Source organism: Dipodomys spectabilis, unplaced genomic scaffold, assembly GCF_019054845.1.
Source record: "Dipodomys spectabilis isolate Male_0828 unplaced genomic scaffold, ASM1905484v1 ptg000042l, whole genome shotgun sequence".
Taxonomy (NCBI): Eukaryota; Metazoa; Chordata; class Mammalia; order Rodentia; family Heteromyidae; genus Dipodomys; species Dipodomys spectabilis.
The window spans coordinates 13,225,023-13,369,201 of NW_024870719.1; positions in this window are offsets into that span (position 1 = coordinate 13,225,023).

Sequence of the window (144,179 nt, forward strand, 5' to 3'; positions counted from 1 at the left end):
TCACACATCTATGTAAAATATTTGACCACTTTCCCCCTCCTTGACTCTGTCAGTTTACCCTTTTTCCTTCCTCCTCTCATTCATCTCCCCATCAGAAGACCTGTTTAACATGCCTATCATTCACTTGAAGTATAAATGAATTGCTTTTTGCCCACTTCATTCCCAGATGCATTATATTCTCATATTGTTATCCTCTAAAATTCTCTTTTCTCCCCCTTAATCTAATTCTCTTGAACAGCCCCACAGTAACAAACATGTTTATATGTACACACTTATGATATGTAATATATCCTATATGTGTTTACATTTATGTCTTTCAGTTCCCACATCCACATATGAGAGGAAACATATGACCTTTGTCTTTCTGGACATGGTTTATTTCTCTAATCATGATGATCTCTGGTTCTATCCACTTTCCTTCACAGGAAATAATTTCATTTTTCTTTATGCTGAATACTACTCCATCTTGCATGTACAACATATCTTCTAGATCCATTTATCAGCTTTTGGGCTTCTGAGATGCTTCCATAGTGAATAGTGCTACAATGAACTTGGATGTACAGGAGACTCTATTACATCCTGACTTAAATTCCTTCAGATAAATTCCCAGTAGTAAAATCCCTGAATTGTAGAACATCTCTATTTTACTTTTCTGAGGAACCTACATACTGATTCCCATAGTTCTTTCCCTAGTTTACAGTGCCCTCGAATCGTGTATGAATGTTTTTATCTTCACCTCTTTACCAGCATTTGTTGTTGTTTGAATTCTTAATGATAGCCATTCTGATAAGTTAAATGAAATTCTCAGTGTTGTTTTAATTAGCATTTTCTCTGTGACCATGGATGTTGAGCATTTCTATCTCTATCTCTTACCTAAAATTCAAAATGAATTTTGGTAATCTCCCTTAGGAAAGGGACTCGTTTGTAAGTTTTCAAAATAAGTCAGTGTGTTTTTCTGTTTACCAGTACATGAAGGAATATACTGATTGGGTAGCTAAATCACACCTGAAGTATCACATTTGAGAATAAACTTGACAATAGACTTGGCAAGCCTGTGGTTAAAAATAAGGGATGGCCCGGGGCCAGTGACTCATTGATAATCCTAGCTAATCACAAGCCTGAGGTCTTATGATCATGGTTTAAAGTCATGGGCAAGAAAGTCTATGAGATTTTTATGTTTAATTAATCACCAAAAAGTCAAGAATGAAACTGTTATTCAGGTGATAGAGAGCTAGCTTTCAGCACAAAAGTTCAGGGACAGTGCCCAGGCTCTGAATTCAAGCCCCAAGATGGGCACACAAACACACACACACACACACACACACACACACACACACACACACACACACACACACACACATTGATTTTCTGGGTGGCCTTGGTGCTTTTAGTTCATATTGATCTAATTTGGAAATGCTTTCTAATGGGGCAGATGGAAATGTCACAGTTTGGGGTAATATTGCTTTGACCTGATATCTGGTTTTTCAGGTCCAATTTTTACCACTGGCAAAAAGGTTATTTCTTGGAAGCCAAAGGGCATTACTAATTTTCTTTTAATTCAGTGAAAGAATAACATACCCAAATTTGTAACACACAAATACTGAAGGTGAAAGATGGCAAAAATTTTTTGATTTTTTAACTTCAAGATGGAAAAGTTAATTAAGAAAGTCCTTTCCAAAGCCCGTCTGATATTTCTTATTAATAGTTTCAGACAAAAATTTTTTGACACTTATACTTGATGTGTATTAAGTGGCTTTAGATTTGTTTGTGTGCTTAATTGGAGACAAAAGACTCATGGAAGACAGGTACTGGTGGTTCACATCCATAATCCTACTTAGGAGGCTGGAATGTGAGGATTGTAGTTCAAAGTCAGAGCAGGCAGGAAAGTCCATGAGACTGTTATCTTCAGTTAATTACCAGAAAACTGAAAGTGGAACTGTGGCTCAAAGTAGTAGAGCACTAGCCTTGAACAGAAGAGCTCAGAGACAAAACCCAGGTCCTGAGTTTAAGCCCTATGACCAACAACAACCAAAACAAGATAGAGAGAGAGAGAGAGAGAGAGAGAGAGAGAGAGAGAGAGAGAGAGAGAGAGAGAGAGAGAGAAGGAAAGAAAGAAGGAGAGAAAGAAAGAAAGAAAGAAAGAAAGAAAGAAAGAAAGAAAGAAAGAAAGAAAGAAAGAAAGAAAGAAAGAAAGAAAGAAAGAAAGAAAGAAAGAAAGAAAGAAAGAAAGAAAGGAAGGAAGAAAGAAAGAAAGAAAGAAAGAAACGAAGGAAGGAAGGAAGGAAGGAAGGAAGGGAAAAGAAAGAAAGAGAAAGAAGAAAGAAAGGAAAGAAGAAGCAAGGAAGGAAGGAAGGAAGTGAAAAGAAAGAGAGAAAGAAGAAAGAAAGGAAAGAAGAAGCAAGGAAGGAAGGAAAGAAGGAAGGAAGGGAAAAGAAAGAAAGAGAGAAAGAAGAAAGAAAGGAAAGAAGAAGCAAGGAAGAAAGGAAGGAAGGAGGGAGGGAAGGAAGGAAGGAAGGAAGGAGGGAAGGAAGGAAGGAAGGAAGGAAGGAAAGAAAGAAGACAGACTCACAGACTTTCCTGCTCTGGCTGGCTTTAAACTGTGGTACTCACTCAGGTCTCAGCCTTTTTGAGTAGCTAAGATTACAAGCATGAGTTACTGTCTCAATGAAAGTTATTTACTTTTAATTTAAACTTTTTCCTTATTCTTAAGCAAAGTTTTTATTTGGTAGAATTCTGTTTTTTCGGATATTTGGCAGTGATTACACGATCTTGTAAAGCTGGCTGCTAAAACTTGGTCCATAAAAATCTGATCTGCCATTTTTATATTACTTGCTGCTCTGCTGATGTTGCATGCCGTCAGAACTCAGCTAGTATGAAAGCTGTCACTAATGCTAACACTATTTCAAAGTACTCAGAGAAGTTCCAACTAATCCCAAAGGACTTTATTTTAAGAATGCATCTCTTATTTAATCCTTGAACTTTGTCAAGAATTGCTGGAATAAGATCAATCATTTCCTCTGTAATTTCATTCTCATCCTAGTCTTCTCATAAATATTATTTATAAATTTTATAAATATTGACTGTTTCTACAATGATATAATTTCAAATGCAACATGAGCATGAGTTTGAGAACAGATATTTTCATTTTAATAATAAAAATATTTGTATTGCTATTAATGGAAAAAAATATAAATCAATATTCTCAATGTTCATCAACCTCTTAATGCCCCAACTTTTAAATAAGAAAATAAAATTTAAAAATATATCTTTAAAATCATAGAAAAGCTGTGAGCCAGTGGCTCATGCCTATAATCTCAATTATTCAAAAGACTGAGATGTGAGGATTGCAGTTTGAAGTCAGCTCAGGCAGAAAAGTCCATGAGACTTGGCTCAAGTGGTAGATTGTAAGCCTTGAGCAAAAGAAGCTCAGGGACAATACCTAGCCCCTGAGTTAAATCCTAAAATTGGTACACACACAAAAACAATCACAGAAAAGTCTCATTTTTCATTCTCTATTAATTATAATCTCCAATTTCAATTCATTTTTCCTTGAAAACAAATCTGTTAAGTGCTGTAATTTCAGGATACTTATTTTATACTAGAAGAAAACAAGATCTTTTATTTCAACAATTATCTCAATACAATTGTCAAAATTTTAGATTGAGTATTGCATCAAATTAAAAAAAGATAAAGCAGTACTTCTTTGTATTTCATCTGACAATGGCCTGTGTTATAAGATATCATAAAAATGTACCTACACAGATATTGTGACATCAATCATATCATATATATATAATATAGTATAAATAGGCTTATTAGACTGCAAAATGTTAAGAATGTTCTTTTTCTTTTTAAGCTCCCTAATCATAATTATAATAAGCATTTTTTGTGATTATAAGAATGCAGCAACAGTTCCATTATATTTTGCTTACTATGAAAATGAGGGTTAAACTAACTTCAAGGCCACTGAAAACAAAGACTTTTCATAGCAAAACAATATCTAAGTAGTTAGTTTTAATAAACTATATTTGAACCAATCTGTTGGTGATTGGAGAAGACACAGACCTGCTGGTACCTGTGGGTACTCTAACTTAAAGGGTTGGCAACCTTACATTTTTGTGCCAGATGGTGACACAGGAAGACATTTGGACTTGTAACCAGTCTTTGGCAGTAGTTCAACTCCCTCTGTCTTTACTGCTATTTGGAGTTATTGCTACATTCCTGGCCACAGACATAAGCATGACTGGCATCAGTCTTGGATCACATAAAGTCACCATGGCCTCCAGTTTACTCTGTCTATTTTAAACTCTGTGATTGTAAACAAAATAACAAAGATCATTATTCTGAAGAGAATAATTTTTAAACATTTTTATTCTAACTGTAAAGTCACATAATATTTCACGCATCATTTAGTAAAATCCTCATCAAATGTTTAGTGCTTTATCCTGCCACTACAGGATAAGTAGTTTGACAACTACAAAGGTAGGAAACTGACTACATTATGTAAGCATAGTCTATCTTTTTTTCAAAAACACAGTCGATCTTGTTTTTCTAAATTATATTTTATTATCTTTAAGTAGTTGTGGAAAGGGTTTACCATTAATCATACCAATTTACAATTAAAATGCATATTGATTAATACCATCTCTTTCATCATCTTTCCCCGTCCTTCTCAACACCATCCAGCCCCTCAGTTTTACTAGTTTCATAGGATTGAATATTATAAGTGCATTCTCTCCACCTTCCTCCTTCATTCATCTATTCATTCCACTTGGCCTTCTCCTTCACATCTCAAGTACCAAGTTCTTGATATTCATTTTGTTAGACTGTGAGTTCATTTATCTAAGGAGTTACACTGTTTGAATTCTTCCCTGCATATACCATATTTCACTTAATATGGTTGTGGAAACATGGATGTGTATTTACTTATATAGTTATAAATTAGATATAGTGTCCATATATGAGAAAAGACATATTTCCTTTGTTCCTCTGGGCCCGATTTGCTTCACTTAACATAATTTCTTTGAAAATGATCAAGTGATGTAATATCATTCTTCTAATGGATGAGTAAACTTTCATTGTGTGTGTATATATAGATATCTATATATGTATGAATTTATATATATATATATGAATGTACGTATACATGCACACATGTGTGTCACATTTTCTAATCATTGGCCAAAAGCAATAGAGAGTAAGAAAGACAAAGTTGATCTTGAGGTCTCTACGTATAATGGCTACTGTCATGTGGATGAATTTTTTTAACATGTATGAGAGTTTTAGAAATATAGTCACTATAAGTAATCAATAAAATAAAAAGGAAATAACTTTTTCATCAAGGACTCATTGTGCACTCTCCAATGTTTGGCATGTCACCTTAACTACTCCATTGAAATTTCCTCCAAACTTGTACTGACCTTTATAGTGTTTCACCTTTCCATTGCTTCCCCCATTTATCTTTCAATCACCAAACAATTTCATATGAAAAATTTCTGGATAATGAGAGAGAAAAATGATAAAATTCACAGGAAGGAACTGTATTTAAATAAAAATTGTATGTGTCTCTTAGAAAAATGAGTCAATAGTAAGTTTTAACTCTAGTTATTAAAAAATTCTGATTGAATAGTTTGGGTGACATATTTTCCCCCAATTAATTAAGATTCCACGTAAAATTGCAAAATGGAAGAATATTGCAAATATATTCACGGTTCTAGTTATTTATGAAGGGTTTTAAACTTCTGGTAGTGCCAGGTTTGTTTTTGGAAGATCAGACAACTCTGGATTTATCTTGTTTTTGTCTTTATTTTTAAATTTTTATTTATATATTTATTTTTTACAAATACAAACCTTTTTTTCCTTTTTAGAAATATGATGCTCTCATAGGGTGACAAATATGTGTTTTACCTAACATAGAGGTGAAATGAAAGCAGTCATCTGATCCATTTTACACCTAGAAGCCAGACAGTTATTTATAGAAGGTAAGCAAGAACATTATGCTCACTAAAACATGGCAATGATGGTTTTTGCACTTGAAGAAAATTTCTTATCATTCTATACAGGAGTTCACATAGAATTGTTCTTTTTATTTCTTCAATCTTAACTCATAGGAAAAACTTAAATCTTGACTGAAGTCATACATAATAAAAGAATGAGATATATATAACAACTAAAACAGAATTTTGCCATAGAGGGATTTTTTTTCCATAAAATAAAACAACTTTTTGGTGCAAAAACCTCCAGAACTGAAAATTGTTTACTCAATATGTCTTCATCAGGAGAAATGATCCCTCTATTAACATTAATAGGTTTCTTACCTGGATTCACTAAATTTTTTACTCTTTGAAGTTCATTTAAAACCTCCAACTATTTCTGAAAACTCTGTTTCTAAGGAACTTGGCTCATGATAATCAACTCTCTACCCAAAAATATGTTCCACTTAACTTTTCCTTCAGAAGCAGTGCTAAAATCTGTTAGAGCAGGTATATCTTTTGATGCAGTAATCAATAAAGCATGGCTTAATCAATAGGTTATTTTGGTGATGATTTAGGAGCTTACATTTTAAACCTAAGTCACAATATTCTACTTCATTTTCACTCTCTCTCTTTCTCTTAATCTCTCATTCAATGCCCACCATACATCATCATCTATATATTTCTTTTCTAAACTTTTGTTATTTGAAGTGCTATATTTACTTCATTAATTATTTACCTTTGATTTTCCTTCCTGTAATTGTCAGAAACTTATGGACTATCAGGTTATTATCAATAAAGACACCTTTAATGGCTCAAGAGGTAAATAAAAGAAAGAGAGAAAGAAAGAAAGAGAGAGAGATTGGGAAAAGAGAAGGAGAAAGGGAGGGAGGGAGGAAGAGAATGGAAAAAAGGAAGGAAAGAAGGAAGAAAGATGGAAAGAAGCAAGGAAGGAAGGAAGGAAAAAATGGGGGACAATAAAGAAAAGTGAGAAGGGAGGGGGTAGAAAGAGTAGAAAGAAGGAGGGAAAGAGGAAGGAAGGAGAGAATGAAGGAAGAAAAGGAAGAAAGGAATTAGTTTCTTGCACTGAATACAAAAGATATAAAATATGACAGAAATCTCAAAGAAAAGAGAAAGATGGAGAGGAGTATCTGGATGCTAAGTGGAGGAAGATGGCAGAAGAGTAGCTGGGAACTAACTGAGTTCTCATGAAGAAACCAGTTTCAGTGTTCCAGTGAAAAATGGAAGGCTAGAGAGTCACACCAAGTGTGCCATCATAGTACAGATAGTTTGGACAGTGAGGAAAAATTCAGGCAGCCTGTTTAAGGAGACAGATGCAAGCACTTACAGGTGACCATGGCTGGGGCAGTGGTAGCTGCTGCTCCCACCGACAGAGCCTGGAACAAAGGCGCCAGAGATGGAGTGAGAGTGGTTTTGACTCACAGCCAGTGCAAACCAACAAGAAGCAGAAATCTTCATCCTGCTGAGTGTAGATTGACACAGACCGCTGATGGTCTGAAAACCAAGGGAAAGGTGTGAGTACCCCATGACATAATCACTCCTTCTCATCTGTGAGTGTTTAGAAGGTAGTCTCTCCCCTACCACCAGAGAAGAACACCATCTTTGATACTGGGCCAGAGCAGCTGGCACATAACTCAAGTCTTAAAAGCAGAAACTGACTGAGCCATTTTTTTTTCATTGTGAAAACACTGTACAGAGGGGATACAATTACATGGGCAAGATAATGAGTACATTTCTTATCAAGCATTGTAGCCTCCTCCTTTGTTTCCCCTTCCCATCCCATCCTCCCCCCCCCACCCTCCCCCCCTCCCCAACTCTCCTCCCCTCCCCACCACCAAAGTTGTAAAGTTCGTTTTCGATATAAGGACTTGTACGTCTCATTGTTGCAATGGGTCCACCTGTATCCCTATTTAAACGATTTGTTTTTTCCCTTCCCCTCCACAACTTATACCGACATCAAATACAGTGAAAGCAGCGGTTATACCGTGGGAGAGAGACATACAAAGCAACAAAGAAATAATCTTATAAATATGTTAGAAACAATCGCATGAAAGAAAAAAAAAAACATTTGAGTACATATCTTAGGGTTCATTTCCCTAACATCAACTTATCTAACCTTTTCTGCTTGACTCAGACATATACTAGATATTGCAAATAAGGGAAACCATGGGATCTATGGTTCTTTGGGTCTGGCTTACTTCACTTAATATAATTTTTTCCAAGTCTACAGGGCAAAGGAACTTGACCAGCATGGCTCAGCTTCACCCAGGGGGAAGTTGCCCTTCCCAAGTGGTGGAAGCTCCACCCAGGCCCAAGTGGTGGAAGCTCCACCCAGGGAAAGGCAACTTTCTTCATGGAGTAAACAGAGCCAGAGATATCCCCACCCTTCTGCAGCATGGACAGCTCTCCCAGCTGCAGAAGGTTAAAAGAAAAACAATTTGAATCTGGACATGGCATCAATCCTGAGAGTGGCTCCAGTCTGGGCTAAAAGAGTGGCTCAGGAGCTAGCCCCTCAGGGAAAAGCTACTGATTGCTGAAAGGCCACAACTCCACCCACATTCAAGCTCCCTGGCAAGGACTCCAAGCTAGAGGAAGCAGCCATTGCCCTCCCACTGAACTAGTCTAGAGGAGGGTCACAAAATCTCCATGCTGGTAAGGAAGAGCTTCAGTCTGCCAGGTCAAACAGACTGATTTAAGAAATAAACTAAGCCACAGGAAAATCAAACACAACAAGCAAATCAGAGACTACACCAAGAGACTAGATTCAGACACAGAGGAGACTCAAGATCCCCCAGATAAATCAAAGAATTCTTTTCTCTGCTTATTTTTAAAATTTTTCTACTTTTTCTTTTCTTTTTGTTTTCTTTCCTTTTTTCCCCTTTTTCCCTTTTGGTCCTGTTTCTTTTTGTTTTCTCCACTTAATTGCTGTTCTGTTCATCCCCAGATATATACCCATCTTTAATTATTAGGCCTTATCCCTCATTCTGCATTCTTAATTCAGACATCAATTACTTAATTCATAATTTTTCAACCTTAATTCATTTAATTGTAGTATTATTTCTTTAAACACATATTTTTGTTTTTCATTTAAAATTTTTTAATTTTTCTTTTTTCCTTTTTATTTTGTTTCTTCTACCCTCTTTCACTCTTTTTCCTCTCTCTGAATTTAGGCCTTAGTTATCTACCCTCTCTTCCTTTCTTTCCCTACATTCCTTATCTTATTTTCTCATAATTTGCCTTATTCCTATTAATTTCTGGGTCCCTGACACCTTATCTATTTTCTTAGCCCATTGAGCCCTAGTGGTTTGTTGTTGAACTAGTTTGTAACTGTACTCATTTTGACCATGCCAAAAAAATTTGTGCAATTGCAGATTTATTGGTTCCTGCTTGCCTTAAAATATTGTTTTAGTGTATAATTGGTTTTACTTTCATATTCAAATGGGCATAACAAGTTGGAAAAACACAAGAAAAATGGCAAGCCTAAGAACATTATCTGCTGCTCATGATAAAATGGCAACAGAGCAGTTAATGAATAATCCAGAGAAGAGTTCTCAAAATGATCTACAAACACTACTGGTAAACATGTTGAATGTAAAGATTGAACACCTGCAAAGGGAACTGTGTGAGCAATGCAGGAACATGATGAAGTTAACCATAGATTAAAAGGAATTGCGTGAACATGATAAGAATAACCAAAAATTAATAGAGGAATCCACAAACATAAAGCTGGAGGATTCCATGGAGTCTGCAAATGGAAGGCTGAATGCATTCCAACAGAAGGAAACCGAGACCAATGAAAATATAACCACTCAAATAATTAATTTGAGAGTGAACACTGAAAACCACGTGAATGAAGTCCATACAAAATCTGAAACAAAGCTCTAACAAAGAATTTGAAACCTTCAAATCTGACCAAGGAGGAAGGAAAGGAAATTAAAAAAAAGGAAATTGGAAAGTCTTGACAGTAGGATAGACCAGGCAGAAGATCAAATCTCTGGGATTGAAGATAGACTAGACATTATAAAGAAAGAACAAACAAGTATTCAATACAAATTCAAGAACTATGATAGATCCATTCAACAGATAGAAGACACCATCAGAAGAGCTAACACAAGGCTAATGTAAGGGCCTAGAGACAGAAGCTAGAGGTCTAAGAAATTTATTTAGCAGAATCCTAGCAGAGCATTTCCCAAATATGCAAAAAGTTAGGCCCATTCAGATACAAATAGAGCATAACATAACAGGACATTCTACCGTCACATTGTAATCTACACAGGATCAATAGAGACCAATGAGAGGATCCTTAAAGCTGCCAGGGAGAAAAGATCAATCACCTATTAAGGAAAAACAATCAAAATAACCACTGATTTCTCAGCAGAGTCCATGAAAGCAAGAAGAGCCTATGAATCAAGAATAATGTACCCAGCTAAACTCTTTCATAATGGAGCAACAAATAAAAACCTTCCACAGCAAAGAAAAATAGCAACAATATATCTCTACCAAAACCACCATTACAAAAGATACTTAAAGATGTCCTACACATAGAAAACCAACAAGAGCATGATAAAGACCAAAAAATAGCCCCCAACTAGAGAATATAATCATAATAAGATATATAATTGTATAATCATAGTAAGAACCCAGTAGACACAGCCCCTGAGAAGGTGGATAATATGGCAAGAACTACCAAACACCTCTCAATCCTAACTATCAATATTAATGGACTTAACTCTCCAATAAAGCAACACAGATTGTCTAGTTGGACCAAAAAGTAAGATCCTTCTATCTGCTGCATACATTCTGAAAGTGAAAAGCTGGAATAAAATCTACCAAGCAAACAGCCCCATAAACAGGTGGGAGTTGGAATCCTAATATCAGATAAAATAGATCTCAAATTAAAGAAAGATATTACATACTAATAAAGGGATATCTCCTGCAAGATGATATAACAACTCTAAATATCTAGTCACCAAATACAGTTGCACCCAAATTTATCCTAGAAACATTACTTTTCCTACAATCACACGTAGATTCAAATACATTAATTGTTGGGAACTTTAATACACTACACTCCCCACTAGATAGATAAACATGGGAAAACTCAACAGACAAACCTCAGACATAAACAACTGTATAGACCAACTAGACTTAACAGACATCTACAGAATAATCACCCAGCAGAATGAGAATACATGTTTTTCTCAGCAGCACATGAAACATTCTCCAAAATATAACATATTTTAGAAAAAAAAACCAAAGCAAATCTGTCCAAATTCAAAACCATTGAAATTATTCCCTGCATTCTCTCAGACAACAAGTGAATAAAATTAAAACTCAATTCCAAAATCCACCAAAGAAAATCTTGTAACACATGGATACTGAAAAACACACTGTTGAATCACCAGAGGGTCATGTAAGAGATTAGAAAGGAAATTCAAAAGTTCATGATATTTAACAAAAATGAACATATGAATTACCAGTTCCTCTGGGACACAACAAAGGCAGGACTCAGAGGAAAATTTGTAGCTCAGAGTTCCTACATCAACAAATTGGAGAGATCTGAAACCCACAACTTAATGACACACCCGAAGTTCTTTAGAAAAGAACAAGTAAAACCCCAATGCAGTAGACAGAAACAAATAATTAAAATTAAATCAGAATGGTATTAGAATCCTCCAAAAAGTATAATTTGAAAAAATTTACTAAATTGACAGAACCTTAGCAAATCTTATCAGAAAAAGAAGAGAACACACCCAATGAACAAACTCAGAGATGAGAATGGAAACATTACCACAGAAACAACCAAGATCCCTAACATTATAAGGGAATGCTTCTCAAGCATTCATGCTAACTAATTTGAGAAGCCAAAGACAATGGAAAAGTTTCTAGCAAATATTGACATGACCAAAATAAAAAAAAGACAATTCAAACCTATTTAACAGACCCATATCTGGTATCCAAATAGAAATAGCAATAAGATACCTCCCATCCAAGAAAGACCAGGACCAGATGGATTCACAGCTGAATTCCACAGGCCTTCAAAGCAGAACTCCCACCAATACTTCTCCAATTCTTCAATAACACTGAAACTAAAAGCTGACTACTATGAAGTCATCATAACCCTCATCCCAAAACCAGATGAGCATTCATCAAAGAAAGAGAACTATAGACCCATTTCTTTGATAAACATCAATGTAAAATGTCTCAACAAAATTCCTGATTGAATGACTTCAACAATTCATCAAAAAAATCATAAACTATGATCAAACATGATTCATTTCTGGGATTCAAAGCTTGTTCACTATACACAAATCAATCTAATTCATCACATCGACAAGATCCAAGATGACATGATTATCTCAATAGATGCATAAAAAGTATTTGGCAAGATACAACACCCCTTTATGATGAAAGCTCTGGAGAAACTAGGAATCCATGGAACATTCCTCAATATAATAAAGGCTGTGTATGACAAACCTACAGCTAGCATTATATTTAATAGTGAAAAGCTTTTTTCTCAATTCAGGAATAAGACAAGGATGACCACTCTTTCCACTCCTCTTCCATTTAGTATTAGAATTCCTAGTTAGAGCAATAAGGCACAATGCAAACATAAAAGGGAACCAAATGTGTAAAAATGAAATAAAACTCTCCCTCTTTGCAGATGACAAGATCTTGTACTTAAAGAACCCCATGGACACAACTCCCAAGTTACTCAAATGGATTAGAAACTTTGGCAAAGTAGTAGAGTATAAAATTAACCCACAAAAGTCAGTGACTTTCTTGTATGCCAATAATGAGAAGAGGGAGGCTGAAATCAGGAAAGCAAGCCCTTTTGTAATAGCCACACAAAAATACAGATTGGCCCATTGTAACAATGAGATGTACAACACACTATGTTGAAAAACAAACTTTACAATTTAGGTAGGGGGTTGTTGTGGAGGTGGGAGGGAAGGGAAGACAGGGGAAACTCAAAGGAGGAGTCAACAAAGCTTGATAAGAAATGTACTCATTACCTTGCTCATCTAACTGTAATCCTTCTATACAGTATTTTCACAATAAAAAACTTATCAAAAAAGAAATGGCAATACTGCCAAAGGCTATTTTAAAATTCAATGCAATATCCATCACAATCCCAACCTCATTCTTTAGTGAAATAGAAGAAGCAACCAAAAAATTCATATGGAACAATAAAATACACTGAATAGCAAAAATAATCCTTAGCAGAACAGTCCCGGAGGAATAACAATACCAGACTTTAAACGCAAGGACAGAGCCAGAGAAATCAAAACAGCTTGGTACTGGCACAAGAACAGACCTGATGACCAATAGGATAAAACCAAAGGTCCAGAAATGAGCTTGCAGAACTACAGCCACTTAATCTTCTAGAATGGAAGAAAGACAGCCTCTTTAGCAAATGATGCTAGGAAAATTGGTTAAATACCTGTTGAAAACTAAAGTTAGACCCTTATGTATCACCATGCACCAGAATCAACTCCAAATGGATCAAAGACCTCATAGTCAAAGCAGACTCCATGAAAATATTACAGGAAGGAGAAACTCCAGGGCTCCTTGGCACAGGCCAAAATTTTCTTAATAAAGATCCAGAAACACAACAAATCAAAGAAAGTTTGGACAAATGGGATTGCATGAAGCTGCAGAGCTTCTGCATGGCAAAGGACATAGCTAACAAGATCAATAGAAAGCCCACGGATTGGGGAAAGATCTTCACTATCCATACAGTGGACAAGGGTCTCACATCTAATATATACTTAGAACTCAAAAATTTAAACCCCCAAATACAAACCCTCAATGAAACACTGCACCATGAAAAAAAATTGGCTAAAGATTTAAAGAGAGACTTCTCTGAAGAGGAAATAAGAATGGCCAATAGACACATGAAGAAATCCTCAATTTCTCTAGCCATAAAAGAAATGCAAATCAAAACAACATTGAGATTCCACCTCACAACAGTTAGAATTGCTAGAATGAAGAAATTTAACAACAACAGTTACTGGAGGGATGTGGCCAAAAGGGAGCCCTACTGCACTGTTGTTGGGAATGTAAACTTGTTCAACCACTCTGGAAAGCAGTATGTAGGTTCCTCAAAAGACTCCACATAGAGCTCCCCTATGACTTCTGGACATTTACCCCAATGATCACAAACAAAACCATACTAAAGCTACCAGCACAACTATGTTTATCCCAGCTTTATTTACTATAGCTAAGATATGGAACCAACCAGATTCCCCTCAGTAGATGAATAGATCAAGAAAATGATATATATTTATGAATTCATATATTCATATATTTATATATATATATATATATATATATAAATTCCATGCCTTCATCAGTAAGACTGGCATTGCCCTATTATACTAGTAAGCCAGGCCCAAAGAAACATAGCTCCCATGGTTTCCCTAATTTGCAATAACTAGTATATGTCTAGGATGACTTTACCAGACAAGTAGAAAAGGTCAAAAGCTATGTACATATGACCACATAAAATGCTGCTAAGAAAAATGAACTCAAGCTAGAGACACAAGAGGGTTTATCTTTGTTGCTGTTGCTTTTAATGTACTTATAATGTACTATGTGATTTCTTTTGTTTTTTTTATATGTTCTTCCCCCATGGTATAACCTTTTTTTTAAAAAATGTATTTGATTCTGGTACCTGCATCTTGTTTATACATTTTTCCAATTTGGGAGGAGAAGGAAATAACAAAATGCTGAAATAATGATACAGGTTGACCCATTGCAACAATGAGATATACAAGACACTATATTGAAAAACGAACTTTACAATTTAGGCAGGAGCAGGGAGAGTGTAGTTGTGGAGGTGGGAGGGAAGGGATGGTAGGGGAAAAACAAAGGAGGAGGCAACATGCTTTGTAAGAAATGTACTCATTACCTTGCTCATGTAACTGTAACCCCTCTGTATAGTAGTTTCACAATAAAAAACTTAAAAAAAAACACACATTATGTTGAAAATGACCTATACGACTTGGTGGGAGGGAGGGTTAGGGAGGTAGGGAGGGAAGGGATGGCTGGGGAAAACAAAGGAGGGTATAACAATGCTCACTAGGAAATGTATACATTACTTTACTCATGTAACTGTAACCCCTCTGTACAGTATTTTTACAATAAACAATTTTTTAAAAAAATTCAATGATAACCTTAAAGTACTCTATGATAACTTTAAGAAACTGTGGAATGCTGAGCCAGTAGATTCTTGAGTATATTTTGGTAATATTTCAAAAGGACTTTGGAAAGTGAAACTCTCTAGAAATGAAAAATTGGGAACCTACTGATCTGTGGATATGGCTAATAATACATAGGTTAAAAAAACACCAGTGAATATCTGCCAGAGGGGAGGAGCACTCTTTTCCTCTGATTGCTAAACTTAGTGGAAGTGCATTATTCCTAAGACAAAGCAAAAGTTGCACTGCTCTTTTATGGCACATAGTTTATACTTAATACTTACAATGAATAAAATTTCAGGTACTACTAAAAAAAAGAAAATGTGATATATATTTATGTATATATAAATTGGAATTTTATGCCCCCATCAAAAAGAATAACACCTCGACATTTGTTAGGAAATGGAAAAACTTGGGAAAAAATCATATGAAGTGAAGTAAGCCAGGCCCAAAGAAATATAGGTCCCATGTTTTCCCTTATTTGCAATAATTAGTATATGACTAGGATAATCTTATCAGATGAGCAGAAAAGCTCAAAAGCTATGTACATATGACCGCATAGATTCAGCTAAACAAAATGAACCCCAAGATATAGACACAGAGGTGTTCTTTGTCATTGTTTTTAATATACTATGCGACTTTTTGTTTCTCTTTTATGTTCTCCCCCCTATGTTATATTCCCAGTTATTACTGTATTTAATTTTGGTACCTAGCATCTTGTATAAACATTTAGCTAATTTGGGGAGGGGAAGGGGAATAACAAAATGCTGAAGCAACAACACAGATGATATTCACTATATTGACACTATATTGGAAAGGAACTTTACAACTTCTGGGGGGTGAGGGAAGGAGTGGGGAAATGGGGAAGGGAAGGGATAATAGGAGAAAAACAAAGGCAGTGGCAATAAAGTTCAATAAGAAATATACTCATTACCTTAGTCATGTAACTGAAACCTCCTGTACAGCATCTTTCCAATAAAATAAACTTTTTTTAAAAAAGAAAGCTTAGATATTGAGTAAAGAAAATAATTTACTATTTTGTGGTCACTTGTACAAGTACTTCAAATGTATCAGAGTAAAAGTTTTTCCTAATCTAAGGTTGTATAATTGACACATTTTTTTCACTTAAGAGGAAGTACTCTGAATGTTTTGGTAAATAGGAAGGGGAGTACTTTTATATTTTAAGTCAAGTAATCCAGCATAGCAGAAGAATATACTTGGACTATCATTCTCACAGTAAATAGTTACAGTCTATTAATTACTAAAAATTAAAGACTGAAAAACACTATTGTGAAATATGGAGGCCAATTCATCTCAGTACCCACAATGGTTGAAAGCAAGTCATATAACCATACTTTTCCATTGAAAGGCCTGAAAACTCTCCTTGTTCCTTATTAGACGTGAAGTATTTGACTGCTATCCACAGGATAATGAAAAGGAGTGGGTCAGTACTGGATTGTTTTTGTTTTTGTTTTTGTTTTTAATTTAATTTTATTTTATTTGAGAACATACTGTACAGAGGGGTTACATTTACATGGGCAGGATAATGCATACATTTCTTACCAAGCATTGCAGCCTCCTCCTTTGTTTACCCTTCACCTCCCTTCCCAGCCTCCCCCCTCCCCCCCACCCAATCATACCCCCCCACACACCGACATTGTAAAGCTGGTTTTGACATGACATTTTAGTACTGGATTGTTAACTCTCTACTGGTGTATAACTAAGTCTCTCAAAAATTTAGTGAAGAACTTTCAAAATTCAAAAAGAAACAAGCTAATGAAAAATCAGAACAAAAAGTAGACATGAAAAAAGAGAGAATGGTACTTGATATAAAAGGGGAATGTTTTGATCAATAAAAGTGAAAATCTAGTAAAAATATGACAATTATGTGTTAATTTAACATGAACTTCACAAAATACTGGACACAAAATATAACCAGAGAGTATGAGAAAAAATTGATAATAGCTTTTTTGTTTGTTTTACTTTCTTTTTAGTTTTTTGAGGTAATGTCTTACACTATAACCAGTCTGGCCTCAAACTGCTAATTTCTGTTTTAGCTTCCTAAGTGCTGGGATTACAGACATATCTCACTATACTCAAAATAGTTGGAGATTTTATTTCTCCATTTTCAGTGATGAATAGAAATACTATGTAGATAGTCAGCAAATATATTCTTATCAATAACCTCTTGGTCCAGTTTGTAGTTTTACTCTTTTTCCCTTTGATGTATAACTGCTAGGATATATTTTTATGTTTACTTAGGCAGTTTTTATGGTTTCCTGGGCTATTTTTATATTTCTTTAATCAATAATGTTCTGTTTCTGGAACTAGGTTTGAATATAGATAACTCTGTTTAACATAAGCATGTGATGCCAGATGCCAGTTGTTCATGCCCGTAATCCAGGCTACTCAGGAAGCAGAGGTAAAAGACCTGTTGCTTGAAGCCAGATGGGCAGGAAACTCCAAGAGAGCCTTATTTCAAATAACTACCCAAAAGCCCAAAATAGAGCTGTGGCTCAAGTGGTAGATAGCTAGCCTTAAGCAAAATTGCTCAGGGACAGTGCCCAGGCCCTGAGTTCAAGGCCCAGGACCGGCACACCAAAAATATGATAATACATGTAAGGTATGTCCTTTTGCTAGAAAAAAAATCTATAGAAAAATTATTAAGTGTAAGTATTAAGATTAATGTTAGACCGGAAGAAGAAAATGGGTCAAGGGTTGAAGATACGTGGACAGAATTACTTCTAGTGTTTTTACCATAAGGATCGAGGTCATAATGATCAGTCTTTCCTAATGCATACTAAAAATCTTAGTTTTACATCTAGTAATGTTGTGAGTTCAATTTACTTTATAATTCAGGGTCTTCTTTGTCAGATTTCATTGCCTGCTTTTGCTTATGCTTTTCCCGCAAGTTTTTCAATTGATGTAAGATCACTTGAGAGTAGCTATTGAAAAGAATTTTTACAACTTGCCTTGAGGTACTGGTAATTTGCGATTTTCTTTCTCCACTTAATCAATTTCTACCATAAACATCCATTCCTTCTTGATTCTGGTAAAATACTGCATTATTCAGAAATTAGTGTCAGAAGCAAAGAAATGACTACAGCTATTCTAAGTATGAATAGAAGTATGATAGATAATTTGGCATTCACAAAACTAGTGGGTGTTTCCCAAGAGAACAGGTTTCTTCTAAGAATGATCCAAAATAGATGCTGAGGCCTACCTAGGTGTGGTGCCTAAGGCAAGAAGCTCCACTTGTTCATAATAAAACCTCAAGTTCACCTCCTGGGGAACAAAGAAGTGCTGGCTTTAATGTGTGCTGCTGCAGACTTGCTTCCTGTCTTCTGGTTGCTAACCAGACACAGTGGCCAAAAAGGGAGGAGGTGTGGTCAGGAGGTCAGGAGGCTGGCTAGGAGATACAGAAAGCAAGAAGATGCCAGAACACATATCTTCCAAATCTTGGAAGAGTACATTTAGTCATCTGAAAAGAAGCTTGGTTTATTTCTAGTCTCTCTCTCTCTCTCTCTCTCTCTCTCTCTCTCTCTCTCTCTCTCTCTCTCTATCCTGGCTCTCTCCTGTCTCTCTCCTGTCTCTGTGTGTGTATATATATATATTGGTGGGTCATGGGCCTTAACTCTGGGCCTGGACTCTGTCCCTGAGCTCTTCAGCTCAAGGGTAGTGCTTTTTTCTGCTTATGTGGTGCTGAGGAATCAAACCCAGGGCCTCATGCATACAAGGCAAGCACTCTACCACTGAGCCACCTTCCCAGCCCCTCTCTAAACATTTGAAAGTGAGAATGGAGAGCAATCTTTAGCTGAATTCAAGATATCATGACATAGGAGAATTTATGAATCGTACTATTGTTATTTCTTCATAACTTATACTTGTATTATAATTGCCTTTATGGTCATTTATTTTGTTTCCAGAATTCATACATTCAAGAAATTTCTATTAAAACATTAACTGTAAATTATATATATATATATATACATATATATATACATATATATACATACAGGTGGACCCATTGCAACAATGAGATGCACAAGTCATTAGGTTGAAAAATGAACTTAACAACTTTGGTGGCGGGAATGGGGGGGTGTAGTCGTGGAGATTGGAGGGCAGGGATGGGAAGAGGAAACAAGGAGACAGCAATGCTTGATAAGAAATGTACTCATTACCTTGCCCATGTACTTGTATCCCCTCTGTATGGTATTTTCACAATAAAAAAAAGAAAAATATATATACATGTGTATACATATATCTTTTATGTTAATTATACAGTAATGCCTCTGCATAAATCTGACTATCTTACATACTTATATTAATTACACATTTTTGTTACTCTGTCATTAAAAATTATAAAATGAGTTTTTATAAGAGTTTTTAAATACAATACCTATTATGATTTAAAGTGTCATAAGGACTAGTTGTTCTCAATTGTATTTATAGGTACTCAGTTTATATTACTTTAAAGCATCAAAATACATTTTACAGTTTTAAATGCAATTGCCAAGTCTTACTATATCAGGAAAGTATTCATAATGACATAGGCAGATTATTCATAAACTATTTATATACCAATACCTGAATATCCTTCAATGTTAACACAAAATCTGGTTTAGTTACCCTTAATAACAAGTGGATTGATATTTGCCAGTACAGTGAGGGGCAATGTGTAGTTCATTAATAATTGTTGGTAAGCATATTATTTCAGTAGACTTCACAACATATTCTTATTCAATTAATCTAAATCCAAATAACATGGAGAGAGTGAACAGATGTGAAGAGAAATGATCCAGAAATGATAATGACAAATAGTTGTGTTCCAAAGATAAAAGAAAACTATATTTTATCAATTGTTAGGAAAGATTACAAAAATGTGTCTCTATGATTCAGAGAAAATAATGAAAAAATGTAATGTTATTTCACTTGAAAAATTAGCTTACAGTATTTTGAATGTTAATGTTGCTTTTAGAATGTTTCTTCCTTAAAATATGCAGCAGAGATAAAGGCATGTTGAAGTGTTCACTGTTTTTCCCATTTCTCAGAACAGTGAGAATTCAGAAAAGAAATGTGTTTCTAAATTTTGTTATTTCCAAGTGTGTGGTTTTTTTACATAAATTTTAAGTTGAAATTCTGTGAAAGAGAAATACTGTATTCATTCACACAACCTCAGGTTATTTGACATCATTTGTTGACACTCCAATATTTTTGCTTTGTCTCATTGAAGCATTAACAGGACAACTCCATTAACAAAAATTCTTTTGGCCTGAGCTAATGGAAAGTGTTGGTAAAATGATTCCATGGATTTATACTGATTTTTACGTCAAAGCCTTTTTCATTTCATGTCTTGTTATTATGTTGTGCCTAGAAAAGCATTTACAGAAAATGAAGTAGATTGAATTCATGTCCAAAACAGTAGATGACATGTATTTCTCAAATGAAATAACTAAAGGGAAAAAAAATCTCATTAAATGTGCTTTTTCATCAGAGATTAATGGAAATTTGGGTTTTTCAGTGTACTTGGTAATCTCAAGAAAACTGCTAGACACAAAGTCATTTAATTTTAATGTTAGGATTTACTGCCAGTTCTGTGGTTCTATCAAGAAATTCATGTCTCTAGAATACAATAGTTTTAAATTTTGTATTCATATATAAATTAAAAGCCAGATTTAATACAGAAATGATGTTTTATGTTCTTGATGCTTCTGAATTCCTATTTGTAAGTATTTTATTATTTTGGGCTCAGAAACAAATATACTTCATGTTCTATACCGTTTTAATCTTAGAAATGATGTTCAAAACCTGCACTAACTGAAAGCTTCATTGTGCAGGCTCATACATAATCCCTAAATCCATTGATACAAAGGGTGAAACTGAAATAGCATGTTGTTGGATTAGGCACGTTTCCAAGAAATGGTAAAAATGATAACTAGATTTCAATATAACTATTTTGAGACCATAAAATGCAAACAAATTTATTACTCATGTATAATGAAATTATCTCACTAGCCCAATGGTTGACCCATTGCAACAATGAGATGTACAAGATGCTATGTAAAAACAAACTTTATAATTTTGCAGGGTCGGGGCGGGGGGGTAGTGTAGTTGAGTAGGTGGAAGGGAAGGGATGGTAGGAGAAAAACAAAGGAGGAGGCAACAATGCTTGATAAGAAATGTACTCATTACCTTGCTCAGGTAACTGTAACCCCTCTATATGGTATTTTCACAATAAAAACTCATTTAAAAATACATTATCACTGACATCTTTATTTGTAGTAAAAAATGTACATGTATGATTTTGTGGATTTTATATACTATCATATATTTTAATTAATTCTTCTCGAAAAATCTGGCTAAATAGTGTTCTATGACTTTTACAAAATAAGTTGATTGAGAACAAGAGAAAGAGAAAGAGAGAGAGAGAGAAAAGTAAATGCAGCAAGTAGGAAATGAGGTTTGATGGAAATAACTTCTACTCTGGGATACATATCTGAGTGTATTACACTGTAGTTTTATCATATATTATTTAAGTTTCAACATATGTTTAATTGCCTAGCTTTTGGTCTCAATTAGTGTTCAGTAGCATGTCAGGAAGTTGTTCTATATTTTTAAAATAGATATAGTATATACCTTTTCCTTGAAGTCTTGACCTATTCCTAGAATATAAGAGGTACATATTGTAAATTTACAATTGGGTGATAATTGGTTATCTACTGACTTAGTTATGTGGAGATAAGAGTCCCATGGACTTTCCTGACTAAGCTGGCCTTGAACCGTGATCATCAGATCTCAGCCTCCCGAGCAGCTGAAAATATTTCAAAATATATTTTCTATATGGTCGACACATTTTAAAGTGACTTATCAATAATATTAATTCCATGTCTAGGTTTCCTGAGACATTACATTCTTAAATTCTACATCAAAATATTAGAAACACTTAATAACTATTATATGATAAAATACATGATATGATTATATGATAAAAATGCAGCTAACAAGAGTAACAATATGTTGATGAAAAGGGCCATAAACAAATACATGTGCTGTAAATACATTATTTAATTCATCTCAAAATTTTATATAACTCAAAATATTCTAATTAGTGTTAAGGAAAGGTATACATGCTTGCGTTTATGAAAAATACTTTTTACATCAAGAAAACTTTAAAGCAGACTGTATAAATTCAAATCAAATTTAATACAAAATGAAGAAATAATTATAATTGTAGAGAAATGTCTGGAAAGACAAATGTTAAAATGGGAATTGACTATTTTTATGGTAGTATAGATTTTGATCATTTCAATTTCTTCTTTTAAGGTATTGTCTTTTTCCCCATTTGTATAATAAAATATTTCTATAGAAATTTAAACCTACATAATTAGCAAATAAATTGTAAACTCTTACTGCATAATGAAATGTGGTTTAAGAAGTCAAACTTCGAGTGTTTTTGCTTGAGTATACCATGTGCAAAAATTACCTAAAGTGTGTCTTTGTCAGTTGTAGTGACTCAGGTCTACTATTTGGAAAGTAGAGATCTGGAGATCAAAGCTTGTGGCCAGGCCTTGTAAAAAAAAATTGGTGGGACTCCATCTTGACCAATGGCTCCACAAATATATGCCTAGCATTCTGACTAATGGGGTACACAGTGACTGGGGAAGGTGAGCTAAAACTGCTGATCTAAGTAACACAGGGAAGAATGAATAGTAGGATCCCAGCAGGAGGCCTGGGATGTAAAAAGAGACCCTGTCTGGAAAAGTAACCACTAACCAACTGGAAAAATGTCTGGAGATAGTAAGTACCAGGTCTAGTGTTCAATCCTAACTACCAAAAAAAGAAAGGTGCCCAGTATCTTGTATGTACATTTTTCTAATTTGGGGAGGGGAAGGGAAATAACAAAATGCTGAAATAAGGATACAGGTTGACCCAAGACACTATATTGAAAACCAATATAGTGGGGGGAGGAGTTAGGGGAGTGGGAAGGGGAAAAACAAAGGAGGAGGTAACAATGATCGATAAGAAATGTACTCATTACCTTACTCATGTAACTGTAAACCCTCTGTACATTATCTTTACAATAAAAATATATAAAAAATAGAAAAAAAGAATCGTCTTTAATTAGTTTGGGTTTTGGTAGAAAATATTAAAACTCATTTAAGAGCAGATTATCTACAATCATTTGAAAATATGTATAAAAACTTTGTTTTCTCCCTCCTCAGGCCCCCAATTAAGGAAAAGATTCAAACATTATTTCATTAACATCTCTTTTATGTTTAATTCGATGCACTTTTTGTTTGTAAATATTAACCCTTAGAACATTTTCCTCTTTATATTATTTGGTAGAAAATGTCAGCAACTGTTTGATAATCTCAGGTCAACGAGGCCTGGAGAGATACAACTCAGTGAGAAGAAAAGTATAGATGATGTGGTGTTATTTATTAAATACAAATAACAACAAAAAGGCTTTCAATGGCAACTCAACAAAGCATCAAGTCTATCAGTGATTGAATTAAATCCTGAATACTTTAAGATACTGCAATCATTATCTTCAGAGGAGTTTAACATGAAATATCATTAGATTTTCCACCCAGTTAGGAAGACTACTCAACACCCAACAACTCTTGTAATGTAGAGAGACAATTATCTCAAGTGCTAATGAGGGTTAGGCTTTAGTGCTTTTAATATGCTTATAGAAAGAGTTTACTTTCCTGACTGTCCTTCCAGTTATATTAGATACATGACAGTAATTTCAAAAGATAAAGTGAATATCTTATTAAATTGAACATAGTGTTGTAACTGTTAAATTGGCTTTCTAAAGTGGCCAGATGGCAGGGTTTTCTTAAAGTAATCGGTGAGTAACTGAAGAATATGCACCATCATAAAAAATATTGGAAGTGAAGTGATGTATTAAAAATGAAATGAGTTTGGATACAAAGATTCAAGGTCATGTGCGCTTGTATTTGACAAAGATGGGGCTGTGTTCAATAATGTAGCAGGACAGTCTGTCAAATGCACTCAAGTTTGCACATGTATCTCAAAAGAAGTTCTGACAATATATAAGGAAGTGAGAATGGATGTGTTCCAATATAAATGTCTTCCTTTAAAAATAGTAAATACTGGATTGAACAGAGGTTCATAGATTACAAAAGCAAAAAGTTTGGCTTATAAAGTTTCAGCATGTACTAAACTGTAATCATATATAGTATAATTATATATATATATGTATATATAATCAAATATAGTACCTTAAGACACAGATCCAACTATCTCCCATCTATCTGTTTGGTATTAAGCAATTCAGACTGGTCGGGAGTCTTACAAGCATCAAATGAAATAATTCACAGACCCTCTCTCCCTCAGATCTGAAGTGACTTTGCATCTGATATTCTATTGTGTAGAAGAATTAGGATAACAATCAAAATAAGCAGAGAAATGAAACAGTAACACAAGAATAAAAACTTTATAATTATAAAGACAGAAGTATAAAAATTCTCTTTCGAAAAGAGGAGCTTGAAGCATTAGTTGTTGCTAGCATTCACAACAGAAACTTGAGGACCTTTGACAAGTGAGGAGTGGTTGTTACTGAGATGCTGGTTCTGCTCTCTGAGAAGAACTGTTTTGTTCCTTTGTGATCCCAGGCTTTCTATCTACCTGGGAAAATCTTCCTTTTCCATTAACTAACATAGCCACAGATGAATAGGACAATCGTATTGCATGATCTCCTTGGGCCACATTGCACACATTTCATAATTTTTTTTTCAGGTTTGGGTCCTGAGGTTACTGTACCACTGGAACTATGAGGATTTTTAGGCCTTGTTGCTGGTGTCATTGGAAATGGAAACTGTCTCATTAGTTTGCTTTCAATCACTTCCTTGTGAATATAGCTATTGCTTATGATTTATAATAACTATAGACTTGTCTCTTGTTTAAATGACAGAATTATTGTACCCTGGCCTTCTACCTTACAGAGATACTGTGCTGTTAGAGGTTGTCATTGCTGTTTAATGGTTTCTCAATCAATTGGTATATAATGTGTTCACTATATATGAGTAGAATTGAAAATGAAAATTACACTGAAACACAGAGCTATAGATGTCAAAAGTAAAATGAGTAAAAACATAATATAGGTTGTAATATTTGCTTGTATTGTTTACAGTATAACCAATAATTCATTTTTGTTTTATATCACAAACATATATGTATATATATATATGTATATCACTAAATTTTCAATAAATGAAATGAACTTTAATGAAAGAGGAGTTTGTACAAATTATAGATAACTCAACTCTCCTCTTAAAAAAGGAATAATCCAGATTGGTCAATGGTTCTTGTTCTCCAAAAATTGATAGAAACCACCTATCACAATAAAACTTATTGGCAATGCTAGTATTTGTAACTCATTTTGATCAGCCCTGTCTATGTACTATGTTGTGTAGTAAGAAATTAGGAAGCAATGATACAAGTTTAACTTTACATGCTAGGAAGAGGGACACAAGGATAAAAAATTAATATTTGAAATGGGAAAATATTCCATTGGCTACACCAACACAACCACAATGTACTGAATACACTTGGCCTACTTTGAAAACTTTTTATTACTAAAATTTATATAGTTTGGAGATGTGGACTTTCAAGACAGAACACAGGATCAAGGACTTCCAATGCCTTAATCAAGGACTTTCATTGAATTGTCAGACAATTGGAAACAGAGACCTTGCAGACTGAGAGAAGGAATATTCACCTTTGGATTTAGGATTTTTTTTTTAAATGAACTTTATCATGCCTCAATAGAGGAATGTGGGTTAACTCTGTGACTGAAAATGAAGCAGTAAGTTTCCTTTCAATGGTGGCACTAGATGAGTAAGTAGAGGAGACTACTACAACTGTTGTTGAGTTTTGGCGGAATCTTAAGCTCAAGCGTGTACCTCTTATGTTACATTTTTTTTTCAAAGTAATTGTCACCAACTCTATTTCAATGGATCCTCCTTTCATACTGACAGGCTTTGAATATCTTGGCTTCCTTTCCAGAACTTCTGTTATGGTATGGTATGTTATTAGAACAATCTCATTTCACTGAGATTCCACCTCACCCCAGTTAGAATGGCAAAAATCAAGAACTCTAATAACAACAGATGCTGGAGGGGATGTGGACAGAAGGAAACCCTACTGCATTGTTGGTGGGAGTGTAAACTTGTTCAACCACTTTGGAAAGCAGTATGGAGGTTCCTCAGAAGATTCCACATAGAGCTCCCCTATGACCCAGCAATCCCACTTTTGGGCATTTACCCAAATGTTCACAAACAAGACCATACTAAAGTTACCAGCACAACTATGTTTATTGCAGCATTATTTACCATAGCTAAGATATGGAACCAACCCAGATGCCCCTCAGTAGATGAATGGATCAAGGAAAAGTGGTCTATATACACAATGGAACTTTATGCCTCCATCAGAAAGAATGACATTGCCCCATTGGTTAGGAAATGGAAAGACTTGGAAAAAATTATACTAAGTGAAGTAAGCTAGGCCCAAAGAAACATAGATCCCATGGTTTCCTTTATTTGCAATAACTAGTATATGTCTGAGACAAGTAGAAAAGGTCAGATAAGTTGATGTTAGGCAAAATGAACCCCAAGATAAGGATTCAAATGTTTTTTCTTTCTTGCTATTGTTTCTGACATATTTATAAGATAATTTCTTTATTGCTTTGTATGTCAATAGTTAAGACTTTATTTTCATACCATACCTTTTTTCTCAATTGAATGCTTGATCTTTGCCCTGCCTTGATGCAGGCTATTTTAGCTAGTTATGTCTCTTTGAATGGTAGAGCCAGGAGCGAATGTTTTAGGATACATTCTCTTTCTTTATTAGGCTTGTTTTTCAGGCTGAAGCAAAAATCACAGAAAGAAAAACTAAGAAAAGTTAAAGTCTTCTGATCTACCACTAAAGGTCCCCTTCTGGTAAAATATGACCTAAAGAAAACTATAGGAAGTGGTGCTGTGGCTCAAGTGGTAGAGCGCTCGCCTTGAGCTGAAGAGCTCAAAGATAGCTCCCAGGCCCAGAGTTCAAGCCCCATGACCCACAAAAAAAAAAGCAAGAAAACTATAGTATATATCTTCATATATAGCTTCTGCTGAAAATGCTTCTATTAAATCAGTAGCTGTTTAGAGCCCAATCATCCCTAGCCACCCTTTTAGTTGTGGAGTCATGGAGAGAATCTTGTTGTTGTTACCTACTATTCTAATATATAAATTTAATAATCTCATAGCTTAATCCAAAGCTTCCTGAATGTCCTCAGAAACAATTGACAAGCACTGGTCTTATCTGGGCAGGAATTGGCGAAATGGCTTCCCAAGTTCAGTAAGCATTAAGTTGGAGACCAAAGTGCTGGTAACACTACACTTTTTGAGAGTTGGAAGTCATTTTGCTGGGATCACTTGGTTTTAACTCTCTCATTCTCAAACCCTGTACTCCTCAAAAGGTTTACAAGATTCTCAGCAATATTTTTATGTTAACTTCAGGGAGTGATAGAAGTAAAACAGAGTTATTAATCCTTTTAAGTAACCTTAAGAAAAACTGGCTGAGCTCTCCTGCTCATGGCAGTTTTATCTTAGACTATTTGATACTTGGTAATTTTGATCTGAGCTTTGGGTCATTCAATTAATACTAGGACATTAGGAAAATTCCCACCTTATATTCTATAGGAACTGTCAGTTAATTGGAGAGGAGTCTGCCTGTGACTCACCCTATTAGCTATCACATGTGGTAAGAGGATAGAGATAGTTATTACTCATATTAAAGCCCAAGGAAGTAAGTTCATCATCTTCTCCTCTTCTTCTCAGAGCATTTAAAATTGTTTAGGATTTAGAGGGTACAGAATTCTGTGTAGTCTCTTCAAAGGAAACTAATGGGAGACAAGGATAGCAGGGAAAATAATTTCAGTGGGTATGAAAGGAAAGAGGACTCAATTCATTTGACAGCTGAGAGAGACTTATTTCATAAAATCTAATCATTAAATCTCAAAATGATGTATATCAATCTTACTTTAGATTGAAGGAAACTAAGAATTAAAAGAGAATATAAGGAAGTTTGTCATCTTTTATAAAAAGATAAGACTAGGAAACTGGATTTGTCTGACAAGTAGTGATTTATACAGAATTTTTAAAGTTATTTGCCAAACTTTCCAACAGTTGTGATCTTAGTTATAAGTTAGTAGTGTTCAGCAGTGAAATTCTACATAGAGTTGATGTGTATATAGAAAGATAATAGTAGCTAAAGATACAGGAGAAGCAGGACAAAGCTTGCTTCACTGGAATATTCACTCATGATTAAAAAACATGAACAGTTGTTGATATTGGTGTGCCAAGCAGTCAGTCAAATAGTGTTCAGCATCTGGGCCAAGAAGAAACATGAATGAGAGCCCGCTACTATCTTTCAGGCTTCATAAAATTGCTCATGTCAGATAAAAACCAATATATGATTTTCATTTCTTCAGTGTACATCTCCCAATACTACTCATCCCCACTCAGTATCAATAGTGAAGATATTAAAATTGTGAAATAAAAGAGCTCCTTTGTTAAATTGCTACCAAATATCAGAAGATCCCCACATTATTCTCATTATGTAGATAGTAGAGAAAACAAACAGCATCTTCATAAAATAAAGTCATGTTTTAACATTTCTTAAATTATGAACTTGAAATCATCCTAGTAAACATTTTGATTTACTTTTCCTTCCTTTCACATCATTCCCTAAAGCAATAACCATCATCCAGAATTATTTCAGACTTGGAAATAATAATTTAGTTATATGTTCTGTCATGACAAATGACCAGCTTTAAGATGGTACCTTTTATATTGGTTATAGTCTGCTCCAAATAATAAAGCTACGCTCTAATGAGATGACAGTTCTATTGCCCTAAAGAGGTTCTGTAATTAGGCATCTAAAAACACTGGTGCAATTCTGCAGGTGTAGTTCTTTTTAATTGCTTTGTTTCTAATGAGAAAGCATTATGGATTAACTTGCCCCATTTATAATGTGAGAGAGAAACATCCTGATAAAAATAATCTCAAATATTTGCCTTTCTCCTGAAATAAGTAAAAGAACATTAAAAAATTAACCAACATTAGGTTTCTAGCTTCATTTGACTATTCAGTTAAAATTTAGGTCTCCATGCACCATGAAAACTGTTCATTTACCATATGAGTAAAATTACTGTGAGCATCTTGGATGACTATATTGTTGACAAAAAAATGACAGGAAGCTACAAGAATTTGATGTAAGAAGAAATGGCAATCGCCCAGTTTCTAGCATATTTCAAGTAGTTACTATGTGTGAAGATGATACATTTAAGTCCCATTTACATTTATAATGGAGGTGTGAAAAAGTTAAAACCAAACATGAAATGAGACACCTTTCAGAGTGGCTTCCAACTGTTGAGACACTACTTAAAAAGTCCATTTAGATTCTTAAATTCAAGCTTCTTGAAGGTATCAAGTCTCAGTCCTTCCAATGCACATTCAGAGGATGCTTGTTTAAGGCTAAGTAGATAGGCTGATAAAGCCCTCAAGACTACCTCCAGCTTGAGTGCTGAGTTTATGGTAGTTTGTGGCAAATATAAAAGAATAGACATCTTCCCAATTTTGTCTCCTCAGTCAGATGGAATAAATCTATGCAGCGATCTGTGTTATTCTTCAGAGAACAACAATTAACATAAGGCATAGTTATGTGGGAAGAGAGGTAGATGTCTATGAGAGAGTGGCACATTTAGTATAGGGAGTTGAATTATGTACTTATAGAGCCTGAAAAAGTCCCCAGGTCTGTAGTGCAAAGGGCTGAGACCAAAGAGAATAAATGGTGAAAATTTCCAGTCTGAGTCTGAATGCAGGAAACAATCGATGTCCCATTAAAAAAAAATCATACAAAGGAGAAGGTGTTCTCCCTTGCCATTCATTGTTCTCTATTTAGGTCATGAATGATGGTGAAGAGGTTAGCCCATAGTGAAGAACAAAATCTTTATTTAGTCTATCAAATCAAATATTAATATCAACCAGAAAAACACTCAGGGACATATGCAGAATAATGTTTGGCCAGATATCTAGATATAATGTTGAAACATAAAATTAATCATCACAGGTTCATTGATTTGCCAGCCCTCTACTTCTACTGTTAGCAGGAACTTACCCTTCTGTAAGTCCATTAAAATAAGAAATAGCTTGTTTTTTCCTTTGGTATGGAGAATTCTTTATGCTTTTCTTAAAGGGAGTAAATATATTTCTTTCTTTCAAACAGATACATGAAAAGGGTAAAATTCTGCATATAAACTATAACTGACCATATCTCACAGAAACACTTGACCTAATCCTAAAGTTGCTTCTCAAAGATACCCAAGCAAGATGTTTTTATGGAAGGAAACAAACATTTGGATCTAAAGAAACAATCATGTACAATCTCTTTGGAGTTGATTTGAAATGTCAGTCTTCTTTTTAAAAGTTTTTATTTTATTGTAAAGATGCTGTACAGAGAGATAACAGTTACATGAGTAAGGTAATGAGCACATTTCCTGTCGAGCATTGTTACCCCCTCCTTTGTTGTTCTCCCACTATCCCTTCCCCCCCACCCCCCTCCCTCCTTTCCACCCCGCACCCAGCAAAGTTGTAAAGTTCATTTCCAATATACTGTCTTGCTTGTATTGTTGTTGCAAAGGGTCATCCTGTGTCCTTGTTTCAGCATTTTGTTAATCCTCTTCCCCTCCCCAAACTAGACAAATGTATATACAAGATGCAGGGTACCAAAACCAAGTACAGTGACAATGGGGGACATACCATTGGGGGAAGAACATACAAAAGAAACAAAAAAATCACATAGTACATTAAAAATAATAACCATGGTTTCCCTCACTTGCAATAATTACTATACGTCTAGCATAATTTTATCAGATGAGCAGAAAAGCTCAAAAGCTATGTACATATGACCATGTAAGATGATGCTAAGTGAAATGAACCCGAAGATATGGACACATGAGGTCTTTCTTTGAAATGACAATCTTTACCTCTCTCTTCAAGATACCATAAAAAAAAAAAAAAAAGATACCATATTTTGAACCTAAAATTCAGGTGTGAAGTCAAGGATTCCACTTCCTTGTAGTTTCTAGAAGAAGTTTTCTCATATGACGTTTTCTAGGAGTAAAAAGTCACCTTGAGCTATGAACCAAGAAAATTCTCAAAAAATAGGAAAAACAATGTGGGATTTTCACTTCATAGATGTATGTTCCCAGTATTACTCATGCTTACTAAGCAACAACAGACAAGGCTTTAAAAGTTTCAGTTTGTTTCAGTTAGGGTACAAAGGCCTACATTACTTTTCTAATTTAAGATTATGACTTGCATGCATATAGCATTGTAATTTCAAAATTCATGGTAGACTGAAGTGAATATATAATATTACAAACAAAATAAAATAATTAAGAAAATGCAACACAGTAAGGTTTGTTTTGTTCCTGGTACTGTATGCTTTTTAATTAATTGACCTTAGGAACAGAGTTAGAATATACTCTTCAATTTTTGAGTAGTGTGCTTCTTAGATTATTTGTTAGTATCTTACTGTCTCCTCCCTATGGCTTCAGTTTTAAATTAAGCTATAATTCCCTAGGTGAATTGTTGCATAATTTACTTTATAGAACATAGACATGAAACAAATATTCATAAAAATAATACAATACCAATTAAGCTCCAAACATTGTTCAAAATCCTATTCAAAAAATGTTTTGACAAAGTATCTCTTTTAAGCTTAAAAAATATTCACCAGAATGTGACCCAACCCATCTACTTGCTTTATGTTCCTGACAAATTAGAAAACTATCATATTAGGAGGATAAGCTAGGTGCTAGCCACTCTGGAGTTGGAAAACTGTAAGTAAATTCCAAGGGGCATGATTCCCAGTGCCATGGTCTTAACCACAAAATGCCCAGTTTGAACATCTGGCTCTTCCCAAACTTGATAAAGTAACTGTGATCTAGTTAAATAAACATCATACAGCTAGATAAGAGGCAAAGGAGGAAGTCACCCTTTTCCTGGTTCAGAAATAATTTGAAGTGTTTAAAAATATTCCTAAATTATTTTAAAAACGTAAGTTCTGCCAAATCTACAGAATAAAATAACCATTGCTGTATAAATGCGGGTAAAATTACAATCTTATAAAATAATTAGTAATTTAACAAATGAGAAAGTAGAATAGATTATCCAATGATTGATGGTCTGAAATGGAAGACAGGGGCTTTGTTTCCATAGTTACAAGTTTGCAAATGGGATTGGTGCTCATTCATCTCAAGACCCTTCTGGAGCAAAAGTGAACAAAGGTCAAGGCAAAATGTTTGTTAAAGTGAAGAACTGCGAGACTATTGTAGTAATGGAACAAAATTTTGCAAAACAGGAAGATAATAGAAGAAATTTAACAGGAAAATATAAAGTAAGAGTTATCCTAGGATCAGTTATAAAATGAAGAGAATACAAGGAAGTAGGAGCTGGAATTCTATACAGATACTCAGATTGAGTACACACACACACACACACACACACACACACACACTGCATATGCACAATCCATGTTAAGCTTGTAACACTATTCATTTTTATTTGAGTGCTTTCATTATTTGTATGTCAAATTTGTTTAGTCATTACATTCCAATTTTGAGTTTGCAAGTTTTATTCAACTTTTAGGATTCTAATAATGTACAAAGAATAAGATTTTTATGATGAGTTGAGTATTTATATATCTGAAGATATTATTTAGTTTGTTGTCTTTGCATATGAACTTCTTGTGGCTGTAATACCAACTCAAACATACTAAACAAACCTTTAGTAGCTACTTCATCTTCCTAGGCATTGTAGCATAAAGTAATCTCCATTCAGCTTCATACTCTGTCGATAAACTGTTTTATTAAAACCATTGCTTTGCTTGTTGATTTTTCCTTGTATATGGAACAATTTAATGGATTAGTTATTTGTTTGGGGGAGTAAAATGTGAGTATAAGCATAGATCTCTTTTTCATTAAACATACTCATAATATTATGTGTGGCTTCAAGCACGGCTTTTTGTTAATTTAAAAAGGCTTTGCCTTATTGTGTCAGTATCCACTTGATTTGTATATCTTTCCTAAAATTTTTTTTAACTTAAGATTTACTTTACCACAACATAGATTAAGTTAATTTTGACATTTTATATATGGGAATTGTGAAATAATTAAATATATATTTAATTATCATAATATATACCATACATAAATATATACTCTGTATATAACATATAGCAATATTATATAAACATAATAATATAATATATAATATAGTGAAAACAATATAATATGATATATTGTATTGTTATATTATATAATAAATATGATATAATAATGTAAAATAATATAAGTATATAATGTATAAACAGATATTAAATTTAATTATATATCAGATACTATATATAATTAAATATATAGTATATTATTTCACACATATATATATAGATAAATAGATATATACATACATACATAGATCAAGATAGATAGCAGATACTATATTTTTCACTGCCAATGATTCTCAGGCTTATCCAGTATCAATGTCAATGAAAACCAAAGCATGTTTGATCTTCAATAGTCATTGTAAATGGCTGAATAAAAGCCATGATATGATCTGACTATCCCACTTCTGTGTGTAGATACAATGTACATTGCTGAAGAGCCATCCCTACTTCCGTGTTCACTACAGCACTACTCTCAACAGCCAAGATATGGCAACAATCAAGTATGCCTCAACTAATGAATGGATAAAGAAAATGTGTACATACGTAGAATGGAATACCATAAGAACATAAAAACAAGAGATGACTGTCATCTGAAACCACATGGATGAAACTGGAGATTATTAAGTTAATTGAAATCAGCCAAGCACAGAAAGACACTATTACATGACCACGATTATAAATAGAAGTTTAAAAACTTGATAATATAGAAGTTAAGTGGAATGTCATGTCTTCCAGAATCTGGAGTATAAGCATGGTGGAAAGGACATAGGAAAGTGAGTATTAAGTGATAGTTAATTAGGACCAAAGGTTCTTGGGATCCTACTACACAGTGGAGATGATATATAATGATAATATATTGTGTATTTTCAAAAGCTAAATGATAAGAAAAAGATGTATTTGAAGAGATGGTTATGTTAGCTAAAACATTTAAATATTTCAAAATACATAGTATGTATATAAATATCAGAGTTTCATGAAACATATAAATCCAGGTTTTCTGTGTCATCTAAAATAATTTTTTTTGTCAGTTGGGGAACGTGAACTCTTGGCCTGGGTGCTGTGCCTCAGCTCTTCAGATCAAGATTAGCATTCTACCACTGGAGCCACAGCACCACTTCTGGTTTTCTGAGGTTTATTGGAGATAAGAGTCTCAAGGACTTTCCTGCCAGGGCTGGCTTTGAACCATAATGCTCAGATCTCAGCCTCCTAAGTAGCTAAGATTACAGGCATGAGCCACCTGTGTATGGTTTGTTTTTAATGGAAATAGAAGCATTCTTATAAATAGTCATCACTAATGACTTGAGAAGAAAACCAAGAATTTGTGTGTGCAAGGGGAAATTGGATACAGAGAAGAAAAAGTAGTAAAAGGAATGTTGCAGGCTTTCTGTTTGCTGTAACAGTTCCCATGAAAGCCATTATAGAACTTTCATTATAGAACTAAGAAGAAATATGTGTAATGGGCTTGATGGGCTCAAATCCATCTTTTGATAAAAATTAATTTTATTGTCAAGGTGATGTACAGAGGGGTTACCGTTACATACATTAGATAGTGAGTAGATTTCTTGTCAAACTTTTTATTCTCTCCCTCATTTTTCATACTTTCCCTTCCCTCAACCCCCTCAAGTTACACAGTTCATTTTCAACATATTGTCTTATGAGTATCACTGTGGAATTGATTTTCCTTTTGTCCTTCATCTCACCATTTTGTTTTTCCCCTTCCCTTCCCTAATTCAGATAAACATATATACAATACACAAGGTGACAACAGGGGATAAACCATAGGGAAAAAAAAAAACAAAAAAAATCACATAGTACATTAAAATAATAACAAGAAAGAAAAAAATCTCTTGTTTCCATAAGTGAAATAAGCCAGACGCAAAGAGACATAGCTCCCATTGTTTCTCTCATTTGTAATTATTAGTATATGTCTAGGATAGTCCTAGCAGATGAGCAGAATAGCTTAATAGTTATAACATATATGATGATACTAAGCCAAATGAGCTCAACTCTATAGTTTTCCTACACATCTAACATTTATCTTATGGTTCATCAGACTTCATCAGGTAAGATGTAAGCTTAAGTGATAGTCACTCTTTCCTCTCAGCTGCTCTTTTGATACTGTAGATTTATTTCCCTAACTACAGCACTCATAACTTATAGCTGAAAGTAGGGGAAATACAGTCTATTATCAACTTCTCTAAAACTTGCTTCTTTTAAGATAAATGAAGGTTTTGTGAAAAGGTCACACAAAATGGGTGCCAGTCATTCTGATAGTAGTGTCTCAGAATATTTCAGTATAACACCCTGATTGCAACCAAGTCTGTATTAACTACGTTCCATCAATGGGAAATGTCTTACGACTGTGAAAACACAATGAGCAATCAGCTTCTGTGATGATGTGTGGGTGCCTACAAGATAGCTCATTTGTAATTACCACAAACAATTGTTATTACACTGCCAAAATTACATTGGTCCTTCTTGCCAGTTAAGCTCATAAATATCTTTGGCTTTCTGGAGAAAGAATCCTGTGAACACATTATCATGGAATGTTGACAAAGAATCCAGATTGCGACCTAAACTGTACAGAATACAAATGAAAGCTTCCATATCTGATTATGCCTGGAAGAAAAAGGAGCCTGTTGTATGATGCATATCAATGAATCAAAGTATTGAAAACATAAAACAATTTCAACTGGTTAAGTGCCAAATCAGATTGTAGAAACACAAAATGCAGTGAGAGAAGCATGTTTAATTACAAAATTAATGTCATGAGTTTGAAGCTGGAGGCAAGATGCACATTTCTTCAAAATTCTTGGACTCCATTGCTGAAATGTGAGTGCCTTGGCATTTCGTATTCATATGAGCATATGAATTTATCTTCTCAATATTTACCACAGTCACTGATTATTTCTTATTTGATTTCTACCAAAATATGCATTTGGCAGAAATGGATGCTGTTCCTTTTGTAAATATATACAATAAATACACGAATTCCAACATATGATACATGTATATTTAGAAACACTGTGATAGGATTTCTGCTATTTGAGACTGTAGAGGCTTCACTGGTGTTTCAGAATTAGACTTTAATAATTGTGGAAAATGACAAAAGCTGGTCATTTTGTCATTAATCAGGAACATTGTTTCTTCTTTTCCTTACTTTTAAGTTTTCTCCTTTAACAATACCCATAGAAGAAAAGGTACAACAGTAGAACCAACTACCATTAATTGATCTTGAAGTTGAAACAGAATTTTAGAAGCTGTGTGATCTTGAAGAAACCTCCCATTTTTACACAACACAAGTGAGTTTAAAGACATCAAATAATAAAACTTAAATCCAGAGCTTATACTTTTTATCATTTTGCAAGACTCCCACCCTAGGAAAAGTTAATTGCAGTAACTAGTCATATATCTATTTTTGTAATGTTGAGCTAGTTGGTCTATAGCATGTACTTATTGCAGTCTACCTATTTTCCAGATGGCAAGATCCCATGAATATAGTAAAAGAGAAAATGATTTGGACCTTCATGAGCTTAAAGGCCAGTACCATAGAATTCCAAATTATTTATTTCTTTGCTTACTCTCTTTTTTTGCCTTATTAACTAATTTGCTAAACATATATCAATGAACATCTATCATGTTACAAGTCCTATGCTACAGAAATAAAATAAAATGTGAAGTCCTGCTTGTTCAAAAGTTTCAAATTCCTAGTATCTCAGGATGATGAATAAGCTGGCTGGCAGCTAAGGTAATGGCACAGTGCATGCTGTGCTAGAGGGATGCAAAGACCATGAAAGAAGGACTCCTCATAGAGCTGTTCAGGGACAGATAAGGGAGCTGAGGTTTGAACAGTGAAACACAAATCTAGGGAGAAGAGAGCACTGATAGGTTGTTTCAGACAGAATAAGTAATATATGCAGATATATTGAGACAAGAGAGAAAAGAGTGGTTTGAATAGTGAGGTCAGAAGTAGGATGCCTAAGAAAGAGAGGCAGAAGTCTTGAGGAAATTTTGTGCCACGATAGGGAATTTGTCCTTAAAATGACAGGGACAGTTGATTAATATTGCTGAGGAGACAGATATGATCAGCTCTGCATCATTGCAGTCACCACAGAGACCAGATTAGATGCAAAGAATGAGGCATGTATTCCAGGCAGACTGGAATTCTAAAAAAAGGAACAAGATCTATTGCAATTAGACCAAGAATTAGGGTTTAAAGACATTTCCATTACTTTATCGTTCATGTCATTTCACTGGGCTTGGAACACACATAGATAAACACAATTTGACATGGCAATAAATCAAGCAAATGTTGAAACTACATATGACAACGCTGATTACATTTATCCACCTAATATTTATGTGTATAATGTTCCATTGTGTCTGAATTTTAAAATGAAAACTATAAAATCCATTATTTATTTTCTTACACACCTTGAATGAAACAAATATTACTTTCTATTGTTTGAGTAGAATAAAAAAGCTTTGGAAACAATTATATTGTATGAAGATTTAAATTTATAATTAGAGCATTATCTTACATTAAAATGGTGAGAGAAAACTTGAAGCATTGTTTAAATAATATGAAATAGCACATCTTAATTGAAAAGATTTATGGAAAATCAGATGTTTACCATAGATCTATGAAATTACCTCTCATTATTCTGATGTATTTAGTAGTTTTATTTCTCTGACTTCATGAAAAAATAAGAAATCCACAGAAGGGCCTAATTATTTTACCAAATATCCATACAATCAACAGTCTCTTATCATTATTAGATGATTCTACTTTAGGGCTACCTGAAGTTAACCAGGATGGGCAAACTCTTCCTTTACTTGAGTTCACATATGGAACTAAAGTGCAGGTAATAAGACAATAGTATGAAAAAATAAAAAAGGCGCTCTCAGAGCAAGATGTGTGCTTATTAAAAATTAAAGGGTGTATATTTAGAAGGCAGCCAACTTTGGGATGTTCAGATAGAAACCTCTGAGGGGGAGGAGCAGTGAAAATTGAGGAGGAAGACTCCCAGGAAAGTATCACAGGAAAGTAGCAACGTTTCCATTCTGTGTAGAGAAGAGGAAAGCCTCAGCCTTCTGAAGGACAGAAAGTTGATATGGACAGAGCACAGAATTGTGGAAAAATATGGACTGGAAATATGGGGAGGAGAGACAGGTAATTCTAGAGACTGAGAACTGAACAAGGCCATAGAGGAACTCTGTGCTTAATTTTGTTCTCATTGCAACATAAACCATTTGCAAGAAGAAAACATTACTTAGTGTGGATCATTTCTGCCTCTCTAGATGAATATACTGGTCTACTGCTGGGCTTCAGATTTAACTAAAATTAAGTGACAACCAAACCTCAGAAGAAGTTTGGTCAGCCCTGAGCTGACACTGTGACCTGCAATCTGAACAGTTCACAGATGAACTGGAAGTAACGTCCAGTATAAGTGGAACTTATTTTTGCACCAAATAACGTCCACTTAAATGTACACTTTATTTTCAACTACATTTCTCTCTGTGTGTGCACATGTGTATATGCACACACACATGTCCAATTTATTTTAACATGGCGAGATTTTTGTTTCATTATTTTACTCTGAAAGCAACTCTCAAAAATCTACTAATTAAATTCATGACACTACAAAAGACCTCTTGAAAGGGGTGGAAAGAGGAAAAAAATTGGCTTCCATTTTAGTTTCTTATGTGTAGCTAGGCTTGCCTGTGAAAGGGTAATAGCTGCTGTGTTGTGAAATGCAGAGGAGCTTGATGAGAAGCAGGACTCAAATTCCACCCAGGTCTTTGCCTCCTTAGGGAGACTTCTGTCCCTACTTTCAGGACAGCTGCCGCACACTGAACGTTAATAATAATGAGTTTAGTCATGTCCTAGGCAGGGAGCACTTAGCCAGCATGGAAGACCTTCATAACCATTTTGCTGACTCCCTGGAAGGGTACACCTGGCCAACCATGTCATTCTTCTACTCCCCCCAACATAGACTTATCTTTTCCTGCCAGTGATTATAGACCTTGCCCCTGAGGAGAGGCAGCCTGGGGAAGACATGATTTTGGTCCCTTTTATCTTTGCTCTAGATCACAGTATGGGGCTCTCCCTCTTCCACAGGGATACAGGTGGGAAAAGTTGTTGATATTCTTCAACTATAGCTCAGTCAGAAAATGGCAGCAATCATGAAATCAAGCATGTCATGATTACTTTATTATAACAAGGTGACAAGCTCCCATTTATCTTGTGACGCTAAACTGATAAAATGGATCCATTGTCTATAGTCTGAGTTTAGCAACTTTAGAAATTATAATCAAACTGTTATTAAAAAGATGTGCAGACAAATTTTGCCTATTATTTCTCTTATATTTAAAAATATATAAATGCAAGAAATGTGCATATATTTGTCTATATATATACATGAATATATAATGTATATATGATATATTGTATATCTGAACCAAAAACAGTGTTTTACATCTGTAATACTAGCTACTGGAGGGGAAAAGATCAGGATGTTTGTTGGTTCATGTCCAGCTGGACCAAAAGGTGAACTCAATGCTACTGTAGTAAACAAGACAGGTATGGTATTTTTTCTTACTTTATTTTTTTAAACTTTTTTGGTGGTATTGGATTTTGAACTCTGGGCTTCATGCTTGCTAGATAGATTCTCTATCACTTGAGCCATACTCTACCTATTTTGCTTTTGCTATTTTTTTTTAGAGCCCAATGTTTTTGTTCAGGGATGGTCTGCACCATGATCCTCATGCTTACATCCTCAGTGTAGCTATGAATATAGATATGAACTACCATATTGGATATTGTTTTTAAATTAATTTACTTTGTTGCTATTATAGAGGTGATGTACAAAGAGATCACAATTACATGAGACAGGTATTGAGTACATTTCCTTTTATATCGTGTTTTCTGTTCCCTCTCCCAGTCCCTGCCTCCCTTCTATTAATATCCAGTGAGCTCCACTGCTGTACTTTTTCACCCTTTTTCCCTTGAGTTCTGTAACATTCCCCAACCTTCCCAAGGATAGACATGGAACTATGTCATTAATAAAGATGACAGAATTACCAAAAAAATCAAAACAAAAAAAAAAAACATCTTTTGTTTCTATATCTTGGATTCTGCTCATATTTTATATCAATATAAAGAGACACTTAGGCATTGTGCCTTTGTGTTTCTCTCCTAAGAGTTTCTTCTTTTGGTCTCCCTGTGAGTATCTAGAATCTTGTGCAATTTGTCATATCCTGATGCATTTTAGATGAAACTTCCACATATCAGAGAGAACATGTGCCATTTTTCTCTCTAAGCTTGGCTTACCCTACATAAAATAATTTGTTCTAGTTCTATCCATTTCCCTGCTAATGACATTATTTTATTCTTTATAATGGCTGTGTACAATTCTATTGTGTATAGATACCGCCTTGTTTTGGATCCACTTGTAAACTGTGATGAGGTCATTTTTGTCTCATCACCTTTTCTCCTGGGCTAGCCTTGAAAGGTGATTCTCCCTAGTTCTACCTCCCAAGCTGAGATGATAGGAATGATCCACCACACCTGAGCTAAAATTCATTCTTAAACAGCACAGTGAATTTGAAAAGATGTTGTATATCATCTCCCCGAATAGTATATCATGAGTTATATGGAATAAAGACTGTATTTCATGTATTGATTGTTATTGTTTGAAAATAATAATTTTAGGAAAACTGGATGTATAATATAGAGTATAATAATTACAATAATCATTGTATTTAATTGGGGATATTTTTCTGTCTCATGAGGTCAAGATTACTTATACTACTTTATTTAAAATATTTTTTAAAATGTACTACAATAGAAATTTGGAGTGACTATGAAATGCTCCAATAGGAAATCCAGACTTGGGGTTCTACATCTCTACCTGATGGTAGAGCACTTGCTTAGCATGTATCAAGGCCTTAAGTTCCATAACCAGCACTGAGAAAGACATCATGATTGCCAAGTATAGTCAGTCAGGGTATCATTGTTTGATCACACTCTGTGTTTGATCCCTCCTCTGTGTTAATAAAATGATAATTTAAAAACAAGTGAAGCAAAAAGTACTCAGATGTAAAGCAGCAATACATCACTTAGGCACCTTTAGCTGAGAAAAAGTACTGAATACAATTCTGTGCAGAAAACAGAAATTGGAATTATAAAAGGGGAACTGAGAGCATAGATAAAGTTGGTAAGGGTCCAGAAGGTGATTTTTGTTGTTGTTGTTGTTGCTATTCTATGGGTCTCGTGGGTGCCATTTAATCCATTGTTCCACATTGAAGACTGCACCTCCTTTCCATCAGGAAACCTCTAAGTGTGATCAGAGAGAACTGGTAACATTCATGGGTGGGGACTCAGGAAATACAAAAGCTCATGCTTTGGAATGTCTCTGCATTCTTCTCTTTCAGAGACTTCACCTTTTCTTGCGGCAGAGTTATTCCCCAGAAATCTTATTCCCCACCCCCAAACCAGAAACACCCTCCCATACCATATATAAAAAAACATTTACATGATAAGAATTCAACACTTTGTTTTCATATACTGATACATTTTTAATTCTCATAGAATAGTTAAAAATCTTTTTGATCTAAGAACATGATGTTACTTCTCCTTAGTCTTTGAAAGAAAATGCATCCCTAAGTTTTAAATGCAAGTAAGATGTAGTATGCAGTTTTTTTTTAAAGATATGATATATTTTGTTGCTGATAGAGAATTAAGGAATTTGTCCTGGGTCACACACATCAGTAGAAAATATGGGATCCCATATTTTGATGTTCAATTAAAACCAGTAAAGCGTGTTCTCTCCCAAATCGTTTCGACTAAGATGTAATAAATGCATTCCCCACCTCATGCACAAGCTCAATTTTGATGAGGTTAATTTTCTTTACTACATTAAATCCTCAATAAGTGATGGAAGTCATTGCGCTCTGATAGCAGTTCAGTAGTTTATGTCAGTGATCACAGGCCAGTTCCTAGTATTAATGTGTGTACATGATGACAGTTGTCAGGGAAATTAATACGAATGAGTTACCCTGGCTGGAAAACCCAGGATAAAGGCCAAGCATAAGCAACTATGGACAATGAATTCTATCCAACTTCCGTGTGTCATACATGCCTTCCTGTTGGAATTAAAACACCCCAGCCAGTGGAAAGATTTCATTGTCATTACATATTATATATTTAGAAAACTGAAAAGTTTAAATCTAGATGGTTAGAGGCCTTTCATACCTCATAGTACATGCTTCAGTCAATGCAAGCATTCACTTGGCCATGCTACTTAAATGTCAGGAACAAAGAGCAATTGACAGCACTTTGAAACACAGTTTTTGGATGCCAATAGACGACCTGGTATACACACCTCATAGACACGCACAATAGCAGACACCAAGCACAGAATAAAACCTTTCTCATGTTAATGTTAGGAAAGCAAATTTCCAAGCACAGAAATACACTCATGTACATGCACATACATAAAGGATAGATATGCAGGAATTTACCAAAGTCTACTCTTTACACAGCTACTATGTGGAGTTGGAATTCCAGATGGAAATTCCACAGAGAACCCTCCCATGTGGAATTTCAGAAGTCAACTGTCCTGGAGGTCCATAAGAAGAGTTGTCTCTGTGACAACTCAAGAGAAAGGGTAAATTAGTTAGGACCCAAGGTCTCTGGGCAGCATCTTGGCCTAGCAATCCAAAACCCATGCAAAAGAGACACTGTTATATGTTGTCTCTGCATATCCCCAACACCTTCTAGTTATAATACTTTCCCAGAGCATCAGTAAGAGCATTTGTAGAAGGAACAGGATCAGTAATTAACAACCAACTGGAATATTGTGAGACACAGCTAATAAAGTATCATCTTCCAGAATACCTCATTATAACTGAGGAATCTAATCAGAGCTCAGACCAGGGTATAAAACCCATGGATGGACTCCCCTTTCCCCCCTTCCCACACACACAAGAGAGACAGAGACAAAGACAGAGAGATAGAACACGATACTTCTCTTCTGAGTGAAGCCCTTCACATTCACTCTCCACTCTCCTAGAATTCATTAATCAAATTCCTGAGAAAATAAATTGAAAAGGCCACAGTGGCAGTAGCCAGCAGACCCTGGAACCGTAATACTAGCAAGCATTGTATGCTGCTGATCTCTAACACTAAATAGTTATTGCCTCCTGCTAGGCTGTAACCCTAGTAAGTATTGCTTGTTACTGAGCTGCAACCCTAGTGGTCTCTGCTGCTCTTCTCAGGTCAGAGGGCTGTGTGGGCTAGCTCACAGCCACCAAGAGCAGAAAATTCCGTGTAATAGGCGCCATTGCTTCCATAAATGTTTTTAAAGTTCTACAATATCTAGAGTGTGCTTTATGGAAGCAATATCCTTATGACTTAAGGATTGCTCATTATTATTCCTGCCTTCCAGTATTCTAAAATGTCAACAACCTTTCCATTCATCAGTAATTTATCTGCCATCTGTAGAGAGCCGTAGTGTATGCTCATGTACTCTGGCTGCTGAACCTAGAAGGCACAGAAGAGGACATTTGGGGTTGGAGCTGAGGGGAACCATCAGGAGGCTGAATTGTTGCAAAGTGGCTTTCTGGAAAAAGCTTTCAAATTCATAGGTGCACCAAACATTTTCCTTTGAAAAACTAATTTTGTTTACACAGAATGTCTTTGCTCTTTTCCCGGTACAATTTTCATTATTTCAATACAAATTCATACGACAATGCTGCCATTTTCAGTGATGCGATGCTTTAACTGGACTGCCTGTGAATTGTTTTAATGTGAGGTCTGCAAAACATTTAGGTGTCATTCATTTGGGGAGGGGCGAGGTATCTAATTTTTTTAATTGTAAAGGTGATATGCAGAGGGGTTACAATTAAATAAGTAAGGTTATAAGTACTTTTTTTGTCCAATAATGTTACCCCCTCCCTCATTTCGCCCTCTTTCCCTCCCCCTTGGCTACGCTCTCCCCAAGTTGTAAAGTTCATTTCCAACATAGTGTCTTCTGAGTATTGCCATTGCATTGGTTCATCCTTTATCCTTTGTCTCACCTTTTTGTGATTCCCTTTCCTTCCCCAAATCAGATATATGTATATACAGAGCACCAAAATAAAAAATGGTGACAACAGAAGATAAACCAAAGGAGGGGAAAAAAACAAAACAAAAAAGAAATAACTTCACACAGCACATTAAAAAACCCTCTTCCATATCTTGGAGTTCATATCTACTAGTAACATTTTATATGGTCATATAATGGTACATAGCTACTGAGTTATTAGACATATACTAATTATTACAAATAAGGGAAACCACGTAGCTAAGCTTTTGGGGTCTGGCTTACTCCAGTTAATATGATTTTTTTCAAGTCTTTCCATTTCCTTACAAGTGGGGAGATGCCATTCTTTCTGATGGAAGCAAAGAATTCCATTCACCACATTTTCTTGATCCATTCAACTACTGAGAGACATTTGGGTTGATTCTATATCTTAGTTATGGTAAATATTGTAGCTTTAGTGTGGCCTTGTTCGTGATTATTTAGGTAAATGCCCCAGAGTGAAATTACTGGGTCATAAAGGAGCTCAAAAAATAACACCTCAAAACAACAAAACAACCTCCCCATTAATTAGTGGGCTAAAGACTTAAAGACAGACTTCTCTGAATAAGTAATAAGAACGGCCAGTAGATACATGAAAAAATATCCAATATGTCCAGCCATAAAAGAAATGCAAATTAAAACAACATTGATATTTCACCTCACCCTAGTCAGAATGGCTGGTCATTAGCAAGAAAATTAATAATAACAGATACTGGCAGTGATGTGGTCAAAAGGGAATGTTACCACACTGTTGGTGAGAATATGAACTAGTTTAACCACTCTGGAAAGCAGCATGGATACTTCTCAAAAGTCTAAACATAGGGCTGGGAAGTTGGCTCAGTGGTAGAGCGCTTGCCTTGCATGCCTGAGGCCCTGGGTTCGATTCCTCAGCACCACATAAGCAAAAAGAAAAAAGCCGGAAGTGGCGCTGTGGCTCAAGTGGTAGGGCACTAGCCTTGAGCTGAAGAGCTGAGGGACAGTGCTCAGGCCCAGAGTTCAGGCCCCACAACCGGACCAAAAAAAAAAAAAAAAAAAGTCTAAACATAGAGCTATCCATTTTTTAAGACATTTAAAACTCTGACTCGATGCTATTTAAATCATTATCTTCAAAGTTACACTACAGTTTCTCGTATACCTCAAAAGTAGAGTCTAGAGTGTGCCTATGTCTCACGCTGTATTCTTAACTACTTAAGAGGCTGATAACTGAAGATGAAGGTTAGAAGCCAGACCTGGTAGGAAAGTTAATAAGACTCTTATCTCCAATTGACCACCAAAATGCTTGAAGTGGAGCCATTACTCAGGTGATAGAATATTAGCCTCGAGCAAACAAAGCTCAGTGACCAGGCCCTGAGTTCAAGCCCCAGGGCCAACACTGAAATATAAATATATAAAGAAAAAAGGAAGTGGCACTGTGGCTCAAGTGGTAGAGTGCTTGCCTTGAACTGAAGAGCTGAGGGACAGCACCCAGGCCCAGAGTTCAAGCCCCACAACTGACCAAAAAGAACGAAAAAAAAAAAAAGAGAGAGAAGGAGACAAAAGTAAACTATGTATGACTGAGACTGTGGAGTATTTTAGTCATTTTCAAATTCTAGGAGATTTATCAGTTGACAACCACTGGAAGACAGCACTTGGGAACCTACTTCGCAAGCTTCAGCCTTTTCTCTAGCTTTGTATAACCAGAAAACTAGGGCAAGGAAGGGAAAGTTAGGCGTAGTTAAAACAGCCCCAAGTCATAGGTGTGGCTGGTTAACTATTGTCTCAGTCCTTATAATGTGTAACTTTGTTCCTGAGAAGTCCCAATCACTTATCTCTTGGGGGAACAGGAGCAGAGTAATCAGTTGCTGCAAGGAATTCTGTCCTGAGCTTTTGGCTACTCTCTCTGCAGACAGTTTTTTTGCTACAAGATGATAAGATGACATGGTTTGTCTAAGGGCAGTCTGCTTTTGGTTCACAAGATACTCATTCTTAAATCTTTCCCTTCCTGGAACCCAAGGTAATTACTGCTAGAATGTAGTGACTAGATAGTATGGCTCTAATCAAGGGGCACAGATTCAAAGTGTGGAGTCTGTGATGCCAAGCCTTTATCTTGGTCTTAATTAAATTGTGGCCCTAACAAAAGCAGTTTTTAGTTTTCTTTTACATGACTAATTTTGTTGCATGGACATACCATCAAAATTAAAATCTGTAGGATAGGCAGAGTGACTCACACTTGTAACCCTAGCTATTTCCTCTGGAGGTCTGAAGTTCTGAATGCTAGCAACTCCTTCAGAGGTCTGAATGATCATTTTCCCAGAGTCATCCAGAAAAAAGTTAGTAAAAAAAAATCACAGACAATAGCTTGGCACTGTGGTCACACACAGCAGTCATCCTAACTATTGAGAAAGCATCAGTAGGAGGCTAGCAGTCCAGGCTTATCCAAGGATAAATAAGGGACCCTGTCTTCCAAGTAATTAAAGCAAAAATGGCTGGAAAATGGTTGAAATGGTAGTATGCCTGCTTAGCAAGCTCCTGGTTGTAAAATCAATCCCAGTACACTAACAACAACAACAAAAATGATTTTGACCTTACTGTTGAGTATTTGGTGGTTCTCCAAGGTAAATTTGAAGAGTTATATTCATTTATTTGGAATTACAATTCATTACTCCAACTTCTCATTTAAAAAACGTTTAGGCTCAGGAATGATTGTAATAACTTCATTGTACTCAACAGATTTCTTTCTTCCTACAATAGATGTTAATAACTACAACAGAAAAGCAAGATGGTATGTAAAAGTGAAGAACACCTACATAGAAAGTAGGTGAAAAGCTTAGGAAGTACTGAAAATGTTATCTAAATGGAATAAATATATGGAATCTATATAATATATAATATCAACACTATATAATAATATAATATAATGTTATAACATAATAAATGGAATATATAAATATATACGTATGTACATCTCCATAATTAAAGTATGGAGAAAATTACTGTTCACTTTTGAAATAGAAAACAATAGTTTCATCCACAATTTCCTCCATTTTAAAAGATACCTTAAACCTAGATCTCTAATTCTCTAATAATTATAATTCTTAAAACACAGAAGAGAAAACATATACCTTTGCTGATTTTATTTACCATTCTAAAATTATTGAGTAACTATAAGGGATAACAGTATCCACAGGCTATCAACATGTACAAGTTTTGTTATTATAAACATTATTAGATGATGAATATGAAGACATTTCTCAAGTGATTAATTGCTTTCTGAAACGACACGTCCAAATGACAAGTATCTTCAAACTTGGAAGTAAATCTGTTTTCTCTCTCTTATTTGCTATACTCAATCTGTGTCAAAGGGACTCAAGTTTAGTTTCCACTTAAATAACATTTCAGGGAACAAATCACATTAACTTGATGAGATTTCTTTTTTACTTCATACCACTGTTTTTCAAAATTACGAATTGCCTGTCTTGACATTAAGGTATCCGCAATGATTAACTTGGCTGTTTACTCAATCCTGTCTAAAATTAGAGACTTCAAAGTGCTTTTATATTTAAATGACTAACACTCCAGTAACACTACTGATCAATCATTTCAAGCTAATGATTAAAAACAGTAAATGTTCTCTTCTCCCCTGAACTGCTCTAAATAGTGTGGCAAATTCTGCAGGCTCTCTTTATTATCACTGGATCTTAACATGAACTACTAAATACACCACAAAATAGATTACACACTGGTCAGAGACTTGATATTCTTCACTAGAGATCTTATTTGAATGATTTAGAAAAAGAGGTAGTTCATAGTTAAAAAACATTATTTAGGATGCTCTGTTATTTGGGGATTTGTGTCTCCCTAGAAATAAATTTCATTCTTTGAAAAGTTGCAATTTCATTATCTGCACAGCAGAGATAAAAATGATAATTTCCTAAATAATTCCAGAAATCTCTTAATTATTTATAGAGAATAATGTGTGCAGAAGAAAAGGAGAGAGTATTGCTACATTTCTATTTAGGAATCATAATTTAGATATTATACAAATTCACCTACTTTAATTAAAATTTGAAATTATTAATGCAATCCAGGAATGGTAATGATCATATGTTTAAATGGTACAAAATACAAAAAAAAAAAAAAAAAAAAAACAAACAATGAGTGATCTGGCCTGAACAATGAAGGTGTCAGTCAGCTGCCTTATTAACATGGCAACTTTATATGTCTTCTCACTTTCATGACACTTATTTCAGGGCCTCCTCTTAATACGTAAATAAATACAGACCTTGCATTTCAGCTAATTGCTCCCACTCATTCCCTCTTCCTTCTTTCTCTTTCTAACATCTTCACAAGGGTATATACCAAGAATAAGTTATCCATCCTTCTATGTCTATACCTTGTCGCTAGCTGATTTCATTTCACTCCATGTCTTTTTATTTCAACCCCTTTTGACACTATATATATGTAAAGCTATGTTAGCACTCAAATATTTTTTTTCTTTCTCTGTTTGCATTCCATTGGAAAAAATCACATCATAATAAACTATTCAGTTACGTGTAGAGTGTATCAAGACTCCTTAATCTCTCCAATCCTCTCCCCTCTCCTCCCTTCCCCTCCCCTTGCCTCTATTTCCCTCCCTTCTCCTCCCCTCTCCTCTCTCCTGTCTTCTCCTTTCCTTTCCCTTTGTGTGCCAGTTCTGGGGGTTAAACTCAGGGCCTGGGTGCTATTGCTGAGCTTTATTTGCCCAAGGCTACTGCTCTACCACTTTAACCCACAACTCCAATTTGGGCTTTTTGGTAGTAATTGAAGGTGTCAAGACTTTCCTGTCCAGACTGGCTTGGAACCATGATCTTCACATCTTAGATGCCTAAGTAGCTAGGATTACAGGAATGAACTACTGGCAACTGGCAAGAAAAATGTTTTCAATGCAATGAACATCTGTTTTCTCAAGGTGAATTTAGATTTACTTTTCCAAATTTGAAACCTGTGTTTCCACATAATAGAGAAGCACTGGGATTTTCCAGAATTGATTTGGAAAACTGCTTTGCCTGATAGACTAGGTCAGTTCCCCTGATGGCCATAAGTACTAACAAAGTTCTGTGGGATGTCCAGAAGTTGCCAATTATTACCTTCTATATTTGTTTTCACAGGAGCTTCAGACTTTTGCATGTTTCTTGAAAAAATAACACTTTAGAAGTCTTCCTGTTTTCCTTGAAAAATAACTTATTAACACCTCCGTCACATTTAAGTTCAAGTTTTAGTTGCTCAGCACAAAACAATTGATCCTTTCATGCCTCTGGAACCATCAGATGCAACAACTTGAATCAGAACTTGATTCGTAGCATGCTAGGTTCCTTCAAACTGCCGGAAGGGCTAAAAAGCTTTTTGCTTTTCTTTTTACATGACTGGAAGGTCAAACAACCAAGCTGGTTCCATTCAGAAAAAGGTGCTATTTATAGATTCTAAAAATGACTCTACACCATAAGCCTCGTTAACCAAGTCAGTTAGTGGAAATAAATAAATTTATTGATATGTGGATCAAATTCTTATAGAGGAGATAGTAGTCTAGTTTCTCAGTACATACTTTTCCTCATCACCATTTCACAGACTAATAAAAATGACCCTGAACAAAGTAGCAATAGCCACCCACACATACATAAATCAAACTACTTTGCTTATTGCTTCAAATTATGAATTGATATATGTTTATTTTATCTTCATTAGCTATTGATCAACCAAATGAGCAACTCTTCTTAGAAATTTACCAATAGTTTGCTATATAAATTTTCTTTGTAACTGAGTTCTCCTCCTTGGTTTAAAGACTTTGGAAACTTCTCTGAAGAGGAAAGAAGAATGGCCAATAGACACATGAAGAAATGCTCAACCTCCCTAAGCCATAAAAGAAATGCAAATCAAAACAACATTGAGATACCACCTCACCCCAGTTAGAATGGCTATAATTAAGAACACTAATAACAACAGATGTTGGAGGGGATGTGGACAGAAGGGAACTTTACTGCATTGTTGGTGGGAGTGTAAACTTGTTCAACCACTTTGGAAAGCAGTATGGAGGTTCCTCAAAAGACTCCACACAGAGCTCCCCTATGACCCAGCAATCCCACTTTTGGGCATTTACCCAAATGTTCACAAACAAGACCATACTAAAGCTACCAGCATGACTATGGTTATTGCAGCCTTATTTACCATAGCTAAGATATGGAACCAACCCAGATGCTCCTCAGTAGATGAATGGATCAAGAAAATGGAATTTTATGCCTCCATCAGAAAGAATGACATTACCCCATTTGTTAGGAAATGGAAAGACTTGGAAAAAATTATATTAAGTGAAGTAAGCCAAGCCCAAAGAAACATAGGTCCCATGGTTTCCCTTATTTGCAATAACTAGTATATGTCTGAGTCAAGCAGAAAAGGTCAGATAAGTTCATGTTAGGGAAATGAACTCTAAGATATGTATTCAAATGTTTTTTTTTTCTTTCATGTGATTGTTTCTAACACATTTATAAGATCATTTCTTTGTTGCTTTGTATGTCCCAGCCCACGGTATAACCCGTTTTCACTGTATTTGATGTTGTTATAATTTGTGGAGGGGAATTGAAAAAACAAATGGTTTAAATAGGGATGCAGGTGGACCCATTGCAACAATGAGATATACAAGTCCTTATGTCGAAAACGAACTTTACAACTTTGGTGGGGTGGGGGAGGAGGGTTGGGTGGGGGGGGGCGGGAGGGAGGATGGGAAGGGATGGGAAGGGGAAACAAAGGAGGAGGCTACAATGCTTGATAAGAAATGTACTCATTATCTTGCCCATGTAATTGTAACCCCTCTGTACAGTATTTTCACAATAAATAGAAAAGAAAAAAAGAAGAAGAAAAGACTTTGGTTTACCTCTGAGCTGCCATATCTAATCCTTGATAAGTGACATTATTTTCCTCATGTATAGTCTTCATTAGTTGGGTACTCCTTCATTCCCTCTTCTACAGGTCTTTAACTTAAATAACTCCTGGACTGATACAATGTTAATATTTTCATGTATCTCAGTGTACACTGAATATTCAAATCATTAAAACAGTGATCATTCATAATTTACATCACTGGTACAGATTTAAGGGAAGTAATTCTGCCTTTTGCACTTTAGGCTGTACCTTCCATGGCACAATATCAAATTACTCAAAGTCACCTCAATGTACAGTTAGAATATTTGGAGAACAGAGACTGTGTGTTCATTCCTTCAGCTTTTTAAAATTAACTTAATAAATTAGTATTGACCTTATGACAACCATAGTATTGACATTGTGCTAGAGACTATATATTTAGCAAATACTGAAACATTGATGAGTTCATAACTACTATTTCAATATCACAAGAGATTCATCAATTAAAAAGAGAGCTCTCCACAAGCTTTGGATTGAAAATAATGTCAATAATCAAGTCTGAATTTTTAAAAATAATTTATGCATATGGACTTCTATAGTTTTTATTTAGAAAAAGTAGACGAACATATCCAAAACTAAAAATTATTTTAATCTCATTTCACTTTCTTTCAACATCTTCAACCATATTTAAGTATTATCCAGCTAAATAAAATTATTGTAAAGACTGTCAATTGCGGGCTGGGAATGTGGCTAGTAGAATGCTTGCCTAGCATGCATGAAGCCCTAGGTTCAATTCCTCAGATCCACATAACCAGAAAAAACCAGAAGTAGTTCTGTAGTTCTAGTGGTAGAGTGCTAACCTTGAGCAAAAGAAGCTCAAGACCATGACCAGGCCCTGAGTTCAAGCCCCAGGACTGGCAAAAAGTAAATAAGTAATAAACAAATAAATAAATAAATAAATTTGTAAAAAGACTGTCAATTGTGTAGAAACAGTTGGAGATTATGGTGTGTTCTGAGCCCATTAACTTACAGAAACACACTCTATGCACAAGTGTTTTAATAGCAAGTGTGTCTAGGAAAGCTTCATAACATTCTGTATCTTCTCTTTATAGTGAAAATACATAACACATTTTTTAAATGCAGACAGAAACCTTTATATACAAAGCATATGATTGTGGAAAATGTATATTTAACAATTTTTAACCCATTCCTACCAGGTGCTGCTTATGTTGTTGGTCCTACAGAGGTGAATTATTTTGGTAAATTCCTCATTTCTATAAAAATTATTTCCCATTAATTAGTCAAGTGATATACCACTACTAATAAAATTTTAAAAGGATAAATAGGATCAACATTATTACCAAATCACCAGGTTTTAAAAATGTAACACTATTGCTTCTGGATTTACATCTGTGTCAATTTGTACCAGGCTATTGAATCCAGGTCTGAGTATGGTGAGCAAGGGGGCTCGTGATAGCCCCACTTGTTCCGAATATCTGGAAATGATTCTTCCAACAATGCTCACCCATCAAAGGAAAATTCATTTCGAAGCTTTTTTGAATTAAATTAAGTATTTGAAGCACTGCAAAAAAAATGCCCTTCTAAAATAATGTATGCTTACTGAATTCTTTTCATCTAATATCGTGTCCTGACAAAAAGGTAATCTGGGTTTTTCCTTACATAATTTCTCCTCTGTCTCATGCCATGTTATTAGTTATGGTTCTGCCAGACTTTTGTGCTTCTCTTTTCTCATTTTCATATTCTATTACTTGAAGCAAGATTTTATTCAGGTAAACATGAACACTGATATGTAAAATAAACAAGACTTTAGAATGAAGATATTAAAGAAGTATATATGTATAAATGATATTACATTGCATTTGAGCACAAAGAAAGCATAGAATAAAGGAAAACATGCAAAATGATAAAAAAAACTTTATTCATTTTAATATAGGTAAAATTCATTTAAAAATATATGGTAATAAAAGCATTTTGTTGGTAAGTAAAACCTATAACTTTTATTTCAGTGGCTAGAGAGTTCTTCCCTACAGTGTCATTTTCATAATACCATGAAATCTCCATCATCCTAAAATATTTACCAGGGACATAATCAGAGTCTGTCAGGTAAAATTATCAGTTGCTAGAAGAAATCAACATCAATGGAAAAGAAATACAACTTATTTATAGATATCATATTGAGCATTTTATACAAACCCCTATCCTCCACTATATTTTTATGTTTGAGCAATTCAAGACAATCATATCTATGAATACTAAAGAATATATATCTTGGCTATTATAAAAAACATGTAGGAGATGCAATATAATTTAAGAAATGAATCACATATGAGTAATATCAGAAACATTTGTAATTATGAAAAAGGTATGTATTACTTATAAATCTATATACAGAAAACTGCACACTACATATAATGTGTATATAACATATTCAAAATATTTTATATTGTACACTGTATAAGTCTGTTAGTTTCCATCTCACAGTTTTGATAGTTGAGCATTTCAGGAGAAAGTTTTATGCTGAATATTTTAAGTGAACTAAGATCAAAGTTTACATAAGGTCATGTTGTAGTTAGTTCCATGCCAACTAAAAAAATGACACCTAAAATTCTATTGTGTCATTTATTACTGAGTAAAACTTAAGCTTGTATTTCTAAGTAATAGCTGTATCTTTAGTTGAAAATTAGTATCTGTCAACATCAAGTACAATAATATTAAATTTGCTTTCTTATTAGCTATATGTCCAGTTTGCCACTGGTTATGTAGAGTTTGCAATATTTAGTAATTATCTTCTTTTAAGAATGAAGTAAAAGTATATTTGACCTACCGGATTGTGAACATACTAAGGAAAAGAAGAGTTTAAGTCGGAACATGATTTATTGAGAGGCATCTATAATTGTATACTAGTTAATAATAAAAATACTCAGATTCAACCTATGATAGGCTAAAGATTAAAAAATATACCATGTTTCTGGTCTAAGGGGAGAAATAATCATAGGTTTTATATGGAACATGCATGGCGGTAAATTAAAGGTGACATATAATATGTCTCTTGCATACAAAGTATCCTTCTACCAATTAATGTCTTACTTTTAAGTGTCACTGAATGCTAATTTTAAATGATATTAGGGTCTTGTACATTTTTATTGATGAATGTGTCAAAGGGGTACAGGTCCTGAATAATTGTATAGACTTCACTGCACTACACACAAGAGCTTGTAAAGCAAAGAGATTAAATGTCAGTTTTGCTTCAATGCTCCATCAAGAATGGAGCTCTGGTTTGAACTTATGTGATATCTAAGCATTGGGATCTCAGCCACAGCCTCTGGTCTTACTTATTTGAAAAGTTTGATGTGTTAGACAATTTTCAAATTAAAAAAGTGGATGAATGTATAGGGAACAGACAAACAAATAAATATTTTTACTCAGTTGTTTTTATTTAAATGTTGCTTTTTTATTACTAGAACTGTTGTTCTGCTTTCTTTTCTTTTCTTTATTTCTTGTAGAATTATAAATATTTCCACATTCTACTTTTGTTACACAGACATTACTTTAGTCAATAATGGATGTAAACTGATAGAAATATGAAAACCCAATAGTTCTATTTTTAGCTATGTACTCAACACTAGTAAACAGCTTAACTTTGTTAATTAAAATACTCTTAACACATTGCCGTTATGTCTATATCAATTATTTGTGATGCAAAAATATTTTATTGTTCTGTAATATCTTTTACAAAACATTTTTTGAGGTGGGGCTGGTAATGCCATTCCTAGGGCTTGAACTCAAGTTCTGGGCACTATTCCTTAGCTTTTTTGTTCAAGGCTAGGGCTCTACACTGTGAGCCACATGTCCACTTCTGGCTTTTTTGTTGTTGTTTATTTTGGAGATCAGCATCTCATAAGCTTTCCTGCCTAGAGTTGGCTTCAAACTGTGATCCTCAGATCTCAACTTCACAAGTAGCTGGGATTACAGGCCTGAACTAAAAATGTTTAACAAGCCTGAACCACTAATGCAAAGCAACTATATTGCTTTTAGAAGTGATCAGACAAGCCAAGCGCTGGTGGCTTATGCCTATAATCCTAGCTACTCAGGAGGCTGAGATCTGAGGATTGCGGTTCAGCCCAGGCAGAAAAGTCTGTGAGACTCTTATCTCCAATAAACCACTAGAATCCCTGAAGTGGTGTTGTGGCTCAAGCAGTAGAGAGCTCCACTTGAGCTGAAGAGTGCAGTGACAGCACCAAAGCCCAGAGTTCAAGTCCCATGACTGACCAAAAAAAAAGTGATCAGACAATAGTTTCAAGTATTTCCCCAAGATTTTCAACCCAAAAATCTTTACCTGAAAATCACCCATTCCTGTTTGAACCCCATTCCACTTTGCAGCTCAAGTGATGTTTTACCAGTGGAGAAATGATCGTGCCAGGATGCTCCTTCAATGATTTGACAGGTGTGATAGGTCTTAGAATACCTGCCAAAAGTCTTCCCATTAAGGTCAAGTCAAGGTCTTGTATTACTTGTCTGTGCTCACTTGGTTTATTCCATTCCGTTACGCTCCAACCACACTGGCATTTCAATTGATTTGCTATGGATTTTCTGACATAGGTGATTACCTACCAGTACTGTGTTCTTTGTCTACACCCTCCCACTCACAGTAGTCAGTCACCTAATCACAAGTCACTTTCCCTTCAGAGTTTAGATAACACTTCCTAAAGAAGCCACAGCTTACCCTGCCCTCTGCACCTTCCCCTCTCTGTTAGCTTTTTGCTCTGATTTTTGTTCTGATAGTCTCCTTGGCACTTAACAGAGTATACTTTAAATATGTATTTCTTTTTTTTTTTTTGCTTCTTTCTCCAGTACCTACTGAAGTGTTATTACACAATATAGTTGTCAAATAAATATGTTTAATATGTGAATAGATTAAAATGATTCAGAGTAATATCTTAAGAGCTTCAATGAAGCCTGACAATGTAGTTACAAATAGGTGATTTTTCTTCCTTTTCTATCTCACTATTTTTTTCTTACTTATCTTCTACAAGGTATTTTTTCCATTCCAATTCTTATTTGATATGATATTTAATAAAGATTACATGAAATTCTTTGACTTGGAAAAAAATCAACCATAGATTTTAATATAAAAAAGGCCCCAAAGCACTGACTCCTTATCCTATCCCATATCACTGATTCCTACATGTTTTCCAATAAACATTTTCAGTGAATGCCTGTATGAGTGCATTGTGCTCTAGGCTGTTAATCCTTATGTTGAAATGGTTGAGTTTTATTGACTTCCACTCTGCTCAGGTAAGGCTAACTTTGCCTGCTGAGAGCCACCACTATTACTATGGCAATACCACCACTCCCATACTGGCCCATACATTTGGGTATGTATTTGAAGCTTCAGAGCTCTACAAAAGTTGGCTATCTAGAAACAATGAACTATGTAGAAAAGTAATTGTACCTTTGAACTATATAGAAGAGCAAACATTTAATCAAACTATATTCAAGGAAACCCATAAGTTGAGAGAAAAATTCAAAAGGAATGAAACAGCTGTCAGAAATTTATGCCTAACTATATATTCTGAGACTTTTCCATTTGCAAGTGTCACCATTTCCTCCAAATGGATGAGAGACTTCAATCCATTCTCTACAAAAGGCCGTTTTCTCATCATCTAATGACAATTATTTTTTTTAGCATTAGTGGACATAATTCAGCCAAATCTGCTTTAATATGATTTCTGTCCCTTGATAACATCCATGTTCAGTAATGTCCTTGGCACATAGCATTTTTAGAGTTTTCACCAAGCTTTCTTCTATCAGTGATACATGAGATTTATGTGCAAAAACCCTATGAATATTAATAAGATTAGCTCTTATAAATCTGATGTTACTGCTCATAGAGTAGATTTTAGAAACAGTAAAATCCTTTACATTAATTACAGAACAAATTGAGTTACTTTGTCAAATGTATAAATATATAAAATAGTTGCATAGTGAAGTCATTAGCATATGAGTAATTGGTCAAAGTCATGAAAATTCTAATAAGTGTGATAATAAAGAATTTAAAATAATTATCCTTTTCATTCTGAGAACTCTGCTTTTCTTCCAAGCCAATGGCTGAGAAGCTCAACATTAAGTTAAGTCATCCAGCCTATCAGGATGTTGTATGGACTGGCTGGTGATGTGCAGTCTTTGCTGTCATGGTGTTGAATGAAATGAGCATGTGATTTTACCTCAACCTTCTTTCTACTTCTTATCACATGACATCAATAATTCTTTGTCATCCTCAATTCAGAAGTTTACATCTCTACATATTTTGCTTGCTGTTGGTTATTCCTCTAGTATAATTTATTGGTAGTCTCAGAGAAGATAAAGAATAAACATTTGACTGCACAATAATTGATATTCATTGATCATTATTTATTATTGCTCCAACAAGCATTTATTGAGCATCTATTTTTGTGGCATATAAAGATAATAAAAAATTGCAGTGCCTTAAGACCATCACAAGTTAACAATGACATGAAGTAGTAGTAGAACTATGCAGAGTTGATTATATACAGTGGAAAAACAAAGAATAGTTATTCCAAAAATATTTGATGCAGATAACACACGTGACCTGGAAAAGTTAACAATCACTGAGAAAGAGTCCAAGTGTATCCCGCTATTCTAAGAAACTGGTTCTGAGGGCAAAAAGAATTTCAATATATGGGAAATGATTCATCAGATAAAGAGCCCTAAAAGTTGATGTTTTCCTACATTGTATCATGCAACATTGTAATCATTAATCTTTTTCATGTATAGGAAAGTTGCACACAGCAAAGATGTGGAAATTACAGGGTCTGTTTAGGGGAAAAAAAAGAGTCTAGAGGATGAGTCTGGTGAGACCATGCTGCTTCTGAGCACTCCAAATAGAGTAAAACACTCCCAATCCAAGCTCTGTCTCTCATCCTGCCTTTCTATCACTCTGACAAATACATGTCCAGACAATGCGTATTCATCTGAAACTTCTCCTGGCTCTTCACTACAAAAATCAAGAACTTGCAAGGCCTTCCACGTCTTCAAATTGCCTTCCTTGCCAATAATTTCAGGCTTCATCACACTCTGCTTGCAGGAAATCTTTTACCCAACTGAACTAAATCATGGAGTCTGGAAGTCTTTTTTAAGGCTGATACAATGACAGCTACTTTCCAAAAGCAGTTTTTGTTTTCCTTGTAAATGTGCATTCTGTCTTCAAGTGCCAGTTCCAAGTCCGATTACCCATTTCCTTTCTTCTGATATAACCAGTTGTCACAAACCTGGAGGCCTAAAATAAGAAATCATATTATCTTGCATATTTGAAATTAGAGACCTGAGATGGATCTTGAGTTAACAGGTGTCTGAGGAGATGAATTGCCTGTGGAAATTCTATGAAGCAATCTTTCCCTGTGTTTCCCATTTATCTTGGTATCACCAGTACACCTTGGTTTGTGGTTTCTTTCTTTATCTTCACACTGAGCCCTCTTCCAAGTACCTACTGTGGAATTGTTTCTGTGGCAACCATCACACAGAGAAAAAACTATCACTTCCAGGTTTCTATAGTTCATGTCTGTAAAACTAGGTACTTACGAGGCTGAGATCTGAGGATTATGGCTCAAAGCCAGCCCAGGTAGGAAAGCTCTTGAGGCTCCTATCTCAGTGAATCACATAAACAACCCAGAAGTGGGCTTGTGGCTCAAGTGATGGAACCCTAGCCTTGAGCACAAAATCTTGGGGACAATGCCTAAGCCTTGAGTTGAAAAGCCCCAGAACCTTCACACACACACACACATACACACAAACACACACACACACCAACTTGAAGATGGACCTCAAGTGATAAGATTCCAGTCATGAGCAGGAAAATTGAGCAACAACATTAGGTCCTGATTTCAAGTCTTGGGACCAGCTTGAAGAAAGAAAAATTGAACTTTCCAAAATACTCCAGGTTAATCAACCCACCTCTAGGTCTTTAACTTAATCACATCTATATTATTTCTTTGGCTATAAACGGGGACTTATTTGTAAATTTCAAGAATTAGGAAGCATATGTTCTTGGAGACACAGTGTAGCAAAAAAAAAAAGGTGTTCTTAAGTGGCAGCAATAAGGCCTTATATTTTAAGGCTCTAGTCTACTGTGCCACTGTGGTCAAATTAGAGGTAGTACCTACAAGGAGATGATTGATATTATGTGAGATCATACGGATTGAGCCCTGACCAATCAGGACTGATGCCTTTATAAGACATATAGTCACATAACCCTCATCCCAAAACCAGGCAAGGACTCATCAAAGAAAGAGAACTATAGACCCATTTCTTTGATGAATATTGATGCAAAACTTCTCAACAAAATTTTGGCCAATCGACTTCAACAATTCATCCAAAAAATCATACACCACGATCAAACAGGATTCATTTCAGGGATGCAAAGCTGGTTCAATATACGCAAATCAATTAATATTATTCATCACATCAACAGGAGCAAGAATAAGAACCACATGGTTATCTCAATAGACGCAGAAAAAGCATTCGACAAGATCCAACACCCCTTTATGATGAAGGTTTTGGAAAAATTAGGAATCCATGGAACATTCTTCAATACAATAAAGGCTGTATATGACAAACCTACAGCCAGCATTATACTCAATGGTGAAAAACTAAAGCCATTTCCCCTTAACTCAGGAACAAGACAAGGATGGCCCCTCTCTCCACTTCTCTTCAATCTAGTATTAGAATGCCTAGCTACAGCAATAAGACAAGATGCAGACATAAATGGGATCCAAATAGGGAAAGAAGAAATAAAACTCTCCCTCTTTGCAGATGACATGATCTTGTATTTAAAGAATCCCATAGACTCCACTCCCAAATTACTCAAGCTGATTCAAAACTTTGGCAAAGTAGCAGGTTATAAAATTAACCCCCCAAAATCAATGGCTTTTCTGCATACCAACAATGAGAAAAGTGTGGCTGAAATTAGGAAAGCAACTCCATTTGTAATAGCCTCACAAAAAATAAAATACCTAGGAATTAACTAAAGAAGTGAAGGACCTCTATGATGAAAACTTTAAAATCTTGAAAAAGGAAATCAACACAGAACTTAAAAAATGGCAAAACCTCCCATGCTCCTGGATTGGAAAGATTAACATCGTGAAAATGGCAATACTTCCCAAGGCTATCTACAAATTCAACACAATACCTATCAAAATTCCAACCTCATTCTTCAAGGAAATAGAAGAGGCAATCCAAAAATTCATATGGAACAGTAAAAGACCCCGAATAGCAAAAAAGCCCCTGAACAGAAAGAACACTGCTGGAGGAATATCAATACCAAATTTCAAACTCTACTATAAAGCCATAGTAATCAAAACAGCATGGTATTGGCATAAGAACAGACCTCAGGACCAATGGAATAGAATTGAAAACCCAGAAATGAACCTACAGACCTATAGCCATCTAATCTTTGATAAGGGAGCTAAAACAATACAATGGAAGAAAGACAGCCTCTTCAGTAAATGGTGCTGGCAAAATTGGTTAACTACATGTAGAAACCTAAAGCTAGATCCTTATATATCACCCTGCACCAGAATCAACTCCAAATGGATCAAAGACCTTGAACTCAAAACAGACACTCTGAAAACATTACAGGATGGAATAGGAGAAACCCTAGGTCTCCTTGGCTCAGGCCGAAATTTTTTGAATAGAGACCCGGAAACACAACAAATCAAAGAAAGGTTGGACAAATGGGATTACATAAAGTTGCAGAGCTTCTGCAGGGCAAATGACATAGCTAGCAAGATCAATAGAAAGCCCACGGATTGGGAGAAGATCTTTACTAGCCATACAATGGACAAGGGTCTCATATCTAAAATATACTTGGAACTCAAAAAATTAAACCCCCCAACAACAAATCCTCAAAGAAGCAACTGCCCAATAAATAAGTGGGCGAAAGACTTAAAGAGAAACTTCTTTGAAGAAGAAGGATGGCCAATAGACACATGAAGAAATGTTCAACATCCCTAGCCATAAAAGAAATGCAAATCAAAACAACATTGAGATATCACCTCACTCCAGTTAGAACAGCAAAAATCAAGAACTCTAACAACAACAGATGCTGGAGGGGATGTGGACAGAAAGGAACCTTACTTCATTGTTGGTGGGAATGTAAACTTGTTCAACCACTTTGGAAAGCAGTATGGAGGTTCCTCAAAAGACTTCACATAGAGTTCCCCTATGACCCAGCAGTCCCACTTTTGGGCATTTACCCAAATGTTTACAAACAAGACCACACTAAAACTACCAGCACAACTATGTTTATTGCAGCATTATTTACTATAGCTAAGATATGGAACCAACCCAGATGCCCCTCAGTAGATGAATGGATCAAGAAAATGTGGTATATATACACAATGGAATTCTATGCCTCCATCAGAAAGAATGACATTTCCCCATTTGTTAGGAAATGGAAAGGCTTGGAAAAAATTATATTAAGTGAAGCAATCCAGGCCCAAAGAAACATAGGCCCCATGGTTTCCCTCATATGCAATATCTAGTATATGTATGAGTCAAGCGGAAAAGGTCAGATAATGTGATGTTAGGAAAACGATCCCTTAAATATGTATTTTAATGTTTTTTTTCTTTCATGCATGTGTTTCTAACGCATTTATAAGATTATTTCTTTGTTTCTTTGTATGTCCCTCCCCCACAGTGTAACCCCCGCTTTCACTATATTTGATGTCAGTATAACTTGTGGAGGAGATGGGGACAAACAAGTCGTTTAAAGATTCAGGTGGACCTGTTGCAACAATGAGAAGTACAAAATGTCATGTCAAAAACGAGCTTTACAATGTTGGGGTGGGGGGGGAGGGGGGGAAGTATTGAGGGGAAGGGGGGAGGCTGGGAAGGGAGGTGAAGGGTAAACAAAGGAGGAGGCTGCAATGCTTGGTAAGAAATGTATGCATTATCCTGCCCATGTAATTGTAACCCCTCTGTACAGTATGTTCTCAAATAAAATAAAATAAAATTAAAAAAAAAAAGACATATAGTCAATGTTGTAGTCATATTCTCTGTCTCTCTCTCTCTCTCTCTTTGTCTCTCTCTGTCTTTCTCTGTATCTCTGTCTCTGTCTCTGTCTCTGTCTGTCTGTCTGTCTCTCTCTCTTGGCAAATTAAGACTTGAAAAATCTACTTTCATTTCAGTACTGCTTCTGGAGGTATGGTAAGAGAACATTATCCATGTGTATTTTAAACTCATGGCCATTTGACCTCTTAAATCATATTGATGTATGAATTTGGTGAATACATAAATAAATTGAAATAAGAAAATGTGTTTCCTCATTTATTGATCTTAAACTATTGTAAAGGCAAATATTGCTTTTGAAATATGTAGCCTAACCTTTCTTTTGAAATTTGTCACTGGCTTTCCCACATTAGTTCTTCAATCATTTGTTTGCATCATGTTATCGAAACAACCCAGATATTTTCCATGAATACTAGTTAACATCAAAGACTTAATGGTCAAACCTACAAAAAGTTTTAAACCATACCTTTACTTTGTAGCATATAGTCAATTTTCTTTTTTTTTTTTAAATTTTATTTTATTTGTGAACATACTGTACAGAGGGGTTACAGTTACATGGGCAGGATAATGCGTACATTTCTTACCAAGCATTGCAGCCTCCTCCTTTGTTTACCCTTCTCATCCCTTCCCCCCCCACAATCCCAATCCTTCTCCTCCTCCCCGCCCCCACAACGACGTTGTAAAGCTCGTTTTGGACATGACGACTTGTACTTCTCATTGTTGCAACAGGTCCACCTGTATCCTTAAACAACTGGTTTTTCCCCATCTCCTCCACAAGTTATACTGACATCAAATATAGTGAACGCAGGGGTTATACTGTGGGGGAGGGACATACAAAGCAACAAAGAAATAATCTTATAAATGCATTAGAAACACATGCATGAAAGAAAAAAACATTAAAATACATATCTAAGAGTTCATTTTCCTAACATCACATTATCTGACCTTTTCCGCTTGACTCATACATATACTAGATATTGCAAATAAGGGAAACCATGGGGCCTATGTTTCTTTGGGCCTGGCTTACTTCACTTAATATAATTTTTTCCAAGTTTTTCCATTTCCTAACAAATGGGGCAATGTCATTCTTTCTGATGGAGGCATAGAATTCATATATATATATATATATATATATATATATATATATATATATATATATATATATAAAGCTATATATTTTTTTTCTTGATCCATTCATCTACTGAGGGGCATCTGGGTTGGTTCCATATCTTAGCTATGGTAAATAATGCTGCAATAAACATAGTTGTGCTGGTAGTTTTAGTGTGGTCTTGTTTGTAAACATTTGGGTAAATGCCCAAAAGTGGGATTGCTGGGTCATATGGGAGTTCTATGTGAAGTCTTTTGAGGAACCTCCATACTGCTTTCCAAAGTGGTTGAACAAGTTTACATTCCCACCAACAATGAAGTAAGGTTCCCTTCTGTCCACATCCCCTCCAGCATCTGTTGTTGTTAGAGTTCTTGATTTTTGCCATTCTAACTGGAGTGAAGTGGTATCTCAATGTTGTTTTGATTTGCATTTCTTTTATGGCTAGAGATGTTGAGCATTTCTTCATGTGTCTATTGGCCGTCCTTCTTTCTTCTTCAGAGAAGTTTGTCTTTAAGTCTTTCACCCACTTATTTATTGGGCAGTTGCTTCTTTGAGGATTTGTTGTTGGGGGATTAGTTTCAAGTATATTTTAGATATGAGACCCTTGTCCGTTGTATGGCTAGTAAAGATCTTCTCCCAGTCCGTGGGCTTTCTATTGATCGTGCTAGCTATGTCCTTTGCCATGCAGAAGCTCTGCAACTTTATGCAATCCCATTTGTCCAACCTTTCTTTGATTTGTTGTGTTTCTGGGTCTCTATGCAGAAAATTTCAATCTGAGCCAAGGAGACCTGGGGTTTCTCCTATTCCATCCTGTAATGTTTTCAGAGTTTTGCCAGCACCATTTACTGAAGAGGCTGTCTTTCTTCCATTCTATTGTTTTAGCTCCCTTATCAAAGATTAGATGGCTATAGGTCTGTAGGTTCATTTCTGGGTTTTCAATTCTATTCCATTGGTCCTGAGGTCTGTACTTATGCCATTACCAAGCTGTTTTGATTACTATGGTTTCATAATAGAGTTTGAAATTTGGTATTGATATTCCTCCAGCAGTGTTCTTTCCATTGAGGAGCGTTTTTGCTATTCAGGGTCTTTTATTGTTCCATATGAATTTTTGGATTGCCTCTTCCTATTCCTTGAAGAATGAGGTTGGAATTTTTATAGGTATCGCGTTGAATTTGTAGATAGCCTTGGGAAGTATTGCCATTTTCACGATGTTAATCTTTCCAATCCAGGAGCATGGGAGGTTTTGTCATTTTTAAGTTCTGTGTTGATTTCCTTTTTCAAGATTTTAAAGTTTTCATCATAGAGGTCCTTCACTTCTTTGGTTAAGTTAATTCCTAGGTATTTTAGTTTTTGTGGGGCTATTACAAATGGAGTTGCTTTCCTAATTTCAGCCACACTTTTCTCATTGTTGGCATACAGAAAAGCCATTGATTTTTGGGGGTTAATTTTATAACCTGCTACTTTGCCAAAGTTTTGAATCAGCTTGAGTAATTTGGGAGTGGAGTCTATGGGATTCTTTAAATACAAGATCATGTCATCTGCAAAGAGGGAGAGTTTTATTTCTTCTTTCCCTATTTGGATCCCCTTTATGTCTGCATCTTGTCTTATTGTTGTAGCTAGGCATTCTAATACTAGATTGAAGAGAAGTGGACAGAGTGGACATCCTTGTCTTGTTCCTGAGTTAAGGGGAAATGGCTTTAGTTTTTCACCATTAAGTATAATGCTGGCTATAGGTTTGTTATATACAGCCTTTACTGTATTGAGGAATGTTCCATGGATTCCTAATTTTTCCAAAACCTTCATCATAAAGGGTTGTTGGATCTTGTCGAATGCTTTTTCTGCATCTATTGAGATAACCTTGTGGTTCTTATTCTTGCTCCTGTTGATGTGATGAATAATATTAATTGATTTGCGTATATTGAACCAGCTTTCATCCCTGATATGAATCCTGTTTGATCACGGTGTCTGATTTTTTGATGAATTGTTGAAGTTGGTTGGCCAAAATTTTGTTGAGAAGTTTTGCATCAATGTTCATCAAAAAAATGTTCTTTTTCTTTGATGAGTCCCTACCTGGTTTTGGGATGAGGTTTATGATGGCTTCATAGAATGTGTTCAGTAGTGAGCTTTCTCTTTCAATTTCATTGAAGAGTTGGAGGAGTATTGGTGTGAGCTCTGCTTTGAAGGCCTTGTAGAATTCCGCTGTAAAACCATTTGGCCCTGGACTTTTCTTAGCTGGGAGGTCTCTTATTGCTGTTTCTATTTCAATGCTTGATATGGGCCTGTTAAGATAGTTTAACTCATCTTGGTTTAGTTTTGGCATGTCAATATTTGCTAGGAAGAGGTCCATTTCTGTCAAGTTCTCAAACTTATTAGCATAAAGTTTTGAGAAGTATTCCCTTATAATGTTTTGAATCTTGGTTGTTTCCGTGGTGATGTTTCCATTCTCATCTCTGAGTTTATTTATTTGAGTGTGTTCTCTTCTTTTTCTGATAAGATTTGCTAAGGGTCTGTGAATTTTGTTAATTTTTTCAAAGAACCAACTCTTTGTTTTGTTGATTCTTTCTATAGTTTTTTTGCATTCTAATTCATTTAATTCTGATTTAATTTTAATTATTTCTTTCTGTCTACTGGATTGGGGTTTATCTTGCTGCTCTTTTTCAAGGAGGTTTAGATGTCTTATAAAATTGTTGGTTTCAGATCTCTCCAATTTGTTGATGTAGGAGCTCAGAGCTATAAACTTGCCTCTGAATACTGCTTTCGCTGTGTCCCAGAGGAGCTGGTAATTTGTGTGTTCATTTTTGTTGAATAGCATGAACATTTGAATTTCCTTTCTAATCTCTTCCATGACCCACTCATGATTCAGCAGTGTGTTGTTCAGCCTCCATGTGATACCGGACTTTCTTTGGTGGCTTTTGGTGTTGAGTTCTAATTTTATTCCCTTGTGGTCAGACAGAATGCAAGGTATAACTTCAATGTTTCTGAATTTAGACAAGTTTGCTTTGTGGCCTAAAATGTGGTCTATTTTAGAAAATGTTCCATGTGCTGCTGAGAAAAACGTGTATTCTGATGCTGCTGGGTGAAATGTTCAGTAGATATCTGTTAAATCTAATTGATCTATGCAGCTGTTTAGATCTGCGGTTTCTCTGTTGAATTTTTGCTGAGTTGATCTATCTAGTGGGGAGAGTGGTGTGTTAAAATCGCCAACAATTAATGTCTTTGGATTTATATGGGATTTGAGGGAAAGTAGTGTTTCTAGGATAAATTTGGGTGCTCCATTGTTTGGCGAGTAGATATTTAGAATTGTAATATTCTCCTGAAAGAGAGATCCCTTAATTAGTATGTAGAGACCTTCTTTATCTCTTCTCAGGTATTTTAATTTGAAGTCTATTTTGTCTGATATTAGGATTGCAACTCCCACCTCTTTATGGGGGCCGTTTGCTTGGTAGATTTTGTTCCAACCTTTAACATTGAAAATGTGTTTGTTTTTACGGGCAAGATGTGACTCCTGAAGGCAGCAGATAGAAGGATCTTGGTTTTTAATCCAACTAGACAGTCTATGTCGCTTAATTGGAGAGTTCAGTCTGTTAACATTAAGAGAAAGGACTGAGAGGTATTTGTGAGTTCCTGCCATGTTATCCACCTTCTTGGGGGCTGCAAAAACTGGGTTCTTCCTATGGTTCTTGGATTCTCAGTTTGGGTGCAGTTTCTTGGCCTTTACTGTGTCTTGTTGGTTTTCTATATGTAGGACATCTTTAAGAATCTTTTGTAGGGCTGGTTTGGTGGAGATGTATTGTTTCAATTTTTCTTTGCTATGGAAGGTTTTTATTTGACCTTCAGTTATGAAGGCGAGTTGAGCTGGGTACAGTATTCTTGGTTGATAGTTGTTTGTTTTTAGGGCATGGCATACATCATTCCAGGCTCTTCTTGCTTTGATTGTCTCTGCTGAGAAATCTGAGGTGATTCTAATTGGTTTCCCTTTATAGGTGATTAACCTTTTTTCCTTGACAGCTTTAAGGATCTTTTCCTTGGTCTGAGTTGATCCTGTGTGGATTATAATGTGGCGGTGGGATGTCCTATTCTGCTCTGGTCTGTTTGTAGTTCTAAAAGCTTCTTGTATCTGAGTAGGCCTATCTTTTTTTATGTTTATGAAGTTCTCTGCTAGGATCATGTTAAACAAATTTCCTAGGCCATTAACTTCTGTTTCTAGGTGCTCCTCTACACCCATTATCCTTAGATTAGGCCTTCTGATGGTGTCTTCCAAGTGTTGGATAGATCTATCATATTTCTTGGACTTGTCTTGGATGGTTGTATGTTCTTTCTCTATAATATCTAGGCTGATAGTCAATTTTCTTTACTAACATTACAATACAATTTCCATCCATGTTTATTAGAATTAATTATTCTTCTATCCGTTAATTCCCAAAGACCGTTACATTACATATACATAAGGATTCACTTTTGAAATACCTAAAAATCTTTTTGTTTTCTTCTAATTGTTGTTATTATTATTTTGTTTATGTGGTACTGAGAAATCAAACCCAGGGCTTCATGTATACTAGACAAGCACTCTACCACTAAATTACATTCCCATTAAGCCACATTCCCAGATCTCAAAGGTATTTTCCCCAAATATTTGCACTTTTTCATTCATAATGTGTTTACCAGATTATATTAAAAAAAACAATTTTGTTGCCTAATAGTTACATTATATTTATTCTAGTTCCATTAGCTTTTCTTTTTTAAAGCAACCCCTTCATAGGAAGTTGAATGGTGACATCCCTACAACATATGTCCATATACCAGTCACTGAAACCTAAGGATAAAAACATGAAAAAGGATCTTCTGGATTTTCTAGTCAGCCCTTTGTACACGGAAAAATTTCCTTATGAAATAAGTGTCAAGAGAAAGTTGAGGGAGAAAAATAAAGGAAAGATACAGATCAGGAAAGAAGGCAATATAAACATGCAACTAGACACTAAAGTCATTAAATAAACAGGGGGCCGCCTGCAGATCACCTGTGCAGAAGCCGCCTGAGGTACGGTTTGCAGACCAGCTGATAGCCACGAACAAAGAAACCTATCAGCTGGGAGTCTCCTCGAAGTTCCCACCCCCACCCCTCACTCTCCACCCGAGCAGAGAGGCTCCATCCCGCCAAAGCCGCCCTGCACCGGCAGCACCAAAGGGAGCTGTCTGCAGCCTACCCGCGCAGAAGCTGCCTGAGGCACCAGACCTGTCTGATCGTGATCGCAACGACTGGGCAGGGGTCGCCCGGGTCCCAGAGGCACAAGGGGCTGCCTGCAGATCACCCGTGCAGAAGCCGCCTGAGGCACCGGTGTCAGACCCACTCATCTCTACCACAGATCTCTACAACCCGGCGTCCCAGAGACACAGGGGGCTGCCTGCAGATCACCTGCGCAGAAGCCACCTGAGCTTGGACACTGTGGACCCGACATCTTTGATACAGGCAGAGACAGAAAAAATCACACAGAGCCACCACTGCCCAGTGTATCCCTCAAGGGAGACTAGAGCTGGAGGGAATTCCCAGACCCTGACCCAGACTCCCTACCCCAACACCCGGACCACAGTACCCACTAAAACTGGGAACTGTTCGAGAGCTCCACCAGCCCGTGGAGCACACTCTGCTGGCCAGGCTAGAGCAAGAGTGCCCCTGGAAGGGAGCTTAAATACCCAAGCCAGGAACAGCACCCCTGGGTCAAGACAACCAACAGTAGAAGAAATTTGAACTATGTACCCCAGGCTGCATAACCTAGGTGGTATACACAGCAGCACAGGCCTAACGAGCAGCGCTCCAGGCAGGGGCCAGAACCAGGCCCCTCCCAACTGAACTCCTCCCAACCAACTCCTCCCAACTGAAGTCAAAAGCTGAGCATACGCCTCAGCAGAGGGAAGAAAAACAGGGAACAGCACTCCCCGGAAAGCACGCCTGTGGCAACAAAAGACCTGGAGGCTCAGGACAAGAGAAGCCCAAACCCCACCAAAACCTCACCCATATACTCTAGGCTGGGAATTGGGCAACACAGGCCTTCAGCACCTGATTGTAAGCAGGAGCTCAGGCTGATAAGGCTGCTCAGCAGTAGAGTGATAGTCTTGGATGTATGAGGCCCTGGATCTGACTCCTCAGCATCACAAAAGCAAAAAGGGTCAGAAGTGGTGCTGTGGCTCAAATGGTAGGGTGCCAACACAAACCTAGAGTTCAAGCCCACAACCAGCCCAAAACAAACAAACAAACAAAAACACATCAGGAGCCCATAGCAGACTCCAGCATCTGGGAGAGTGCATCCAGAGCATCTGATCTTCCCAAGAGCACCCGTAGAAGCAAACACAAGCAGTCTAGGCTGCTCAACCCTTCCAAAGGCGGGAATTGCCAGCAATCTACAGCAGAGAGCCGAGAATCCTAAATAGGTCAGAACAGCAGCTGGAAATAGGCTCCCAAAAGAACCCAGATCAGGCACAGACTCTCTCTACCAATACAGAATCAGCAACTAAGCAAAGACACTCACACCAAAACAAAATTGCAGATCAGTCTCCTGAACCCCCATGCAAAAATCACAGAGAAAAATTACAAGGTTTACCACCACCCAGGACAGCAAGCTATCCTCAATAGCCAGCAGCCACGCAGGGGAGAGCCCCACTGGAGCAAAGCAGGAATGGAAGACAAAAGCTACATCCAAGGGTTGCTGGAGGCAATGACTCAAGAAAAAAGCAAGAAATTGATCAGAAATTGAAAGAGCACAAGGATGAACTATCAAAAGAGATACAGGATATCAAACAAGAGATGCATGCAAAAATAGAAGCTGCACAAACCTCAGTAAGAAGTGAGATAAACGCCAAATTAGAGGTAATGCATACTGAGGTCAGTACTATGAGAACCAACATTGAATCCATAAAGGGATCCATTTCCTCCAGGCAAACCACAATAGAAGCCACGGTCAACAGAGTGAATGAAATGGAAGGTAGAGTGTCAGATACAGAAGACAGAATACACCAACTGGACCAAAAAGTGACAGATATGGAAAAATCACTCAAATTAAACCAAAGGGAAATTCAAGAGCAAGCACATAATGCCAAGAAATTTAACCTTCATATAATTGGAGTGGACGAAGGTGAGGAATTCCAGAGCAAGGGAATGCAACACCTATTCAACAAGGTAATCGGTGAAAATTTTCCCCACCTCAAAAAGGAGCATCTTACCTACATAACAGAAGCGGACAGAACAGCCAACAAGCAAGATCCCAGGAGAACCACTTCTAGACACATTATAGTAAAAATGATAGATCTGAATAATAAGGAAACAATCTTGCATGCAGCAAAAATGAAGAAGGAGCTATACTACAATGGGAAAAAAATTAGAATCACTGCAGATCTCTCCACACAAACAATGAACGCAAGAAAGGCCTGGGAAAGCACCATACGAGCCCTGAAATCCAACAACTGCCAACCCAGACTGATATACCCGGCAAAGCTAGCATTCACATTCGATGGAGAACCGAAAACTTTTAATAGCAAAGAAAAACTAAATGAATACATAAACATTAAACCAGCATTACAAAGAATTCTAAGAGGGGGGACACAACCTGAAGAAAGCAACCAGGAACTGGGACCTGCCCCAGACAGACATTACTCAAAGTCTAACTGAGCAAGCACAGGAGGAAAGGAAAGAAGAAAAACTTAGGAAAACGGAATGACAGGAACAACAATGCATTTCTCTATACTTTCTCTTAATGTAAATGGGCTGATTCGCCAATTAAAAGAAATGAACTGAGGACTGGATCAGAAAACAAGACCCATCCATCTGTTGCCTTCAGGAGACCCACCTCTCAGCCAAACATACAAACAAACTCAGAGTGAAGGGGTGGAAAAGGATCTACCAATCAAATGCCCCCAATAAGAAAGCAGGTGTAGCTATCCTGATATCTGACAAAATAAACTTTTCATTAAAATCAGTACAGAAAGACAAGGATGGACACTACATATTAATACAGGGAACAATCCAAAAGGAGGATATACCATAATCAACTTATATGCTCCAAATATTGGTGCACCCAGATATGTTAAACAAATGCTCTCAAACTTACAGAATAAAATAGATCCCAATACGATAATACTAGGAGACTTTAACACACCACTCTCACCAAAGGACAGATCTACCAACCAGAGGATTGGCAAAGAAGCTACCGAATTAAGTGAGGCCATACTTCAAGAGGAATTAACTGACATCTACAGAGTATTTCACCCTAAAACAACACAGTACACATTCTTCTCAGCAGCTCATGGAACTTTCTCCAAAATAGACCATATCATAGTTCATGCAAGGAACTTAAGCAAATACAAAGGGATTGACATAATCCCCTGTATCTTATCTGACCACAGTGGAATCAAGCTAGCTCTCAATAACAAAGCATACCGCAGAAATTTCTCTAATACATGGAAATTGAACAGCACCCTCCTTAGCAATGCCTGGGTAATGGAAGAGATTAGAGAAGAAATAAAGCATTTCCTACAACTCAATGAAAATGAAAACATCTCACAAAGAAACTTGTGGAACACAGCAAAAGCAGTCCTGAGGGGCAAATTTATTGCCCTCAGTGCCCACATCAAGAGAATGGAGACAGACCAAGTAAATAATCTCATGTTGCAATTAAAACAGCTAGAAAAACAAGAAAAAATGGAACCTAATGTTACTAGACGAAGCCAGATAACCAAATTAAGAGCAGAGATTAACCAATTAGAAAATCAGAAAATTATAACCAAAATAAACCAGACAAAAAGCTGGTTCTTTGAAAAAATAAACAAAATTGATGGCCCGTTGGCAAGATTAATTAAAAAAAGAAGAGAGGAAACCCATATTAACAGGATTAGGGATGCCACGGGTAAAATCACAACATGTACCCAAGATATCCAAACAATTCTAACAGACTACTTTCAAATGTTATACTCTCTAAAGGAAGAAAATCTGGCAGAAATGGATGCATTTTTAGAGAAATACAAGTTGCCCAAACTGAGCAAAGAAGAAGTAAACCAATTAAATAAGCCAATATCCTATAAGGAGATACAGGAAGCTATCAAAATTCTTCCTACAAAAAAAAGCCCAGGACCAGATGATTCCACAGCAGAATTCTATAAGACCTTTAAAGAAGAACTAATACCCATACTCCTCAAGCTCTTCAGAGAAACAGAGAAGGAGGGATCTATCCCAAACTCATTCTACGAAGCCAATATCACACTCATCCCCAAACCAGGCAAAGACCCAACCAAAAAGGAGAATTACAGGCCAATTTCCTTGATGAACACAGATGCAAAGATCCTTAACAAGATTCTAGCTAACAGAATCCAGAAACACATAAAAAAAATTATACACTATGACCAGGTAGGCTTCATCCCAGAGACGCAGGGATGGTTTAACGTACATAAGTCAATAAATGTAATCCAACACATCAACAGAGCCAAGGTCAAGAATCACATGATTACCGCCACAGATGCAGAAAAGACCTTTGATAAAATTCAACATTCATTCATGCTAAAAGCTCTGGAGAAAATAGGAATAGAAGGAACATTTCTAAAACAATAAAAGCCATTTATGATAGACCAAGCCAATATTATACTTAATGGGGAAAAACTACAATTCTCCTAAAATCAGGAACAAGGCAAGGATGCCCACTGTCTCCACTCCTCTTCAATATAGTCCTGGAACCCTTAGTCAGGGCAATAAGGCAAGAAAAAGACATTAAAGGGATCCGCATAGGGAAAGAAGAAGTTAAACTATCCCTTTTTGCAGACGACATGATACTATACCTCCACGATCCCAAAAACTCCATCCCCAAACTCTTAGAAATCATAAATCACTTTGGCAAAATAGCAGGATACAAAATAAACCCAGAAAAATCAGTTGCCTTCCTATACACTGACAATGCACAAGAAAAGAGGGAAATAAAGGGAGCAACCCCATTCACAATAACCTCCCAAAAAATAAAATATTTAGGAATTAACCTAACCAAAGATGTAAAAGAACTATTTAATGAAAACTATAAAAAGTTAAAGAAAGAAATTGCAGAAGACACTAGGAAATGGAAAGACCTCCCATGCTCTTGGATAAGCCGACTTAATATAGTAAAGATGGTAATACTTCCAAAACTAATATACAAATTCAATGCAATTCCTATTAAAATCCCAATGACATACATCTCTGAAATACAGAAAACATTCCAAAAATTCAAATGGAACAACAAAAAACCTAGAATAGACAAAACAATTCTAGGGGATAAAGACAATATGGGAGGGCTATCCATGCTGAACTTCAAACTCTACTACAGAGCTATAATAACAAAGACAGCATGGTACTGGCACAAAAACAGACCCGAAGACCAATGGAACAGAATAGAAGATTCAGAAATAAATCCACAGGCCTACAGCCAGCCGATATTCGACAAAGGAGCCAAAGACATACAATGGAAGAAACACAGCCTCTTCAACTGCTGGTGCTGGGAAAACTGGGCAGCCACATGCAGAAAACTAAAAGTGGACCCCAGCCTATCACCATGCACCAACATCAACTCAAAATGGATTAAAGACCTTAACATAAAACCTGAATCTCTGAAACTACTGCAGGACAGAGTAGGAGAGACACTTGAACTAATAGGCACAGGAAGGAACTTCCTGAACAGAGTCCCAGGGTCACAACAAATTGGAGAGAGACTCGACAAATGGGACTACCTTAAAATAAAAAGCTCTGCACAGCTAAATCTATCGCAACCAAGCTAGAAAGACAACCAACTAATTGGGAAAAAATATTTACCAGCAATATATCAGACAAGGGGTTAACATCCTGTATATACAGGGAACTCAAGAAACGAATCCCTTCCAAACCTAACAAACCAATTACTAAATGGGCAAGGGAACTAAAGAGGGACATCTCAAATGAAGAAATAAAAATGGCAAAGAAACACATGAGGTAATGTTCATCATCCCTGGTGGTGAAGGAAATGCAAATAAAGACAATCCTGAGATACGACCTTACCCCAGTCAGAATGTCCCACATCCACAAATCAGCCAACGACAAATGCTGGAGGGGATGTGGAGAAAGAGGAACCCTATTACACTGCTGGTGGGAATGTACACTTATACAACCACTTTGGAAAGCAGTCTGGAGGGTCCTTAGAAAGCTAAAGATTGACTTCCCTTACGACCCAGTCATACCACTTCTAGGCATCTACCCTGAACAACAGGAACCAATATACAAGGACACGTGCACCTCCATGTTTATTGCAGCACTGTTCACAATAGCTAGGATATGGAAACAACCCAGATGCCCCACCACAGATGAATGGATCCAAAAATTGTGGTATCTATACACAATGGAATATTATGCAGCCATTAGAAATGACAAAATAATGGCATTTGCAGGGAAATGGATGGAGCTAGAAGGAATCATGTTGAGCGAGGTAAGCCAAGAGCAAAGAGACAAACGGTACATGGTCTCCCTGATAAGTGGATGCTAACTCCAAATTGTTAGGTGATACGACAAAACTAACAGGACTTAAGAAACAAAGAGCTCCTACTCATCTGGTTGAACCACTACTAAATATCCCCATGCTGCTGATCACATGTATGTTGTATAACATGTGAGCACCGTTATATGCTATAGCCTGTGATAGACAATTTGCTCCAGGAAAGTTAGAATGAACTTGTGACTTTAAATGAGCATCATTATTCCACAATACTGTGAAATTTGGGAAATTATGTAATCACTTAATCACAATCAAAAAAAAAAAAAAAAGAACCTCGGGGAAGGTAGGGAGGGGAGGGATGGTAGGGGGAAAACAATGGAGGGGGTAACAATGTTCAAGAGGAAGTGTACTCGTTACCTCACTCATGTAACTGTAACCCTCTGTATAGTATCTTTACAATAAAAAAGAAGAAGAAAGGAAGTAAGAAAGACAAAAAGAAGGAAAGGAAGGAAGGAAGGAAGAATATAACTAGGAGGTTTTATATTTCTTTGTTGTAGCCTTCTTTGTACACATTGAAATTGAACAGTTAGGACCACATACACACACATTTTATTTTCTTCTGTTATATTGATTGATACATGTTGTAAATTTAAATGTTTCTTTTAAAGTTAATAATAAATGATTTACATATAATATAAAAAAAAGTGGCGCTGTGGCTCAAGTGGTAGAGTACTTGCCTTGAGCTGAAGAGCTGAGGGACAGCATCCAGACCCAGAGTTCAAGCCCCATGGCCAACAAAAGAAAAAAATAAAAAAGAATTCTCCATGAAAATCTACTCTTTAAAAATATTTAATCAATTATGGGTGAAACGAAACATAATATTTTTTGGAACTCGTGGATTCACCAGATGAATTTTATTGCATTTTATTTAGTGCACTATTCTCCAGACAAATTTAGTAAACACTCATTATAACCAAATTACCAGACAAAGGAATTTCCTTCACTCTTCTACCAAGGCAATAAATTGTGTTATATTTAGTGTGCCAATAAACGATGTCTACTATTATCATAGATTTTAACAATTTGTCTGTTCTTGGAGTGTAGCTACCAATGCACATAAAATAGAATGGTTATTACTACTATGCAGGTTTAAAAATGCATGCCAGCATATCTTTTCTATTTTGTTCTATGAAGATAAAAAAGCACAGATGGTTTCACAGATATTTCATGTTAGATTTCTAAAGCAATTTTCATGACAAATTATTATTAACAGTCTTCTGTTCTGTATACTGGATTTGGTTTTAATGCTAGTAATTTATTTTAAAAGGGAATTTTCAATAAAATTCCCTTTTAAATCAATATCCAAATTCCAATATTTTTAAAAAATATGACAATTTGATATAAAACAAGTCTTGCATTTGATGGAGACTCTACTTTTCTAAAAACACATAGGAGAGATGCTTTCAGTAACCTTTAAATGTAATGACATAGATTATACCTAGGCATTATATACTCAAATACTTGAATGTACTTCAGTAACATTACCACAACTAGATCAAAATAATTAATAAATGTATTTGAACTCTAACCAGGATTAGTGAAGATGCCAGAACACTGGATATATGAAGATGAAATAAATGGAAATTTCCCCTTAAAATGATAAGAAAGATAGGGGGCGTGGTTCATTGTTAGAGCACCAGCCTAGCAAACGCAAGACCCTGAGTTCAATTATTGTGGACTGCCTTTTCTTTTCAACTTTGCTATTATTTTTTGAATGTCTTTGACACCATGTATACATATGTGAAGTAGAAAGAAGCAATATTCTTTTTTTTTTAATTTTATTTTATTTTATTTGAGAACATACTGTACAGAGGGATTACAATTACATGAGCAGGATAATGCATACATTTCTTACCAAGCATTGCAGCCTCCTCCTTTGTTTACCCTTCACCTCCCTTCCCAGCCTCCCCCCTCCCCCACATCGAATCATACCCCCCTCCCCCCCCACTCTGACATTGTAAAGCTGGTTTGACATGAAATTTTGTACTTCTCATTGTTGCAACAGGTCCAACTGAATCCTTAAACGACTTGTTTGTCCCCATCTCCTCCACATATTATACTGACATCAAATATAGTGAAAGCGGGGGTTACACTGTGGGGGAGGGACATACAAAGCAACAAAGAAATAATCTTATAAATGCATTAGAAACACATGCATGAAAGAAAAAAAAACATTAAAATACATGTTTAAGGGATCATTTTCCTAACATCACATTATCTGACCTTTTCCGCTTGACTCATACCTATACTAGATATTGCAAATAAGGGAAACCATGGGGCCTATGTTTCTTTGGGCCTGGCTTACTTCACTTAATATAATTATTTCCAAGCCTTTCCATTTCCTAACAAATGGGGAAATGTCATTCTTTCTGATGGAGGCATAGAATTCCACTGTGTATATATACCACATTTTCTTGATCCATTCATCTACTGAGGGGCATCTGGGTTGGTTCCATATCTTAGCTATGGTAAATAATGCTGCAATAAACATAGTTGTGCTGGTAGCTTTAGTGTGGTCTTGTTTGTAAACATTTGGGTAAATGCCCAAAAGCGGGATTGCTGGGTCATATGGGAGTTCTATGTGAAGTCTTTTGAGGAACCTCCATACTGCTTTCCAAAGTGGTTGAACAAGTTTACATTCCCACCAACAATGAAGTAAGGTTCCTTTCTGTCCACATCCCCTCCAGCATCTGTTGTTGTTAGAGTTCTTGATTTTTGCTGTTCTAACTGGAGTGAGGTGATATCTCAATGTTGTTTTGATTTGCATTTCTTTTATGGCTAGGGATGTTGAACATTTCTTCATGTGTCTATTGGCCATCCTTCTTTCTTCTTCAAAGAAGCTTCTCTTTAAGTCTTTCGCCCACTTATTTATTGGGCAGTTGTTTCTTTGAGGATTTGTTGTTGGGTGGTTTAATTTTTTGAGTTCCAAGTATATTTTAGATATGAGACCCTTGTCCGTTGTATGGCTAGTAAAGATCTTCTCCCAATCCGTGGGCTTTCTATTGATCTTGCTAGCTATGTCATTTGCCCTGCAGAAGCTCTGCAACCTTATGCAATCCCATTTGTCCAACCTTTCTTTGATTTGTTGTGTTTCCGGGTCTCTATTCAGAAAATTTCGGCCTGAGCCAAGGAGACCTAGGGTTTCTACTATTTCATCCTGTAATGTTTTCAGGGTGTCTGCTTTGAGTTCAAGGTCTTTGATCCATTTGGAGTTGATTCTGGTGCAGGGTGATATATAAGGATCTAGCTTTAGTTTTCTACATGTAGTTATCCAATTTTGCCAGCACCATTTACTGAAGAAGCTGTCTTTCTTCCATTGTATTGTTTTAGCTCCCTTATCGAAGATTAGATGGCTATAGGTCTGTAGGTTCATTTCTGGGTTTTCAATTCTATTCCATTGGTCCTGAGGTCTGTTCTTATGCCAATACCAAGCTGTTTTGATTACTATGGGTTCATAGTAGAGTTTGAAATTTGGTATTGATATTCCTCCAGCAGTGTTCTTTCCGTTGAGGAGCGTTTTTGCTATTCGGGGTCTTTTATTGTTCCATATGAATTTTTGGATTGCCTCTTCTATTTCCTTGAAGAATGAGGGTGGAATTTTGATAGGTATTGCATTGAATTTGTAGATAGCCTTAGGAAGTATTGCCATTTTCATGATGTTAATCTTTCCAATCCAGGAGCATGGGAGGTTTTGTCATTTTTTAAGTTCTGTGTTGATTTCCTTTTTCAAGATTTTAAAGTTTTCATCATAGAGGTCCTTCACTTCTTTAGTTAAGTTAATTCCTAGGTATTTTATTTTTTGTGAGGCTATTACAAATGGAGTTGCTTTCCTAATTTCAGCCACACTTTTCTCATTGTTGGCATACAGAAAGGCCATTGATTTTGGGGGGTTAATTTTATAACCTGCTACTTTGCCAAAGTTTTGAATCAGCTTGAGTAATTTGGGAGTGGAGTCTATGGGATTCTTTAAATACAAGATCATGTCATCTGCAAAGAGGGAGAGTTTTATTTCTTCTTTCCCTATTTGGATCCCCTTTATGTCTGCATCTTGTCTTATTGCTGTAGCTAGGCATTCTAATACTAGATTGAAGAGAAGTGGACAGAGTGGACATCCTTGTCTTGTTCCTGAGTTAAGAGGAAATGACTTTAGTTTTTCACCATTGAGTATAATGCTGGCTGTAGGTTTGTCATATACAGCCTTTATTGTATTGAGGAATGTTCCATGGATTCCTAATTTTTCCAAAACCTTCATCAGAATGGGGTGTTGGATCTTGTCGAATGCTTTTTCTACGTCTATTGAGATAACCATGTGGTTCTTATTCTTGCTCCTGTTGATGTGATGAATAATATTAATTGATTTGCATATATTGAACCAGCTTTGCATCCCTGAAGTGAATCCTGTTTGATCGTGGTGTATGATTTTTTGGATGAATTGTTGAAGTCGGTTGGCCAAAATTTTGTTGAGAAGTTTTGCATCAATGTTCATCAAAGAAATGGGTCTATAGTTCTCTTTCTTTGATGAGTCCCTGCCTGGTTTTGGGATGAGGGTTATGATGGCTTCATAGAATGTGTTCGGTAGTGAGCTTTCTCTTTCAATTTCATTGAAGAGTTGGAGGAGAATTGGTGTGAGCTCTGCTTTGAGGGCCTTGTAAAATTCCGCTGTAAAACCATCTGGTCCTGGACTTTTCTTAGCTGGGAGGTCTCTTATTGCTGTTTCTATTTCAAAGAAGCAATATTCTTGAAAAGCACTTTAACTTTGGCATCACAATCCATACATGCCCTAAGTGTATGCTTAACTCTTCAAGGTACTTCCATACAATAGATTTTGCTAAAGATTTTTTTTTTCTTTAAGCCAGATCAGTTGAGAAAATTTTTTTCCTCCTCAAACAAAACAAGTATTAAATAAAAATTGAGAACCTTCCTTTCTAAATAAAATGAATGCTCAAAATTTTAATTTTACAATGGGAAATCTGATGTACACCAGTTGTTAGGAAAACAGAAATAGTAATAGATAAGCCAAAATTATTCAGATGATTACATGGGAAGGAATTGCTTGTTACAATAAGTTTCTTAATCGGTATTTTTGAGAACACACACACACACACATATATATCAAGTATATATATATATGTATATATATATATATATGTAATATATATATATATCAAGTATATATCAGTTAGTGATAATAAAATGCTCCTGACCTGTTTATATTTTAATAAAATATAACACACAAACACCCCTATGATTTAAATATATGCATGTACATTTAATTTAAGAATATTGCAAGCATTAACAGAGAAGAAAAGTTTGGAAATATTGAATGTAAGTTTGGCAGATGCCTCATTATCATGCCCACAATCCTGGAATCATGTGACTTCAGTAAGCTAGAACTCAGTCATAACTTTCTGTCTGAACCTGCTTTCCACGGTTCCTTTTTTACTTGAAGAAAAGAAAGGGTTCATATTTCCCATGGCTAGCAGACACAAGAAATATTGCTCAGTTAATAGCTAGGGAACATATACAGACCCCAGGGATTTCCTTGCAGATGAAAAAAATGCAGAGATGTGTATTTTACCCTGTGCCCAAGTTTTATTAGGTCCAGGATATTCTTGGACAATGCAGCCATTATTGTTCCTTATAGGACCTTCTACCCATTTTGCTACAAGTTTATGTTTTCAAATAAATTTATTGAGCTTAAACCCTTTCTCAGAGATTGCTTGTGGGGTATATTGGGTCATTCAAATAGTGACACGTAATTAATACAAATAAACTAATTCAGTTTGAACACCTGTCAGCCAGATGCCAAACAAATCCTCTAGAGGAGAAGTAACCTCTGTGATGCTAAAGTCTTGAGGTAGTAAGACTCCTATATGTGGTGAAACAAGATGAAGTACAGATTGTAGAAGCTCCAGCTTATGCAAAATCTTCAGTATTTGAAAGATGTCACAGTATTAGGAACTCTATGGATTGGAGTTGGTTTGTTCTCCACGAAGGTAATACCCTGAAGGAGAGGAGGACATTTGGTTCATATGAAAGCCACAAGACCTCCCTCACAAAATTTAGCAAGAATCTTGTCACCTGAACAACATTGAGATATCACCTCACCCCAGTTAGAACAGCAAAAATCAAGAACTCTAACAACAACAGATGCTGGAGGGGATGTGGACAGAAAGGAACCTTACTTCATTGTTGGTGGGAATGTAAACTTGTTCAACCACTTTGGAAAGCAGTATGGAGGTTCCTCAAAAGACTTCACATAGAGCTCCCCTATGACCCAGCAATCCCACTTTTGGGCATTTACCCAAATGTTTACAAACAAGACCACACTAAAGCTACCAGCACAACTATGTTTATTGCAGCATTATTTACCATAGCTAAGATATGGAACCAACCCAGATGCCCCTCAGTAGATGAATGCATCAAGAAAATGTGGTATATATACACAATGGAATTCTATGCCTCCATCAGAAAGAATGACATTGCCCCATTTGTTAGGAAATGGAAAAACTTGGAAAAAATTATATTAAGTGAAGTAAGGCAGGCCCAAAGAAACGTAGGTCCCATGGTTTCCCTTATTTGTAATATCTAGTATATGTACGAGTCAAGCGGAAAAGGTCAGATAATGTGATGTCAGGAAAATGAACCCTTAGATGTGTATTTTAATGTTTTTTTCTTTCATGCATGTGTTTCTAACACATTTATAAGATTATCTCTTTGTTGCTTTGTATGTCCCTCCCCCACAGTATAACCCCTGCTTTCACTATATTTGATGTCAGTATAACTTGTGGAGGAGATGGGGAAAAACCAGTTGTTTAAGGATACAGGTGGACCTGTTGCAACAATGAGAAGTACAAGTCGTCATGTCCAAAACGAGCTTTACAACGTTGGTGCGGGGGAGGGGGGGGGCGAGGGGAAGGGGGGAAGGAGAAGGATTGGGATTAGGGGGGGAGGGGGAGGCTGGGAAGGGATGTGAAGGGTAAACAAAGGAGGAGGCTGCAATGCTTGGTAAGAAATGTACGCATTATCCTGCCCATGTAACTGTAACTCCTCTGTACAGTATGTTCACAAATAAAATTAAATTAAATTTAAAAAAAAAAAAAAAAAGAATCTTGTCGCCTGAACCCAGAGCACAGATTTGTTGAAAAGCTATCTGGGATCCGAGCTATAGAGTAGAAATACAAAGAAAAGTCAAATAGAATACTCTAAAGTTGCTTCAGATAAACAATACACTAACCAAAATGTAAAATTATGTACTATTTACAATATACATTAATGCCATGCTACAAAACCCAAATTGAATATATGACACATAGTGCACTATGAAACCCTTCCTCAGAGGGCAGTCACAATTGCATCATGTGAAGGCAGTAATATGAAAACGCATGGTTCCAATGCAACTTGGTGGCTTAAGTGAGTAGAATAGCATCACTTGCCAAAAGACGTAGGTAACTCATCACCCTTTGGGATCTGTGAATGTGCTTCATTGCCTCGTTTGGAAATTAATTCTTTGTAGATGCAGCTAAGGTAAGATTTGGGATGAAATCATACTTACAATGGGCCTTAAAGGCAATGGGAATTATTTTATAAGAGAGAGAGAAGGAATCACAGAGACACAGGAAAATAGTCTCAAGAAGGTAGAGACAGATTCCAGTTATGCTGACAAAAAGATTGACTGGAAGCCAGCTGAAGCAAGGAGGTCTTCTTTGCCACCTTCAGAGGACAGGTAAGGCTGCTGATGCCTTCACTTTTGATTGCTGGTCTCTAGAAGTATGAGAGAATAAATTGTTATTCTTTTAAGCAGAGGCAGAGAGTTTAAGTCTCTCTAAATAAAAGTATAAATCTCTGAATGATAAAATAGCTGTCTCCAACTTTACGGATATCCCACCTGACTCTTTGGAATGTTTGAAGGAAACCAGTGCAAATGTTCAGGTTTTGAAGATGAGTGTGCATAATGGTAGCAGGAACACAGTACCAATTCTAATGTGAGATTACAACTTGGATTGAAAACTTGGATTTTATAGACACCGAAAATTAGAATTCGCTGAATTTTTATGTTTAAATTTAGCTTTAGAACTTAGTTGTAATATTGTTATTACAGACTAGTTATATGTAAAGGGAAATAACTCACCTTTCTTAAACCTGAGTTTCTTTATATACAAAGCAAGAGACTTTAAAAAGCAAGAAATACTCTTTGCTCTGAAACAATCTTTCTAATTTCCAAACTTTATACATAAAATTAAATTAAAATTAAGTTGATAACTAAAAGTACACATATAAGGTCAATCAATTCTATTTAATTAATGCCATGGAGATTCATTAGTAAGTTCTGTATTTTAATTGCCTGCATTGTATTCTATCTACTCATCATTTTTCTTTTGTGAGGTCCTAGTAAGGTGATTCTAACACCAATTTTGTTAGTATTAGCAAAATTGTATGTTGATTTGATGCTTTTCTACTCAGTGGTTTGACTAGATTAAGTTCAATACCATTGATTCCATGACCTAATTTACATATTCATTTATGATATTAACTACTAATAAGCTTTGCAGTTTTCAAGACTGAGATGAGAAAGTTGTTTTGACTAATTAAAGCTTTATTGAAGACCATTAAAAATCTCATTGATTTTTCCCTTATTTTAATGAAGTGAAAACATTTGTATTTGAATACCAAATTTGGAAAATGCTCAATAAATTGAGGCCATCTCAATTGGAAATCAAGTGATTGAAAATACATAAGCTGCATTAATTTTTTCAGTGATTAAAGAAATCGCTGCAATCCCATTTAGGGCATTTACCCAAACAACCACAAACAAGACCATACTAAGGCTACCAACACAACTATGTTTATAGCAGCATTATTTACTACAGCTGAAATATGGAACCAACCCAGATACCCCCAAGTAGATGAATGGATCAAGAAAATGTGGCATATATATACATATATTTTTGTAAATATATATATATACATATATACATACACAATGGAATTCTATGCCTCCATAGAATGACATTGCCCCATTTGTTAGGAAATGGAAAGACTTGGAAAAAATTATATTAAGTGAAGTAAGCCAGACCAAACAAACATAAGTCCCATGGTTTCCCTTATTTGCAATAACTAGTGCATGTGTAGGACAAGCAGAAATGACCAAAAGCTATGTACATATGACCATATAAGATTATGTTAAGGGAAATTAACCCCAAGATAGGGACACAAATATCTTTTTTCTTTCTTGTTATTGTTTCTAATGTATTTATAACGTACCATGTGATTTTTTGTTGTTGTTTTTTAAGTTCCTCCCTCACAGTATTTCCACTGTATTTGATTTCAGTGCCCTGATTCTTGCATATACACTTCTCTAATTTGGGGAGGGGAAGGGGAAAACAAAACGCTGAAATAAGGATACAGGTTAACCCATTGTAAAATTGAGATGTACAAAACACTATGTTGAAAACGAACTTTATAACTTTGGTATGGGAGGGTAGTTGTGGAGGTGGGAGGGAAGGGATGGCAGGGGGAAAACAAATGAGGAGATAACAATGCTCAATAGGAAATGTCCTCATTACCTTGCTCATATAACTGTAACCCCTCTGTATTGCATTTTTACAATAAAAAAGTACAAAAAATTATAAAAAAATAAATTGCTGCCCATTTCTTACAAAGGAAGCATCTCCAAATGTCTCTTAGCATTCCTTCTTTTTTCTAACTCACTAAAGTGCATGTTAGTTAGTCACTGCATATGTAATTAGAAAGATTTTTGTCTAAGAATTTTAAGTTTTAGTATATAAATTTGTTATACAGATTATATATAACTATATATAACACAAAATATACTTAAATATATATCTAGTATGTAGTATATTTAACTATATACCATATTATATATAATGTATACTTAGTATTATACTAAATATATTTATATTATGTATTATGTATAACACACTAAATATGTTTATATTATGTAATGTATTATATAATGTTGGATGGTATGTACCAAATACAGATGTAAAATTTAGTGTGTAGAAAAGAGGGATATTATCCCAGTAACTCGAAGTTGATTGTATGATAAAATTTCAGTATTTGGGAGTGGAGTCCGTGGAATTCTATAAATACAAGATCATGTCATCTGCAAAGAAGGAGAGTTTTACTTCTTCTTTCCCTATTTGGATCCCCTTTATGTTTGCATCTTGTCTTATTGCTGTAGCTAGGCATTCTAATACTAAATTGAAGAGAAGTGGAGAGAGTGGACATCCTTGTCTTGTTCCTGAGTTAAGAGGAATTGGCTTTAAGTTTTCACCATTAAGTATAATGCTGGCTGTAGGTTTGTCATATACAGCCTTTATTGTACTGAGGAATGTTCCATGGATTCCTGATTTTTCCAGAACCTTCATCATAAAGGGGTGTTGGATCTTGTCTAATGCTTTTTCTGCATCTATTGAGATAACCATGTAGTTCTTATCCTTGCTCTTGTTGATGTGATGAGTTACATTAATTGATTTGCGTGTGTTGATCCAGGTTTGCATCCCTGAAATGAATCCTGTTTGATAATGGTGTATGATTTTTTTGGATGAATTGTTGAAGTTGATCGACCAAAATTTTGTTGAGAAGTTTTGCATCAATGTTCATCAAAAAAATGAGTCTATAGTTCTCTTTCTTTGATGAGTCCCTGCCTGGTTTTGGGATGAAGGTTATGATGGCTTCATAGAGTTTGGTAGTGACCTTTCTCTTTCAATTTCATTGAAGAGTTGGAGGAGTATTGGTGTGAGCTCTGCTTTGAAGGCCTTGTAGAATTCTGCTGTAAATCCATCTGGTCCTGGGCTTTTCTTAGATGGGAGGTCTCTTATTGCTGTTTCTAGTTCAATGCTTGATATAGGCCTGTTAAGTTGGTTTAACTCACCTTGGTTTAATTTTGGCATGGTGATATTTACTAGGAAAAAGTCAATTTCTGCCAGAAGAGGAAAGAAGGATGGCCAATAGACACATGAACAAATGCTCAATCTCCCTAAGCCATAAAAGAAATGCAAATCAAAACAACATTGAGATACCACCTCACTCCAGTTAGAATGGCTAGAATCAAGACCTCTAGTAACAACAGATGTTGAAGGGGATGTGGCCAAAGGGAACTCTACTGCCTTGTTGGTGGGAGTGTAAACTTGTTCAACCACTTTGGAAAGTAGTATGGAGGTTCCTCCAAAGACTTCACATAGAACTCCCATATGACCCAGCAATCCCACTTTTGGGCATTTACCTGAATGATCACAAACAAGACCATACTAAAGTTACTAGCACAACTATGTTTACTGCAGCATTATTTACCAAAGCTAAGATATGGAACCAACCCAGATGCCCTCAGTAGATGAATGGATCAAGAAAATGTGGTATATATACACAATGGAATTCTATGCCTCCATCAGAAAGAACGACATTGCCCCATTTGTTAGTAAGTAAAGTAAGCCAGGCCTAAAGAAACATAGGTCCCATGGTTTCCCTTATTTGCAATAACTAATATATGTCTGAGATGAGCAGAAACAGGTCAGACAAGTTGATATTAGGCAAAATTAACCCCAAGGTAAGGACTAAAATGGTTTTCTTTCTTGCTTTTGTTTCTAACATATTTATAAGATTATTTCTTTGTTGAGTTGTATGAACCTTCCCCACCGTATAATCCCTGTTTTCACTGTATTTGATGTTGTTGTAATTTGTGGAGGGGAAGGGAAAAAACAAATTGTTTAAATAGGGATACAGATGGACACATTGCAACAATGAGATGTACAAGCCGTTATGTTGAAAAATGAACTTTGCAACTTTGGCCAGACGGAAAGGGGGTGGGAGGAGCAGGGGGGCCGGGCAGGGGATGGGAGGGCAGGGATGGTAAGGGGAAACAAAGGAGGAGGCAACAATGCTTGATAAGAAATGTACTCATTTCCTCATGTAATTGTCACACCTCTGTACGGTATTTTCACAATAAAAAACTTATTAATAAAAAATTTTGATATTTGTTCTCTATAAACTTAAAATACAGTATTATACTAATTTCATTTATTTTTATGCTTTTCTTTACAATGTGAAGCAGGAAATATACATTTATATGCTCACATGTATAGTTCATGTTTGTACGTCATGTGATTTTCTGTTGATGATTGTATCTAATTAGTAAAGGTCCTACAGTACTTTAAGCTTGCTTATAAGGAAAGAAAAGGCTAACACTTACTTAGCACCTATTTGTACAGTGCTGTATCCTAAAACTTGTATACATGAGACTTCTCTTCTTATTGTAACAATTTTATTGTTAACATTTCTAAAGTTTGGAATTCTAAAACTAAAATTTGAAGAGCATTTGTCCAAGGCTTGCAGAGCCCTTAGATTTAAATAAATCTAACAGAAAATTTCAACACTGATTGTCATTCCCAGCATTTGTTTTTCTCTTCATCATTGCATATTCACTCACTTGTGACTACATGTACCATAAGACTAACAGCTTGACATAAAATCAAGCTGCAAGAAATCTTCCTCAAAAGGAAATTAATGTGAGTCCTTTACTTTTTCCCCTTGTCCCTTTTGCCTTGAATCAGAGTATGATGTTTGAGCTGAGGTAGAATGTAACATATCTTGGGGGGTAAACCTACTCCTAGGAAAATAGTAATAGTTAAGATGAATCAGGCTGACTTGAATTCCCAGAGATTTCACGGAGGAGAATAAGCATAAAAATCTCCACAACAGCTAACTTTAGATTTTAACATGTGAGAAAAATAGAGGGAAATATAGCTTAAGCCATTACTATGCTTGGTCTTTTATTATTTTTAGCTAAACTCAGTTACACTCTATACCAATAGTAATTAAATAACTTTTAAAGGAGAAAGAAAGCCCACTTGTGAGAGGTTTCAAATTTGGAAATAAGCAACCACTGAAGAGCCTGAAAAATAATGAAAATCTGAGATCAAGAAATAAGAATAATACCCGTAAGGTATTTGTCAGGCTTTCTGCTATGATAAGAATGAGAAGAGGTAGAAAAAAGGATGAAAGAATGCAAGAAAATATAAATGACAAGCAGTAAGATTCAGGCTGACATATTTTCTTTATGATTGTACATGAAACCCTTTTCTCTATATCTCAGAGATACCTTTCAATTCTGTCTTAACAGATGTTAACTGATGCTCAATTTTCTATTCCAGCCTCATCTTAAGATCAGAGATGGCATAAATGTGCCTATAAGCAGTGGACATAGTCTCTAGACAAGGACATAACTGGACTAGATGCTTTATTAACCTGAAACTATCAAAAGGAAAAATATGGGCAGACAAAAATCCTTAGACATGCGCTGTTTCAATTATGCAATCAAGGGCAATCCACAAAGTATATGAAATAAACTTTTCCTTACACACCATAGCTCTTTGTGAATCAGGATCTGAGCACTGGTATAGTGATCTACAATGATAGTGAGCCAGGTGCAAAGTGGAACCAAAATGGAGACATTGTTGGTTTGATTTTGCTACATGATTAAGACTTGTTTTTCGCTTTGCCACTTTCACATGTCATTTTATCATTGAAGATTTTCATTAAACTTTCAGCTAATAGGCAAGTGATAATCTCCAACATGGAATTAGTTCATGCATAATAGAACCATTGTAACAATGAGTCCTATGTTGAAAACGAACTTTACAACTTTGGGGGGGGGGGAGGAGAAGGAGGGAAGGAGTTGGGGAGGTGGGAAGGGAAGGTATAATAGGAGAGAAACAAAGGAGGGGTTAACAATGCTCCATAGGAAATGTACTCATTACCTTACTAATATAACCGTAATCCCTCTGTACAGTATCTTTACAATAAAAAAAAAAGAAATAATTACTTTAGAGTCTCCACATTTCTAAGGCAGAATGGTATTGAGGAAAAGTTCTGTCACAGGGCATGTGTAGAGCTGGGAGCAGATTGCAGATTATGAACTCTCCCCTGGCATTTTCACATAAACCCAAGACCTTCCATTCAGCTCATTCATTTATTTAAGCCGTCTGATCCTCTTCAGACTCAAATTGAGAAAACAGACAAGCATAGAAACGGACCTTTTGCGGAGGCTCTGTTTGAAATACCAAATTGCTAAATCTTAAGTTTACCAAATCTATTTAGTGTTTTTAGTTCTTAAATTACCACAATCCTTGCTTGCTAAAATAGTTTCCCTCATTTTTACTAAATAAAACTGCTCCTTTAAAAAAAAAGTATCAAAATCAATAATAGATAAATATAAAAAACTTCCTTGGATAGTGTTTTCCTCTCACAAAATAATGTATTTAAAGACATATTTAAGAAGTGGAAACTTTCCTTTATTTTGTTTTGTTTTTTTGGGTCCGGTCATGGGGCCTGAACTCTGGGCCTGGGGGCTGTCCCTCAGCTCTTCAGCTCAAGGGAAACTTTCCTTTAAAAGAGTAAATTAAGCAAAAACTCAAGGGAGGAAGGTAAAACTGGGTTAAAATTTTAAAACTAAGGAACAAATGAAATAAATCATTAAAAATAAATAAGAATAGGGCTAGGAAAGTGGCTCAGTGGTAGAGCACTTGCCTTGCATGCTCGAGGCCCTGGGTTCGATTCCTCAGCACCACATAAGAAAAAAGAAAACAGCCGGAAGTGGTGCTGTGGCTCAAGTGGAAGAGCGCTAGCCTTGAGCTGAAGAGCTGAGGGACAGCGCCCAGGCCCAGAGTTCAGGCCCCACGACCGGACCCAGAAAATAATAAATAAATAAGAATAAATAAATAAGAAGAGATGTAAACTGTTTTATCAAAATTATCTTAACTGTATTTATTTATTTTTGCTCTTTTTTTGTACTGGGGATGGAACTGAAAACATTCTACTTGTGCAGGCAAGCACAATCCAGTCCTCAATTATCTTAATCAAGGTTATGTGGGTATTGTTTCAACATAGAAGTAACCACTGAAAAACTCCAGTCTGCTTAAGGATGGAAAATCATTGTCTAATTTCAACATTCCTGGTATGTAGTTAAACTTATCATAGAAACTATAAATATTTCTCACATGACTTTGAATATAGGAAGTGACTGTAATCTAATGAAAATTGAATGGGGGCCAGAGTTTTCTCCCAAAGCCTAATGTTTGGAATTTTAATCTACCATATTCAGTCAGCCCTAATTAGAGGACTTCAGCACTATGCAGACATCTATCACCATGATATGACTCTGGAGAGGCATGTGTGTAATTAATCACTATGAATGACTGCCTCTCTCTCTTTTCCCTTGTGAAGATTGGAGGGGAGAAAGATGAGTAGCCACACATTGTGTAAACAACTTGGCATCCTCTCTATTTACTTACAAAAGCCTTATTTTTTTAAATGTTTTAATGTCTATTTCTTCATTGTTTTGATGTGTGTGTGTGTGTGTGTCTACATTTGTGAGTATTCTGATCTTCTCACATGGAAATAGCAGAGCTGCCTCACTGAGATCAGGAGACTAAACTATCTTGTTAGGAAAAGTGTAGTGTTTTTACTCAAAGAGCAGAAGGCTCCATGTGACTCCCCAGTGCCCATCTATGAAACACCTGGTTTTTCTTTAGAGATTTCCAACCAGTGTACTGAGAGTCTCTGACCTTTCCCAACTCATGATATAATGACAAGAATGCTAAACATGTGTTGTCTCATAGTGGTTTTTACAGATATGAGCCATAAGCTATGAATAAATACTAGGAAAAAGGTCATTAAAATATAAAAGAACAAAATGCCTTACTTCTGGAAATTGATGGATTTAGAGTTTCTGGGGTCCCTATAGTGCAAGACAGAAATACATACATAAATAAACTGTACATGTTAAGGAAAGTTTTCTTTCTGACTTATCAATACTTTGCAAATGAATGGAAGCTTCTTCATAGCAAAGTATATTTTTCTATTGCAGGATAGTAGTAGGCTCAGGGATGAGGCCATCTATCAGTGAAAAATATCAAAGGCAAGGAGAATAATAAAGTTGATTCATTGCATGCCCCTCATCCAGAATTATACACAAATGTAATTGTGCCTCATTAAATATTTTTAATTCAAAAAAAATTCCCACCAGAAAATCAGGATAGGAAGAAACCACATGGATCACTGGACCTCTTTTACAAACCATAGGAAGTATTAGTGTTAAGCAACTAACGCGTTGGAACAAAACTTGCTTTGGTGGTAATTCTTTGTAAAGGAATGCACCTTGAAGATATGATGTTTAAGGTTTTAAGCCCTACAGCCAGAAGGCAAAGCAAGAGCTTCTGAGGACTCCAAGAAGCAGTTGGTCAATGAAAGAGCTTATATCTGTGAGCTGAAGCATAAAGACCTCCAATTACAAAGTCCCAATGAAAACGTAACAAGAGGAAATGTAAATCAGAAGTTGTCCAAGGTTGAAAGTGATGGACCACTGAGCGATGGAGCAATGGGAATATCAGTTGTCTATTAGCATTTGCACTTAATTAAGCACAGGCAGGACAGAGTAAACCTTTTTCATGCAAAGAAAGAAAACCAAACCCTCAAAACAGGACTTACAACCAGACCATTTTCCCTGGCCATATTCTGTCTTTTCATATTTGATGCTAGCTTAATTTCTGAGTTGCTTAATCAAAAGAGAGACTTGACATTTGATTTTGACAATTTAAGATTCAAGAAAAAAAATCTAAAAGAAAAGAAGTGTCCAACCCGTGATATCTTTGCAAGTTATATTTAAATATGTAACTCTGACACTTATCAGAAAAACAGAATGCAACTGATCCAAAGTTGCCTCGGATAGGAAAATTGTGATGATTTTATATATATATATATATATATATATATTGGTGGTGGGGCCTGGGCGCTGTCCCTCAGCTCTTCAGCTCAAGGCTAGTGCTCTACCATTTGAGCCACAGCACCACTTCTGTAGTTTTCTGCTTATGTGGTGCTGAGGAATCGAACCAGGGCCTCATGTATGTGGGGAAAGCACTCTATCACTGAGCCACCTTCCCAGCCCCTATATCCATTTTTATATATTCTAAATATTTTTTCTGATATATTTTTCCTTTCATTACAATTTTTCCATAGTGATACTCATTACATAATGACCAGGGGAAATATTACAATAATAAAGTCTGTATTTTAGAAGTATTTATCTCCTTTAGGTTTTGAAGTTATGTTCCTAAAATTATTTTATACCCTCTATGGTACCAATTTTCTTCCTACCATATTAATTCTCAAAGACATCATAGTAGATGGACAATTTTTCCTGAGAACCAATGATACATTTTTCATTGGAGTAGTTTTTAACCAAGTCAAAGAGAGAAAATACAGTTTAATTCACCAAATGACCAAAAATAAAAAGTTCTTCTAGGTTAAAAACAAAGGGAAGGAAACAAAACCAAAGCCAAATAAATGCCCTCAAAATGGGTAACTAAACTAGGTTAAATATATTAAGTTAATCATCATACTTTCTTTTTCAAATTTACAAATAAAGGAGATTACTCACTGTATAGTTAAAAACCTTAACATCAGACAAAAATTACATTTGATTGACCACAAAGCTGTTAGCCAACTTATTCATCATTATAACCCACATGTGGAAAGCATTGTGTGAGTTTCATATTTCCCAATATAACTAGTACATTTTTGGTATTAAAGCAGAGATCAGAAGTAACATTGCCTTTGAGTTAGTAGGTTACATGAGTTAACACCCCAGTACAATCAAGAAGTCACATCAAGCAATCATCAAGCAATCAGCACAATAGGCCTAGCATCTTAGTTTTATACCTACTGTACAATTATAATAGAATGTTTTTTATTACATTAGCAAGAAAAGATTGTAAATCATGTCAGAACTTTGCTTTCTGGAACAGGGAAAATATGAATATTAATATTGTGAAGTATAGAAGCATGATAAATTATAGAAACCATTAAAACATATCAATGTTTGTAATTGAATAATTTTAAGTTAAATTATTATTAACAGATAGACAAAGATACTTTTACATATTAATTAACTATATTATACAATATTATATAATTGCATATAATTATATAAAATTAATTGTACATTAATTATATATTAGATTACTGAGGAAATGTGATATTTTGGTATATATACATATTATGTAACATTTAAATCAGGTTAAACATATCTGTCTTTTCAAATGTTTACACTTCCTTCATTACAAAAATTGAGAAAAAATCCTTTATGGCTGCATTTTGAAAGGTATAGATTTCTCGTCAGATTTCTTTTTCTAATACCCCCCAAATCAACTTGTGAAAAAAAATTTAATTTTGATTCTGGTTTTAGAGGCTTCACTTCATGATCCATTGGCCCCATAGCTTTGGGTCAATGGTAGTACACCATTGCTCAAATGTCCTGGCCAGAAAATTAAAAACATAAAGAGAAAGGAGGTGGTATTATCCTTTCCAAACATACACACCAGTGGTCTGAAGCCTTCACTGATGTTCTAAAGTTCTCCTCATAAATATCCCAATAGCCTCCAATAGCACTACAGTAGAGTGGCACTTATTCTCTGCCTGACGTATTTCACTGAGCTTTATTTTCTCCAGTTCACCCAGGATGCTGCAAATGAGGGGATTTAATTACATTAATGTCTAAACAGTATTCTATCAGTTGATTATCGTGAATAGAGCTGAGATGACCATGGAGTACAAGTGTGTGTCCCACTGACTGACCTCATTCCCTTTGGATGTATATCCGGTAGTGGGACTATGGTAGTTCTATTTATTAATATTTTGAAGAATGTATATTTTGTTTTGCTAATGCCTGTCCTCATTCATATTTCTACCAGGAATGTATATAGGTTCCCTTTTGTTGTTGTTGTTTACTAAACTTAAAATTAATTTTCCTCCAGAATGGAAAGGATCTAGAAAGGTCTCAAATCCAAGAGATTTTTGTTTGGGTGTGAAACATTAATAACAAAGGAATTAAATAATTATGATAATCAAACTATTCTCAGAATGAGAAAACATTAGATGGAAATTTCCTTGCAAATAAAGCACAAAAACATGCCTGGTAGTTATTTTTTTCCTTTCAAACAACAGAAAGGTAGAATTGACCCTCTTCTTTATAAAAAATAATCTGCTTATGACTTCCCAGTAAAAGCAGCAAAAGGAAAATAGCAAGTATGATACAAATAGTGCTAAGGTAGCATTTTAGGAAGTGAGGTGAAGCAGAGACAGTACCTGATAAGCCAGTACACTACAAAAGTATCAAAAAAGAGAATGAATTATCTTAGCTGAAAGCATTCTTTCCCTTTGTGGAGCATTTGTGTTTTAGGTCACCCTTTCATCTTGGTGCTGATTCATCAGCTTGAAGAAAAAATTAAGTTCAATACCAGTAGTAGTGTCATGCTCTTTGTTGGAGCTCAGTAAACATTAATCAAAGGAGCTGATGAGAATTTACAAAGCACCAAAGAGTGTCACCCACATATTGATGATACAAAAAAGAAAGTACAGTAACTGGCATTGTAACTACAGTTGAAATGGTTAATATAACATGTGACTGACTGCCTTATTTGACAACACTGTATCTAGTGCAACTTTATCCTCTGACAACTTCCTATCTATCCTAAATTTCTAAGGACAAAACCCAAAAATGTTAAAAAAAAAAAAAAAGAAAGAAAAAAAAGGAAAGTACATATAATCCAGCAATGTATCTATTCAAATACAAACACCTAATCTAACAATGCATACAAATGTATACACTTAATCTAGCAATGTATCTATTCAACTATATAACATCTTCTTAGCAATAAGAACAATATTGATCACATCAATTTACAAGTTATAACTATTAATGTGATCATTTAGCTTGTTTGTAGCTATATATTTTATTACATAACAATGAATTTTGACAATATGAGTTAGGCCACACTAAGCTCAATAGCACAACCATTTTCCTTTTTTTAGTGTTTGTTTTTAATAAGTTTTTTATTGTGAAAATATTGTACAGAGGGTTTACAATCACATGAGCAAAGTAATGAGTACATTTCTTATCAAGCATTGTTACCTCCTCCTTTGTTTTTCCCCTACCATCCCTTCCCTCCCATCTCCACAACTACTCCCCCCCAGCCTAAATTGTAAAGTTCGTTTTTTGACATAGCAGCTTGTACATCTCATTGTTGCAATGGGTCCACCTGTATCCCTATTTAAACAATTTGTTTTTCCCTTCTGCTCCACAAATTTTACCAACATCAAATACAGTGAAAAATACAGGGGTTACAACACTGTTTATCATAGCCAAGATATATAATCAGCCCAGATACCCCTCAATAGAAAAATGGATCAAGAACATGTGGTATATATACACAATGGAATTTTATGTTTCCACCAGAAAGGTGGAATAATATTGTACCATTTGTAAAGGAAATGATAAGACTTAGGAAAAAGTTATGTTAAGCAAAGTAAGCTAGACCCAAAGAAATATAAGTTGTATAATTTCCCTCATTTGTTATAAACAATGTGTCTATAAATCTACAAGGAAACATACTGGATGGCAAAAGACAAAAAAAATGCAGTCGAACATGACAAATTCTACAGGACTCTAGACAGTCACACTGTGAGACCAAAGGAGGCCATATTCAGGAAAGAATCACAAAGGCTCAATAGCTATGTTCATATGATCACATAAAATGATATTTATTAAAATGAGCTCTAAGAAATTGAAGCAAAAGGTCGTTATTTTGTTTTTTTTTTTTTTCTCCTTTGTTACTGTTTTTGTTTTCTGTACCTTTTGTCTTCTATGTAAGTTTATCTGTTTGGAGGAGGGTAACATGGGAGCCCAGAAATGGTGGGAAAAAGGGCAGACCAATGCAGCAGTGATGCTTACTATGTGGAAAATAAACTATACAACTTGTAGGGGTGATCGGGAGGAAAAATGAGAGAAAGAGAGAGAAGGGGCAACATTGTTCAAGTACTCATTTCCTGACTTCTATAACTGTAACCCCTCTGTCCATCACCTTTACAATAACAATTTTTAAAACATTAATAAAAAAGAGTAGACACAAGTGAAAATTAAATAAATAGATTTCAAGAAACAGTTTTGCTGAGGATTATGAATACTCTAATGTTGCAAGAGACATGGTATAGTTTCACATTTAAGGAAAGCTTCTTATGACCACACAGACATGTACAGAGTAAAAGTGGTGTCACATTTGAAGCTGGGCTTAGGGAAATGTTTTGCAGATAGCAGAATCCAATATTTTTGTTTCTTTATCAAAGCTCCTAACACTAAAAGATTATACTTGTGGCTAGCTAGCTATTAAAACCTTGATGTCTGCTTATTCCCTTGTTGATGTAGCTCACCTTCATTGAGGTATAACAAAGTCATATTTTCACATTGCAACTCATATCATGACAAATAATTTGGATTTTCATTTGATTTAACAGATTACTGAGTTTAAGAAAGAACATTTGAGCCAGGTGCCAGTGCCTCACACCTATAATCCTAGCTACTCAGGAGGCTGAGATCTGAGGATTGTCGTTCAAATCCAGCCCAGTTCATCAGACTCTTATCTCCAATAAATCACCAGAAAATCCATAAGTGGAGCTGTGGTTCAAGTGGTAGAGCGCTAGCCTTGAGCTGAAGACCTGAGGGACAGCACCCAGGCCCAGAGTTCAAGCCCCACAATAGACAGAAAAGGCAAGAAAGCAAGCAAGATAGGAAGGAAGGAAGGAAAAAAGGAAGGAAGGAAGGAAGGAAGGAAGGAAGGAAGGAAGGAAGGAAGGAAGGAAGGAAGGAAGGAAGGAAGGAAGGAAGGAAGGAAGGAAAGAAGGAAGGAAAGAAGGAAGGAAGGAAGGAAAGAACATTTGACATATTTTAGTTTTCTGCTAAATATTATTCTAAATAGTAGCACTTGGATTTTCACAGTCTTTATGAGATTAACGTATGTCAAACTCTGAAATACAGACAATGTTTAAAATGTGTCCATAAATTAGTCAGTGAATATTTGTCTTTAATAGATTCTGGACACAGAAGTACATTGAGACAAATGCTGTATTGTAGTATGTAGGGACCAGTTTGGATGGCCAGAATACCTCTTCCGTTTATATACTTTTCTGATAAAAAAAATATTTATTTCTATCACCTATAAACAATAATGGAACATCAGCCAACTCATACTTCTTTCATCAGAAGAATCAAAGGTACATGGAAAATTTAAGTTGTTTTTGATATCTGGTATTACCTGTTCGTTCTTCTAAGGGAGATATTATATATCTAGTTAGGGCATGATAAAATGGAAATTAGAAAATGCATAGAAATAAACCTTGTAGTTATTTTTAATGTCTAGTTATTACAGTGATTGAATGATAGATTAATGAAATACTAAACAATATGAAAATCATGTTATTCCAGAAAATTTTAACTAATGATACTGTATACAAACATATAAGCCAAAATAACAACTAGGATATGTCTAGGATATTCTTAGCAGAGGATCACAATAGCTCAATAGCTATGTGCATATAACCATATAAAATGTTGCTAATCAAAATGAACTCCAAGATATGGAAAGAAGAGATTTTTCTGGTTGTAAGAAATAAGAGGTGAGGGATAGCAACCAATTGAGGTCAAGACTTTCCAAGCACATATGCAGGCAGCAGCCATGGACGGATGTAGGCTGAATTTAAACAAAATTTTAGGGGGCAGTAACATGGGTCACATGGGTCACATTACATAGACCATGGGAATGAGGGGGTAGGGTCAGTTCTGAGAAGAGGTGTTATGAAGGTATTACATGACTACAGGAATTGCGGGGGGGAGGGGAGAGTTACATTCCTAGAAGGAGTGTAATAAGAGTGTTGCAACTGGGGCAAGAATTTGTATGTCACACTGGAAAAATAGTATTGGGAAATAGTAACATATTTTTGTAAGTATGTGAACACAGGACACAATAATTGGCAAGCTGACTCCCAGACCTTAGACTAGTGTACTGTTTGCAGTTATTTCTTCTTTCTTTCTTTCTCTTCCCTGCCCACGTTTTCTCCCCTGTTGTCACTGTTTTTTATTTTTGTAGACTTTGTCTTGTATTCAAGTTTATCTGATTTGGGGAAAGGAAGAGGATTCACAGAAAGGTGGAACAAAAGGAAAACCAATGCAACAACCATGCTCACTGGACACTGTTGGACATGAACTTTACAACTTGGAGGAAAGGGGAGGCAGGGAGGTGGTGGTAGGGTCGGGGGAGGGGGAGGGGAAGGAAAGCAGGAGAAAACGAGGGAGGGGGCAACACTGTTCGAAAAGAAATGCACTTATTTTCCTTATGTAACCGTAACCCCTCTGTACATCACCTTCACAATAAAAGAAGTAAGCATATAGATTAACATCTCCTTGTTATGGTTTTGATGTAGGACCCATTGCATAAACCCAAAGGTTTATGCAGTTGAAGCTTGGTCCTCAGTTTGACATGTGATGATCTATTTTAGAGGGAGAGTTTAATGGACATAGAATCATGGTGGGCTCTGCCTTCTAATGATGATTCTACTAATTCTAACATCATTTCTCAGTTTTTATAAAAGGTCAGTACTGACTCCTTGCTGCCATCTGGCTTCCTGTCTGATTTTTCCCATATGCATTCCTGTCATGGTGATGGCTATTACTAGTAGTAATTCTCCCCACCCCATGAAACACCAAACCACAGGGGCTCATCAAACTTGCACTTCAAACTTCTAAAACTATGAGCTAAATATATCTATCTGTTTTGCCTACTATTTCAGTAGCTTCCATTGTCATTGTTTCCAATGGGAAATGGATAAATGCACTCCTTGATTTGTTTAGCAAATGATCTAGAACCTTCCCCTACTACTCTTGGGAGGGCATTTAGACCAAACTTTTCTTTTTAGATTTATTTTGTTGTACAGGTAGTGTTCTGAAGGGTTACAGTTGCATAAATAAGGTAATAAGTATGTTTCTTTATGAATAATGTTACCCTCTCCCTTCTATGCTCTGACTTTCTCTCCCCCTACTCCCCTCCCTGACCTCCCCTCCTCCCCAAGTTGTGAAGTTCATTTCCAACATAGTGTCCAGCTGTATAGTTCACCCTTTGTCCCACCATTTCTGTGATTCTCATTCCATTCCCCAAATAAGATTAAATTCTACAACACAAAGGTTGCCAAAATCAGAAACAATTAGCATGGGGAATAAACCATGGGAGAAAAAAAAGAGAGATAAAAGAAATAACAGCTAACAATACACTAAAAAAAAAAAGAGAAAAAAATCACTTTTTCTATATCATGGAGATAATTTCAATTAGAATCATTGCTTGTGGTCATGTATACAAACTTTTCTTTAAATGCTGTTAGCTTAAAGCATATGGGTATATGTGTGCTTGCGTATTTTCTCAACTATGATGTGACCTTTAACACATAAAATAGATTTTTCATATTTCAAAGGAATCAGTTACATTTTAACATATCCTGTCATGTATTCAATACAGTACTGGTAAGTCGAAGGTATATCACACAGGAGGAACCAGTGAATTTGCTCCAATGCAATTGTTAAAATCCCTAATGACCTTTAGGCCATGTTTTTGGAGAATTTTTCTGATCAAGCTAGTGGTAACATTAATATCTTTCCACAATGGAGTAAATAGGGGTGAATAATACTATTAATTATGAAATTCTTCTCATACACACAAGCATTCCTTAAGTTTAAACATCATTTTAGTGTTGTAAATATAAAAATTTTACTGTCACTATTCTAAAAAACTTCAAGTGTTACAAAAATTGGTACCAACACAATTTTAACTTTCCTTAACTCAATTTTAACATTTATGGGGCGGGGGGGAATCCCCTAAGAAATAACTTAAAAATATAAATATAAATTTCTAGGTGATGTTAGGGAAGTGAACCCTAAGATATGTATTCAAATGTTTTTTTTTTCTTTCATGTGATTGTTTCTAACACATTTATAAGATTATTTCTTTGTTGCTTTGTATGTCCCTCCCCCACAGTATAACCCCTGCTTTCACTGTATTTGATGTTGGTATAATTTGTGGAAGAGAAGGAGAAAAACAAATCGTTTAAATAGGGATACAGGTGGATCCATTGAAACAATGAGATTTACAAGTCCTTATGTGGAAAAATGAACTTTACAACTTTGGTGGGGGGGGAGGAGGATTGGGTGGGGAGGGTGGAGGGAGGATGGGCAGGGATGGGAAGGGGAAACAAAGGAGGAGGCTACAATGCTTGATAAGAAATATACTCATTATCTTGCCCATGTAATTGTAACCCCTCTGTACAGTATTTTCACAATAAAAAATAAAAATTAAAAAAATATAAATTTCTATAAACTATATAAAAATATGCTTCTCCATAAATTTATAAGTAAAACAAAAATTGACTAAACACTTTAAAGTTTGGTTACTATTATTGTATTTTTGTTTTTAAAAAGTGTGGCTGTATAGGCAGTTTATGTACCATTTTTCTAAATCAAAACTAATGTAATTTCCTCCAAAATTCTCATAATGGCTTTATAATCATTTTCTAAAGCTTTTTAAAGTTCATTCATTAAATTCTTTCATAACATAATGTCTGGGATTTGTTTCCTGCTTTGGGTATAGCTTTTTTATTAGATAAAGATTCTTACTATATTCAAAATTTTATAAAATTTATCTCTAACATAAAACCTTTATTGAAACAGTAACATGGCTGAGTCTTTTACACTAAGAAAATAATAGAATTTTTCAATGGAGTTTGAATAATGACTGTGAATGGCAAAAGATTTGTGTACTCCATTTAGCTTTCTATGGTTACTTTGGTTACAAATGACAAGAGAATTCAATCTAGCCATAAGCACAGGAGAAAAACAATATTGTCTCAAAGGATACACTATCTTTAAGGCATGACTGAAGGATTTCAGAGGCATGAGAGCTCAGTATCTTTTTAACCCTATCTCCATTCTGTTTGACTTCACTCCAAGATTGGTGGTGTGTAAGTAAAGCAACAAGTTTCTCAGGTAACTCTTCTTTGGTTGAAATGCCATAGATCAACATTAAAAGCATGCATATTTTTTTCTGATAGCTTGAGCAAAAGTACCAGTGAACAGTCTTAATATCCTAGCTTTGGTCATACACTAATTTACAGGCTGAATTACTTATCCATAAAATGGAGATCTGATGAATCTGATGCATAGATGCCTACCATCAGGGATTGAACAACAATGTTGGATCCCACTAGAAAAAAAGTCATAAATAACAATAGAAAATATTAAAATAGATACCTGAAAATCAAGATCCTTAGCAGAGCAAAAATGAAGTTCCTTTCTTATTCCTGAGCCTAAATCTGCATAATAACTAATTTAAGAAAATAATTTCGGGGAGTTCCGGGAAGATGGCGGAGGAGAAGCTGGAATCTGAACAAGCACTCGCATAGAAAGCAGTTTTAGAGTTCCAGTGAACAGTCCTAAGCCAGAGAATCACACTAAGTGTGCCATCACAGGACAGAGAGTTAGACAAGAGAGGGGAAGCCAAGACAAGGAGACACATCTGAGCGCCTGCCAGCAGCCGCGGCGGCGGCGGCGGCAGGGTCGCAGCAGTGACCGCAGCCACGGCCATACCTGAGCGCTCACACAGAGAGTCCGGGATGAAGGAGCCAGACACAGCGGGCGAGAGGATTCTACTCAACACCAGCAAGAACCAACAAGGAGCGGACATCTTCAGCCTGCAGTTTGCAGACCAGAGACGACTCAGGATCCAAGACTCGGCGTGAGTAGAAGCCCGACTTCTTCACTCCTTCTCAGGGAGCAGAGGAGGGAAAGCCACCCCTCCCCCCCCAGCACCGGTGATCTCCATCTTGGATACCGACGAAGCTCGGAGGAGCTGCCAGCTCCACCTCAGGCCTTGGAATAAAACGAGTCATTTAGCAGGTCACAAGAACTTAACGGCGAAGTGACCTGCCAGACTCAGCTCCATCCAGGGAAAAGCCACCCAGCTCAGGCGCCAGCCATTGGAGTGGCTTTCCTCACTGGGTAACCAGAGCCAGAGGCTGCCCCTCCCTCTAGCAGCCTCCACAATCAATTGAAAAACAGAAACCCTGAGAATGGCTCCAGGGTGGGCTCTGTGAATTTTTCACAAAATAGCCCCAGGGAAAAGCTACTGTTTGTTGAAAAGCCTCAACTCTACCAGAACCTAGCCTCATCACACCTCTTTTTTGATTCTCAAAGCAGATCACCCTCCCATTAAACTAATCTGGGAGGGGGATCTCAAAATCTTGGGTAAAGCAGAGCATTTTTCTGCCTGTTCCAACAAACTGACTTAAGAAACCAATCAAGCCACAGGACCTCAAGCTGACCAGAGACTCCAACAAGAGGCTGGTTACAGACAAAAGGGAGATACAGGATTCTTCCCACCCCTCCCAAAAAAATCAAAAAAAAAAAAATCAAAGAACTTTTTTTTCTTCTTTTCTTTTTTCTTTTTTTTTTTGGTACCTTATATATATAAAAATTTTTTTTTTCCTTTTCTAAAACTTTTATTAATCTTTAATTTTTGCCTTTTTTGAAAAAATAATTGTTTTCCAGTAACTTTTTTTCCCTCTTATAATTTTTATTTTATTTTAGGAATACATGAATGTAGGTTTTCCTTTCTTTTCTTGTCTTCTCTCTCTTTTTCTTTCTTTCTTAATTATCTTTTTGTTTTTTGTCTAGCTCTACTGAACTTCTGATCTTTTTTTTTCTCCCTTTCTTATCCTTTTCACCTTTTCCTTTCTTTTGTTCTTCTGTATGTGACTTAACTCTTGTCCTGCACATCCTCAGATAAACCCATAGTTAACTAGTAGACCCTATCCCCCATTGTGTACACACTTAATCCACAAATTTATTACTCAATCCAAAACCTCTGAGACTTAAATTCCTTAATAGCAGTACTACCTCTTTATACCTATATAATATTTTAAGCATTTTTTAAGTTTTTCACATCTTCTCTATCTCCCTCCTGTTTTCTCATTATATTCACATTCCTCTCTAAATAGATGGTCTTTCAATCTCCATAACTATATTAATTTTTACGTTTCTATTTTTTTTTCTGGTCTCTTTTCATTTCCCTTTCCCTTTCTTCTTTTTCTCTCCCTTTCTACTTGCATCCTACCCAACCTATTTCCTGCCCTGCATTGAGATTACGACATAGTTAACTCTCCCTGTGCCTCCCCACACCAATCTATTCCTAATTTTTACCCACATCTCTCCCTAACCCTAAAAATTTCTGGTTTTCCAAATTCTTCTCTCCGGTTCGAAGCCCATTAACATATAGTTGTTTGATGTTGAATAGATGTATCTGTTGAACTAGATTGTATCTGTAGACTATTGACTGTATAAATGCAAACGTTGGTTGATGGTTGCCTTAAGATAGTGTTCTAGCACAAAACTGGTGCTATTTTCATCTCAAATGGGCAGAGTAACCCGGAAAAACACAAGAAAAATGGCAAATCCGGGTATCTCAATTCCCAATCTTGATAATCAGGGGTCAGATCAGATAATAAACAATCCAGAGGAGAGTTCCCAAATAGCTCTACAAACACTGGTGGCAAACATGATAAATGAGAAGTTTGACAACTTACAAAGGACTCTGTATGAGCGTGATAGGGAGAGAGAGGAGGCATCCCAAAAGTTTATACAGGAATATCATAAGCGTGAGGAAGCTACTCAAAAACTGATACAGGATTTGCGTGAACAACTTGAGAATACTCAAAGAGAAAGGGAGGAATGGCGGAGGCAGGCTGAGAACACTCAAAGAGAACTGCAGGAATCCCACGAACGGGAGGAAAGAGAATTGCAGGAATCCCACAAACGGGAGGAAGCTAATCAAAGAGTAATTCAGGAATTGAGAGACCAGGTAGAGAACACACAAAGATCACTAAAGGCGTTCATGGAATCCATTAACAAAGAGCTGAAGGAAGTCAGGGAGACCACAAAGGGAATGCTGAATGGAACCCAACAGAAGGAATCGGAGTCCAAAGAAACCATAACCAATCAACTAAGTGATTTGAGAACAAACACTGAACACCAAATTAAGGAAGTAAAGAAATTCATACAAGACCTAAAACAGAGCTTCAACAAAGAACTTGAAGCCATCAAAGCTGACCAATTAGAAGGAAAAGAGATAAAAAACAAAGTAGAGAGTCTTGACAGCAGGTTAGACCATGCAGAAGATCGAATCTCAGGGATTGAAGACAGCCTAGATATTATAGAGAAAGAACATACAACCATCCAAGACAAGTCCAAGAAGTATGATAGATCTATCCAACACCTGGAAGACACCATCAGAAGGCCTAATCTAAGGATAATGGGTGTAGAGGAGCACCTAGAAACAGAAGTTAATGGTCTAGGAAATTTGTTTAACAGGATCCTAGCAGAGAACTTCCCAAACATACAAAAAGATAGGCCTATTCAGATACAAGAAGCTTTTAGAACCCCAAATAGACCAGACCAGAATAGGACATCCCACCGTCACATTATAATCCACACAGGATCAACTCAGACCAAGGAAAAGATCCTTAAAGCTGTCAAGGAGAAAAGGGTAATCACCTATAAAGGGAAACCAATTAGAATCACCTCAGATTTCTCAGCAGAGACAATCAAAGCAAGAAGAGCCTGGAATGATGTATGCCATGCCCTAAAAACAAACAACTATCAACCAAGAATACTGTACCCAGCTAAACTCTCTTTCATAACTGAAGGCCAAATAAAAACCTTCCATAGCAAAGAAAAATTGAAACAATACATCTCCACCAAACCAGCCCTACAAAAGATTCTTAAAGATGTCCTACACATAGAAAACCAACAAGACAGCAACAAAGGCCAAGAAACTGCACCCAAACTGAGAAATCAAGAACCATAGGAAGAACCCAGTTTTTGCAGCCCCCAAGAAGGTGGATAACATGGCAGGAACTCCCAAATACCTCTCAGTCCTATCTCTTAACGTTAACGGACTGAACTCTCCAATTAAGCGACATAGACTGTCTAGTTGGATTAAAAAACAAGACCCTTCTATCTGCTGCCTGCAGGAGTCACATCTTGCCCGTAAAAACAAACACATTTTGAATGTTAAAGGCTGGAACAAAATCTACCAAGCAAACGGCCCCCATAAACAGGCAGGAGTTGCAATCCTAATATCAGATAAATTAGACTTCAAATTAAAATTCGTGAGAAGAGATAAAGAAGGTCGCAACATACTAATTAAAGGATCTTTCCTTCAGGAGGATATTACAATTCTAAATATCTATTCGCCAAACAATGGAGCACCCAAATTTATCAAAGAAACACTACTTTCCCTCAAATCCCATATAGATCCAAAGACATTAATTGTTGGGGATTTTAACACACCACTCTCCCCACTAGATAGATCAACTCGGCAAAAACTCAACAGAGAAACCGCAGATCTAAACAGCTGCATAGATCAACTAGACTTAACAGACATCTACCGAACATTTCACCCAGCAGCATCAGAATACACGTTTTTCTCAGCAGCACATGGAACGTTTTCTAAAATAGACCACATTTTAGGCCACAAAGCAAACTTGTCTAAATTCAGAAACATTGAAGTTATACCTTGCATTCTGTCTGACCACAAGGGAATAAAATTAGAACTCAACACCAAAAGCCACCAAAGAAAGTCCGGTATCACATGGAGGCTGAACAACACACTGCTGAATCAAGAGTGGGTCATGGAAGAGATTAGAAAGGAAATTCAAATGTTCATGCTATTCAACAAAAATGAACACACAAATTACCAGCTCCTCTGGGACACAGCAAAGGCAGTACTCAGAGGCAAGTTTATAGCTCTGAGCTCCTACATCAACAAATTGGAGAGATCTGAAACTAGCAATTTAATGACACATCTAAACCTCCTTGAAAAAGAGCAGCAAGATAAACCCCAATCCAGTAGACAGAAAGAAATAATCAAAATTAAATCAGAATTAAATGAGTTAGAATCCAAAAAAACTATAGAAAGAATCAACAAAACAAAGAGTTGGTACTTCGAAAAACTTAACAAAATCGACAGACCCTTAGCAAATCTTATCAGAAAAAGAAGAGAACACACCCAAATTAATAAACTCAGAGATGAGAATGGAAACATCTCCACGGAAACAACCAAGATTCAGAACATTATAAGGGAATACTTCTCAAAACTGTATGCTAATAAGTTTGAGAACTTGACAGAAATGGACCGCTTCCTAGCAAATATCGACATGCCAAAACTAAAGCAAGATGAGTTAAACCAGCTTAACAGGCCCATATCAAGCATTGAAATAGAAACAGCAATAAGAGACCTCCCAGCTAAGAGAAGTCCAGGACCAGATGGTTTTACAGCGGAATTTTACAAGGCCTTCAAAGCAGAGCTCACACCAATTCTCCTCCAACTCTTCAATGAAATTGAAAGAGAAAGCTCACTACCGAACACATTCTATGAAGCCATCATAACCCTCATCCCAAAACCAGGCAGGGACTCATCAAAGAAAGAGAACTATAGACCCATTTCTTTGATGAACATTGATGCAAAACTTCTCAACAAAATTTTGGCCAATCGACTTCAACAATTCATCCAAAAAATCATACACCACGATCAAACAGGATTCATTTCAGGGATGCAAAGCTGGTTCAATATACGCAAATCAATTAATATTATTCATCACATCAACAGGAGCAAGAATAAGAACCACATGGTTATCTCAATAGATGCAGAAAAAGCATTCGACAAGATCCATCACCCCTTTATGATGAAGGTTTTGGAAAAATTAGGAATCCATGGAACATTCCTCAATACAATAAAGGCTGTATATGACAAACCTACAGCCAGCATTATACTCAATGGTGAAACACTAAAGCCATTTCCTCTTAACTCAGGAACAAGACAAGGATGCCCACTCTCTCCACTTCTCTTCAATCTAGTATTAGAATGCCTAGCTATAGCAATAAGACAAGATGCAGACATAAAGGGGATCCAAATAGGGAAAGAAGAAATAAAACTCTCCCTCTTTGCAGATGACATGATCTTGTATTTAAAGAATCCCATAGACTCCACTCCCAAATTACTCAAGCTGATTCAAAACTTTGGCAAAGTAGCAGGTTATAAAATTAACCCCCCAAAATCAATGGCTTTTCTGTATGCCAACAATGGGAAAAGTGTGGCTGAAATTAGGAAAGCAACTCCATTTGTAATAGCCCCACAAAAACTAAAATACCTAGGAATTAACTTAACTAAAAAGTGAAGGACCTCTATGATGAAAACTTTAAAATCTTGAAAAAGGAAATCAACACAGAACTTAAAAATGACAAAACCTCCCATGCTCCTGGATTGGAAAGATTAACATCGTGAAAATGGCAATACTTCCCAAGGCTATCTACAAATTCAACACAATACCTATCAAAATTCCAACCTCATTCTTCAAGGAAATAGAAGAGGCAATCCAAAAATTCATATGGAACAATAAAAGACCTCGAATAGCAAAAACGCTCCTGAATGAAAAGAACACTGCTGGAGGAATATCAATACCAAACTTCAAACTCTACTATAAAGCCATAGTAATCAAAACAGCTTGGTATTGGCATAAGAACAGACCTCAGGACCAATGGAATAGAATTGAAAACCCAGAAATGAACCTACAGACCTGTAGCCATCTAATCTTTGATAAGGGAGCTAAAACAATAGAATGGAAGAAAGACAACCTCTTCAGTAAATGGTGCTGGCAAAATTGGTTAACTACATGTAGAAAACTTAAGCTAGATCCTTATATATCACCCTGCACCAGAATCAACTCCAAATGGATCAAAGACCTTGAACTCAAAGCAGACACTCTGAAAACATTACAGGATGGAATAGGAGAAACCCTAGGTCTCCTTGGCTCACGCCGAAATTTTCTGAATAGAGACCCGGAAACACAACAAATCAAAGAAAGATTGGACAAATGGGATTGCATAAAGTTGCAGAGCTTCTGCAGGGCAAATGACATAGCTAGCAAGATCAATAGAAAGCCCACGGATTGAGAGAAGATCTTTACTAGCCATACAACGGACAAGGGTCTCATATCTAAAATATACTTTGAACTCAAAAAATTAAATCCCCCAACAACAAATCCTCAAAGAAACAACTGCCCAATAAATAAGTGGGCGAAAGACTTAAAGAGAAACTTCTTTGAAGAAGAAAGAAGGATGGCCAATAGACACATGAAGAAATGTTCAACATCCCTAGCCATAAAAGAAATGCAAATCAAAACAACATTGAGATATCACCTCACTCCAGTTAGAACGGCAAAAATCAAGAACTCTAACAACAACAGATGCTGGAGGGGATGTGGACAGAAAGGAACCTTACTTCATTGTTGGTGGGAGTGTAAACTTGTTCAACCACTTTGGAAAGCAGTATGGAGGTTCCTCAAAAGACTTCACATAGAGCTCCCCTATGACCCAGCAATCCCACTTTTGGGCATTTACCCTAATGTTTACAAACAAGACCACACTAAAACTACCAGCACAACTATGTTTATTGCAGCATTATTTACCATAGCTAAGATATGGAACCAACCCAGATGCCCCTCAGTAGATGAATGCATCAAGAAAATGTGGTATATATACACAATGGAATTCTATGCCTCCATCAGAAAGAATGACATTGTCCCATTTGTTAGGAAATGGAAAAACTTGGAAAAAATTATATTAAGTGTAGTAAGCCCGGCCCAAAGAAACGTAGGTCCCATGGTTTCCCTTATTTGTAATATCTAGTATATGCACGAGTCAAGCGGAAAAGGTCAGATAATGTGATGTCAGGAAAATGAACCCTTAGATGTGTATTTTAATGTTTTTTTCTTTCATGCATGTGTTTCTAACACATATATAAGATTATCTCTTTGTTGCTTTGTATGTCCCTCCCCCACAGTATAACCCCTGCTTTCACTATATTTGATGTCAGTATAACTTGTGGAGGAGATGGGGAAAAACCAGTTGTTTAAGGATACAGGTGGACCTGTTGCAACAATGAGAAGTACAAGTTGTCATGTCCAAAACGAGCTTTACAACGTTAGTGCGGGGGGGGGGGGGGGGGGGGGGGAAGGGGGGGAAGGAGAAGGATTGGGATTAGGGGGATGGGGGGATCCTGGGAACGGATGTGAAGGGTAAACAAAGGAGGAGGCTGCAATGCTTGGTAAGAAATGTACGCATTATCCTGCCCAAGTAACTGTAACTCCTCTGTACAGTATGTTCACAAATAAAATTAAATTAAATTAAAAAAAAAATAATTTCGGGCTGGAATGGTGGCTCAGTGGTAGGGTGCTTGCCTCTCATGCATGAGGCTCCTCGGTTCAACTCCTCAGCATCACATAAGCAGAAAAAGCCCGATGTGGTACTGTGGGTCAAATAGTAGAGCGCTAGCTTTGAGCTGAAGAACGGAGGGACAGCACCCAGGCCCCATGACCGAATAAAGAAAAAAAAAAGATATATCATCACAATTTTCCTATCTCATGTCAAAACATGCAACCAATGCCAGTAATTTCTCTTGCTTTAGTCATTAATAGGTAAGGCAAAACATATGTGAAGATATTTAACCTACCATAATGAATAAAATATAGTGATCTTTACATTTACTAGCTTGACATGCCATGTAGGTAATGATAATTTTAAGCAGTGTTTCAAAAATCTGTTCAAGATTGTGTTGGAAAAATCAGAATTCAGTGCCAATTGCAATCTCTTTGTTTCTCCTTCACCTGTCATTTATTAAATATCACCCTACTCTAGATTGCTACAAAGTTTATGTCCATACTATGACAGATAATTAGTCAAGGAGCCAAGAGCTTCTGTGTTGAGGTCAGGGTGAATGGGAATTTGTAAGTGCAAGCTCAGACATGGGCTTTAAGCATTCTTGTTCTATAGTAGTCTGTGATCAGAATTTTTCTTCCTCTCCTAATTACTGCCATGTTAGTTTTTCTTTGAGTTCTTTTTTGGCTTTCTTCTCTACTCATCGTACTCTCTCTGGGTTCTCTTAAAAATGTTACCGTTCTACATTCATTAAGAAATACTAAAATCTTTGTAGCTTCATATTAGGTGTGGACATTTGATTTGATTTCAGAGAACATACGTAATCTACCATTCTAATTTTCAATTTGATTCAGGCAGCACTTTACTCTCTAGTCCTGTTCCCTGCCTTCTATGTATAAATGGAAATCTTGAAAGCCATTCATTCACTTATGACCTCCGGAGAGTGGACAAAATCCATCGAGGCACAGTCAAAGGTAGACAAAAGAAGTTTATTTACACTATTTACACCAGAAAGGGGTTGTGACACTACCTTGTCCTAGGCTAGACACCCAGAACCCAAAACAGACTCAACCACCAAACCTCCAGGCCTCAATTAGGCAGTCCTGACCCCCTGACCTTTATTAGTTGGTCTGCAAACCTCCAAACCTCAGACCTCCAAAGCTCCACACCTCCAAAGGGGAAGGCTTTTCCTTTCTTCCCTTCCTCCTTCTCCACTCTCCACAGGCCTGCCCTGCTCTGCTCCGGGAGGTGCGTCACCACAGGCCTCTCTACAGGAAGGTCCCAAATGGCCTCTCAAGGCTTGCCCCGCCCTCCACAGGCCTTCTGTGCTCTGCTCAGCAGGCTGTCCCTTCCTCCATTAATACTCCTCTCCTTCCTCCACACTCGTCCCTCTGGACCAACAGTTTTCCCCCTAATAGTTTTCCAACTGCCATTCATGCTCCTCACCTAAGCTGTTCACTGTCCAATCACTTCCTGACAGCTGGTCATGTGGGGCTCGACTTCCCACTCCTCCATGCCCTCTTTCCCCACGCCCTGTGGGGCGCTGACCTCAGCCTCTCTAAGCCCTGCTCTGTACAGTGGCCCAGTCTGTGGAGCAATGAAGTTCGCCTCTTGATGCCCTGCCTCCTCCAGCAGGCCAGGCCATGGGGCCACGCTGACTATTGGGCCCCACTGATTATCAGGGCCTCATGGGTTATTACAATTCCATGGTTACCTTATAAATCTATCATACTCTTCTGTGTTCCATCTTCTAAATATGTCCAGCAATTCTGCACTTCACCCTCATTTTTATGTCCATGAACATAGCACAAGGTGAATTTATCAACTGAATTATTTTTAATAGGTTTTGGTACATCTTTCTTTTTAAATAAGACTTCTTTTTCAAGTTAGACTCTAGGATAAAACCAGGGATCTTTGCACATTCTTATTTTTAAACTCTTTCATAGTTTCCTGTTGGGTTTAGATGGGCCATCATTAATGAAATAACAAGGACAGTAGCACAAGGTCTTGCTCTTAGGACTACTTGGTCTCATGCACTGTTCTACAAAGTTAAGGTGCTTACTAAGTCTTAAACAAGAATGTCCATACTGTCACTCTGTGCAGACTTCTCAAATTATGGAACTGGCTCCGTCATAAAATTTGCATTAGCTTGTAAAATTGTCATAATGTGGTCATTGTTTCCTGTTTCTTCAGCAATTCATGTTGTTCTTCCAAATATACACTCATAAACACACAGAGATACACACAAAGACCTGCTCATACTTGTACAACTCAACTATTTCTAATACATTCCTGACCCTCTTCTAGTATTCAATCTTTATAAATTCTGTTCCAGTCTTTAATTTAGGGAGAACCTCACCACATACTAGTACACAGTTAGACTCTACCTTTAGGATTATCTGCTTCTCTCAAATGACACTGAGCTAATTGTAAGGTATATGAGGATTTGTTTTTATATATATTCCAGATGCTAAAACATGTGCCAGTATTTACTCTTTTATACATAGTGCATAATATACATTGTACTATTAACTATAATTTGTGAATGATTAACAAGCAGTAATTTTCTTTTTCTTAAATTTTCAACAGAAAAAAAACATGCAATTTTGAAAACTGTCTACTTAATGTGGTCCTCTGCTAGGAAATTTAATATTATTATTATAGTTCTTTTGATCTATTTAAAATCAGAGAGACCCTAGTATCTTAGGTTACACCTGTGTGAGTATTGGAAAGAGATATTTTACAAATCTCAGCTCTATTTAAAATAAAACATTCATCCTTAATCCCTGTTGACTACTGTATTAGAGGACTTGCAGTCATAAAAATATTATACTTATGTAAAAGTGTGCTAGCTAGCTATGTTCTCTGTGATAAAGACCAGAAGAAATGAAAACTTAAGGCCAGTTTTCCTATCTTACTATAATAGTAAAATAATCCTCATTTGTACCAAGTACAAAAAAATGATAGATAAATGGTATTCGCATAAAATTGTACAGAAGACATGCATTTTATATAAAAACAACAGCAGGAGTGTACACAGTGATAGAAATCCTAGGAAAACAAGCTTCTGCAAATGCCTGAAGTGGATGGATGAAAGTGGGAGATATCTTCCTGCCACATGCAGCAAAATAAAAACATAAGAAAGACAAGAATTGTACATTTTCTCTCATATGTGGGAAATAGGGGGAAAAGACATGAAAGTAGAAGAATTGGTACCAGGAAAGAGGAGAAATGAGGGCAAGCAAGGAAAGGGTGAATATAACGCGGTTCAATATGATATCCACATGAATGAAAATGTGACATTGAAATCCAGTTACTTGTACAATTAATAAGGACTAATGCTGTTCTTTCTTAATCCCTTCTCTCATCCAGTTCTTCAGAAGTGTTAGACAATAAGATACAACTGGATTAGCTAAAGATTGATCGGGTTTATCTAAATTTTATGGCTATCATTCACTGAATGACAGCTTCATCCTTCTCATCATGTCAGTCTCCTAAAACAATACTTACCAAGAATCCACTATGCTCAAAGATGCTAAGGGAATTGAAACAGCCAAGGAACAATACAACACCTCAACTCAGTTCACTTACATTTTGTAAAAATAAGCTAAGTGAAATTAGCTGCATATATTCAAAAGCACATGTTCAAAACTTTAAGAAAGGTCATGTACGTGAAAATAGAGAAGAATGGTGCCGACAAAGGCAGAAAAGGAATAGAAATGAGAAGAAAGTCAAAGTATTAACGAATCTAGTGATCTAAGATGTGCATCTTAAAAGCTGCAACTAATAACATTGTCATATACTGAAAATAGGCAAAAATAGGTTTTAGATGCTTTTGTAATGGTGGGGGTAGAATTGTGTACAGTGATAAATATGTAAATTTGCTTGACTATAGTAATTAGTAACTTTTTGTCATGTATAAATATACAATCATTTTGTATACTCTAAATATAAAAATTAACTTAAGGGAAATGAATTATCAACCCTCGAAAGCATGTAGACCAACTTTAAATACTACACACAGCTAAGTAAAAGAAGACAATAGAGAAAGAGTACACACTATTCTATATAATACAAAGTATTCTTACATGAGCACACACCATTTTGAGAAAGGTAAAATAATGAGATTACAAAGAGCTGTGGATTCCTATTACCTGTGCAGGCATAGAGAGGGAGGACTAGATGGAGCACAAGGATTTTAGGTCCATGAATCTCATCAGCAAAAATACTATCCATGAAATTTAGTAATTGTCAAAAACAGTGCAACAGCGCATCACAACTAATGAACACTGAACTGAGGCTTCAGTTTATGCATTATCATTGTAGCATATATATCGAATATAAAACATTAATAGCAGGGAATACTATTAAGAATAAGAGAAAGAAGGAGAGGAGCAAGACAGTTCTGTACTACTAGTTCAGTTATCTAAATACCTGAAACTATATAGAATAAATTATTTTAATCTAAAAGTCCTGATTTTTTTAAGGCAAGCTGAGGATCCATTCTTTGTTTAGTAAATACAAATGTGGTTTTCCTTTCTTTAGACCTTCTCATTTATCTGTCTGGATAGTGGTTTTGCCATATGTCCATCTATCTCTATGAACCAAAGTGTATTTCAACGTATTTGAAGAAAGCAAAAAAGATTGGATTACATAAAAGCTTGCAGCTTTTATGAGCCTTTGTGAAACTATTGCAAAAAATAAAACATTAAAGCCATTGAGAAATAATGCACCCTAAAGCCCAGGGCATCATGTGGTCACACAAATTGTTCTCAGGAGTAAATGCATTGTATTATGGGCACAGCTGTGGAACCAGCACACAAAATTGATCCTTTCAGCAGCACTTCTATATAACCTTGGTTGGGTATGGCTTTGAGGGGCATCAGATAGTGCTCCTTAAACAAACTAGAATAAGTGAAAACAGAACCTCTTTTGCAAGAACTATTTGATAAAGCAGAGCTGTCAGGCAGCCTTTGGGATTCCTTGCCCATGTGCAGATATTTTGCTTTCCTTAATGCATAATCAGATCTGTCATTAGCACCCTGAGTCTTCTATACTTGGGCAGAAAACAGAGTGTTTTCTGCTCATGGGGAAGATCTAAGTGCTTTGCTATGCCACAGCCAAAAATAAAATGGAAATTATTTTCAGGATCTCATTGAGACTTTATACAATCTAGTATGCAAATATAGATTCCATTTCATGTTATAACTTGATTTTTCAGTTCATCTGAATATACTTCTGTCTTGAAAGTGGAGGTCTAATTATCCAGGCAATAGCTCCATCTTCACTCGTGTTCACTTATGCCATTTGTTTTCACAGCTGTACCCTGGACCAACTAACTATACGAAAGCCACTGCTTCGTTGGATGATTTCCTTCAAAGTTAAAAGATATGAGAAAAGTAATCTCCAAGACCTGTTGACTCTTCAGGCTTGGTGTGATATTAAATTGTAAAGATGGATTGACTTACTAACTAATGGATGGGAGAATTAAAATTTCTGTTTCCCTCAAGAACAGAGATAATGCTAGTCATGAACAGCATAGGAACATTTGGCTGTAGAACCGTCACTTCAGTTGCGTGACTAGGGAATATAGTGATAAAGATGACAATTATTACATCCTGGCTGCCCTAAGAATGGTTATGAGTGTTTTGTGTGCATACCTTCACTAGACCACACTCCAGAATTCTGTGCTTCTTGTCCTGTTAGGTATATCCAAGTAATTTTCTTTGGTTCATGAACGGTAGGCAGAGGTTATGTATATCACCATTTAGGTAGCAGTGTGAGGAAATGATGCATGATTACTTACATCTTCCCTATCAGCTGCTATGATAACCTTGAAAGAATGAGATGGAGCTAACTGAAATCTAACAGAATCTGCCAACCAATAAGATCAAACTTAAGATATGAGCAAAAAAATTAAAATGTGTTATTTATAGCCACTGAGGTTTGGAGATTGTTATAAATATGTAATGCAACTATCCTGGATTATCTGAAGTGGGTTACAAATTAATTTAACAAAATAAGTTGGTGTTAATACCAGGAATGGAAGCTGAAGCCTGTTCTAAGCAAACAGGTATCATTAGCAAAGTTACAAAGAGATTTCAAATTCCATTGGGAGAGCAAGTACAGACAATAATGACTCATTTAATAAAACCAGCACTGAAATATAATGAAAGTAGATGTTTAGCCACATAGAAGAAAATAAGTAGAACTGATGTAATGTTTAAGGAAATAAGATATGAGGAAAATGTTTGGCATATATTAGAACAAACTCAAGCATACTTCAAAAGCAAATTTATTTCCATAAAGTCTTATTTTTGTAACCCTCCCCATTTCTTCCCATAGGACCTGTGTCCTTTACAATCCAGGAAGAATATTCAAACCCAGGTTTGACCTCTTAAAAAGTCTGCAGAGTAAAATTTCATTGTGTATATAGAGCACATTTTATTTTTTTGTTCCATTGTATAGTTGTTGCACAGAACAGTTACAGTTACATTAGTAAGGTAATTAGTAGATTTCTTTTCAAACAGTGTTACCCCATCCCTCATTTTATCCCACTTTTCTTCCTTCCCACTCACCTCCCTCCCAGTTCATTTCCAACACAGTGTCTTGTGAGTATCACTGTGCTTTAGTTCACCCTCTGTCCCACCATTTCCGTGATTCCCTTTCCTTATCCAAATCAGATAGAATTATATATAAGACAAAGAGTACTGAAATCAGAATCAGCGGCCACAGGGAATAAACCACATTTTAAAGAAAAAAGGAACAAGTGTAAAGAGTACATTGAAAGAAAAGAAAAAGAGAAAGAAGAAATAACCCTCCTATTTTCATATCATGGAGTTCATTTCAGTTAACAACATTTTACATAGTCTCATGTATATAGCTATTGGGCTATTATGATCCTCTGCTAAGACTATCCTATGCTTATACTAATTATTACAATTGAGGGAAACCATGGAGTCTATGTTTTTTATACATTTTTATTGCAAAAATACTGTACAGAGGGGTTACAGTTACATGAGTAAGGTAATGAGTACATTCCATATCAAGCATTGTTGCCTCCTCCTTTGTTTTTCCCCTACCATCCCTTCCCTCCCACCTCCCCAACTACTCCCCCTCCACTCACCCCTCTATATAGGATTTTTCTTTATGTGTGCTGTCAACATTTATGATCTTTATTTTTCACATGAAAATTCTCGATCATTATACCATACTTCCTCCTGTTACCTCTTTTCTGACTTGAGATTTGAAAACATTATCTATAATTTTCATCTATGCTTTCATTATTAAATTACCCAGTTTGTGTTTGAGGAAGGTTTCTGTAATTCACTATAACTGGAACTTGTTTGTTGACCAGAACTAAAATTTTTGAAATAAGTCATGTACAATTTGGAATGTCCAATAAGGACTGTACAAATTCTTTAGTGTGATTATCTCTTGTGTCATTTATCATGCTTACCCTTTTGTCTGGTTGTCTTATATATCTCATTGTTACAATGGGTAAACCTGCATCCCTGTTTAAGCATCTTGTTTTTTTCCCTTTCCCTCCCCAAATTATAAAAGTGAAGTGCATATACAAGATGCTGGGCACCAGAATTAAATACAGTGAAAATGAATTATACCATGGGGGAGGAACATACAAAAGAAACAAAACCAAAAAAAAATATAGTACATTATAAGTACATCAAGAAGAACAGTGACAAAGATAAAACTACTTGTGTCCCTGTTTTGGGGTTCATTTCACTTAACATCTTTTTATATGGTCAAATGTACAAAGGTTTTGACCTTTTCTGCTTGTCCTAGACATATACTAGTTATTGCAAATAAGGGAAACCATGGGACCTATGTTTTTTTGGGCCTGGCTTACTTCACTTAATATAATTTTTTCCAAGTCTTTCCATTTCCTAACAAATGGGGCAATGGCATTCTTTCTGATGGAGGCATAGAATTCCATAGTGTATATATACCACATTTTCTTGATCCATTCATCTACTGAGGGGCATCTGGGTTGGTTCCATATCTTAGCTATGGTAAATAATGCTGCGATACACATAGTTGTGCTGGTGTCTTTAGTACAGCTTTGTTTGTGATTGTTTGGGTAAATGTCCCAAAGTGGGATTGCTGGGTCATAGGGGAGCTCTATGTGGAATTTTTTGAGAAACCTCCATACTGCTTTCCAGAGTGGTTGAACAAGTTTACATTCCCACCAACAATTCAGTAGGGTTCCATTTTGGCCACATCCCTACTAGTATCTGTGATTATTTGATTTATTGGTAATAGCCATTCTAATTGGAGTGAGGTGGAATCTCAAATGCAGTTCTATTTTCATTCCTTTTATGGCCAGAGATGTTGAACATTACTTCATGTGTTATTGGTTATTTTTATTTTCTCTCTAGAGAAGTCTCTTTTTAATTCTTTAGCCCACTTATTAATGAGGTGGTTGTTTCTTTGAAGACTTTTTGGGGGGTTTAATTTTTTGAGCTCTAAGCATATTTTTTTATATGAGGCCCTTGTCTGTTGTATATATAGTGAAGATCTTCTCCCAATCTCTGAGCTTTTTATTCATCTTTCTGGCTATGTCCTTTGACATGCAGAAGCTCTGAAGTTTAATGCAATCCCATTTATCCAGCCTTTCTTTGATTTGTTGTGTTTCTGGATCATTATTTAGGAAGTTTTGACCTGTGACAAGGAGTTCTCTGCTAATATTGTGCTCTTGTTGGTTTTCTATGTATAGAACGTCTTTGAATATTTTCTGTAATGTTGGTTTGATGGAGATACATTGTTTCAATTTTTTCTTACAGTGAAAGGTTTTTATTTTTCCCTCTATTATGAATGAGAGCTTAGCTGGGTACATTATTCTTGATTGGTAATCATTTGTCTTTGAGATGTGATATACTTCTTTCCAGGCTCTCCTTGCTTCCATGGTCTCTGCTGAGAAATCTGTGCATATTTTGATTGGTTTTCCTTTATAGGTAATTCACCTCTTCTCCCTGCTGGCTTTAATATCCTTTTCTTCATCTCTATTGATCCTGTGGGGATCACAATATGGCTATGGGATGTCCTGTTCTTGTCTGGTCTGTTTGAGGTTCTGAAGGCTTCTTCTATCTGAATGGGCCTATTGATTTGGAATTGCAGGAAGTTCTCTGCTAGGATTTTGTTAAAAATGATTTCTATCCCTTTAACTTCCTTCTCTTTAACCACCTCAGTACTTATTAGCCTTTAAGTCGATCTTCTCATTGTGTCTTGCAGCTTTTGTTAGGGATCTACCTTGTTTCTTGGATTTGTTTGGAACATTTGTTCTTTCTCTATAATTCCAGAGATTTTAACTTCTGCATTGTCTAATCTGCTATCAAGGCTTTCATCTTTGTTTTCAATTCTTCCTTCTAATTGATCATTTTCCATGGCGTCAATTTCTTTATTGAAGCTTTGTTTTACATCTGGTATGGACTTCTTCCTTAATTTGATTTTCAGTGTTTTCTCTCAAATCCTGTAGCTGAGTGGCTATGTTTTCATTGGAACTACCTTTTCTTCTGTTGTAATTCATTCAGCTCTCTGTTTGTGGGTTCCATGAACTCCTCTATTAATCTTTGGTTAGCCTCATCACACTCACGCACAGCCAGGTACAGACTTTCAATCTTTTCATTCAGGATATTTCCCAGTATTGTTTGAAGAGCATTTTGAGAACTATCTCTAGATTTTTCATTGACTGACCTGTTGCCTGTTTATTTTGCATGGGATTTTAGGTTCATTGACTTGCCATTTTTCTTGTATTTCTATGGTTTCTTCTGCCCATTTGGAAACAATATGAAGTATAATACCACAACAGAACCCCAGCCATGTATTTGCACAGACTTTAGAAGTTCAAAATCATAAATAGGTATTCTCTATCTGTCCTTTTCTTTGTTTGGGGAGAGGAGTATTATGGTTCAGGAATGGATATTATATATATATATATATATATATATATATGTGGGATCAATAAACAAGTCTGTTGTGAGCATTAAAGCAATCTGAAGTGAAAGAATACCACAATGAGCCACTTTAACACATACAAAATGGTTACAAATATAGTCTAGCTCAAGACAAACAACTAGGAATCAACAGACTAAAGAAAATGAAGAAGGAGCAAAGGATTGAAAATAAAGGAAAATGGGCTAAGGTGCAAGTAAAAGAAAGATTAAGATATACAATGAGAGAGAGAAGCAGAGGAATATAAGAATAGAGGAATATAGAAAAGAAATGAATGGATGGAAGAGAACTAAGACCTAAATTAAGAAAAAAATATATGCATAAAACAAGAATACTAAAATTGAAAAGACTAAGATTTAGAAATAGAAAATTGAGTAATCAAAATATAGCCTGAATTAAGTATACACATAATTAAGAAGGAAACCTAGTAATCACTTTAGGCTGTGTATCAAGGAATAAAAAGAACATGAATGAAGAAGAAAAAAATAAAAAGAAATTTTAAAAAATACAAGTAAATTCTTCAATCTATTTGGGGGACCTGTGGCTTCCCCAATGTCACCTACCCAGTCTCTTGATGGAGCCTTTGTTTTCCTTGCAGTGGTCAGATTTCCTATGGCTTAGTTGGCTTTGCAAACCAAATTGTGTGGCAAAAAGTTCTGCCTTTCAAACTTGGAGTCTTTCTGTCCCCCCTTCTAGCCAGTGGAAGAGGGAATTTGCTTTCTGTGTGACTCAGGAAGTCGGTCCCTGGTTTCTGTAGCTTGCAATAACTAGTATATGTCTGAGTCAAGCAGAAAAGGTCAGATAAGTTGATGTTAGGGGAATGAACCCCAAGATAAGTATTCAAATATTTTTTTGCTTTTTGTTTTCCTTTCATGCAATTGTTTCTAACATAAGATGATTTCTTTGTCGCTTTGTATGTCCCTCCTCATGGTATAACCCATGCTTTCACTGTATTTGATGTTGGTATAATTTGTGGAGGGGAAGGGAAAAATCAAATCGTTTAACTAGGGATACAGGTGGACCCATTGCAACAATGAGATGTACAAATCGTTATGTCGGAAAAGGAACTTTACAACTTGGGTGAGGGGGTGGGGGAAGGATAGAATGGGGGGAGGGGGACAGTATGGGAAGGGATGGGAAGGGGAAACAAAGAGGAGGCAACAATGCCTGATAAGAAATGTGCTCGTTATCTTACCCATGTAATTGTAACCCCTTTGTATGGTATTCTCACAATAAAAAGGAAAAAAAAAGAAAAATTTTAGAGTGAGCCTGGAAATGTATGCCTAAAAAACAAATAAAAATGGTGCTACAGTCACTGCTTCTCCAGGTTGGGTTATCTGCGAGCTGCTTGGGCCAGCTCTATGGCAATATCAAAGATGGCGTTTTTCTGGGGTAGGAGGAAGGCTTCCTTCCGAGAGCTGTTCGCTGGGAGGGAGAGAGGATGGCTTTTGTGGGGGTACTCATGCATTCCCTTGGAGTTTTGGATCATCTGCAATGTGAGGAGTTTTCTTTGCATCTATCTCGGTCGGCTTGGATGTGGATTCTCATTCCTAGCTCATCAAGTTTGCTCTAGAGGTGAGTGGAAATCATGTTCACTCTGACTGGTGCCTTTGTCCTGGCTGTCTCTGACTGCCTCTGTAATCGTGGCCATCACCACTGGCATGTGCTCAAATCTGTCTTCTTAAGCAGGCTGCTTATAATTTTCCTCTCTGACAATAATCTATATACAACTATGGCTTACTTGGTGTGTCTCTCTAGAGCAGGACTATTTGGTAGGGCCCTAAGGCTCTGGTTTCTCAGAGATCACTATATAGGCCCCCTGTTGACACTCCCCCATCGTCCTCCCCCTCATAACATATTTTCTTGATCCATTAGTCCATTGAGGGGCATTTGGGCTGATTCCATACCTTGGCTATGGTGAATAGTGCTTCAGTGAACATGGCTATGCTGGATGTCTTTATTTGTCCTGGTTTGTAAACTTCTAGATAAATGGCCTGGAGTAGAATGATTGGATCATAAGGTAGAACCATATTTAGTTTTTGTTGAGAAACTTCCATACTGCTTTTCAGATTGGTTGAATAAGTATTCATTTCCACCAACAGTGTGTTAGGCTTCCCTTTTGGCCACATTTTCACCAGCATTTGTTACTGTTTCTCTTCTTGATAATGGCAATTCTAACTGGGGTGAAGTGGAATCTCAATGTTGTTTGAATTTGCATTTATTTTATGGCCAGAGTTGTTGAGCATTTCTTCATATATCAGTTGGCCATTTTACTTCTTCTGAGAAGTCTCTATTTAGCTAATTAGCATATTCATTAATTAGATTGCTGAATCTTTGAGAGTTTAGTTTTTTAGCTTTATGTATGTTCTGGGTATTTCATTTAATGAAATTTTAGAGTTATTGTTTACATATTTGCTGATAAAATATATGTATATATGTGTATAGAGAGAGATTTGGATATACATGTATGTATATCTGTATCTACTTATAAATATGCATTTAATGTGTGTGGGGGGGGGGTGTAGTGGGAGGTAGGGACTAGAGCTTAAAGTCAGGGACTGCAAACTGTCTCTGAGAGCTTCTTTTGCTCAAGACTAGCACCCTACCATTTAAGCCACAGTTCTACTTCTGGCTTTGCTCTTGTGATAGTTTAGTGGAAATACATCTCATACACTTTTTTTCCCTGGCCTAGTTTCAAATCTTGAGTAGCCAGTATTACAGGTATGAGTCACCGGTACATAGCAGAAGCTCTATATTTTATATTTCCTTAATAATCCTATATTATACTTTTTTTGTCTTTTTTTTTGTACTGGGGATCAAATCTGGGACATTGCACTTGCTAGGCAAGTGCTTTGCCACTGATCTACACCCCACACTGATCCTATATAAAAATAAATTGTGTTTTTAGCAATTAAATATTGGTTCTTAAATTGCTAATTAGACTTTAATATTCATTAAAATCATACATATTTTATTCCTTTAGCATCATTACCCCCTGCTTCCCCCCAAAGTATCAATAGCTCATTTATATATCTGAACAAATCCATCAACATATAATAAAGATATCATTACATATGTGTTAGTCACAAAATTATTCACAATAGCTTAGTTGTACACTCAGTCACGGTACCATCAGCAGATGAATGGATAGAAAAAAGTGTATATATAAATACATTAGATTATATTTAGGCATAAAAAGAATGAAATTGTCTTAGTGATAGGAAAACAAATGAAACTAGAAATTAATATGTTAAGTAAAACATTTTAGACTCAGAAAGACAAGTATAGAATCTAGATTTCTTAAAAAAATGAAGAAGAAAGATACTACTAAGGAAGTAGGAGGAAATTCTAGGTATAATCAAAGTAGCTTATAAATATATATATATGAAAATATCATAACAAAAACAATTAAAATATTACTTCAAAGTAAACATCATGTTTTTCTTAGGTTAATGAATAAGTGAATTTAAACAAAAAGTCTAAAATAATTCATTTACCAACCTTCAGCTAATAGTCAAATTTTATTGACAGATTACTCTCTGATTATTATGAAAATAAACATACTATAAATAATCAGGTTTGCTGAATATAATTCCCAGGTTGTCAGTCTTAGCTTCTCATAAATTCTTTTATTTTTTGTATTTGCATTAGTCATAAAAGATGCAGAAGTGTTCCCATATCACTTTTAAGTAGCTGAACATTTCTGTATATGCAAATTCCCTGTGGATATTGGAAGTAGAAATAAAACAAAGTACCAGATAGTCTAGAAGCATAAACATAAGGAGTCAAATTTACCTTTGGCTATGCTAATGCAAATTGGTCATAGTTATAAATACATAATTTTTATTCTTCTAGATCTAAGATTTACCATATCAGAAATAGAACTTCAGTTTATTTTTTCCTGTGGATGTAACACATTGAATATACACTAGTGAACACATATTTTTGACCTTTATTCTGGTATTAAAAAATGCTAGTGGTAGCTCATTCTCATAGAGACTGTGAATTCTCTCTGGCTGTCATGTAGTTATTCCATGAAAAGATTATTTTTCCAATGTAAAGTAGAGAAGTGCTTGAATCTACCAGTCCTGGCAGCTTTCCATTCCAGTGTTATCAGATCAAGCAAATTTCCAGGATTGATCAAGGAACTCAGCAAAGCACTGGTCCATCAAGCAAACTCTTCTTTCCAAGAAACTTGGGAGCTGCTTTTTAGTCATGATGAAATTGCAGAGTGATTTTAATATTGGATTGGCAAATCCAAGTATTTTCAACTCAATTCTTTGACCATATTTCCTATTCCTATGTGTTAGAATATGTAGTGGAGGGTAAGCTTGTATCTGGGTTGGAAGATTACAATTCTCTTTAAACAAGTTATTTTTAATATCTTAAATTATTTTGCAAAGCAGTTTCAATACAACATGTCAATTTATGAGTAAAATTCATCTTGATCAGTATCACTTCTTCCATCTCTCCCCTTTATCTATCTCAATCTTACCCATCCCGTCAAGTTACCCAATTCCATTTTTACATATGTACATTAATCATTATGACTGTATTCATCCACTATCCCTCTCCCAAAGTATTTGTCCCTTCCCCTTATCAACTGCATGCATCTCATACAAAACATGTTTCATTTTCCTGGCATTCCTTTGATTAAATGATCCATTAATTGTTCAAAGGAGTTACACTATGGGAATTCTGCATATCCTATGATTTAATCAGTTCAGTTGATGCATGGCTCTGTGTATGTTTTTATTTATGTTTACATGTTGGATCTAATTTCCCATAAATGAGAGAAAAGGTATACTCCTTTATCTCTACTTCACTGAGTTTGTGTTGAATGTAGTAAATCTAACTTATTTCACTCAGCAAAAATTTTTCTAGGTCCATTCATTCCTCTGCTTGTGACATGATTTTATTAATGTTGATGGTTGAGTAAAATTCCATTACATAGTTATACCATATTTTATTGACCCATTTGTCCATTGTAGGGGATCTGGACTGTTTCCATAATTTGACCATGATGAACAGCATAACAATGAACATAAGTGTACAATTTTTTTTATTGTTTCCTGATTTGCAATACTTTATAAATGCCCAAGAGTGGTACCACTAGATCATGGAGAAATTTCTACTGTTAGTATTTTAGACATCTCTTTCTGCATTCCATAGTGGTTACAGTAATTCACATTCCCATCAAAACTGTAAGAGGGTTCCTTTTCCCTACACATCTTCACAAGCATTTGTTGTTGTTCATAGTCTTAATGATGGCCCTTCTCACTCAAATGAGAAGGACTCCCAAGGTTGATTTGATTTTTATTGCCTTCAAATGAGAAATGTATTTATTGGCTCTTTTTCTTCTTCCTTTGTAAGGTTATCTATTAGCTCCTGGACCCACTTATTAGGGTCATTGGTTATTTGGGAGCTTAGTTATTTGTGCTCTTTGTATATACTGGTTATCAGACACTTGTCAGAGACATAGCTAAAAAGATCCTTTACCATTGTGTAGGCTTACTTTTCATCTTAGTAATTATAAACTTCACTATCTAGATATTTTTATCTTGATGAAGTTCTGTTTTTCAATATCCTTTCCTATTTGTTGAGCCCAAAAATTCTACTAGGACCTTTATACCTATGCCAATATGTTATTATTCTTCCCAACCCTTTCCTATAGTAGTTTTGAAGTTTCAGGTTTTAAATTGATGTATTTGGATCACTTTTGACTGATATTATTATAGGATGACAGACAGGGATCTAATTTCAGTCTTCTGCGTATAGATGTCCATTTTCAAAACCTAATTTTTGAAGAGATTCTCTTCTTTTCAGCATATATTTTTGGCCTCTTGTTCCAACACACAAATATAACTGATGCTTAGATGGTCAGGCAAATCAAAGTCCTTTATATGAAATTCTCTCTTTTAATCATTTCTTCAGCCCCTGAGACATGTGACTATTATTATCTTTTGCACAAGAGTCAAGTCAGCTTGGCATGTCATTACTTTTAACTGTAGCTTGTATTCCTAAACAGCATCCCATAACAATTTGGGATTTTTTTTTCAGTTTGAGCTTTTCTTAAATTGCAAGGCTGTGTTTATTTAATTGCCAATGTAAAATTCAAACAAAGCTTATATTCTCTCTTTAGCATAAGCCATGCATATAATTGAACAAGGGATATGACTATGTTGTCAGTAGAGTGTCTCTGTCTACAAGAATCAATGCTCATAAGGTGAATCCATACTAAGAAGCTAAAGCCAGAAACTGTGGAGAGATATTGAAGGGGAACTAACAACATTTATGGCTATGTTTGAATCATAAGGTAATAGAGTCTTTCAAGAACCAGAGCTAATAGGTCACTCTATTTTTCTTTACATAAAGTGCTCATTCTTTTTGGTTATAAATTAATGCAATCATACTAAATATCATGCACTGTGTATAGAGTTGGGTAATGATCTCCATCAAATAATGAGTGCAGAGGGTACACTTCACTCCAAGTGCCTTCTGTTCCAGCTGTTTCTACTTATCTTAATTTTCCTAATTGGGTTGCAATTAGGCTGTGAATGAGATGCTATCATGGGAATTGGAGCTTTTCAACAAAAGGGTTTACTTCCTTTATTGTTTTGTGGTTCTTAACTTTCAGAGGCCTGTTTGTTGCTATGTTAATTAAAAAATATTACAAAGTGTTTAAGATGAGCTTATAGCACACAAAGAATAAACTATTTCTCATCTCCATAGACTTGACAATTTGGATGCAAGAAAAATACTGCTTGGTGTTTATTTAAAATCTAGTGTAATGCCTTATATTTGTTCCTGGTTTCATTTCCAGTTGTGACTTTACTTACTAATGTGAAAAAGTTGTCATTTAGCCCAGCTGCAAATTGGATTGGTGACACCTTTGTCCCAACTATTTAAATGTCCTTGCTAAGGACTGCTGTTTCAAGTACGCTCCTTGAATCTTGAGCAGTAGCAGCAGCAGTCACTGGTAGCCTTTTGGAATGGGAGGATCTCAGGCTCTGTTTCAATGCATACAATCGGAATCTGCATTTCAGCAAGATTCCCTAGTGAACTATTGGACATATTAAAGCTTGAGATGTCCTACTATAATTTAATTGTATCAACATAGGCAATTCTAAAAAATGTATTTTATCACAAATTCTGAAAGATACATAAAAAGTTTCACCTGGTTAAAATATCAATTAAAAACAAGACTGCTTCAGAGTTTTTAAAGAGGTTAAATGATTTTAAAAAGCATTATATGAGAAAATCAGTCACGGTTCTTTTTGGGGAGGGTTATTAAGCTTGGCTTTCAGCTCTCCTTGAAGGAACTTAGACATTCCGATTTCCTTCTCTGCTGTGGCTGAGTGGTGTTGTAAGCTTCAGGACTGAAATGAAAAGCATTTCAATCCATGCATAATTTACTTAAACTTCATTGAAATCACAGTGCTTTTATTTATTATTTAACCTCACTTTACCCAACTGAGTCCATTTTATTATTTTAAAAATTATAATAATAACAATTTCTTTTCAAAAATCCTATTCCAGCGTAGTGATTTCTGATGAATATTGCCCACCTATTTGAGTGTCATTCATGTAAAGATGACTAGCTGTGAGTTTTGCATTGTCCTATGAGAAGCATTTCCTTCTATGAAATTCCTCCTCACACTAATTACCCTTTTCTTCTCTTGCATCTCTTTATAGGATTTTTCTATATCTGTCCTGTCAACATTTATGATCTTTATTTTTCACATGAAAATTCTTTTTTTTTCTTTTTTTTTTGTGAAAATACTGTACAGAGGGGTTACAATTACATGGGCAAGATAGTGAGTACATTTCTTATCAAGCATTGTAGCCTCCTCCTTAATCATTATACCACACTTCTTCCTGTTACCTCTTTTCTGACTTGAGATTTGAAAACATTATCTATAATTTTCATCTATACTTTCATTATTAAATTACCCAGTTTGTGTTTGAGGAAGGTTTCTGTAATTCACTATAACTGGAAATGGTTTGTTGGCCAGAACTAAAATTTTTGAAATAAGTCATGTACAATTTGGAATGTCCAATAAGGACTGTACAAATTCTCTACCGTGATAATATCTTGTGTCATTTATCATGCTTACCCTTTTGTCTGGTTTATAATCAACATTCAGAATATCTGTGTATCCTGGCAGGTTATTTTCTACTTCACTCTCCTCATGAAGTACTCCCCCTTCTAAGCCTCTATGGATGCAGAGACTGGCTTCTTGGAATCAACATAATTGATAGAATGTCTGAACATATCTGCTCATCTTTGGTTTTATCTTGTAACAGCAAACACATTTCCATCCTGTGCATTCTGCTCACTGACTGCCTGTCGATCTGGTCAAAAAGTCACTGCCTATATTTATTGACATGTATTATATCCCTCCGTATTGCAGCATGGTCCCTTTATGGGAAATTCGTGTGTTCTTAATGAATCCAATCCCCTTGAATACATACAATTCTTCCTTTGGGACTCTGGAGCCATTTTTTATTTGCTATATAATACTGACTTTTTCAAAGAGTATTTCCTTTATGTTTGCAATTCATCCTATCATTCGAGGGTGTGATTGCTTTTGCACACATTTCCCCACATGAAGAATATTATTTGCATGGATTTCCTATGTAGCAAATTAAATGCTGAACAATTTGAAACCCTTTGCTAGCGTATCCCCTCCCTGATAGTCTTTTTCTTCTCATTGGAGGAATTCTGCACAAACAGGAAAAGCATCTTTCTAGATAAAATGTTCCTACAGATTGATGGATTTTTTTTTTTACACACTCAGAATTACTTTGCTGTCTTTGCTTCTTGTTCCTAGCACCAGTCTACAAATGTGTCTTCATATTGTTTGCTGTTACTTTTTAGAAATCATTCCTAAATAATATAGTTATGCAACTACAGTATTGTCTCTAATTCTTTATTTCCTTGAAGAATTTTACAAAATGTGGTGGAAATTTTTTAAGATTTATGATGTCTAAGTAGAGAGTATGTTGATGCTTGGCATGTTTTTTTTCTTTTAAACTCATGATTTAAATTATTTCATAATAGTGTTTCAGAAGATAACTTTCTTCTAAAATTATTTTAAGGATGAAGGTTTTATGCAAATGCAAAATTCTTATGAAAACTTTGTGAGGCTTTTATGCCCTCTTATTGCTGACTTGGCTGAGAAAAGTGAGGCCTAGTGCAAGTCAGTTACCACAGGAGGCAAAGATCATCTGGCCTCAAATACACCAGACATCTACTGTGTCACTACCGACTACAGAGCTCTGTTTTTCTCAGAGTCACTTTTCTGTAAGTTAGCTGAAACAAATTAGGATTCTTTCTCTAAGATCTACTCAACACTCAGAAAACATAGTAAAAACTGTGACTTACTAACCCTCTGCAGTGATAAGAATTAACAACAAAATTGGGAAGCAAAGGATACATAGTAAGCACTCAAATTGTTTCACTGAAGATCACAAAGTGTACTCTAAACTCTCTCTTCTCTTTGAGAAGCAAAGAATGAGGTAATCAGAACAATACTAAATATTTGCCTTGGAATTCCATCTCTCTGATTCTTCTTCATTAGAATGTGTCTTTTATACAAGGATTTGAGGAAGATGGCATATCCTAAATGAAATAGCAAAAAAAAAAATTCTATTCTCCAAAGGTGCCTTCAATTAAAAGTGATTCTCCTTCATACCAGTGATTCCAACTTCTATTAAAATCTCACAGTAAGAGAAATATCAGCCTAGGTGATGACCCAGAGAAAATTTGAATGGCCCTACCAGTACAGTGCCATTGTATAGTAATAAATATTTCCTGAATGTAGAAAAGATATTTTAATTGAACTAAGAAGCAAAGGTGGGAAAGTGAAAGATGACTTTCACATTACCAGTAACATTCTTCTAATCTTAGAAAAAAGTGTTTTTTGTTCTTTTTAGTTTCTGCCCTGCTGAAGGAACATGATGGACTCCCAGTGACCCACAAAACCTCCCGCAGTAATGCATTTCTTTTGCTCTGAAGTAGAGATCGAGAGCAAACAAGACTCCAATTTTCAAAGACAAGGAACAAATGGCTTTGTGTGAGAAGAACATGGTGATATTTGGCATAAAGCAATGAAAAAATAAAGCAGAAATACAGAGATAGGACTTGGAAAGATGTATTCTCTACTAAGTTTACATAATTTCTATAGAAGTATGCTTTTTATTATCGAAATATTTTATTTTTGTGATAGAATGATTTAGGTATCCTTTTTTTTTTTTTACCATTTTTAAGTTAAGAATCAATAGCAATGAGTTTTTATATGTGTTGATCACCCAACATCCACAGGTTGTCTCTTTTGTTAAATTGCTATACACTTTATACACTCTGCCTTCTTCGGCTATACGCTGCACAAAATTGGTGACTATTGTAACGTCTATTTACTATTGGCAATCCTTTCTATGTTTTTGATCTTTCATGTTTTTGATCATTTCATAGTCCATTTTTAGTTAGTTATTTCTTGTGTTTATAAGATTGTTTCTCCTTTTTACATGGACAGTTTCGGAGGAATTGAGAATGGCATATTTTGTATTGAGTATTTATATATTTTCATAAATAAGATTATTGGTCTCAGTACCTGAGAAAACAATCTCACACACATGTATGTATGTATGTATGTATGTATGTATGTGTGAATGTCTATATTTGAGTACATATATAATATTTGCATAAATACACATATAAATTAATAAATGAAATGGTGTTAAGTTTATCATGTGTGATATCTCCCAGACACAATATAAAAGCAAAAAGGCCCTTGATCATTTTCCAAATATTTACCACACTGGCAACAAGAAACTAGAATGTATGATTACTTAATTTTAGCCAAATGTAAACTATCACACATTTACTTCCCTAATAGAGGAAGTGATTTGTAAGAAGATTCAAACCTAGATGTCCATTGATGGATTCTAGTTCTTGCTCTTAACAATTAGAAATCCACATCAGAGCTGAATCATCATTTTCGTTAGCCACCAGAAATATCTCTAGCCCCAGATTTCAGAATACAAAGAAGCTTGAACATCATTTTTTTCAGTTTTCACTATCTTCTCACCTTTAAAAAATTTATTCACTGAGATAACTTGAATGAAACACCTGAATTACTTATCTTGCATTTTCCCTTTGTAAAAAACCACTGTCATCTCCCATATTCTGAGATACTACTATAATATTCCCACACTACTATTCCCCTGTGGTTCTTCATGTATCTCCAACTAAACCATATTTAAGGAAAGTTAAACATATTTTTTTAAAAGCAAATTTCCTAAAAATTACAATCCTATGAAAATTTGTCTTTGTCATCATGTCCTGCTAAGAAAATAATTTATATTTCTTCCATGAATGAATATCTTTTAGTTTGACTGTGTGTTTCAGTGTAAAGAGCATTTACAAAATTTCCTCTCTAAGATCATATTTTATTAGGATTAGGTGCTGACTGATGAATGTACCCAATGAGAACAAATTGATATATAATAGTTTCTCTAAAATGATGATTTCTAATGAGACACAAGCATACATTTGGGGAAGAGGGGAAGAATGTAGTCAAGAATTCAATGTATATCTTACAAAGTTAAGAAAAGTAAGGAAAGGGGTGGAGGGGTGGGTTGAGAGGGACGAGTGAGAATATCAAAAAGGTATATTGATCAAGATGTACTGTATTCATAAACTGATTTGCTTAATGGTAACTCCTTTATACAATTACTTAAAGATGAAATAAAAAATGAAAATTTTATTGCAATCAATATAGTAGTTAGAAACTCAAAGGAAATGTGTAGGCACTGGTGGGAAACATCAGATATTGGAAACCATAAATGAAGAAACAAAGAATAATGGTACCTTTCTCACCTAATCAGAAGAGCAATGGAGAAATGCAAGCTCTAACGGAGTTAGGAGCCCATGAAATTTTAATGTGAATAACAAACCGGCAGAATAAGAAGCTAGTACTATCTCAACTATACAAAGATTAAAAGTAAAATGGCATATATCATAATATAAATATCTGAGATTACTATTCCCTGTGAAATGAGGAATGTAAGGTCTGTTCCTGGATGGCACACAGACTCCACCCTCCTCACAGCCAAGTCTCCACCCAGTACCTGCGTTACCTAGGCAACTGGCACACCTGGAAGAGGTCACCTCTGCATCCCCTGAGATCACATCTGAATTCCATGCGGCCACACCTTTCCCACCCCTACCCTAGATAAGGCCTAGCCCAGGGCCAGATGCTCTCTTTCCCAGCCACGTGGAGTGCTAACATGGCCAGGTGCCGGCTGGAACAATGAATAAACCTACCCCTTACCTGAATACCACGTGGGTGGTGTGGTTTGTACATCTCAATGGTTTTGTGTAGCTTTGAGCAATGAACAAAATGTTCTCCCTTCCCTGATGTCACAGACTTGTGTTGGCACAAATATATTAAAGAGAATAGATGATTTCATTGTTTAAAAATTGCTAACATCAACATTTCCCTATAAGGAGAGGACAAATCACAGAGATGTTTTGTCTTTATGTCGCCTTATGTCTTTTTAAACAAACAAAAACAAAGCACCTAAAACTAAGGATGTGTGTTGTTATAATCTCTCTCTCTCTCCCTCTCTTATCCCCCCAACCCACATATATCACAAAAACAGTGGGCAAATCATAACAGTGGGATGGTTATCTCAATAGATGCAGAAAAAGCATTCGACAAGATCCAACACCCCTTTATGATGAAGGTTTTGGAAAAATTAGGAATCCATGGAACATTCCTCAATACGATAAAGGCTGTATATGACAAACCTACAGCCAGCATTATACTCAATGGTGAAAAACTAAAGCCATTTCCTCTTAACTCAGGAACAAGACAAGGATGCCCACTCTCTCCACTTCTCTTCAATCTAGTATTAGAATGCCTAGCTACAGCAATAAGACAAGATGCAGACATAAAGGGGATCCAAATAGGGAAAGAAGAAATAAAACTCTCCCTCTTTGCAGATGACATGATCTTGTATTTAAAGAATCCCATAGACTCCACTCCCAAATTACTCAAGCTGATTCAAAACTTCGGCAAAGTAGCAGGTTATAAAATTAACCCCCAAAAATCAATGGCTTTTCTGTATGCCAACAATGAGAAAAGTGTGGCTGAAATTAGGAAAGCAACTCCATTTGTAATAGCCCCACAAAAAATAAAATACCTAGGAATTAACTTAACTAAAGAAGTGAAGGACCTCTATGATGAAAACTTTAAAATCTTGAAAAAGGAAATCAACACAGAACTTAAAAAATGGCAAAACCTCCCATGCTCCTGGATTGGAAAGATTAACATCGTGAAAATGGCAATACTTCCCAAGGCTATCTACAAATTCAACGCAATACCTATCAAAATTCCACCCTCATTCTTCAAGGAAATAGAAGAGGCAATCCAAAAATTCATATGGAACAATAAAAGACCCCGAATAGCAAAAACGCTCCTGAATGGAAAGAACACTGCTGGAGGAATATCAATACCAAACTTCAAACTCTACTATAAAGCCATAGTAATCAAAACAGCTTGGTATTGGCATAAGAACAGACCTCAGGACCAATGGAATAGAATTGAAAACCCAGAAATGAACCCACAGACCTATAGCCATCTAATCTTCGATAAGGGAGCTAAAACAATAGAATGGAAGAAAGACAACCTCTTCAGTAAATGGTGCTGGCAAAATTGGTTAACTACATGTAGAAAACTTAAGCTAGATCCTTATATATCACCCTGCACCAGAATCAACTCCAAATGGATCAAAGACCTTGAACTCAAAGCAGACACTCTGAAAACATTACAGGATGGAATAGGAGAAATCCTAGGTCTCCTTGGCTCAGGCCGAAATTTTCTGAATAGAGACCTGGAAACACAACAAATCAAAGAAAGGTTGGACAAATGGGAATGCATAAAGTTGCAGAGCTTCTGCAGGGCAAATGACATAGCTAGCAAGATCAATAGAAAGCCCACGGATTGGGAGAAGATCTTTACTAGCCATACAACGGACAAGGGTCTCATATCTAAAATATACTTGGAACTCAAAAAATTAAACCCCCCAACAACAAATCCTCAAAGAAACAACTGCCCAATAAATAAGTGGGCGAAAGACTTAAAGAGAAACTTCTCTGAAGAAGAAAGAAGGAAGGCCAATAGACACATGAAGAAATGTTCAACATCCCTAGCCATAAAAGAAATGCAAATCAAAACAACATTGAGATATCACCTCACTCCAGTGAGAACGGCAAAAATCAAGAACTCTAACAACAACAGATGCTGGAGGGGATGTGGACAGAAAGGAACCTTAATTCATTGTTGGTGGGAATGTAAACTTGTTCAACCACTTTGGAAAGCAGTATGGAGGTTCCTCAAAAGACTCCACATAGAGCTCCCCTATGACCCAGCAATCCCACTTTTGGGCATTTACCCTAATGTTTACAAACAAGATCACACTAAAGCTACCAGCACAACTATGTTTATTGCAGCATTATTTACCATAGCTAAGATATGGAACCAACCCAGATGCCCCTCAGTAGATGAATGGATCAAGAAAATGTGGTATATATACACAATGGAATTCTATGCCTCCATCAGAAAGAATGACATTGCCCCATTTGTTAGGAAATGGAAAAACTTGGAAAAAATTATATTAAGTGAAGTAAGCCAGGCCCAAAGAAACGTAGGTCCCATGGTTTCCCTTATTTGTAATATCTAGTATATGTATGAGTCAAGCGGAAAAGGTCAGATAATGTGATGTCAGGAAAATGAACCCTTAGATGTGTATTTTAATGTTTTTTTCTTTCATGCATGTGTTTCTAACACATTTATAAGATTATCTCTTTGTTGCTTTGTATGTCCCTCCCCCATAGTATAACCCTTGCTTTCACTATATTTGATGTCAGTATAACTTGCGGAGGAGATGGGGAAAAACCAGTTGTTTAAGGATACAGGTGGACCTGTTGCAACAATGAGAAGTACAAGTTGTCATGTCCAAAACGAACTTTACAATGTTGGGGGGGGGGCTGGGGGGAGGGAGGAAGGAGAAGGATTGGGATTAGGGGGGGAGGGGGGAGGCTGGGAAGGGATGTGAAGGATAAACAAAGGAGGAGGCTGCAATGCTTGGTAAGAAATGTACACATTATCCTGCCCATGTAACTGTAACTCCTCTGTACAGTATGTTCACAAATAAAATAAAATTAAATTAAAAAAAAAAAAAAAAATCATAACAGTGGGGAAGTGATCATTGCATGTATATAGAACTAAATACTCATTTAGTATTTAAAAATTAAAAAAGATGAACAAGTTTGCTTTTGAAATGCCTACAAACAAATACGTAAAATATTACTGAAGTGAGGGAACTGACTGATAGCCATCCAGGAGCCTGGCCTAATGCTAGGAGCTGTTGTTTACACAACCATCCTGGTGCTTAGCCAAGGCGGGGGGGGGGGGGGGGGGGGGGGGGGGGGGGGGGGGGGGGGGGTGCTGTCCACCCAGCTCCAAAGCCTAAGACAAGCCATCCATTGAATTGCAGATGCCTGGCTCAATGGGTAGAACCAGGAGGGCCCTGATTTGTGAACTATTTGGATTTATTCATTGTGCTGTTTAGCCCCAGCGGAGCCCTGTTCCTTGTGTGGTGTTTATGTATAATGCTTTGCTGAGGCTGGGTCACCATCCAACATGTTGATTGGCCACCTGCAGACTGCTTGCTAACCAATAAAGACTCCAAAATTCACCTCTCAAAAAGTGTGTTCTCTATTTTTCTCAAGACTGGATTTATATCTGACTTAAGGTATAATTACCGCACAACATTACCAAGTTTCTCATAGTTGTTTATGATGTACAGAATTCATATTAAATATATTAATAGTAGTGAATCAGACCGTGTGTATGGCCAGTCACAGGAAAACATATGCTGTATTTAGTTCTTTCCTCAATTATGATAATGAGATTATTACTAAAAACAAAACAAAACTTAGTAATGTCTGGGTCAATCCATTAAAATAATCAAAGCCTAAAGTTTTCCTTAATATAGCACTTTTGTGACCAAAAGAATTATGGTATGTAAAGAATAACTAAAAATTATATTTGCTGCTTTAGTGTTATCAGAATAAAAGTAACACAAGAAGCAAGCAAAAATTAAAATAAAAAATCATATTAAAGATATACAAAGAATTCAATCTGTGCATGCATTTATTTCTACTGTTTTATGTGTGTATTTAGTCTGTTTTTAGAAACAATTATTAGTTCATTTATTAGAAAAATGAGAATATGAAATAACAAATACAAAGTAACTTTCTAGGGTTTCTACCTAAAGTGTAGATATGTCAGAACTAAAAACCAAGTATAATGCTTTTAGAAAGTTACCAAACTACTCTTACCTTTCTATGAAAGTAATGAATTTTAAATATACAGGATAATTTCTGGTATTTTTTGCAGTTCTTTTGATTAACAAATGGTTGACAGTAGTTTAAAACAAAACAAATTTATTTTCTTGCTTGCGCAAGTTAAAAGTTTGAAATGATCTCTGGGGAAAGTCCAAGAGTCTAGCAGGGCTGCCTTTCTTCTAAAGGCTTCTTCTGGGCTGAGGAAGTAGCTCAGTGCCAGAATTCTTATGTATCAGGCCCTGTGTTTCTCCCAAACACCTCTAGAAATGGTGGAAGACTTGTGAAGAATCCATTTTCTGTCCTTTACAATTTCTGGAGATGCCGTCAGCCCCTGGCATCTTCATAGTCAAAAGACCAGTAAGTGGCCATGAGGCCCATCTTTACCACGATGGCTTCCCTCAAGCTCTGACTACTCTACTTACCTCTGACTCACATTCATAAATAATTTGGCCTACCAACTATTCAGGGATCACTAAATTCATCTGTAACCTTATTTTTCCTCGTCATATTTGCCATATTCAGTTCCAGAGGTTAGGATGGGTGTGTATGTGATTGTGTACCCTCATTGGGTCGTTAGCATGTGTATTTTGTGTTACATATGTGTAGAACATTAGTTTTAAGTATCAAGGTTTTTTTCAGTGAATAATATATGCTTTGGAAAAAAAAATTTAATGATCTTTTGGTAGCTGTACAAAGGAGCACTTTGAAAGAATGACTTTCTATTTCTGATCATTTCCTTTCTCCCATGGAGTTTTTTGTTTTTTTTTTTTTTTTTGTCGGTCGTGGGGTTTGAACTCTGGGCCTGGGCGCTGTCCCTCAGCTCTTCAGCTCAAGGCGAGCGCTCTACTACTTGAGCTACAGCGCCACTTCCGGTTTTCTGGTGGTTTATTGGAGATAGGAGTCTCATGATCTCTCCTGCCCGGGCTGGCTTTGAACCACAATCCTCAGATCTCAACCTCCTGAGTAGCTAGGATTACAGGCGTGAGCCACCAGCGCCCGGCTCTCCCATGGAGTTTTAATGCCACCTATTTATTATATATTTGTTTGTGTAAGGGGTACCTTTAGAAGAACACAAATATTAGGAACTTAGAGGCTAACATTGGAAGAAGTAATTTGCAAGCTTTCCCCCCCCAAATACTATTCAGTGCTGATTTCCTATCTTCATGTTCTTCAGTGAAGATTCAGGTCAGATTCTCAATAGGTCAGAGCATGTCATTGGGAATTTGAAGCTTTGAGGAAAAATGTAAGTCCCACTGAGAGTCTATGACAGAGAGTGAAGCAATACAGAAACTTAACACTGTTACTCAAAGCCATTTGTTTTGCTGGAAAGGAAACTGGGAAGCCAAGGAGTCAGGACAAACCCAATAGGCATTATGAAGAAAGTAAAGGAAATGTAATGCATAAAATTTGGCCACTTTCTTTGTATGTGCAACTATTGCTGATGAAAACACATAGCATCATGGGGGTGTGATATCAAATGATATATAATTGTTAGGCTCTTAAAGTTTTATAATAGCCTGATACTTTGCTATGCCCAGAATGTAACAAGATTGGGTCATTTAAAAACCAAATATTACACTTATGAAAATATGTAATAGAAAAAGTCATTTAGACATGAATTCAGCCACACAGACTTAAAAACTCGCAATTGAAAGCAAAGCTTGTTTAAAGGTCAACGGCTTGCCTCCTCTCAGTATTTCGAGTCAGAGCTTGTTTAACAAAGTAAGGAGTTCACAGCTGTCAGATGCTGGCATTTTGAAGGGTAAAAGACATCTTTATGAGATAGTAAAAACACAATTCTCTGCATGCAAAATAACATATTAAATATCATCGGGAAAAGTGTTAGTATTTTCTTTCTCAATATTTATGAAAAACTACCAACTAACCTACAGTGAAAGCATATACCTCACCAAAGTAAGTGAAAACAAGTCACAAGCAGAAAGCAAACTGCAATTTTGCAATGAGAATATTTTTTGTATACCTGACCTAAGTAATCACAAATGATGAATAGATTATTGTGTTTAGAACAATAGACAACATACTATTAAAAATAGGCCTTTTTTGTTTTTTTTGGTCATAGAGAGAAATATTGTCTGGCAAGCAAAAACATATACATTCCTATTTGGGAGCCCAAGACCACTAATTTTTAAAAAGAGAGATTCTGTTATTGTAAATTGCTTCTCTCTGCATGCTTTACTTTCATTTTCTGTGAAGCAAGGGACAAAGCCCAGGGCACAGCTCATGAGAGGTAAGCACTCCATTTCTGGTTTTGCTTGCACCATGTTCCTAAAATTATAGGAATATGTGTTGTGAAGTGGCCCAAATAATGTGAATCTTCCAGGGATTTGTATATTTCAAATAGGTGATGATATGTACATGCATCTGTTTACTGTTGCCAGTAATACAATGCCACAGAATGGCTAAGATGTAAAGAAAAGAGGTTTACTTTGGTCTAAGGGTTTAATTTGGTCTAGGGTTTATTTCAACACTAGGAGTGTAGGGTTAAAGGCCTTCATCTGGTTTTGGCCTTCATGCTGGCAGAGGCCTAAGGCAGTATAGGTACATGGTAAGTTAAAAGGAACATGTGTCTGTATAAGTGTCTTCCAGTTTCTCTCTCTTCTTGAATGAAAGCCACCAGCATTCAATCACTGCAGCTCCTTATCTAATCTCAGTCACCTCCCCAAAGTCTTACTTCTAAACACCAGGAGTGGGATAAGAATTCTATCTTCTATATAGTAACAGTGGAAACGAAACTTCAACACAGTGGGCTAGAAGCAAAATGATAGATTAGAAGCATCCACTGTTGACTCTTGTAATAAATAGCTAACTCGGGAGAGACAGTATTCTGAAGAAAGAAATGGAGGAAGAGCTTTAAGAACCATTAGAGTGCCTGGCACCAGTGGCTTACACCTGTAAATCCTAGCTACTCAGAGGGCTGAGAATTGAGGATTATGGTTGGAAGCCAGCTAGAACAGGACAATCCATGGGATTCTTATCTCCAATTAACTACCAAAAAACTGGAAGTGGAGCTGTGGCTCAAAGTGGTAGAGTGCTAGCCTCTAGTGCAAAAGCTCTCTTCAGCAAATCTGCTCAATAATCATAGGAGCAGGAAGCTTTGGGGCAGCCTTACTCACTGAGTGATTCACTGAATTCTTAAAGACACACATCCAGGCAGGGAAGTGCAGACTTTGCATTTGGTTTGTTGGTTCGATGTTTCCATAACCACCAAGCCATCCCCAACTCCTCCAACAAAACAGAATAAATCCAATGGAGACTCAGCATGGACCCACAAATCAGTGCGCATTTAGACTGCTGTACAGATACTTGAACGCCGGGGAAGAGTACAGGCGTTGTTGCATGTGACAGAAGTCCTGATTGGTAGACTAGGGAACAAAAGACAAGCTTCCTTTAGGCAGAGTCAGTTACACAGGAGACTTCCGCCGCCACCATCTCTTGGATAGCAAAGATTACAGACCCAAATGAAAGAACAGAAGGAAGTGCCCAGGATCACGACAGGAAGTCACATCTCCCCTACCTATTGATGCTATGTAATCCATCTGTGGAGCTAGAAGTTCCACCCAGTGGAAAAGTTGCCATACTACCAAGCATGCGAGGGTGGAAGGCATAGCACAGAGTTTGTATTCATAAGCATCTATCCAGCACCTTCATAAACATCTATCTTCTGGTCCCACCCGAAGAATCGTGGAACTGGGAAATTCTACCTGCTCCTATTCCTGAAGTTCTGTGTGTGACAAGTCATGTCCGCATAGCACTCCAGTTTCCTGAAGCTCTGCACTTCTAAAAAGTGTTACCTTAGTATCCACAGTGACCCACCTTGACAGGCTGCACTTCAGAGGATTTGTTGCAAATCACTGCTGATAGGAAAATATTTTAACAATAGGGCTCAAAATATATGTTAAAGAATAGATGACTTCATCAATGAATGTTTGGCATATTTGTACCACCTGTAGCATTTAGCATCACCTTACCAAGTGTTCTTTTTTATTTTTGAATTTTTATTTATTTTTTATTGTGAAAATACTGTACAGAGGGGTTACAATTAGATAGGCAAGATAATGAGTACATTTCTTATCAAGCATTGCAGCCTCCTCCTTTGTTTACCCTTCACATCCCTTCCCAGCCTCCCCCCTCCACCTATTCCCCCCTCCCCCCAACCAAAGTTGTAAAGTTCATTTTTGATATGACAACTTCTACTTCTCATTGTTGCAACGGGTCCACCTGTATCCTTATTTAAACTTGTTTTTCCCCTTCTCCTCCACAAATTATACCGACATCAAATACAGTGAAAGCAGGGGTTATACTGTGGGGGAGGGACATACAAAGCAACAAAGAAATAATCTTATGAATGAGTTAGAAACAAATGTATGAAAGAAAAAAATTTGAATACATATCTTAGGGTTCATTTTCCTAACATCACCTTATCTGACCTTTTCTGCTTGACTCATACATATTCTAGATATTGCAAATAAGGGAAACCATGGGACCTATGTTTCTTTGGGCCTGGCTTACTTCACTTAATATAATTTTTTCCAAGTTTTTCCATTTCCTAACAAATGGGGCAATGTCATTCTTTCTGATGGAGGCATAGAATTCCATTGTGTATATATACCACATTTTCTTGATCCATTCATCTTACTGAGGGGCATCTGGGTTGGTTCCCTATCTTAGCTATGGTAAATAATGCTGCAATAAACATTGTTGTGCTGGTAGCTTTAGTGTGGTCTTGTTTGTAAACATTTGGGTAAATGTCCAAAAGTGGGATTGCTGGGTCATAAGGGAGCTCTATGTGGAGTCTTTTGAGCAACCTCCATACTGCTTTCCAAAGTGGTTGAACAAGTTTACACTCCCACCAACAATGCAGTAAGGTTCCCTTCTGTGCACATCCCCTCCAGCATCTGTTGTTATTAGAGTTCTTGATTTTAGCCATTCTAACTGAGGTGAGGTGGTATCTCAGTGTTGTTTTGATTTGCATTTCTTTTATGCCTAGGGAGGTTGAGCATTTGTTCATGTGTCTATTGGCCATCCTTCTTTCTTCTTCAGAGAAGTTTCTCTTTAAGTCTTTAACCCACTTATTTATTGGGCAGTTGTTTCTTTGAGGATTTGTTGTGGGGGATTTAATTTTTTGAGTTCCAAGTAAATTTAAATATGAGACCCTTGTCTGTTGTATGGCTAGTGAAGATCTTCTCCCAATCCGTGGACTTTCTATTGATCTTTAGCAAGGGTTCTTAATTCTTAAATTATGATACTACAGAATGCATTTTCAGACTTATGCCCAGCAGACTCTCTTTTGTAAAAAAAAAAACTCAGAATGGAATGTAGATATTTGTATTACACTGATAATTATTAATATGAATTATTGAACACAGTTCTATAATAAAGAAGTTTGGAGTCTGTCTATAATCCTTGGTCTTTTGAAATGAGTGATTTAGTCATCATAAATTATGTTATTTTTATTTGGTGTTATTCTATCAGGATTAACTAATCTCAGGCAGTTTCTCTTCACTCTGACTTAAAAACACAAATTAAAATAAACTTCACATTTGTATGCAAGTTCTTCATTTTAAAATTTTAATTTGCAATTAAACTTCCATGAATTTACTGGGAACAATGGGTTTCTCCCAATGTGATCATTAATTAAATAAAAGAGAATTGCTGAGTAGGTAAAGAAAAAGGGATGGGACAGATTTACAGAGATTATAATTACAATTGTTACAGAGTTACAGAGATTGTCATCCGAATACACTATAAGTATGAATGGAATATCACAAGAAATCTTTAGTTGTACAATTAATACATACTAATAAATATTCATAATCCTAGATACTCAGAAGGAAGGGGCTAAAGGATTGTGGCTTGAAACCAAGCAGATAAGTCCAAAACAATCTATCTCCAATTAAGCAACAAAATGCTGGAGTTGAAGGCATGGCTCACATGGTTTAACATGTGTAAGCAAGCGAAGGAGAGCATGAGTCCCTGAGTTCAAGCACTGATACTGACATACTAAGGTGAATTTGAGAAAACAAAAACAATTATTTAGTAAAAAATGTCTACATTTTTGAAGCAAAATTTGAATATTTTTTCTTAATATTTATTTCTACCAGTGTTTTTTATTGGATTCTTTCTGGGAATTAAAAGCAGAACTGCTTATTCAATCAAATTAATAGTAAAATATTTAGAACAGTCTTTTAAGCACTAATAAAATGAAGTTTTTATTTATTTAATCTTGTCAATTTAAATATTTTCAATATACTGGACATCAAACATTTATGTTCCTTTTGGTACAACTCTTTCTTGTTTGTAATTCTGTTACTCAAGTTAGTGTAAAAATGTCTACCAATTATTCTTATAAAAACACAATCTTGATCAAAGCCAATAATGGTATGCTACTTATTTACATGAATTACATAAGGTATATTACTTAAAAATATAAGGAATGTACCTTTCTTCTTCATATGAACATGCAATAATTAAATATATTTAAGAATAAAAGTATATTTGTAGATATAATATATATGCTATAATATTGACAGTATGGTTTTTAAAATTCCTCATTTGAAATTTAAGAATAATAGAAGAATATAGGTGCTGATTAACTAGATCCATATCATTGATATGTATTATTTAAATTAAACTCAACATCCTAAAACTACACACTATGGCACAAACTCTGACATACAATCCTCAGCTTTTCCATTTAAATACTTTGGTTCAGAATATGAAAGTTTTATAGAGGTTTAGAATATTCCATTCCTTTTAAACTGGGGCACTTTTCCTTTTTTGGAATAAGTCAATATTAATATTTAATTTAAGTCAGCACTTCAGTGAATATGCCTTTGCCCTTGATAAATTACTGACTTGGGAGGGAAAAACAGAGTACACAAACTTCACTTTCTATTTAGAGAAATGCTGTAGCGAGCAGGTTGTGACACACTTCTATCGGCTGACTTTTGAAGATACTTTGTGGAAGTTTTGAACAAAGGAAAAATGTCATATTAAATTGTTATAAGCTCTGAATAAGCAAAGCAAATGGAAGCAAAAATAAACATTATGAGCTAATATAAATATGAGAAATGATTAAACAAACCTTTATTACTGTTATTTCAAAACTGATCTACATGATTATATATCTTTCATAAAATTTGGCCCAGATCATTAAAAAGGTAATTCATTTTAATCATTCTACATTATAAAGATTCATTTGCTTGTTAATTTAGCTTCTTTTTACTCCTATCATTCCATATCACAATCAAGTTTGATAGAATAGCTAATACTTTTCCCAATGACTGAGATTATTTTCTTAATACACCAAATTTATAATAAAGTCTGCACTAATGGAAAGAGGAATGTAATAAAATAGAAAAGCTTGTAAAAGGATTTGGAAATTGTAAACTCTTACAACAGCTACTATTTGTGACAGTTATGAACATCAGCACACAGGGTAGCATTCATTACTTTCTTACAACTTTGCAGGGAAGGGGAGTTTGGGTGGAGGAAAGGAGAGAAAATGAGGGAGAGGGTAACACTTCAAAAAAAGAAATGTACTCCTTACCTTACTTATATGACTGTAATCCCTCTAGACATCACCTTGACGATAAAATTTATTAAAAAAAACTGCAAGTTGAGCTAATTTTCTATCTTGTGCACGGACTTGTTGCCACTTTTAGATCCTGTAGCTCTCCAAAGTGCTGGGCGAGCCTTTGTCTACTCTGATCTAAAATATGGGTTCCTATTCCTGGCTTTAGACAGTGACATGTATTCATTACATTAATCATGTAACTATAACCCCTCTGTGCAGCATCTTTACAATAAAATAAAATTGTTAAAAAACAACAAGAGTGGTCAGTGCCTGTGGATCTTCTCTGCTTCATGACTAGATGGAAAAAGTGAAAGCAAAGGGATTACTTGAATTTATTCCACCACTCCCCAGATTATTATCAAATATTGATAGCTCCTCAATTTAAAAAATGGCAAAGAATTCATTAATTTTTTAAAATAAAATGAAATTGGGCATGAACAGGAAAAAAAGACAGAGTAATTCTTTGTTACCAATGCTTCTCCTGGAAAAATGAAACTTCAATTCTGTTTTTAAAACAAAAAACAAACCCATGTAGATTTCCAATTCATGACTTCAATGTAATTTGTGAGTAAATATTGTATCTCCAAAAGGAAAAAGATGAGTAAGATGAAAATTCAATGAGCTTCACTGATTTCTCAGAAAATACAGATCATAATATAAAAGAAATGATGCTCTCCAAATTGGAAAGACTGGAAGGAACAGAGGCACAATTTGCTGTATCAGAAACTGACTAGCAGACACCTTTT